The sequence below is a fragment of the Prosopis cineraria genome, unplaced genomic scaffold, assembly GCF_029017545.1.
Source record: "Prosopis cineraria cultivar Desert tree isolate PC_DT_omini unplaced genomic scaffold, ASM2901754v1 PC9, whole genome shotgun sequence".
Taxonomy (NCBI): domain Eukaryota; kingdom Viridiplantae; phylum Streptophyta; class Magnoliopsida; order Fabales; family Fabaceae; genus Prosopis; species Prosopis cineraria.
Window position 1 is genome coordinate 22,802,830 of NW_026555340.1, and position 144,179 is coordinate 22,947,008.

At 29.7% G+C, this 144,179-nt stretch overlaps 11 protein-coding genes, 1 non-coding gene and 1 pseudogene across 21 annotated transcripts in view; 6 read left to right on the forward strand and 7 right to left on the reverse strand.

Moving 5' to 3' along the window:
• Window positions 1-13,935: 13,935 nt before the first annotated feature.
• On the reverse strand, window positions 13,936-15,291 carry LOC129319683 (putative transcription factor bHLH086). The gene is given in 7 exon segments (XM_054964774.1): window positions 13,936-14,067; window positions 14,205-14,270; window positions 14,369-14,434; window positions 14,566-14,607; window positions 14,610-14,678; window positions 14,772-14,915; window positions 14,947-15,291. Coding segments are annotated over 7 exon segments (864 nt in total).
• Window positions 15,292-31,286: 15,995 nt separating this feature from the next.
• On the reverse strand, window positions 31,287-32,959 carry LOC129319508 (PLAT domain-containing protein 1-like). The gene is made up of 2 exons (XM_054964612.1): window positions 32,857-32,959; window positions 31,287-31,867 (listed from the first exon to the last, which is right to left on the reverse strand). The coding sequence occupies exons 1-2, from the start codon at window positions 32,929-32,931 to the stop codon at window positions 31,673-31,675; spliced, it is 270 nt and encodes an 89-aa protein (XP_054820587.1). The 5' UTR covers window positions 32,932-32,959; the 3' UTR covers window positions 31,287-31,672.
• A 14,826-nt stretch (window positions 32,960-47,785) lies between these two features.
• On the reverse strand, window positions 47,786-54,304 carry LOC129319684 (LEAF RUST 10 DISEASE-RESISTANCE LOCUS RECEPTOR-LIKE PROTEIN KINASE-like 2.3; annotated as a pseudogene).
• Window positions 54,305-56,542: 2,238 nt separating this feature from the next.
• LOC129321062 (probable LRR receptor-like serine/threonine-protein kinase At5g45780) lies at window positions 56,543-65,249 on the reverse strand. Its single transcript, XM_054966790.1, has 5 exons — window positions 64,376-65,249; window positions 62,352-62,384; window positions 60,037-60,060; window positions 59,571-59,600; window positions 56,543-58,035 (listed from the first exon to the last, which is right to left on the reverse strand). Exons 1-5 carry the CDS (start codon window positions 65,247-65,249, stop codon window positions 56,783-56,785), a joined length of 2,214 nt encoding a protein of 737 aa, XP_054822765.1. The 3' UTR covers window positions 56,543-56,782.
• Window positions 64,884-67,644, forward strand: LOC129321063 (rust resistance kinase Lr10-like). Of its 2 annotated transcripts, none has more exons than XM_054966793.1 (3): window positions 64,884-64,997; window positions 65,761-66,376; window positions 66,475-67,644. In XM_054966793.1, the coding sequence occupies exons 2-3, from the start codon at window positions 65,776-65,778 to the stop codon at window positions 67,533-67,535; spliced, it is 1,662 nt and encodes a 553-aa protein (XP_054822768.1). In that variant the 5' UTR covers window positions 64,884-64,997; window positions 65,761-65,775; the 3' UTR covers window positions 67,536-67,644. The 2 variants fall into 2 exon arrangements, with proteins under 2 accessions (XP_054822768.1, XP_054822766.1); XM_054966791.1 differs by lacking the exon at window positions 64,884-64,997 and adding an exon at window positions 65,147-65,284.
• Window positions 67,645-71,212: 3,568 nt separating this feature from the next.
• LOC129320604 (eukaryotic initiation factor 4A-15-like) lies at window positions 71,213-74,468 on the forward strand. Its single transcript, XM_054966132.1, has 5 exons — window positions 71,213-71,411; window positions 72,363-72,432; window positions 72,576-72,682; window positions 72,968-73,398; window positions 73,648-74,468. Exons 2-5 carry the CDS (start codon window positions 72,365-72,367, stop codon window positions 74,281-74,283), a joined length of 1,242 nt encoding a protein of 413 aa, XP_054822107.1. The 5' UTR covers window positions 71,213-71,411; window positions 72,363-72,364; the 3' UTR covers window positions 74,284-74,468.
• A 4,076-nt stretch (window positions 74,469-78,544) lies between these two features.
• LOC129320147 (diacylglycerol O-acyltransferase 1A-like) lies at window positions 78,545-86,574 on the forward strand. 9 transcript variants are annotated; one of them, XM_054965366.1, is made up of 17 exons: window positions 78,549-78,757; window positions 78,843-79,237; window positions 79,669-79,749; window positions 79,914-79,987; window positions 80,102-80,177; window positions 80,356-80,423; window positions 81,134-81,269; window positions 81,620-81,718; window positions 82,457-82,558; window positions 82,674-82,810; window positions 83,461-83,542; window positions 83,642-83,662; window positions 84,390-84,452; window positions 84,994-85,041; window positions 85,542-85,604; window positions 85,982-86,035; window positions 86,142-86,574. In XM_054965366.1, the coding sequence occupies exons 1-17, from the start codon at window positions 78,724-78,726 to the stop codon at window positions 86,244-86,246; spliced, it is 1,638 nt and encodes a 545-aa protein (XP_054821341.1). In that variant the 5' UTR covers window positions 78,549-78,723; the 3' UTR covers window positions 86,247-86,574. The 9 variants fall into 9 exon arrangements, with proteins under 9 accessions (XP_054821351.1, XP_054821345.1, XP_054821350.1 ...); XM_054965367.1 differs by having other exon boundaries at window positions 78,846-79,237; XM_054965373.1 differs by having other exon boundaries at window positions 78,549-78,721.
• Window positions 86,575-88,945: 2,371 nt separating this feature from the next.
• LOC129319861 (uncharacterized) lies at window positions 88,946-89,798 on the forward strand. The gene has a single exon (XM_054964950.1). It carries the CDS (start codon window positions 89,116-89,118, stop codon window positions 89,488-89,490), a length of 375 nt encoding a protein of 124 aa, XP_054820925.1. The 5' UTR covers window positions 88,946-89,115; the 3' UTR covers window positions 89,491-89,798.
• A 5,066-nt stretch (window positions 89,799-94,864) lies between these two features.
• LOC129321075 (uncharacterized) lies at window positions 94,865-95,837 on the reverse strand. Its single transcript, XM_054966802.1, has 3 exons — window positions 95,569-95,837; window positions 95,330-95,379; window positions 94,865-95,234 (listed from the first exon to the last, which is right to left on the reverse strand). Exons 1-3 carry the CDS (start codon window positions 95,678-95,680, stop codon window positions 95,019-95,021), a joined length of 378 nt encoding a protein of 125 aa, XP_054822777.1. The 5' UTR covers window positions 95,681-95,837; the 3' UTR covers window positions 94,865-95,018.
• Window positions 95,838-98,977: 3,140 nt separating this feature from the next.
• On the reverse strand, window positions 98,978-102,863 carry LOC129319385 (IQ domain-containing protein IQM1-like). The gene is made up of 9 exons (XM_054964437.1): window positions 102,481-102,863; window positions 101,671-102,188; window positions 101,468-101,582; window positions 101,121-101,186; window positions 100,886-100,974; window positions 100,693-100,780; window positions 100,277-100,507; window positions 100,057-100,158; window positions 98,978-99,784 (listed from the first exon to the last, which is right to left on the reverse strand). Exons 2-9 carry the CDS (start codon window positions 102,114-102,116, stop codon window positions 99,305-99,307), a joined length of 1,617 nt encoding a protein of 538 aa, XP_054820412.1. The 5' UTR covers window positions 102,117-102,188; window positions 102,481-102,863; the 3' UTR covers window positions 98,978-99,304.
• A 29,521-nt stretch (window positions 102,864-132,384) lies between these two features.
• Window positions 132,385-132,487, forward strand: LOC129321129 (U6 spliceosomal RNA). The gene has a single exon (XR_008595919.1). It is a non-coding gene; the product is annotated as a U6 spliceosomal RNA (small nuclear RNA).
• Window positions 132,488-133,796: 1,309 nt separating this feature from the next.
• LOC129319845 (BTB/POZ domain and ankyrin repeat-containing protein NPR1-like) lies at window positions 133,797-137,770 on the forward strand. Its single transcript, XM_054964924.1, is given in 5 exon segments — window positions 133,797-134,586; window positions 134,839-134,889; window positions 134,891-135,584; window positions 136,469-136,666; window positions 137,406-137,770. Coding segments are annotated over 5 exon segments (1,785 nt in total). The 5' UTR covers window positions 133,797-134,046; the 3' UTR covers window positions 137,708-137,770.
• A 4,399-nt stretch (window positions 137,771-142,169) lies between these two features.
• Window positions 142,170-144,179, reverse strand: part of LOC129320447 (heat shock factor protein HSF30-like) — a 2,554-nt gene continuing 544 nt past the window's right edge. The window contains exons 1-3 of the mRNA XM_054965907.1: window positions 144,075-144,179; window positions 142,776-143,617; window positions 142,170-142,529 (exon numbers count right to left, since the gene is read on the reverse strand). The exon at window positions 144,075-144,179 is cut by the window's right edge and continues 544 nt beyond it. Of these exons, the coding sequence (XP_054821882.1) occupies window positions 142,793-143,617; window positions 144,075-144,179 (930 nt within the window). The 3' untranslated portion in view covers window positions 142,170-142,529; window positions 142,776-142,792. The remainder of the gene's footprint in view (window positions 142,530-142,775; window positions 143,618-144,074) is intronic.

A 144,179-nucleotide genomic window follows, 5' to 3' on the forward strand; every position in this document is an offset into this window, starting at 1 on the left:
AATTATTTTTCTAACCTAAATTATTTTTGAAATTTCTGATTTTATTTAGGATATTTTGGTTTAGTAAATATTATTTAACTAGCATGTACTTCCTTCGACCCTTATTATAAAACACTTTCAAACGTTTTACACATCTTAAGAAAAGTTAGTTTTTTTCTTAATATCATAAAAAAGTAATAATAGACCCCATGGCACGAATGACATGACATTAATAACAATGAAGCTTCAGGATAGTAATTATGAGCATGGTAATATGAAAGGAACCCAACACTTTCAATTCAACGTGCCTAAAGACTCTTTACAACTAGAGCCGGTAATTCGAGCGTGTCGGGCTTATTCGGGTCGGGCTCAATTCGGGCCGGGCTAAAGCATCCTACCCCTTCTAAAAAGTCCATATAGTCAAGCCCGGTCCTAACACCTTCGGGCTTCGGGCTTATTTGGGCTAACTCGAATACCCAAAATTTTTATAAAAATATTTTTCTTTATTTTTAAAACTAATTTTAATTTTTAAATGATTCTATTAAGCGTAAATTATTATCTTAATTTTAAAAGAATAAAATAAAAAATAACTTATCAACTTTATATTTAAGTAGCTCTATTATTATTTTGTTGTATTATGTATAATTTATTCATGAATGTTTCCTTTACTTGTAAATTAATGTCTTAGTTGTTTAAATATTGCTCTTATCATAGTCATATATAAATATTTTATATATTTTAATTATATTATATTATTTTAATTATAATTAAGATGATCTTAATTCAATCACAGTTAGACTACTAACTTAAAATTATTATCCCGATTAGTTCAAAGTTTTTTATAACTTTTAGGTAAATTATACTTTTTATTTTTATGAATATAAAAAAAAATTGCCATCATTATATTATATAAAAAATTATTTAATTACGAGTAAAATATTATTTTTTTTTGAAATCGTTTTTCTTTAACTTTTTATATTGTTTAACTCTTGCATAAAAGGGATTTTTTTAACAAAATTTGAGTCTTAAAATATTAAAATCAATATTAAAATATATTTTAAATATTATTTTGAGATATTTTATTGATTAAAAATAATAAAAATATGAAATATAACTATTTTAATTTTTTTAAAAAAATAAATACATTAAAACACTTATATATATAGTATTTTGGTATAAAATGATATAAAACTTGAAAAATTAATTAATATTTATCATATTTTATATATTTTTTTAAAAAAGTTATTTTTTTATTCGGGTATTCGGGCCAAGCCTGAACCCGATCGAGCTTGGCCCAAATTTCCTCGGGCCTATTCGGGCGGCTTGAATAGGCCTGAATAATAAAAAATACTATTTTTTCGGGCTTAGCCCTAAATTTTTCAGGCCGGTTCAAGCTAGCCTGTCGGGCTCAGTCCTAATTACTGGCTCTATTTACAACATATTAGAGGTCCAATGGCAAGAGTCCAAACTAAAGCCATGAAGCAAGCCTTGTTTAGTCTTGTGCAATAAGTCTAAAAGTTTGGAGAGCATTAGGGCACTCCTCTCAAGTCTAAAGGAGAGCCTCTAGGTGTGTATAATGTGTCTAACATCCAAACCCACGAAGAGTTAAGCCGAAGAAGTGCATCTAGCCCAATGTAAGGAAAACTATAAGTGAAGCCTCTTGCAAGCAAGGAGGCATGAAACTCTAGTGAAGAAGTCAAAGGTAGAGTGATTTTGAATCATTTATGATCCCTTAATTGTCTCCTTACTTATTTCTCATTTTAGTGGTCATTTGACTTGACTCTCTTTCTTAAAGAACAACACTAGTCATAGTTTTCTATTTTGAGTCTAGTTAAAGATTAGGGTTAATTATATTATTTTTAAATTTTGTAATCCCATAAATTTTAAGATTACATCTCCTAAATTATGTGGCTGAATATTTATTTTATATTATTTTCTTTCTCCTTTTACTATTAGGAAATTAGGATTTTAATTTTAGAAAATAGTCTTTTCTATGAGCCTATATATATATATATTAGGCATGTTTCCTCTTGTAAACAGAAGAGAAGTTGAATGAAATTATTCATTTTAGAGTTTATAATTCTTGTGAGCCTTAATGCTTTGTGGTGGCATCTCGTGTGAGAAACAGATGTAATTAAGAGCGTGATCAACTCCTGTGGTGTTTTCGAAAGTTGAGGTTCCTAGAGGCAGGTGTTCTAGAGGATCTTATCATTGATCATTATCCTGTTATTTATATCATTTCTTTCTTTATTTTTGCCATAAATTTTATCCCTTTCTTTTTGTTCTTATGCTTTTATTGTGTTTTAGGGTTATATCCCAAAACTAGCATGATTCTGCTTCCGCGTCCCCTGTCACGTGAGTTGTACTTCCATTTTTACCGGTAGCTTTAAATAATAATACAACTATATTAAATACTTTCATGCTAATCAAGAAGGGATAAAATTTTAAAAAATGGTTTAATTATTTCAAAGTGTTATATATTTTGAATCAAAAATTACTGTTAGAATGTGTCTTATAAATAGAGGGAGTAATTATTGGATTGATGAAAATAAAATTTCAAAAATAGAAGACGTGTTATGTTATGTAACCAGGACCAAGTCGTGAGTACACCCCTTTGCTAGCAAGATATTAACATTCTGAAATCTGAACTGCACCAGGTTAAACCAGGACCGCTTGAACAGAATTGTGCATACGTGTTTCTTTCGGTTTTGTCATTCTAGTGCCGGCTGTCTCCAGCCTCTGAGAATTCCTTGGAGCAACATCAGTGATTTCATAATATATAGAACATATTAGCAGGAAGGCCTTCGTTGATCATTTTCCTGGACGTGAGCTCTTGCCTGAAGATCACTGCTCGCGGGCTTGAATTGATCGGAAAAAATTGCAAGGTTTTTGAAAGGCTTTATAGAAACATGGAAATATAGGGTGCTTGTGATAGCAAGACTTGACAAGGCGATGGAGCAATGGCGATTGCTGTCAATCTCAAACATCTTGAAATGGTCTATCATGTGGTCACCGTCGAAGGTTTTCGTCAAATACTTGATTGTTGTCCAAGTCTTGAATTTCTGGATCTGCGATATTGTAGCAATGCTCGACTTGTGGCTTTTCTTCTGGAGCAAAAGCATCCAAAACTCACCGTTCCGCGGGATGTTTTTTGATACTGTAATGGTGACACGTGGGTGGGCGACTTTGATATCATACATTGATATATAATGTTTGCAAATTAGTAATTCTATTGCAGGTAAGGAGGGCTATAAAAATGTAGTTCTGGTTATAATTTGTAAGTAGAAACTCATTGATATTAATCAGTTAGAGAAAACATTGTTCATATTTTGTTTTACGGAGAGCAGGCAGCTTTTCTAAGAAATATTATTTTATCTATTATTAATTATATTAGAAAACATTGGTAATAGTAAAGTAATTGTTTTAAAAAATATCTACTATTCTTGTTATATCAAACTCCTAATTAAATTTTTTGATACACGTTTGAAATATTATTTTACCTATTTATGTATTTAAATTTTTGAAAGAGATTACTAAAGTTTCATATGCTAGTGGACAATAATGTTTGGGCTTAGTCCCATTTTTTACCCCAAAAAAAAAATGCCAGTGGCTTCTAGGTGGGGTTTTTAAAATTGAATCAGTAATAAATGCCACAATAAATCAGCAATTATGGGGCCAAAAGAAGTACTCCCCCTATTTATATGTGCCACACAATTTATTAATATTTCTGATTCAATTTGTGGCTTAACATCACCCACAAGCTAAGTAAGCATATTTTGCGCATCTGTCAATTCTCACCACCCTTTCCTTAATATTCTTTTTTATGTTGTTTTCTTGGAATCGAAAATAAGATGGAATGCTCAACCTTTGGGAATAGTATAATATAGAACCCATTGGATTTAAACAATGTACTACGAGGATACTGACATGCACGAGGCTTATAACTCTCTCTGACTTTCTTTTGTGGGGTTACGTGATGCTTGACTTGGAAACTTCTTTAAGGAGATCAAGTTCCCAAATCTTAGTGTTCTTTTCGAGGATTTGCCGTCAATGGGAACAGGCGTTGTAGTGTAATATGATTCTTTCAGCGATGATGACGATGACTTTGGGGACGCATTATAACTAGATGGAATATTTTGGCTCTAAATATTAAAAAATGAAGCATATTTTTAATTTGGGGCCAGGCCAGAGTCCAGACAGATCCCTCACACATATCTTTCTCTGCCACCAACTGATTCCTGCATTTCCCTGCGTCTTGCTTTCTTTAATTTGGAGCTCCCTAGCTGATGCCACCACCTCGTACATTTTGGACTCATTTCCATCTGCACTATTTTTTTTTTATATGTACGTCATTTAGGATTAGAATTAAAGTATCCATTAATAAGTAATAACTATATACTCTCATTCTTAAATATAAGAGCTCAACCAAGAGTTTACTCTAATTCTAAATCTATTTTATTTCCAAAGTTTATAATTTTTTGGCTTTCCTCAATGAGGTACGTAGTTTCAATGCATAATATTAAATAACGTATTTTACAAAAACTAGCATACATTTTTGGATTATTAGACAATTTGGCCCTTAAACTATAGTTTGAAGAGCATCTAGGATCTTAAATTTTTTTTGTACAATATTTTTCTCAATTTTTAAAAATGATACAGTATAGTTTTTACTATTAAAAAAATAAATTTTGATAGTTAGTTAATTAAAAAATGACAAAAAAATAATAAAATTATAGAAAAAGATCAAAAAATTAAAAAAAGTATAAAAAAATATAAACAAGGGCACAAAAAATTATAAAAAAGGATCAATAAATTTTGACCAATAAATTTTATTTAAACTCTCTTTATTTAACGCCCAAAGACATATTAATTACCCACAGCCCCGTGCATCGCACGGGGGTAAAATCTAGTTTATTAATATTTCTGATTCAATTTGTGGCTTAACATCACCCACAAGCTAAGTAAGCATATTTTGCGCATCTGTCAATTCTCACCACCCTTTCCTTAATAGTCTTTTTTATGTTGTTTTCTTCGAATCGAAAATAAGATGGAATGCTCAACCTTTGGGAATAGTATAATATAGAACCCATTGGATTTAAACAATGTACTACGAGGATACTGACATGCACGAGGCTTATAACTCTCTGACTTTCTTTTGTGGGGTTACGTGATGCTTGACTTGGAAACTTCTTTAAGGAGATCAAGTTCCCAAATCTTACTGTTCTTTTCGAGGATTTGCCGTCAATGGCACCAGGCGTTGTAGTGTAATATGATTCTTTAAGCGATGATGACGATGACTTTGGGGACGCATTATAACTAGATGGAATATTTTGGCTCTAGGAATTTTTTGTTTCGATCCGGCTCAATGCAGATGACGATCATATATCCATATTGTTTGCAACTCCAATATGGTTCTTTTAGTTTTGTCATGATCTGAAAGTAGAATATCATATTAAGAGAACGCAATTGACAATTTATCTGCTTTTGCTTTACTTGCTGTCTAATTATTTTCCCCTTGTGATGTGTCTTTAATAAAAAAACTGATCAAAATTCGGATCCCGGTCTTGTAAAGTTGAAGATACGTGAAGCTGGTAAAGTTGAATAATGCAAAGCATTGATGCATTTTGTCGCATGTCAGATTCAAACCGCTCGGTTGATGGAGGAACTCCCTGCAACAAATAATCTTCCCGTAAACCATAGTATTTTGAGGAAGAAAGATAACGAATTTCTCAGGCTGGATCATTCCCGGGCCCTGCTTTAAAGAATAAAATACAATGGCCTTCCTTGAAGATCCTTCTATTTTCAAAGCCTATATTTTAGTTCATTTTTTAACACTATTAAAAATATTTTGTTAAATATCCTAAAATGTTATATCCTTTTTTTAAATAAAATTACTAATATACCCTCATAATCTAAACTCTTCTCTCTCCTCCTATTTTAAGATATATGAAATTTAAATTAATAAACATACATTATATTAAAATAAATAAAAAATTATGCTAATTAATTTACCCCTCACTACCTTAAATTTCTAATTGCTTTTAAACTTTATAATTTATTTAATTTTTATTTTATGTATATGTATTTGAAATATTATTTTTATCAACTTATATATTTAAAATTTTAAAAATTACTATATAAATAAGTTTATTTAAATGAATTTTAAACTTGTTTATCACATTGATAATTTTGTCTATATTTACTTTTATTTTTATCAACTTATATATTATAATTATGGTTTGGAAATTTAAATAACCCTTGAACAACATACTCATTTAGTCCTATTTATAAATCACTTCTACTGTGTTTCATCAGTATTAAAAAAAATTTTAAAACTTATTAACTCTGTCTTAAAATTTAATAAGTTCTCAATTTTGTTTCTATTAAATATACATACTTTAATAATATATTTTTCTTTCCAACATTCAATGAAGGATAAAACAGAAAATTTGTGATAAAAATTTAATAATGTGACTTATAAATAGGATTAAAAAATTTTTTCTATCTCTGCCCCATAAAGAGGATTAGAGGGAGTATCATTTAGCCCAAAGTATATCATTTAACAGCTAATTAACTGTGGAATAAATAGAAGGAATCTTTTAAAATAGAGGAGAGGTGAGTGTTATGTAAGTTTTGATTTTGAGATGTTTATAAGAATTTTAAAAATAAAAAAGAATACATACACACACATGTTTATAAAATTGAAACAAAATAGAGGGGAGGTTGGTGAATTTCACTCTAATTTTTAATTTAAAAAAAAAACTAGCTTGTGGAACATAGCATCAAACATCTTTGAATATCATTATAATCAATCAATCAAGGTGCATTATATGACGATATACATATTTCGAACGGTCGTATTTGGGCTAATAGAGGTGGTATCATGCAAAGTAAGAGTGTTCATGCTTCATAGTTTTAGTTTGACCTAATTTTGAAAAAAACCAAAACCATATATAGTATAGATGATAATGAGTAAGTAAATTGAAAATATAATTTGGTCTAAGGATATTGTAATATATTAGTGATAACAATAACATATTTGTATACAATAGACATACCGCATATGGATTATGCGTCTTGTGATGGGTACCGTGTTCTTCTAGGATGTGGCTTAACTGAGCCTTTTATTTTATTTTAAAATGATATTTATCATTCATCTAAAATAATTTTTAAGTATTTTTAAATATTATGTCTATTAATATAAAAATTATAAAAAAATTAATATTAAATTTGAACTAGCCAAGGCATATATAAATGGTTAATTTGTGAAATTTTAAATTTTTTAATATTAGATTGAATCATCCAAACTAAATTTGAACTTTCTAGTGTAAATTTGGATATTTGTACAATTCAAATTGATAATGAACAAAATTATTAAAATGTTTTATATTTTTTAAAAAAATATTTTAACAAATGTAAAATAAAAATAAAAAGTTTTATATTTAGATGATCTGATTTCATCAGAGATGATAATTAGTACCATGTTCCCTGATAAGTACAGAAGATAATTTAAATTTAATATTACTTTTTATAATTTTTATATTAATAAGTGCAATATTTAAAAATTAACTTCAATGAATCACAGAGACTATTTCAAGTTAAAATAAAAGGCTCAGATTGACTAATTGAGCCACACGTACAACGAGCACATGATGTTAAGGCTATAAAAAAATCCTCTAGTCTAGTTTGATTCGATCTAACTTAAGACAAACTCGATCCTATTCAGCACATGATGAAGAAGATTGAATTAGTGTAGAGAAAATCAAATAAGAAGACAAAGCATCAACTAAGAATGGAGGTGAATATATGCAAAAATAGAGACTAACGGTGACCTTAGAGAGAGAGAGACGATGATGATGATGAGAAGAAAGAATGGTCAAACATGTCCTTAGTCTTTAGAGTTTTGAGGCTGGGAGTGACTGTTGGAGTTGGTGTTGCCACAGCTCCTTGACAAAGAAGATGTCAATGATGTTGATCTGGGAGATGATGTTGGGGTCGTTGATGATGGTGTTTGCTGGGCTTGATAAATGGAGATAGTTTTTTAAAAGGAAATTAAAAAGAGTACTTTGTTATTTTCCTATTTTAATTACATATATTTATTAAAAATATATTAAGATTTCATCTTCATATCGAACATATTTTTAAAACTCAATTTCAATTTCTATTTCAATTTTAATTATAATTTCAATTATGTTAAAAATTCTTTTATTATATTAAACAAAGTTTAAGTAAATAATTTATAATTGAATTTAGGACTATTTGTAAATTTACAATTCGGACAACAAAAATAACCATTACCATAGAAAAAAGTGTCAACTTCCTTTTTGAAAAAAAAAGGGGGGCCACTCATTTTAGTACTTAAGGATTCAAAATGATTCAAGAGGCCTGCCTCTTACCTAAAGTTGATAATTTAGGCCAAGCTCAATGGGCCAACTCGAACCTGTCTAAAAAATTTAGACCTGAGCCTGAATAAAATAATAATTTTTTATTGTTCGGGCCTATTTCAATAGCCTGAATAGGCCCGAAAAAAATTTGGGCCAAGCCCGATAGGTATCAAGCTGTAAGTTTCTGCATCTCCTTTTCTTCCTATTTCTTTTATTTATCTTTATTCTCGGTATCAGACTTATTCACAGTGGTTATTTCTCCTCCTTTCGTTCTCAACTGGTTGTGAACTTCTGAAGCTTGAAATCTTCACTGTCTCAGCTCTCCTTTCAGGCATTGAGATCTTGCTCTTCCATTCTTCAATCTCGGCATCCAGTTTCTTCCACCTCCATCTCATTTTTTTGCCTGTAAGTTTCTGCATCTTCTTTTCTTTCTATTTCTTTTATTTATCTTCATTCTTGGTATCAGGCTTATTCACAGTGGCTATTTCTCCTCCTTTCATTCTCAACTGGTTGTGAACTTCTGAAGCTTGAAATCTTCACTATCTCGGCTCTCTATTCTGGCATTGAGGTCTTGCTCTTCCATTCTTCAATCTCGATATCCAGTTTCTTCCACCTCCATCTCATTTTTTTGCCTGTAAGTTTCTGCATCTCCTTCTCTTTCTCTTTCTTTTATTTATCTTCATTCTCGATATCAGGCTTGTTCACAGTGGTTATTTCTCCTCCTTTCATTCTCAACTGGTTGTGAACTTCTAAAGCTTGAAATCTTCACTGTTTCGGCTCTCTCTTCAGGCATTGAGGTCTTGCTCTTCCATTCTTCAATCTCGGTAACTAGTTTCTTCTACCGCCATTTCATTTTTTTTTGCCTGTAAGTTTTTGCATCTCCTGCATCTCCTTCTCTTCCTGGTTTCTTTTCTTTATCTTCATTCTCAGTATCAGGCTTGTTCACAGTGATTATTTCTCCTCCTTTCATTCTCAACTGGTTGTGAACTTCTGAAACTTGAAATCTTCACTGTCTTGGCTCTCTCTTCAGATGTTGAGGTCTTACTCTTCCATTATTCAATCTCGGCATCCAGTTTCTTCCACCTCCATCTCATTTTTTTGCCTGTAAGTTTCTACATCTCCTTCTCTTTTTCTTTCTTTTCTTTATCTCCATTCTCGGTATCAGGCTTATTCACAGTGGTTATTTCTCCTCCTTTCGTTCTCAACTGGTTGTGAACTTCTGAAGCTTGAAATCTTCACTGTCTCAGCTCTTTCTTCAGGCATTGAGGTCTTTCTCTTCCATTCTTCAATCTCGGCATCTAGTTTCTTCTACCGCCATCTCATTTTTTTGCTTGTAAGTTTCTGCATCTCCTTCTCTTTTTCTTTCTTTTTTTTATCTTCATTCTCGGTATCAGGCTTATTCACAGTGGTTATTTCTCCTCCTTTCGTTCTCAACTGGTTGTGAACTTTTGAAGCTTGAAATCTTCATTGTCTCGGCTCTTTCTTCAGGCATTGAGGTCTTGCTCTTCCATTCTTCAATCTCGGCATCTAGTTTCTTCTTCTACCGCCATCTCATTTTTTTGCTTGTAAGTGTTTGCATCTCCTTTTTTTCTCTTTCTTTTCTTTATCTTCATTCTCGACTTGTTCACAGTGATTATTTCTCCTCCTTTCATTTTCAACTGGTTGTGAAATTCTAAAGCTTTAAATCTTCACTATCTCAACTCTCTCTTCAAGCATTGAGGTCTTGCTCTTTCATTCTTCAATCTTGGCATCCAGTTTCTTCCGCCTTTATCTCTTTTTTTCGCTTGTAAGTTTTTGCATCTCCTTCTCTTTCTCTTTCTCTTTCTCTTTCTCTTTCTTTTCTTCATCTTCATTTTGTGTCAGCCTTGTTTTTGTTATTCCTCCTTCTTTCATCTCTTCACCTTCATTTTGGTTCCTGATTTTTTTTCTTCTCCAGAGTCTACCTCCTTTGTGGAACCCGTTTTTTTAGAGTTATACCTCTCAGCGGCCTTTGCATTTTTCAAAAAATTACCCCTGGATATGACAATGGAACAAGACTAGGAGATATGGCCGAGTTGCCCATATGCGTATAAAGCATACCTGTGGCAAATGCAAATGATAGGATGCAGCTTAGACTATTGTACAAATTTTAACAAAATTCGAAAACTACGATAATTTTATAAATCTGACTTGTGTTTTGTGGGAATTGGATTATTGCCATCTAGTTTTCCCACATTACAAAGATACCTTAAAAAGCGCCAGCGTGACTTGCTTTCCGTTGATTACCAAATTCTATGAGACCTTCTGAGGTAATGAGTTTAATGATTTTGACTTTATATATATATATATATATTCTGAGGTAATGAGTTTAATGATTTTGACTTTATTATATATATATATTTATTAATTTTTTTTATAATTTTTTTTTTAGTTTTAAATTAAGAAAGGGATATATGACCTTTATCATCGTCTACATTTAGTGGACGGGCATATATCTCCCAGAAACATCATAATTGTAGCGAGGGAAAACAATCAATTCAGGGTAAAGATCGCCAATTTCAGAAGGGCCAAAAGTTTTAATAGTCACCAGTTGATTTGTAAGTTTTTTTTTATTTCCTTTTTTTTGGTAGGAAAGAAGGGCTAAGCCTTGATTACATAAAAATTACACGAAGACAGGGGAATGGATTCCCAAGCCTCACTGTGCCTAAAATATGTTGAGTTGAGTTGAGTTGTAAATATGGACTAATTGTTCACCCCATATGCTTCTCCGAACGTTGTTTGCAGTCTATCACGGAATGTAAGCCATATTAAAATCCTCTCCAGTCCTCTCCATTTCCAAATTGCCTTGTAGACTGGGCTGTAGGATTGTGGGGGAACCTTTTCTAGCATGAAGTAGGCATTTTTAATGGAGAAAGATCCAATTATGTTACCCCTCCAGATCATAGCATCATGACGTGCAAAAGAAATAAGAGGCATAACAGAAATCAGCCTCGCAATAACTTATTAGACATGATTTGGCCTAGGTGGTTGGAGTCCTATGTTCCATACTGAGTGCAATCTACTCATCTGCATTGCATTTGGTCTAATATTGTTCAAGTATAGTCTACTAGTGTGCATTTGGATAGTATGCATCTTGGCGTTGGTGCATTTAGGTTGTGTGCATTTGGGCAACGTGTATTTGGATATTGTTTTTATTTTTATTTTGTTTTCTGTATATTTTGATTTTGACCTAGCTTGGTTTAGTTTTTGCTAAATCTAATGAGGCAATTGTTGATATAAGAAAGTACTCAACTCTAGTTAGCCAACTCTAGTCTAGCCAGTGAAAATGCATTATTCAGGATTTATTTCAATTTATATTATTTTTCATATTAATAATTTAATTTTTTTTAATTATTAATTTATTTAGAGTTGGACGATGTTGAGAAAAATTATTGGCCTACTCCTGAACAGTTGGCCTATGATCTCCAAATCGATCATGAAAGTTAAATTGATATACATAACTTTGGATGTATGATTGAACTATATTATGGTTACAATCATCCATTTGATTGTCCATTTGGTCATGATGATGAAAATTGTCGTCTTCTAAATGTCTTCCACCATCAACATGTCCAATATGCCGATGATGTGCTCAACGATTTGGTGAAGAGAATGACACATCAAGACCCTAACCATCGGTATGAAATTTGTTTTTATGAAATTTAATTTTTGAATTTATAGATTTATCTATTTATATATGAATTTTTATTAAATAAAAAATTATTTTTTTTAATTTGTAGGATATTAATAACGGAGGTAGTTGCCCATCCATTTTTTTTGGGATGCAATTAGAAAGCCAGACTTTTATTCACATGTAAGTGAATACTTACATGGAGGACGTTATCATGCAAATTGTCTTCTGGATTTGGAGACAAAGGCTGCATCAATTATTCGTGGGGCGTCATGGAAGCGCAAGGTGAACTTGATACATTCTGGGCTCATCTCACACGTTACGCTCAACCATAGAAATCAAGTGATCTGTTCTTTTAATTATACACGACTGAAAGATCTGATTAGACTAATTCGGAACGTGATAGCGCACCCATCCCAAGTGGGGTTTGCTTCGCCAGGTATGAATTATAAATAATATATGTTCGTATATATGGTATGTCTGCTTACATTTATTTTTTTTAAACTTTGTAGGGGCCAGAAAGTCTTACCACAATAGCTGATTTTATGGGCCGTGTGGAATACCAATTTCCTTGTCTTCTGATGCATGTGTATGTGGTGATGAAAACCCATTTTCTTACTGATGGAACCTTGCAATGTATTTTAATCCCCCCGGCACTTTTAGATGATGAATGTTTGTATATGATCCTCATATCTATCAAGTCATTCTATTGTAATTTTAATTTTGAAAATTGTTCTTGGAAGATATACATGGGACTTTGCTAGAGAACGGAAGCGAAACAAATCTTGGGTAGTGGCTCTAAGGAAGCTCTTACCCTCACTGCAAAAGAGAGCATGCAAGAATTTATCTTTGGATATATCAGTACTTTGAATGAGATAAGAGAAATTGTGATGCATGCATGATTAATCTTTCATACTTCCAACGCTTCTTCAAGAAAAAGCGAACCAAAATATGAACGAAATTTTGAGTGTGTTTTGGGGTCATGAAGTTAGTCTGTTTTGAAATCAAACTGTGTTAATTTGTTAACACGTATACTTATTTTCGTTTGTGATGTGTCGGAGTCAAAAGTCAAACCGTACTAATAATTAATTAATTGTTAATTGATAGTTGATCCCTGTAAAATTTTAACCAATAAAATATATTCTCTTCCATCTCGCTAGCTCTCCCTGAGTCTGACATGCATGAAAGCTCTTGGTCTCTGGCAATTAAAGTCAAGCTTAATTAATTACACATTAGAATCTCACACACACACACACACACCAGCTATATATGTTAGACACACTATTATAAGGAGTGGTTCTTTTTCACTATTAATTAACTTCAAACAAAATATAATCCTAACTACAGTTTTATTCGATCGTTTTCCTTTTCACGATAGTCCAGTAAAAACCCTTTGAACTTTTCACAAGGAATGACTTTTACATATATCAGTTTCTATTTAATAGACATGATAGTGCATATGTGCCATGGATATATATATATATATAACAGCTTGACACACCTTCACAGATGAAATTTCTTATTGACAGCTTGATACAAAAATGTAGCATTAATTTGTATCAGCATTTCATTATGATCAGTTTGATACTTATTTATATCAGAATAACCGTGCATGCAAGTGTGTGTGTAAGTTGTTAATCAGAGAGAGGAAAGACAAAGTAGATATGTATTGATACTTTGTGAACAATAAAACTGGGATATGTAAGTTGCAGACCCAGTACATGCACACTGCTAGGAAAATGCTTGAACTTCAATTTTTTCACTCTGCTTACAACTTAATATTTAGACAAGTTAAGTAATAATACAGTATTAGGAAAAGGCCGCTCATTCGGAATTCCTAAAATGCCCTGCAGAACGACCAACTTCTCTTGAGAAAGATTTTAATTTTCTGAGTCAGAATTGGATTAATTATTATGATCTTGATCAATTCTGATGCATTGAGGTTGAGTTTCTGTCTCTCTGGGGTAAAAGAATGGCATCAATGGCTTCTTTTACTTGAGAAATATCAGGTGCTTTTCCTCCTTGGACTGGCCAAAATTCATCGGTTGCCAGTTCCTGCTCCATCGGCAGAGAATTATCGGATCAATATCACTTGGAGATTTTGAATCTAACCAAAAATTAAATTATTTTCAAGAAAGTACTGCAAAATTGAGCAAAAGAAGATGAAAGAGAGATTAGTGTTTAACTCTCACCTTCACTTGCAGTTGAAGAAACTTCACATAACTAATGGCTTTCTCCAACATAGTCGCCAAATCAACCTGAAATATTGTTCATCGTTACTACAATCAATGCATCGTTCCCAGTAGTTCTGCAAAAAATATCTCAGCAGGATCCTTCTTCATAATTCAAAACCAACCTTGGAGCCATTACGAACTAGTTCTTGTAGCATCTTGAGTCTCTCGCTTATCCTCTCTCTTCTATTCTGCGAGACAAACATTCTACCTTCCATGAACGAAACATATCTTAACTTTGCTTAATCTGTAATCAACAAACCATGGTATGTAGGTACGTACAGATGAAACATAATTAATTTGGCTTAGAATAGAATCAAACCTCGGCTGCAATACTATGAGGATCCTTAGATGAGTTTGACTTTGTTGGTTTATTGGTTTATTTGCAGCATTACTAGCAGTGCATTGCTTCTTCGAGGCCTGCATGCTCTCTCCCTGCACAAACACAAAAAAGTTGATCTCAAAATTGATGATCCGTAATATACACAGAAATTTTTTGGTTTTTTTTTTTTTTTGGGAAGAAAATACCATTGAAAGGCGCTTATGGAAAGATGCTGCTTTTGCTCCCGAAGAATCCTGAAGGCTGTTATCAGAAGGAACATTTGGTTCAGAGTAGAGCCACCCATATGAACTCTCACCTTGCTGCTGCTTCTCTTTTGCACCATTGTTATTCTTTGCTATGGAGGCCTCCAGAGCCAATAACAGTTTGAATGCAATTAAAATCCTGAATCATTCTTTGGTCTGAAGTGGTGGCCCTGGGGCTACTAATCTGATTCCACTGGTGCAAACCATTATTATTCTCCCACACATAGTACTCTTTCTGCTGAAAGCTAAGCAAAGATTCACCACCATTCACGACAGTGTTATACCCACCATTATTGGCTTTGAAGTTGATCAGAGACAGTGCTTCCTCAGGATGATAGCTTATGGCCTTATAAACCAACACACTTCCAGTCCCACTCAGAGGAGGAGGAGGATGGGTTGTGGCAGAATCGTTGCTGAACCCATCTTCTTCCTCGAGCACAGATTTGTGGTACTCAAGAACCATTGTGAGGAACAGAATTCAAACCAGAAGCTTCAAGAGGGTTTGAATATGTATGCATGACAGAGAGCTGGTAAAGCAGGCTATATGTAGATGCTCAAGAGTTCAACTCAATGATATTTTTTTTTTTAATAAGGAAGATGAGAATGAGACAACTAAAAAAACTCAAGTGTATGGAAGAAATACAATAAAGAAATGGGAAGAAGAAATCAAAATCTAATAGTAAAATACTAGAGTGGGCCTTTAAGTTGCAGAATCATTAAATAATGGAGGTTGTTCTTGGGATTATGGAGGTTGTTCTTGGGATTGTTAGCCGGCAGGGAGTAGTGAAGAAGAAGCAGAAAAGAAGATCGATAAAGACAGCAAAAGGGTCGCCGTATCATTCGCAAAACCCATGTAGTGTCTCTTTTGATTCCCATTTGTGGTTCAAGTCTCACTTTTTGATTATGAAAACTTGTGTGGCTTCTTACTTGCTTCGTTTGGATTTCTAATACGAAGCACGTGGACTTGGACCTTAAATTTATTATCAAACGCTATACATTCTGTGCAGCTGTCTCTAGACTAGTTTTAATGATCAAGTTTACGTGACACTGATTGGCATGTATGGGTTTTGTATTGTTTTATTTGATTGCTGTCACGCTAAAACAAGAAATACAGGAATGAACGCATGAAATGATGAGATTAACGAGAAGCTATGTATTATTACCATCATGATTGCAATCTCAGTACAAGACGGTATCGCGTAATGCGTAACAGAAAGGGAAATCAGATTTGCAGAACAAATCTATCAGACAAGAGAGAGAATTCGCCAGAGGGGAAAAGTTTCCAATTATAATCAGCATGACCTCTCCCTACTTAGCTACTCACTATTAAACCTCACCATCCGGGGCCCTCAACTTCCAAGTTGGCCTCTTAATTCTCTTACTCTTCCTGAGCCCAACCTCTATTGGATGGTTCGTCTCTTTTGGACTGATATCACTTAAACCCTCCACTTGAGCCTTATCCACTGATGGATCCTTTGGGGCCATAACATTACCACCTCCCATGAAATTGACCTTGCCCATAAGGTCAAAGCTTGGATAGAGTCAAGCCAACTCATCAACGTATTCCTAGGATGCAGGGGTGACGTCATCCCAACGAATGAGAGCTTGGGCAAGTAGCTGATCACCCAAGGCTACCCAACGCACTGCTTCAACCTCCAAAGGCTGGATAATTGGACCTTTAGCAAGTGTAATGGGATCGTCGCTGCTGTGCCATCGCCATGACATTTTTTGAGGAGGGAAACATGAAAAATAGAGTGATTCCAAGCATTGGCAGGTAGGTCTAACTGATACGCAAATGAGCCAATCTTAGCTAGTATTTTGAAAGGACCAGAGTAACGCATAGCAAGCTTTTGAAAACGACGCAGCTGAACTGAATGTTGATGATACGACTATAACTTCACAAACACAAACCCACTTCGTATTGAACCTCACATCGTTTAGCATCAGCAAATCGCTTCATACGAGCTTGAGTGTGAGTTAAATGGTGCTTAAGATCCTATAAGATCGCATCACGTTCTATCATCAGTTGATGCAAGTCAGGTGAAGTGTCCTTTGTTAAAGAGTGGCGAAGCAGGGGTGGTGGTGGCCTACCATAAACAGCTTGAAAAGGGGTCATTTATATAGCAGAATGGTGGGAAGTGTTGTACCAGTACTTAGCCCATGCTAAATGATCAAGCCAACGACGTGGGCGGTCACTTACAAAGCACCAAAGATATATTTCAAGACTCTTATTATCATCGATATACAGCCATATATTAATAATATAATATCACAAATTAATAACATAAAAAATACATAATTATTTACCTTTAACGAATCAAACATACTCCGTAAAAAATTTTGAACTTTTAACTTATTACAGAGAATCAAATATTTAAACTAATAAAATAATAAATAATGAATTTGGAGTTTCGTTTACCCGCTGGCATGCTTCTCTCCATTAAGTACCATCAATATCTCTTGCCTCACATTTGTTTCTTACCATTGTGATTGTAGCTTGCTCACATTGCTCTGCTTTCTTCCACCTTCGAGTTGTTTCTGCCATCATGACTATAGCTCACATTTGTCTCTCTCATTCGCTTGATTTTTTACATTTTGAATCTCTTATGATATTTGCAAAATGTAGGGTGTTATAATTTTAAAAGGACAGTTTTATAAATTAAACTAAACACTAAAAAGGCTATTTTTAAAATTTAAGAAAGGAGAGGTTTTTTTTTTTGGTTCGATCTTATGATATGGGTTATATGCGCAAAAGCCTCAATCAATTAAAATTTTTGAAGAAAAAATCATTTTTAATTAGAAATTGAGTATTATTCTTATAATATTTTGAGGTTAATTACAATGATTTCATGACCGTGCGTGCATATTATTATAATTAAAAAAACTATTTTTTACGAAAAAAAACTACAGTTTATTACCAAGAGGAAAGTGATTTATCCTCTATTTTTCTATTTCTCAATTTCATTCTGATAACGTACCAACAATTAGCAGTTACAAAAGATGAGATGCACAGGAAAAACAAAACTAGAGCCAATTTGGATGAGAATGTAATTTGCGATGCATAAATCTAGAGCAGTTTAGTGATATTGCATGTTTATGTGATTTTCTTTTTTTGGCACTCAAATACTTAACGTAACACTCACTTGACACATATTATAATAGTCGCCTGACACAACATGACAAATGACAATCAGTAATTTTATACTATCAAGCCACAATACTCATAATTTTGGGTTAATGGGCAAATTTGCCTTGGAGCTTTTTCTCAAAGTGTGGTTGGTATTTTAGACTTTTTGTTGGAGCAATATTGCCCACAATATTTCAAAAACAGTTAAATTATTTTCATTGGCCAACAGACACCATGTAGCAAGATGAGTTTAACTCAAGGATGTGAACTGACAACAGCTAGGACGACGAGAAACATAGTTGGATGAAGCAGCTCGAGCATGGAGGGCTCTGTAACTGAAGTTAGAGACCAAGATATTGACACTCCTTGAGTTTGAGGTTGAAAAGAAATAGAAGGCACTAACATTGCAAGACTTGCCAGTGACGGTGTTGATGTAAGCAAATCTTAGGAGCATGAAGAAGACACCAAAGAGAAGCAACCACACAAAACATTTCATAGAGAAACTTACTCGCATGTGGAGGCTCCATGGCAATTAATAATGCAGTTTTCAAGGAAAAATCAATAAAATTAATGAGAGATAAAGGAAGGGAGGAACTGAAAAGAGGGAGCAAGGATGCAGAGTGCTTATTGAAAACAGAGCAGAGAGCGGTGTGTATACCGATGGAAGAGAGGGAAGCAAGAGCATGAAGGGCTCGTGAAGGATCAAACAAGTATTGGCTTAGCCAAGCTCGAAAGCACTACCTCCATCACCAACCTGGACGTCACCATTGTCAAGGCAACCAAGCACAACGAGACTCCCGTTGAACAAGAAGAGCATTAGAGAGATCCTGCCTATGAGCAAGAGATCTTCGCCAACTCGATGGAATTCTCGGAGTTCGTAAGGATGTATGCATTGTACTTAGACAAGAGGTTGGAGTATAAGATGTAGAATAAGAGAGGAAGGAGGAGCTCATTTGGGTATGAGGAAGAAGACAAGGATGTAAGGGACAACAAGGATAGATACATATTACTTTATATATATATATATATATATATAGAGAGAGAGAGAGAGAGAGAGACGGAGAGGAGAGGAGAGGATGGTGGAAGAAGGAGCCAAGAGAAGAGAGAGGATCAACCTCAGCTTGCCAAGTGGGTTGCTTTTGGTCAAAAGAAATTAATTTAATAGTCAACGTTGGTATAAGTTAATGTTGGGGTAAAATTACAATTTTTGAAAGATGAAGTGTAATATTGCTCTAACAAAAAGCTGAGGATATTGGATGCACCGAGAGAAAATGTTGAGACAAATTTGCCCTTAACTTTATAATATTTCTTGAAAAAGGTTTTAAGCTGATTGCATTATGGACAGTGAAAGAAGGGGAAAAAATTACATGGGAACAAATAAGGGCGTTGAACAGCTCAAAATTCAGCAGCAAAGGTCTGGAAACCTGAAGGTTAAAATTATACACATAACATCCATTGGGTTCCCTAATAAGTAATAACTTGTCCATTTCATTTTAACAGACTTCTAAAATGAGCCACTATCACACAAATTCCTTCATGGTTACAATGTTACTGCGCCTCTGCACAACTAGGCTGGCTGAAAGGAAATGGCAATGCAGCTGGAGGAGGGGCTTGGTCGAGAGGTTAAGCAGAACCTGGCAGCCTGAAATTTTCACAACAGAAAGACATGCAAATTAGTCATATGGCATGCTTCTACACCAATAAGTAACAATTACATAGCCACCTTAAAGTCTTGTTCCGACTCTTTCAAGTCTTGGCCCGTGGGTAGAATACATCTGAGGCCATGAAAGATATGGGTAGAAAAGTAAAGCATGTATTCTAAAAGCTCAATGGCTATTTTCTATACAAAAGATAACTTTGTCCCTTAATATTCATCAATGGCTATTTTCTGTACAAAAGATAAATTTGTCCCTTAATATTCATCAAAGCCTCCTTTTTTGTTCCCCACAAATTTCAGTCCATTCCTATTCTAAAAGAATGCTTTTTGTACCAAACATTCCCTTTCACTTAACCTTTGTCCTGTTATTCGTTAGACACTCCAAGCAAATAAGATAAATATATCTGCTGACAAAAACTGAAACACGTCATTAATGAATATTCCACCTCACATGACATGTGATGGAAGGCAGTCAGAGGCAAAAGGTCCTTTTAAACTGCTAGACCTCTAAAATGCCTTAGCTGAAAGACATAAAGAAAAGTGCATGCCCGAGTAAATCGAGGCGCTAAAATAAGAAAATATATGTTTTATCAAAAAGAATAGAAAAATGTAACCTGACATAATATCATTATTATATATATATAACCAAAATAAATCACTGCTGTACAGCTCCAGCTAATTTTGAAGTGCGTGCATCTTAAACCCTTCGTCCCGTCATACAGGGTTACTTTCTTCCCATTGCCCAAAAGAAAATAATAGAATCTGCAAAGAGGGGTTAAAAACCTGAAACAAGATACAAGAATTGGATTCTAGCCAAGTTTTGATCTTTCAACTGGGACAGTGGAAATGCGACAACTGGCAGCCAGAAGAACAAGAAAGACAGCTAAAACTCATTATTTCAAACTAATCAAAATCTATTCAGCAGCCATATTCTCTGCAAAACTCAAATACATTCTCTCCCTGAGATTGTTCTATCTTAGAACTCTTTCCCTTTCTCTAAATCATGACAGCCGTGTATCGGAGGCATTGCGAAATCAAAACACTTCAAAGAGAGCACGAGGAACTACTATTCAACCATATCATATTGAAGCAAAGAGGTCCTTGACTTAAAGACCCTGTACTTGACTTCAGTGAAAAAGAGAGAATACTTTTGGTCTAAAGATCATATGTGAAGTTGCCAACCTCAACACAACTAGTTTGGATCTTAGCATTCATAACAAATACAGATCAATCGAATACCGTATAAGGCAATAGTCCACTAAAGCTATTACTTCGTTGAAACATCAGTTGTGGCTAACAAAAGTCATCAATACCTCATGGAAATAGATCCTGAAAGTGTCAAATATTTGCTGTGTTTAAATCTAAATTGTTAGCAGGAACAATGGCTTTGTTCATGGATGCAGAATTTGCAACGCCTTCCTTGTGTTTGTTTCATCTCAGAACTTTTGTTTCTTTATTTTTTTTCTTTAACTTGTGTCTATTGCAACAGAGGCTTCAGCAATACCAAAACATATCAAAAGGAGAATGTCTTGTCAATTTTGATGCTACGTTTGGCAGGAAAGAAAAGTGGGAGGAAGAGAAATGTGAAGGGAGAACTACAATTTCCCTCTACTTGGCCAAGAAAAGAAAAATGGGAGAGGAAGACTTTGAGAGAAAAATAATATATGGAACCCACATATTTTTTCCTTTAACTTTTCTCTCTAAAAATAATAAGGTTATCACTGTCCATATGAAATTAATGACTTTTCCCTCCTCCTTGTTTTCTCTTGGCCAACCAAGTATAAGGGGAGAAAATTACATCCCTCCACTTTTCTCTTCTCTCCATTTTCTTCCCCCTCATTTTCTTTCCTCCCTCTTTTCTCTCATCAGCTAAGCACTAGGTAAGTGTTTTATAAAGAAACATAATCTTATATGTACTTCTCATGACTAATATGTTTTTGAGATTGATGGAAAATTACACAGCACTGTAGATTGACTTTTGCCACATGGAATCCCTGTGGGCAAGCTGTGAAGGAGAAGTAATTGGAGTTAGGCTTAAAAGTAAATGTTTCAGAAAAAATCATACTTCCAGCACAGAACCAGACCAAACAACTTTTGGAAACAGTGGGACAAGAAGGACTCTAAAAAGCCTCTTTTCTTGCCATTTTTTGTCCGCACAATAAGTTACGCCCTAACATCAAGAAGTGACAACAAGTTTATCTAAGAAAATATAAAAGCAAATGAGGAAAATGATAGCACAATATACTAAATAAAAGGTTTCAAAAGTTAAGGAACCTTACAGAGAATCCGGCTTGGACTTCTTATTAGCCCTTTTCTCATTCCTTTTGCGCTTCTTCAGACGAGAATTATCATCAATATGCTGTGGTGCACCCGCTTGTTGAGACAGATTTGAAAGTTTGGAGTCGTCAGGGCATTTTTCTTGTTTTGACATCTGGAATTCTTGCTGAGGTGAATGCCTTCTAGAAGAGGGCTCAGGATGCACAACCTCAATTTGTTTACTATTTTCATCATTATTAGCTGCCATAAGAGCCGCACTCACAGAAACATTTCGAAGTTAGAGAAACCCCATACTTGACTTAAAAGCTCCTTTAGTCTGTAAACATGAAACCTCTTTCTTAGTACAGTAAGCAATAGGGCATTGTTCCATGGTTGGCACCAGTCATTAAATTCATCCAGGGAAATAAGTACTTCTGGGTACAATAACTTCATTTGCTTTACCTCCTCTAATGGTTCAGGCATTGTCCATGACTTTTTCAGAAGGTCAGATGAGAGTTCATCTACTTACATCCCTGCATCATTATTTGCAACGCCATTAAACCCCAAAATTGAGTCATGGTATGAGACTGGTGGCTTCAAAGCTTCTTATTTTCCTTTTTCCAGCAAGCCTTGTCACTATTGCAGGACGTGTCTTGCATCTTATCTTCAGTAGTAGTTACGCTTGCCCCCTAATTTTCAGTCATAGACCAATCGATGACTTTGGGGGGGAGGCTTCCTCTTTCTTTGTCTTTTTCTTGCTTCCTAAACGGAGAATGTTCGAGGGTCTGTCCGGAGGTGTTTTCTGGTGGTTAGGATTATCCATGAGAAAGTTCTAGTGCGATCAGCCAACTACCAAGAGAGAGAAAAGTTACTTTCCACCAAAAGTTGGTTAAAGGCCTATTATTCCCGTTATTATTGAAATGAAGAGATACATGACAACCGCACTTTATTTTACATGACAAGATAGACTATACACGTAGGACCCAACAGCAACGTAACAAAGGCCAGATGGACTCCATATTCTAGCGGCTGGCTGCTTCATGAATTTAAATCCTTTGAAATTCAAATCTGTAAATTTTTGTAAAGTTTACTTCTTTTTTTTAAAAAGAAGATTTTATATTTTACAAAAAAATAAAATGAAAAAAATATTTTAAAAATTTAGAGAAATTTACGTATCTATGTACTTTAAAGGATTTAAATCTTTCCTACTTCATATTTTCATATTCAATCTCTAAGTTGCTACTCCCTATCCAATTCATGACTACTTCTTATATAAAAAAAAATTAGTAGAGATAAATTTTTATAAATTTACTATATAAATTTATATTCCTATAATGAGTTTATTTAAACTCATGAGGTTGGCAAACTTAATCAGTATCAATAGCTAATATTAATAATTACATATTGGTGTAAGATAATCTAGTATTTTCAATCATTATATTATTGATTCCTTGTCCAGTTGCAACGACTACTTATTCTTTTATACAGAGAAATTAAACATTCTTTTATATTGAAATGAAGAGATACATGACGCACGGAACATTATTATACAACACGATGGACGATAAACGTAGGACACAACAACAATGTAACAAAAGCCAGATCAACACGCATTGATAAAATTTTAGGAATTAAGCAAACATGCTGTCACACATCATCATCAAACTCTAGAATCCTGATCTGATGGCACTCAGGGTAGCTTGCTGTGGCACAAGTCGACGGTGGCAGACAGAGCATATGGCTTTTTATGTTTAGCTAGCCATCAGTCCACCAAAAAGTCTACGGTAGTAGATATGGTTGGGCCATCGATAGCAATTTTGACGTGATCCAAGTACCATGCTGAATTCTGTTCTGAGCCATCGGATGTGACAGTGATGAGGCAAGGGTGGAGGCCAACTTGCTCGCCTTTGAATAAGTCGAGGTTGCCCTTCTCAAAGTAGTCAGGACCAGGTTCCATGATGCCCCAATCTCTAAGACTCCGCTTGATAGCTTGAAATTATGGAAAAAGAAATGGAATTGAATATAGAATCTGTTAACATGTGTGTTTGGTATTCAATAATTATGATTCTTTGAAATCAGGATTTAATAAGAAAATTTGGTAGAATCCAATTCCATCATATGCACCATGGAATCCAATTTCATGGTTTCCTTTCTTCAATTTGCCCCTTCTCTCTCCTCCAATATAATTTTTTTTAATTTTAAAAAGGACACTTTAGTCTTTTCTTATTTTAAGTACTTATATTTTATTAAAATTATATCAGGATTCCATCATCATACCAAACACACTTTTAAATTCAATTCAATTTCAATTTCAATTTCAATTCTGATTTCGATTTCGATTTTGATTTTATTAAAAACTCTTCCATCATATCAAACGTGGTCTAAGGTTGTCTGGTTTAAAGTTAGTGACATTAACGTCCTTTACACAGAGGCTAATCTTGGATTCTGTTCCTGCCCGATCCTTATGTTCGATTTGAACACTTATAGCATACGTGCAGGTGCAGTTCTCCTACATGCATGCGTGCAGAATCAGATCATATCCATCTTGATCATATAAGTGGTTTTTTAGAAGTTTTATTTTATCTAAAATATAAAATATTAAATAGGACTTTTATATATATATATATATATATCATATTTTCAATTACACCCTTATTTTATTGAGTAATTAATGAAAATGTTTTAAATAAGTTAAATGTTATGTTTATAATATTCAAGAGGATGATTGAAAATATGTGAGAATTTTTAGAAAATTGAGATTTTAACCAATTTTTTTAAAAATTGTGAATTAGTTAATAATAATTCATATTGATGTCCAGAAGGCTTTACATATATACTCCCTCCTGTCCAAAATATAAATACTTTTTAACGATAATTTGCATAATACTAAAATCATTGTTCTTATGAATATATATATATATATTGTTTTCTTTTTTATCCTTATTTGTAATGTATGATGATTGATAAGTGAGAAGGCCATAATAAATTCACATGCACAAGAATGTATGTTAATAAATACAAAGGGTAAAATGAAAAAAAAATTACAAGCACTAAGCTATTTATATTTTAGAACAAAATTAGTTGAAAGAAAATGTTTATATTTTGGACTAGAGAGTGTAGATATATATATATATATATATACTTCTATGATCTTATTTATAAATCACTTTCAACATGTTATAAAATAAAAAATCTTAAAACTTATTAACTCTATTTAAAAAATTTAATAAATTATTAACTTTATCTTTATTAAATATACATATTTTTTGTCTCAAATATTTAATGGAGGGTACAAGAAAAAATTTGTGATAAAAATTTAATGATATTTCATATAAATAAGATAAAAAATATCCTCTCTATGCTCTATAAACATACCGGAGGATGGAATTAATAGATACAGAGACACAACCAAGTATGTAGAAGAAAGGATTACGTACAATGATGGGTCATGGGTGAAACTAATAAATAATATATGATGGATCAAGAGGTGGAAGGGAGTAACCTACAGAGGCAGCGATTGCGACGAGAGTGATGAGTGAGAGTAGAAAAAGAAGAGAAGACAATGCGACTTTGAGAGCCATTTTGCTTAGTTTGACGGTACGTACTGATGACACAGCCTATGTTCCCATAATGCCTTTTATACAGAGCTGAGTTTCACTCTTCTGTCATCATTTTATGGAGCATGTGGAAAGCGAGGGTTTATGTGCTTGTATGTTGTGTGCATATGTGAGAATGTGGTCCAATCTAAATAAACCCGAAAGCTCAAGTTATCAAGGTTGGCATCTTTTATAAAATTAATGAGTATCTATACATCATTGTTATTGACTTTTGGATAACAAAAGCTCCTAAAAAAAAGTTTATAGATATTTTTACATCTTATATTTATATCTTTTTTTAAGAATCAATGTTAATAACGGACATTATTTACATTTTAAAAAAATTAAATTAAAAATAAATAATTAAAGCAAATTCAATTGAAACAAATTACCAAGTACAGCCAGTTAAACTTGATTTTTCTCATTTACAAAATAAATTAAATTTATTTAAATTTATTATTATCATTTTATTATATATTTTTCTTAAATTATCATTCAAGAATTAAACAAAAAATAAAATTATAGATTAATTAAAATCTCTTATGACTCATAACCTAACAACTGTTTTTATGTTACCTACACCAAAAATAAGATATGAATAATCACCTAAGTTATGCCAAATTACTTTATATTGCTATATCAATCATTTAGAACAAGCAAAATTTCGGATAAATCATATGACTCAAAAATCATGCAATAAAATTACTTTAATAAACAATAGCAATTAAAATATAAAATTTAAATGTATAGAGAAAAGAAGAGCAAGTTAGAATAAATTAAAATCTTTCCACACTAATTACAACTTAGGGTTATAGTTTATGGTTGATCACACCAGAATAAATTAGTTCTCCATAGCTTTAAAATTCAAACAGCATCGGCCAAACATGAGGCTTGAGAGCATGAGAAGCCATCACTGGAAGTGAAGAAAAGAAAATGATGAAGAGTAAATCGCATTCGCCTCTGTTCTTTCTTTTTCAAATGTCACCGCGGCCACTCTGTTTCTATTCCTTTCCTTATTATTCCAAAATCTTTCAATTCAATTCAGAGTGATTTGTGGCGCTAATCGGGTGTTACTCATATGCTAAATAAACCTAATAATTTAACAAAAAGACAAAACTACACTTAACGACACTAATTGAAAACTACATTAAAAAAACCCAAAATGAACATAAATAAACTTTCTAAGATTTCATTCCTTAATTTGATCTTCAAGTGTCTCTACATTCCTCTATCTAAAATATTTTCCTAAAATACCCTTAAATAGAGAAAAAATTAATAAAGTTTTCTTATTCAGAGAACCTATTAAATAGGGGTGAAGTTGAAAAAGTGTATAACTTTAAAGACAGTTGATTAATTCACTGGTATTATAATTTGATTAAAATTCCTTACAATATAAAACAGGGGAGAGCTTACTTTGAAGTTTTTTCGAGACTTCTCTACTATTAATGTTTTTTTTTTTATCAAATGGCAATATTATCTTTTTACCTACAGCACAAGGAGCAGACTTCGTTAATAGATGAGATATCAAGGACAAAGGGCAGATATCTTCTAATTAAGTTGCCATATACACAAGAGCTGATGTTCTAATCCCCAATCACTTATTTAAGTGATAAAAATCTTTACTATTTATATTAACTTTAATTGATAATGACAATATTATCTTTATTACTTTCTTTATCTCAAATTATAAGACACTTTTAGACAAAATTTTACATACCAATAAACCTCATTAAATACACTTAATAACTTTATTTTTCCAAAATAAAAATATAAAATTTTAAAAATATCCATCATTTAATATATTAAAAAATGAATAAAAATTAATTATAAAAAGAGAAAGAATAATATTAAAATTAATGTATTTAATAAAATTTTAATTTATTCAAAATATCTTATATTTTAAGATGATTTTTTTAAAGTGTTATATAATTTAAAATGGATGAAGCATATAAAAGAGGTTAGAATATGTTTCATTTCTCTATCAACCTTTTTGGCTCAGTCGCTCGGATATCGCAAAACAAGAAGAACAGCAATGGAAGGAGATCCTCTCCTCATCTTTTCTCTCATTCTCTCTCCTCATCCCCATCTCTACCTTTGGTCAAAATATGGAGGGCTCAAATTTAATTATTTTATAAAACATTAATCATAATATTATATTAAAAATAAATAAACAATTTTAAATTGTTAAAATTTAATTTGCATAATTTATAAATGTAATAAAATAAATAAAAAGTTTAATAACAGTATACAACTGTAAAGTGGACAAGTTAAATTTTAACAATTTAAATTTATTTTTATTTTTGTAAAATAAATAAATTTGGACAATTCATTTTGTCGAGAAGAAAAGGAGAGAAAGAATTATGAGAGAATCTAGGTCCTTGCAACAATACATCTCCCCAGCATCAATTATTTTTTGGAGTAATTGAAATTGTTACTCCCTCTTTTTAAAAATATAACATATTTTTTATAAAATTAAATGTTAAAAATATAAGATATTTTTAATCTTTTAAAATGTAGTCATTATTTTTTTAAAAATATTTTTATTAATAATAATTTTATATTTCTTATACGATATTTAATAAAATAAATATAAAAAAATAGAAATAATTTAAAAGTACATAATAATTGTATAAAAAAGTAAAATTTAATTAAAATATTTTATATTTTTGAAGAGTGAGAATAGTTATTAATTGAAATTGGATTGTGGGTCCATTTAAATTTTAGTTGGGTATAATAGATTATAAAAATAATTAATTAAGTGGTAGATTTTAATCATAATTGATTATGTTATAAAGTAATGTGTTTGGATACTGTTTTTCTAAAATTAATTTTAACAGAATTAAAAATATTTGGATAATTTAATCAAAATTAATTTTAGTTATATAAATTACTAGATAATTTACTTCTTAAAGATCAAACATTAATTTTTTGAGGATACAAAATTTAAAGTTTATTAAAAAAAAAAGAAAGAAGAGAAGAGAGTTTAATTTATTTTTATTAAATTATGTGCTTATTTATAATTTTTTCGTGGGCTTTCTTTTATAACGTTCTCCAACGTTTTTTTGATAAATTTTTGACAAAAACTGATTCCATCATCTCCTGTAAAAACGCGCGTTATGTGTCAGAATTAATTTTTATCTTTTTTCAGCCGTTTGGATAATTTATTTTAAAAATCGATTTCAGGCAAAAAAATCGATTTTGAAACCTAACCAAACGGACACTGTGGTTGTCTATCAAAATCGCTACCGTGCTATTCACGGTTTTGCAGAATCATGATGACATGGGCATGGAAATCAGAACGTCACCTTACATGGTGGTGACGTGGTGATCCTTGTAGCAGTTTTTGAAGAACCGCCGGCAATGACGACTGAGAAAGCAACCGTAATTATGAGAGGTGACTTCGAAAAATGTGAACATTCCCTTGTGACTTGTGTACTCATCCATTCATGATGTTGATGCCTTGATGGCAAACAGAATAATTAATTTTTAAATAATAAATATTGCATTAATTTTTTTGTTATTTTAATTGTTTTGATGATTATGGGAGAAAGCTGCTCCACCCGAACCAGACAAAAGATCAATTTGGGCGACCTTTTTAAACGAGACTCACAAGTATAGGAATGGTCATTCTCCATCTTATATAGTTTCAGCAAATAATTGTAAGTATTGTAAATTAATTAATTCTATTTTATTTGTTTTATGTTTTTTTCATAATTTCATAATTTAATTAATTAATTTTAATTGGCAGGATAAAACATGCGAGAGCCTAGATGAGACAGGGATGAGCTCAGGCTAGCACCACGAGCACAAGGCGACATGTTGAGGCTGCAGGGACGGACAGAGGCTAACTTCGAAGGGAAGAACGAGCTGAGCACCAGACGGATCTCAGTTCCATGACACGACGACAAATGTTACGAGGCTGATGTGGGAAAAGCCAAGTGTGTGTTTGGATACGGTTTGTTGATCGATTTTTTAACCTAAAAAATCGATTCTCCACAAAATTATTTGAATACCCAATTGTTTAGTTAATTGATTTTTGGGCCAAACATTGATTTTTTTCAAAAGGAATCTGCACTTCAGTGGAGAAGCTTAAAAAATGAAAAAATTAATGTTTGGTATTTAAAAATTAATTTTTTTATTAAATTTATTTAAACTAAGATAGTATTGAGATATTTATTTATGTAAATTAAATTGTTAATATTAATATAATTTAAATTTTTATAATTAATCAAATATGTAATTTAAATAATATATTTTTCTTTTTAAATAAATTTAACAAATTTGATAAAATGAGATACAAATATATTAATGATTTAATTTCAACAAGCACTGTCCTTTGTAGTAATTTATATAGTTAAAATTAATTATGATTAAATTATCCAAACATCTTCAATTCTATTAAAATCAATTTTATAAAAACAGTATCCACATAGATTGCGTTATAACATAATCAATTATGATTAAAATTTATCACTTAATTAATTATTTTTATAATCTATTATATTCAATTGAAATTTAAACGGGCACTGAACCCAAGCCGGCTGATGTTAGATATCATGATACCATCGCTTCCCAGTATTCTACCCAGATATCAAAAATATCATTATTTGTTTCTTTCTCCTTTTTTGAACTCTGGTGCAAAATTTCAACCATTCATTACAGCACATAATACACAATGGTCCCTCCTTTATGAGTTGCCACACGTGCACCATAACAAATGTTGTGCACACCATGACATATGACATAAGCCCAATCTCCATTGATTTTTCTCCTTTTTTAGATCTAAGTAACCCAGCTTCGCTCCGAACTCATATCTAGAACTGTAATCATAATCAAATACATTTAGTAGACTTTTCTAGCCATACATCACATTAAGTTTTTAAGTTATCCATATTTAGCCTAATTAACTCAAGTTAAATTTTCAGGATGTTGCATTCAAGAACACAATTGGAAACATGTGAGAATTTTTAAAAATTAAGATTTTAACCAATTTTTTTAAAGAAACTTGAATTAGCTAGTTAATAATAATTTATATTGTGGCCTTGAGGGTTTATATATATATATATATATATATGTATGTATGTATGTATATAATCTCTCTGGTCCAAAATATAAGCATACTTTAATGATAACATGCATATATACTAACAAAATTCTTATCATCATAAAAATATATATTGTTTTTTTTTTTACTCTTAGTTCTAATTTATAATGTGTGAGAAGATAGCCATAGTAAATTTGCATATACAATAATCTAAGTTAATAAATATAAGAGATAAAATGAGGACAAATTACAAGTATTAAATTGCTTATATTTTAGAACAAGATTAGTTGTGAGAACATACTTATATTTTGGATTGAAGATTATATATATACCCCTTTATATGTTCCTATAATGCCTTTATATGGAGCAAAACTCATCATTTTATTGAGCACGTGGAAACGAAGGGTTTATGTATTCAGGCAATGATGAAGGCATATGTAATTGAGGGGGGACATATGCCCCCTCTCACTAGGAAAAAAAAGACTTATATGAGTGTGTGAGATTTTATATTTTATAATTTGCACCCTCTTCTTCTTATACTTTACTCTTCTTATTTTAATTTTTTGAACTTTTAGACTCATTTCAACCTTACTTTTTAATCTAAATTTAAAATTTAATTTTTTAACTCAAAGTTTAATAAATATCAATACATAATTTTTTTTATACTTAAATACTAATATTATTTATTAATCCAAAAGGAGTACATGGAGAAATTAAACACATGGTCAGTTAAGCGGACAAGTTGGCACCGTAAAGGCCCAATATTATTGAAATGAAGAGGTACACGACACATGGCACATTAATTATCACATAACATGATAGATGATAGTTGATACACATAAGACACAACAATGTAACAAAACCAGATGGACACACATTAATAAGATTTTGGGAATAATTAATAGCAAACACGCTGAAACATCATCAAGCTCAAGAATCCTGAGCTAATGGCATCTGAAGTAGCTTGCCGTGGCAATAGTCGACGGTGGCATACAAAGTATAAGGCTTTTCATCTTTAGCTACCCATCGGTTCACCAAGAAATCCACCGTAGTAGATATGGTTGGGCCAGTGACGGCAATTTTGACATAGTCCAAGTACCACCCTGGACTACCCCCAGAGCCGTTGGATGTGACGGTGATGTAGCAAGGGTGGAGGCAAACTTGCTAGCCTTTGAACAAGTCAAGGTGGCCCTGCTCAAAGTAGTCATGACCAGTTCCCATGATGCCCCAATCTTCGAGGTTGTTCAATTTAAAGTCAGTACCACGAACGTCCTTTACATAGAGGCTAATCTTGGAGTCTGTTCCTGCCTTTTTACGATCTCCTGTTTGAACGCTTATCACATATGTGCATTGAGGCCCCTGCATGCATGCAATTTTATTATATTCAAAATTAATCATACCATACTTTCTCTAGATTATAATATAAGTCATTTGTTTTAAAATTTTATTTTATCTAAAATATGTGGCATTATATTAGGTAGGTGTTACATTTTTTTTTCCAATTACAGTCTTACTTTATTAAGTAATTAATGAGAATGTTTTGAATAAGTCAAATGTCATATTCATTACACTCAAGGGCATAATTGAAAGAAATTTTTAGAAATTAAGATTTTAACCAACTATTTTTCTTAGAAATGTAAATTAGTTAACAATAACTTTATTGTAATTTAGAAGGTTTATATATATATATGTATATATATACACTCTCTCCGGTCCAAACTATAAACATATTTTAACAATAATGTGCATATAAACCAACAAAATTCTTATTCTCATAAAATTAAAATATATATTGTTAACCTTTTTTAGACTTAGTTCTAATTTATGATGAGTGAGAAGAAGGCCATAATAAATTTACAAGGGGTAAAAAAGAAAAAAATTGCAAGTGCTAAATTGCTTATATTTTATAACAAGATTAGTTGGAAAAAAATATTTATATTTTGGACCGGAGAGTATATATGTACAATTTTATGTTCCTACTTATAAATTATTTCTAACATATTTAACTAAAATCAAGAAAATCTTTAAATTCATAAAATCTATCCAAAAAGTTTAATAAATTCTTAACTTTATTTTTAAATATACACACGACTTCACTAACAGACTTTCTCGCTCCAACATTTAGTTGAGGAAAAAAGAAAAAAATCTGTGATGAAAGTTTGATGATATGTCTTATAAATAAGGTAAATAAATATCTCATATTTCTCTATCATATAAATAGAACCGAATGATAAAATAAATAGACACAAAACAACCAAGTACGTAGAAGAAAAGCTTACGGACGATGATGGGTAAAACTAATAAACAATATAATATAATGGATCAAGAGGTAGAAGAGAGCAACTCACAGATGCAGCGATTGCAACAAGACTGATGAGTGAGAGCAGAAAAAGAAGAGTAGAGATTGCAACTTTGAGAGCCATTTGTTTAGTTCGTGAAGGCAGGCACTGATGAAACAACCTGTGTACCTATAATGCCTTTATATAGAGCTGAGTTTCACTCTTCTTTCATCATTTTATTGAGCACGTGAAAACTGAGTGTTTACGGTTTGTCTGTTGTATCTGGGAAGAAGTTCAATCTACATCCCTCATTAGGGATAATGAAAAAGACAGCCCTTAAAAGTCTAAAATTTTATAGCACAATAAGGATAGTGAAATGAAATTAAATGCAAAACTAAAATTATTTCATTATCTTTAGTGGCTTAAACATGTTAATAAGCCACTTTCAAATTTTTCATATTAAAGTTTTTCATTTCTTTTACTAATTCGGTTAGCTTTCCTATAGGAATTGTTTGTGCACATAACTTTGTCACTTAATTTTATTCTTTGTGCTGTTATTATGGTAAAAATAATTACATATTTTTCATAGTATAGTTGTTCATTGTCTATACTAAAGTGGTAATTTTTGTTGGCTATTTATGCATATAGTTTCACTGATTTTATTTTTATTGCCATTATCATGATTAAAACAAGTTGTAAATTTCCTATACTATAGTTGTTCATTGTTTATACTTATAAAATGACATAAACATGAGGTTAATTTGACCAGAACCGTGTTAGATCTGAAAGAAACTGCATGTATCGTGGACAACTACATTAGCACCAAAATTATGGTTGATTTCTAAAGTACAAATACTATTTTTGGAACAGTTAATATAATGAATCTCATCGACATATTTCCGCATCGGTCAGTCATATTACCACCACAAACTCCATGGATGAGACTCTTCTGCATTATTTCAATCTAAAGAAAAGAAGTAAATACGAGAACATCTGAGGCAATGATCATTGAGATTAAAGTTTTGCGGTTAACTAAAGAAGTTTTTTTTTTATATATTTAAAAGAAGGTTAACTGTATCATTTTCCTCAATGTTTTAATTTTATTTCACTACCCTTGATCTGCAATAAATTTTCATACTTTAAGGGGGTCTCTTTTTCATTATGTTTAGACAAGGGGTTTAGACTGACATTTCCTTGTATGTATGTATATGTATATAGAATCAAAAATTCAAAAAAAAATGTTAATCCGCAAGTCGTTATGATTTTCCTTAATTTTAAATAAGTACTTGTAATTTATTTTGTTTTAATTAAATTTTTATAATTTGTCCATTATATATATATATTAATCTCTAAAAATTAAAATGATTAATGAATAGTTATTATTATTTTTTGAAAAACAGAAGTGGGCACCTTTTACTCTCTGTTTTCTAGAGAGGAAAGTGAGGAGGGAAGAAAAGTGGAAGGGAAAAGTGGAGAAAAAAATACTCCCTTTATTTAAAAATATAAAGTATTTTTAATTGAATCTCTCTTCCTCATAATAAGTAATTACCTACTTTCAAAACTAACTTTATCTTTTCATATTTATTTCTATTAAATACTCCATGATAAATATAAAGTCATTGTAAATAGGGGCACTTAAAAAAAAAGGTAATAATTACCTTTGAAAGATTAAAAATACCTTACATTTTTTAACATCCAACTCCTTAAAAAATTTCTTATAGCTTTTAACAAAAGGAGTAACATTTTCCTCTACTTGGCTTTGGAGAGAAAAATGGAAAGAAAATAACATGTGAAACCCACATATTTTACTTTCAATTTTTCTCTCTAAATATGTAGAGATTTTAAAGAGAAAATTTTATTTTTAAATTTACCACCAATTTTTTCATTGTTTCCTTCTGCTTCTCTCCATTTTTATCATGATATTTATAGTGTAGTTATGTTTTAATAATAAACTTTTATTAAACAAGAAGTATATTTAATTTTTAGATTAATTAGATAAATATTAATTTTAAATTTTTAGCTTAATTTCAGTTAAGTATCTTATATTTGGTTGTATTTTCAAATTTTAATATTATTATATATTTAATTATTTAATAAATAAAATTTTAAACTGGATAAAATAATTCAAAATTATATAGAAGACATGACCTAATCATTTAAAATTAATTTGATCCATTATATAATCATTTAATAAAATATAAAAAATTTTAATTTCATTTTAGAAAAATAACATTCAAGAATTTAATATTCATGCATCTAATTTAAAATTGAGAGAAAATTTTAAGAACTCAATTAAAATAAAATAAATTATAAGGATTTAGTTCAAAATTGAGAGAAACACAGACCCTGCAACTTACTCCCTTTGTTCCTATATATAAAAAATCTTTTAGAATTTTTTTTTGCCTCTAAATCTAAGATATTGTTATCATATTTTTTTAATGAATGGATCACGGTACCTTTATCAAATTGAAAAAAGAAAAAAATAAATACCCTTATTAATTTACTTTAAAAAAAGATTCATTTTTAATTTATAATAATTAAAGATAAAATTAAAATGTTGCTGTGTTTTTAATTAAATAATTAATTTTTATTAATTTATGTAATTTAATTAAAAATATCTTATATATAAAGATAAAGAAAGTATTATGGAGGGAGAGATACGGACAAGAGATATTCACGTGAAGGCAAATGAGTGGTAATGGCATGGCAAAGGTTGGATTGAGGGAGATACGTATAAGAGCTATTCACGTGATTGCAAACGAGTGGCGATGGTGTGGCAAAGCTTGGATTGAGAGAGATGAGGTTGAGATATTGAGACGAGTAACTTCTGTTTCAGATTGGGTTGAGGGAGAGGAGGAGGAGGAGGGAAAGAGTTTTGGTGCTAATCAGAGTTTCTGGACTGTTTAGATTTTTAATTTAGATGGTCCAAATTTTATACAATTTATTTTTTACTTTTATTTTATTTTTATTATAAAAAATTATAAAAATTTAATAAATTTATTTTATTATCAATTTAAAAAATACAAATTTAATCTGAATAGTTTAATTTAATATTAATTTTTTAAAATAAATTTATAAATTAACTATTCAAATGTACTCTAAATAGATTGAATTCAAAGTAAACCTGGTTAGTCAATTTATAATTTTTTTAAAAAATTAATATTAAATTAAAACATTCAAATTAAATTATATTATTCAGATTGATAATATAATATATTTATTAATTTTTTATATTTTAATAAATATATAATAAAATATAAAATAAAATGAATAAATTTAGACCGTCTAAATTAACAATCTGACTAGTTTAAATTATTCATCAGATAACTTGATGAGCAGCAAAACGAAACCCGAGGATGAGGACATCGGATAACTAATTTGGGCTGGGCTCACAATTGTTGATAGAAGTTGACCGGACGTAGGACCTGCAATTATTAATTTTTCCATTAAGATATAAAATACTAATTTTTGTCTTAAAAAATAATGACCACGATTTTATAAGTTTTATAATAAATGATGATTCCAAAATAATGAAAAAGATATTATTTTCTTTATTTATTAAGTTAATTGTTACGCTTTAACAAAACTATTATGAATTTTAAACGGATAATAATTTTCCAGTACAATTAAGTATGCTTTCTGTATCATTTTGTTTTGAATAATAGGTGGATGTGCATGCATGTGAACAAAAAAAAAATTAAAGAAAAAAAATCATGACATGTTTTCTTTTTATAGAATATTAATTCCATAACATCAAAATCCCTAATTAAGCTAATTAAACTCTTTGTCGGACAGTGTTGAGAAAGAACAGCTACAGGTTAAGACAAAAAAAGATCAAGGCATCAACAATGAAAAGAATTGCCTTTTTGGTTCAATTTCTTTAAGATTGAAACCATCATGAGGATCACATGCTATTTCCTTTTATATACTCCCTCTAAACTATAATATAAGATATCTTTTAAAAGCTTTATTTATTGTATAATTATTTTTTGATTATATTTTTACTTTATTTATTGCTCTTTTTTTAAAAATAATATATTTAAATTTTAATTATTATTATCAGGCTCTTATATAAAATACTTAATGAGAATAAAATTATAAAGATATAATTTTTTTAAAAAAGTTAATATTTTAAGCTTCATAGATTAATTACTAATGTGTTGAATTTAATTCGGAGAAAGTATTATCCATGCTGGCACAGTAATAGAAAGGGCACTGACTTCACTCACATCAATCATTTTATTGACCCCATCTAAATTATTGATGATTTGACCGTCTGAGGGAATCTTCCTTAGGAAAAAGAAAAGCTCATATTTAAAATAAAAAAAATCCCATCACTTTGTTTAAATTTTGGTACAAATCCTTGCTAGTTCACAATTTTTTAGAGAGGTATTGAGGTAGCATAAACAATGTCAGTAATGTTATTTTATCAATTAATATTATTAATTTTATATTTATATGTCAAATTAATGTTGATATAATATTTTTTTTAATAAGCAAAAATTAAAAGCTGACCTAGATTTTTTAAATGATCAGCAAAATCTATAAATTTCACGTAAGTTTTTTTTTTTAAATATAATTAAAATTTTCATGTTAGTATCAATTTAATATGTAAGCATAAAATTAACATTTTTAATTAACATGTTAGTATTATTAACATTGTTTGTGCCACATCAATGTCCTCATGTAAATGTAGAAATTAATGTTACAGACATATGAAAGTATAAGGACCTATAATATTAAAAATAAAGTGTGAAGACATATATCAAAAGAGATTTAAATTCAGTGACTGCATTTAGGATAGACATTGAGTGTTGTAATATCTGAACCATTAAAATTTAAATCAATCATTTAGATAACTCACTCATCATTAATCTCAAGTAAAGTGTATGAATTCAGAATTATTAATCTAAATTTTAACTGTTCAAATACTACATGTACTTAGTGCCATATCAAAATTCAAACAAAATATGAGGACCCAAAGTAATATGTTCTCTAAAATAAAAAGTAAAGCACTCTTCTTTTAATTTTGACGATTTTTTTTTTCTTTTGGGAATCTTAAACTATGTACTTTGGACTCAATATTTATTGAGCGATTATTTTTTTTTTCGGCTGGCAATATTTATTGAGTGATGGACTACCAAAAGGTCATGAATGAAAAATATTTAAAATTGGTCAAAAATTAAATAAATTTCTTACAACATTCATTAATTTTGATTTTGTACTAAAAGTATACAGTAGTACTGAATTGCCATTATTTTACTCTTGTGTCCGCAGAACGCAGAAGCTCCGGGCGGATCCCTGATTTTGATTAGCTTAATCAGGGATTTTGATGTTAACAGGAATAAATCACGACACGTGATTATTCTTTAGAAAACATTTATTCCATAACATTGTCTTATTATAAATATTATTAACATATTAAAATTTACTTATTTTAATTTGATTAGATACAAGTATATTAGGTATACAAAGATAAGTACCTTAGTCTTGCCCAAATAAGATAAAAGTTATGTACTTAACCTTATATACATAGGGTATTTATTTTTAATTAAATCAAGACATGTTGATCTTTCACAAATTATTTATTTTATAATAAATTTTTGTTATTAATAGTTTTAATACATTAAAATTTAATTATTTTGATTTAATTGAACAAAAGTATATTAAGTATGTAAGACTCAATATATAAGTTTTTCCCTAAAAAAATAATAGATTAAAATACATAAAACTCGCCTGAACTTTGAAACAGTTGCATATAACTCCCTTTACCTTTAAAAGTTTAAAATTAACCCCTATAACCTTTAATTTTATTTTTTAAAATTTTCTATTATTAATTATGTTATTTGTTCATGAGGGTTAAAATGTCATTTAACTAAAAAATATTATTAAAAAAATATTATATTATATAACTATTTATAATAAATTTTTTATATTTTGGATAGTTAAGGCATTGGTAACCAAAAAATATTATTATTACTGTATAAAATTTTAAATATTTATATTTATATCAGTTTTATCCATTTTTTTGTTAATTCTATTGTTTTAAAAGATAAATTTTTATTTATATTTTTTATGTTAGATTGATCTAATACACATGGCTAAAATATTTAAAATTTTAAATATTACCATATTAGATTAATTTATTTTTTAATATTAGAAAACTATGCACTATTGATAACAAAAAAAAAAGATAAAACTAACACAAAAGTAAAATATTTAAAATTTTATATGGTGATAATAACATTTGTTTTGGCTATTATCAATGTTCAACTTTCAAAAAATATAAGAAATCAATTAGCCATAGTTCTACAATATTATCTTTTTTAATAACATTTTTTTAGTTGAATAACATTTAACCTTCATGAAAAAATAATATAATTAATAATAGAAAGTTTTAAAAAATAAAATTAAAGGTTAGGGGGTTAGTTTTAAACTTTTAAAGGTTAAAAGTATTATATGCAACTGTCTCAAAATTTAAAAATTTTTTATATATTTTAACCAAAATAATATTGCCAGCCATGACGAATATGTCCTACTTGCCAACACGATAATGCTAAAATATATAAAATTGTCCATAAAATAATAACTCCTCACACATCACTACAAAATTCGCAACATTGTTTTGTGATTTTATAATTTGTTAAATATTGATAAATCTTGATTAATCCAAACAAGAGCAGGCTAAAAAATATTTGCATGTGCACTTGTGCAATGTTTGAGAGTACAAGTTGAACTTGAAAGCTATAATCAATAATAGAATGAAACTAGAGGAGTGGGAAGGAGTGGAAAAAAAAATACAACATTTCATTGTTTGAGAGTTCTATTGAAAAATAAATGATTTATTTAATCATTATTTAAGAATAATTATAAAATTAATAAATTTAAGTTATATATAATTATATTTTTCAGTTTTGGGGTGAAAAAAATGAAAGAGTGAGATGGAATAAGAATGATGAGAGTAATTTTGTAATAACATTAATCCTTTCATGCCATTCCATCTTCAACCCTCTAAATTGGGGGATAGAAAAAATGAGTTTAGAATGGTTAAGAATGACATGAAAAGTCACCCTTAGCAATTCCATTACCTTTAAAAAATTCTCACAAACAATGATATAATACTATTAGCCATCCCACTTCATTTCATTTCATTTCAAAAAAAACTCCCAAACACTGCCTAAAGCTATCAACATCTACATCTGAAAATGATCCTAATGATAGACCGCCACCAATGCCTAATGTGTGTGTATATAAATAATTGATATTGTTTAAAAAAAGAGGAAAAAGATTTAATTTATCCTTATCAAATACATTTTTTTAAAAAGCATGTTCTCTTCTTATATGCAGCTCCTGACTTTATGTACTCATAGAAAATTGTGAAATTTTAAAATTGAAAGAAATTAATGAATAGTATATGTTTTTATGCAAGGGGACTTGTAAAAATGATTATTAATTTTTTTTATAAAAGTAACTTACAGAGTTTATAAAGCTAGAGGAAGTACATATATATTTGAATAAACAGGAAAAATAAAATAGCCAGTCTGGTATTTTATTGGATGAATAAAACAGGAAAAATGATTTTAATTTTTTATAAACAGTAACTTATAGAGTATATAAAACTAGAGGAAGCATGTATTTGAATAAATAGGAAAAATAGAATAGCCAATAGGCCACCTAACGTACTCCGATCCCTCCATTTTTAAATATAGGAGAAATTATTACATGGTATTTTGTTTCTTTTATAAGAAAAATTACACATTTTAATAAATATTTATCATAATTTTTTTAAATTACCCCTCAAAATCATAGCTTTTATTCAAGAGACAGAGCACTAGTGCAAACTCACTTGATTAAGTACAACGGTATTTAAGTATAACTTTTTTATTTTCAAATCTAATTATTACAATTAACTAATTTTCTTAAACTGTATAAGTTAAATATTTTCTTTTATATTCAGAGAAAGAGGGTGTATGCAATGTTAATTAAGTGGTGGTTGCTACACAATATATGACTTAATTTGGTCAAGTTGGCTTAAGTGGTGTGAGCTATTGATGTTTATGAAAATGATCAGTTGCAAGTGATTGGCTTAAGTGGAGCTAGTTACTCCCTCTAGTCCAAAAAATAAACATCTTTTTCAATTAATATTGGTCCCAAAAAAAAAAAATTGAGTGAATGAACCACAGCAACGCTTTCTTTTCTCCTTCTGATTCGAAATAATCACATTTGCATTTTCGACTTTCATTATTCCATTACAACGATAACGAGTCCATAGGATCGAAAATATACTTAGCGATATAAAATCAGAAAGGGAGAAATGTTATTATTTTATGTGGTATTTTTAGTTAATTTAATTATTATTTCTTCAGCTTCTATTGTTCTTCATTTTCTTTGCATATCCTGCTCTTGTTTTCTCCTTCGCTGAGCATAAGCATGAAAATCATTGACCTTCCTCTTCCATTTGCTCTTGGGTTTCGGCTTGATTTTTTTTTTTTTTTGTATTTAATAACATCATTTTGGTTTTCCTCCTATTTTAGACCCGACCAGCTTTCCTTTAGCCACCCCTAGTTTTCCAGTTCTTGAATGGTTTTCAACTTAAAATCTAGTTCATACTAGTCCAATCCTGGCCAATCACTCAAACAGCTCAAAGTAAAAAACCTAGTTGTGCCTCCTATTGGTTGACGGCTGGACCAGTCTGGTTCGGCCTTGAAAACATTGTTTTTAAATTTCAACTAATTTATTAAAATAAAAGAACGACACTTATCTCATTAAATATATTTTAAAATCAAGTTTTTTCTCAACTTTACCTCGGTCATAAATAGAAAGAAATATATAGTATTGAGTCATGAAATTAAATTCACAATAAGAAAAAAATTGAAAAATGGTAATAAATAATTGTTAATATACCTTATATTAAGGATAAAAAAATTATTTTAGAAGATGCCATATAATAGAGAGGGAAGGAAGTATCTTTTAAACCTTAGAAATTGATTTAAGTTTTTTTTATAAACAAAAAATTACAAACAGATCCCATACAATATACTTATTTATAAAAAAGTCTCACAAAAATTTAAAAATCACAGGCAAATCTTTTGAGTTTTGAGACTTAAGTGTAATTTATAATTGGGATATAAAGATAATACTACCCCTATTAATTTGGCTTTTACTTACAATCACAAATTCACAATTTACAGGTCAAATTTTTTATTTAACATTTGATATAATATAGAGTCTTCATAGAATTAATTATGTTTTCTAAAGCTATAACTATATGGTGAATTATAAATTTTACATCTTAATTAGACCAATTATAATTTTAAGTGACATAATTAACTCTATAGATACTCTATATTGTATGAAGCATTAAACAAGAAATTTAACTTGTAAATTATGAAGTTGTAGTTGTAAATGAAAGCTAAATTGACAGAAGCAAAATATTGTCCTTGTACTTTAACTGCAAATTACACTTGATTGTAGTTTTTTAATTTTGTGATATTTATTTATAAATAAATCTATTATATAAGACTTCTTCATAATTTTCGCTTTTATAAAATAATTTAGCCCTAACCTAAACATTTATCGTAGAAAAAGGGACACACGCATGTACACATACATCCAAACCAATGTTAATCAAATTGAGCATTAAATTGATTGAGGCACTAATTTACAGTTCAAAGATCGAGGTTGGACCGTTTATAATTAAATTAATATTTTTAAAATATTAAATATTAAAAATTATAGGAAAAATGATAAACTAAAAAAATTAATTACTGATAAGTAATAATCCCAGTATCCCACCATATTTGCTTATAAAAAAAATTATGATATAAACTTTTAAATTCAATTTTTATATAATATATAATCTTTGGAACGGCATTTACAGCAGTAAAAGCTTTCCAAGTTTTGCATTTCCAATTTTTACTTGAAAATTTTTAATTGACTAACCGTAGCCACTAGAGTTTCTTCCTTTTAAAAGCAACAAATCGTGATACATATACGCTAATAGATATCTACAAAGAAAAGGGCACCAGACTCACGAATAGAGGAGAGTAAGAAATCAAGAAACTCCAGTAGCAGTCAAACCCAAAATCACGAGTAGCTGAGCACGAAGGGGCGTTTTTAGATTCACGAGCAGTCAAGAACGACCAGTCGGACTGTCGGATGACTGAGACTAACAGTGAGACCTGAGACAAGTGCAAGCTTGAGGAACAGAGGAGAGGAAGATCGAAGATGCTGCTGGGTTCTGCTTCTACCGTTCTGGTTCAGTGGTTATGCATTCTGCGCTTCTGCCTCAATGTGAGCTGTGAGCAAGGTGAGAGCTTTAGGTTTAGCCGTTTAGGAAATTAGGATCCGGTTGTGTGATCACGCATTCTTGTCTGACTTTGACAACAACAACCAAAAAACTAAAAAAAGGTGAACTGCTTGAACCGCCTGAACTAGCGGTTCTCCCGGTTTTGTCCGATTCACCTCCGGCTTAGGAGGTTTGAGGGCGGTTCCTGCTTTCCCCCAGTTTTGTATCATTTTTAATTTGGCTACCTGACCGGTTTTTGGTTGAACCGACCAATCCGGTTTAATTCTGATAACCATGATCCAAACATAATAACATGAGGGACATCTTTCAAATGAGAAAGATAAGGTTTTCAATAGGATAACGGGCATTTAACTAGAAATTTGTTTCTTAACTCAGTGGAGGGCATAGCTCCTATTCCTATAATCTCACAAAAAATATGGAATATATGGAGTAATTTATATTCTAACGTAATACAAATTTTATTAAAAAATACATCAATTATAAATTTTAAAGTATAATTCATTTTAAATTGGTAGACTGGCATTCTGGGCCCTAAGAAGGAACATATTTATAGATAAGACCCAAATGATTTTGACATGCCTTTAAAAGTCCATTATGTTCTCTGCTAAAATGACCCAATGACCCTTCTTCATGTTTTTTCCCCCCACTCCTTCCTCCTCTCTCTTATTTCTTTATCTTCCTCCGATGAGCTCTTCCTGCTCGGAGTTGGTTTTCTCCTTCACATTCACAGTATTCCAGACGCCACAAGCAGGTCCACGTGGCACATGGGAGATGTTACAGTCTTAGCAATCACGATCCCCAGCCTGAGTCTGTGAAGTATAAACCTTAAACCCAACTCTGCTAGGACGAATCAGAGTTGCGGGACGACGAGGCAAGCCAAACCCAGAAGTAGAACGCCCAGTTTCGATTTGGGTCTCCCTCAAGCTGAGAAGTGCCACAATGGATTTCAGTTTCTGCAAAGCTCAGATGCCGATGAAGGATAAGGAGGAGGAAGGTGGAGGGGAAAACAGAATTCTGGTGTAATATTCTTGCTGACTTTGGGAAGTGTAAAACGTCAAAAAAAAAAATTGGAGAATATAATCTTTCGTGTCCGTGGCCCTTAGATGTTGGTGAGAAGAAATCTTGGAATAATATAAACAATTTCCTAAAGAGTTGAACTTTGCATGTGAAAGTGATGAGATCTGAAAGAGAGGGAACGGACCAATTTCAGATTGATTTCTGCTGAAGCAGATCCTGTGAATGTAAAGGAGGAAATCAACTCCGGGTAAGAGGAGCCCATCGCGAGAGGAGGAGAAACAAAGAAGACAGAGGGAGGAGAGAGGCAATAGGGTCATTTTTCCTAGAAACATAGTTACGAAAAGAAATCTTTTCATCTTTTAACTAGAACTTAATTTTTAAATTTAACTTATTATAACTTAATTTTTATAATTTTAATTTAATTATAATTTAATTTTTTAATTTTGATTCTTACAATATAATTTTTATAGTTTTTAACTATTTAAATATTAATTTTTATATTTTAAAAAATAAAATTATAAATATTAAATTATTTTAAAATTTTAATCTTTATACATTTTATAAAGATTAAAAAATAATTTAAAATATTAGTACTAAATTTTAATATAATTTTAATTTTTACAATTTTATTTTTAAAAATGTAAAAAGTAATATTTTAATTGGTTAAAACTATATAAACTAAGTTGTAAAAATTAAAATTTATAACTTGAGTTACAATCACTGTTGTAAGAAACACTTTTAATAATAATTATTTTAAATCTTTTAAATCGATTATTAAGAAAAAGTAAAAGAAAGGGAGGTAAAAAGTTAAATTTCTACATCAGTTATTAAATTAATATAAAAAAAATTTTTCACATCCATTATTTATATAACCTATGTGAAAAATATTTAAAAAAATAAAAAAAATTAAACTTTTAACAATGATTATATGAAAAAACATTGTTAAAAGTTTAATTTTAAAAAAAAAATTATTTATTTTTCTATACATCCAAAACTTAAAACCTATAAATTACATAGATTATACAACAAGTAAAAACAACTATTTAGCAAAATCACAATGATTATACAACAAGTTATAATTACATTAAATATATATTTATAAAATGAACTAATATAATATTTTCTCCATGTAACTAATATGTTAATCCATACATACACACACTTGTTCAAAATACTAAAAACTATAAAAATATATAATTAATTCAAGACCAATAATAATGTTAGCTAAATCAATCCAATAATCTAAACACTCAAATATACAAATATTCAATTAAATTAACTATTATGAAGTATAAATTTAATAATTAAAATAAAGATTTAAAGGTACAAATTCATCTATTAAAATACCCAACTCTACAAATATTTAATTAAATCAACCAATCACAATACTAATAGGCAATAAAAATTAAGAAAAATAAATAAAAATAAAGACTTACAATAGAAGAAATAGCAAAATCTCTCTAATGGGAGAGGAAGATAAAAGATGAGCAAGACCCACACTCATAAATTAAAATAGCAAGGAGGAAACTATAAGTGGAAGACCCATGCATTGACAGCCACCAACGTACCACTTATGGCAACCCACACACCACCCACGACTGAGAGAATAGAAAAGGAATGGAAAAGTACTTCAAGGAAATATAAAGACGGGGGAAAATATTTACTCTTTAATTTTGTAAGAAATGGAAGAGAGAGAAAATATGCATACCCATGAAACCTAAACGGCGACAGTGATAGTGAAGGGCAGCAAGATAGCTACAGAACAGTGACCGACAGCACTTTAGATGGCAAAGGGAGGAGAAAGGTGGAAGCTTTGAGTGAAAAATTAAGAAGAAGAGACGAGAGAAGAGTTGCATCACAGATTTAAAAAAGCTGAGCAAAAATAAATCTAAATAGTTACGTCTGTGATTTTTCAAAAAAATCGACGTGGTATCTATATTCCACGTTGATTATTTTGAAACCAACGTAGAAAAAGATGCAAAAAATTGTTTTTTTTTTTATAAAAACAGTTTTTCACATCAGTTTTTTTTATAACCGACATGGAAAACATTTTTTATGTCGGTTTTTTAAAGAACTGATGTAACGGCCACTGCCTTTTTTTTTTTGCTTTAGCTTTTTGCAAAATTGAATTAAATTAGTGACATTAAAAAATAATTTTCTAGCAGTGAATTAAGTCAAAATTATAAGGATCAAATTGTAACGAGTTAAATTTTAAAAATTGAGTTTTAACTGAGTTAAAACTTTAAGGAGCAAATGATTAATTTTTCCTAATTACAAATAAGGTCCTTGAATCATATCACAATTATTTGGGTCTTACTTATACATATATTCTTTCTTGCAGCCTTAAATGCTATTCTCCCTTTTGAATTTTACAAAGAACAATGATGCAGAGTTAAGATCACGGTGGGCGAGTCTAACATTTTTGCTTGAAACGGGCCGTGTGGTTAGGCTGCACATATTACTGTTACCTTTCAGTTACCTAAATTAATAAAAGGTTAAATTGTAATTTTATTTTTAAACTATAAATCTAAAAGTATTTAAAATTTTAAACTTATTTTTTATGTAATGTTTCTTTTTAACATTTAAAATCAGCACAATGTCACTCCTACCATTAACTAATGTTATCTTTAATGGTTAGTTGATCAAAAAAATTTTAAAAAATAACTTAAATAATTAGAGAAAAATACCTCAAAATTACATCAATGAATCAAAAATTATAAATTTTTTATATGTTGCTTCTTTTTTTATTTTTTATAATTTTTTAATTAATTAATGGTCAAGATTAATTTTTTTAATTATATGAGTGACATTACACTGTTTTAAAATGTTAAATGAGAATATTGCATATACAAAATGAGTTTAGAACCTCAAATATTCTTTAACATATAGTTCACTCTTTAACCATTAATAAACATACCATTGAGTATTGAAGAATTATGTTTATAGATGAAAAGATCACATTACCCTTTTAGTAAAGTATAATTTTGAAGAAACTTTTTTTTTAAAATGAGATATTTATTAGAATATTTGTCCTCGATAAAACAATTTTTCAGGACAGAACGTCAACTTTTCAGGAAAATTTCATTGCAATATTTGAATATTTTTACCAAATATTAGAATAAGTTTGCAAATTAATTAAATTAAAATATTGCAACAAAATTTAGTTAAAATAATATTCAAAATTGCGGTTGAATCTGGCTCAAACCAATCATAACTAAAATAATATAATTTAATTAAAATATACAAATATATTCATATATAACCTTGAGAAGATTAGCATTTAAATTAAAAGAAAACATTATTTCATAAGTGCAACATTCATGTATAAACCATACATAATCCAATAGAATAAAGTTACTAAAGCACAAATCTGACCTATTTTTAACTTAAAATGATGTTATTTTAGAAGGAAAGGAAAAAAATTAACTCAATTAACCATCCAAATTTTTTTGACTGAATCGATAGGAAGATTGGTTTATCTAATCACTATTTTGATCAGCCAACCTAAACTAAGGTTTAATGTATTAAAAAAAATTCAGCTACACATAAAAACTTTTCATAAATTCATCAATGTGACAATGTACTTTTTTTTAGCAACATATGTCAATATAATTGATGTCTCCCAAAGTATTATTGCCCATTACTTGTACACTTACCTAGACTTTTATGAGACTATGTAGAGATAGTGGATGTAGTTTTGGTGAAGTTGGAACTATCATCCATTAAAACTCTCTCATTAGGATATGGAGAAGGTTTTGGAGGTATTTCAAGACTCTCATCATCACCTGTTTCTAACATTTCTATTACTTTGTTCATTGAAAGACGATCAGTGGGCTTCAATTGTATACACCAGAGTGCTATTATGAACATTTTCTTTGCCAAATTTTTCTCCTCTTCAGTCAAATCATCCATTTTTATATCTTTCTCTTCGTCAAATTGATCATAAATTCATAAGGGAAAATAAACTTGGCTTGAATTTTCTACATCTTGATTCAAATTTCTTCTTTAACTTGCCATTTCTATTAAAAGCATTCCAAAACTATAAAACATCAGCTTTATAAGACACTACTCCAATATTCTTGTAAAACAACTCAGGAGCCATGTACCTTATTGTTCCTCTTGTTGTAGTCAAGAAGAATGTTATGAGGCTTGATATCAAAATATAATATTTGTATGTCATATCCATGATGAAGGTAAGCAATGTCGTGAGCCACTCTTAGAGATATCTCATATATTCTTTGATGACTCAAGGAGATACTTTCTTGTTTAGAAAAAAATATATCTATCCAAAGAGCTATTGGACATGAATTCATAGACAAGAGCATGCTTCCTTCCTTCTATACGAAAACCAAAAAGATTTACCACATTGATATGATGTATCCTACCAATAGCTGCCACTTCGTTGATAAAATCTTGACCATTACCTTGGGATTCACCCAACATTTTTATAGCAACCGCGGGGCCGCTCCTTAACTTTTCTTTGTACACAGTGCCAAACCCTCCTTGACCCAACTTATTTTTAAAACCTTCTATCATTGTCTTCAAATCCTTGAAAGAGTACCTTATTGGAATGAGATTTTGAATTCGTATGAAATCTTTGATGTTTTCATACATCTATAAGTGTCTTCTGAGGAATGTATAAATCAACAATGTAGATAGGAATATGGTACCAAAAAAAATATCTGACTATGATGTATGGCAAAACACCGCTTCCAGTGATTATTCCTAATGTTATTGCAAAACTTGTTAGACTAAAATCATAGTCTTCATTGTGAGGATCTAAATCTACCCTCACAATTTTGGTTAGTCCTGAACATGCATAGTCATAGAATTAGTTTGTGTCTAGAATATGATTACTTGAATAAAACTAATACAAGAATAAATTTAAATCAATCTTAAGTATTTCTTTAAACTAATACATAATTATTAAATTATCACATCATAGATTGTGAAAAATAATAAAAAAATCTCTTAAACTTCAAATTGTAGTAATTGAACACTAAATACTACATCGAGGCAGGCAATTTGTCATAATTATAGAATAGTTTTGTGATGTTTTTTTGGGGCTGTAAATTCTTCCATATTATAAAGGGGCAGGCAAGTTTTGTGATGTTTTAGAGTTAACGTGCACTTGATCTGTCTACTTTTTTTTAATTAAAATCTTTATTATTTGTATAACATGCAAAGTTGCAAACAAATCCTTATGCTTTAAAACAAGTCCTTAACCTATAGGACGGTAATGTAATGTAAAAAATTGTATATTTCCTCCCTAAGTGCATTCGGTTACATTTTTAATTATGTCATGATTAGCTTGACATTGTAAAGCTAGATTATATCAAGTCAGGTAATCCTCTTTGCATTTAAAATTGGGATAAAGCAGAATGAGGGCAGAATGGGAATGCAAATTTTGTTTCGTAAACGAGGAAGCTTGGTTACACAAAGTTGGATTTGGAGTCAAAGAATAAGGGTGGCCTGTGTTTAAACCCATTTTTCAGAGTTCGGCTTGAAAAATAAAGAAATTTTAGTGTGCCAGGCTTCATTTTTTGTTTTACCTCTAAAAAATAAGATATTTTTTATTTTAAAATTAAATTTAGATTTTAAAATATATAATATAAATTATAATATTTTAAAATTAAAACAAGTAATATAAATTTAGATTTTAAAATATATCTTATATTTAAAAATCTAAATTTATATTACTTGTTTTAATTTTAAAATATTATAATTTATATTTTAAAAAATATATATAATATTATAATGTAAAAATTAAAAAAAAAACCATGGGCTCGGCCCTAAGCTCGATCAATAAGAGTCGGGTTTAAAGAAAAGAAAAATGACAATAAAATTTTTTTAAAATATATAAATGATTAGTTGGTCTCTTGAAATACCATCATTCTCCTGAAGTCTTTAGAAATTTTTTTATCATTAATAAATTTATATAAATGATTAATTTTTCTTTTTATATTTACAATAATGCAACAGCAAATAAAGAATTTAACATACGAAGTTATGATTTGTTATTTCATTATTGCGAATTTAAAAAAGAAAGTTATGAATTATTTATTTTCAACAGGGGCAATTTAATAATTTACATAACTTTATTAATGACAGAAAAGTTCTTAGGGACTTCATGAAAATTATGACATTTTGAAGGATTAAATTGTCATTTATATGTTTTAGAGGAATTTTATTGTCATTTTTTTTTAAAGAAATGACCAATTTTAAGGTAAATGGGCTTTGGTACCTGAATTAATATGGATTGGGCCTACCCATTTAAGACTCTAGTGGGGTGTAGTCTCACTATGAAAAGTGTAATATTTGTTTTTGCAAAATAGATAGTTTGTCGTATCAAAAAAAAAAAGGAATAGATAGTTTGTTTTTTTGGGTTAAAAAGAAATTTGAAAATTTTCAAAAAATTTCGAGTTAAACCATCCACAGTATTTGCCAAGTATTATTTTCTAAATAAAACCTTGCAAATTGTATTTTTCAAATGTTTTATGTTAGTTTTTGGCAAAAAAAAGGTTTCAAGGTAAACCTAGAATAAGGTTTCAAGGTCCCTCGAAATAAAAAAAAAAAAAGGCCTCGAATAGGGGCAACTAGTTATATCTTTAACATTTATTATTAGTGTATTTATTCAAAAAAATTATATAAAATTTCGGTTTATTGTTCAATATATTTCACTTCGATAAGTTAGTTTTTTTTTTTAAAAAAAAACATCTTGATATACTAGAAAGTTAAAGACAAGTATGGCGCACATAATAGGTTAAAAAACTAAAGTCTTTTATGTAAAAAAAATAAATTTAAATTGTTCAGAAAATAAATTAAAATTAAATATTAATCAAGACAATAAAATATTAAAATATAAGAAACGAGAACCATAAATTATATAGAACCTTACACTTTTCAATTCCGTGGAGATGATCTGTAAGAAAATTTTACAAAACTCAACAACGGAAGGGATATATTACAAAACGCCGATGCTTCAAAATTTTACAAAACTCAACAACGGAAGGGATATATTACAAAACGCCGATGCTTCCCAAGGCCAAAACAAAAACAAAAACAAAAAATGTAAAACAGCAATGAAAGATAAAATTCTATTCTTTCTGTTAAAAAATATGAAAGAAATTTAACTAAATCTTATTTTTCAATAAAATAATTAATTATTTTTAAATTAATACTATTTTTTATATTTATCCTTATTTAATAGAGAGTTTCACTTTAAAATAAAAATAAAATGAATAATTTTAAAAAATATATTAATTACACCTTAAAATATTTAATTCCTCAAAAAATATCTTACAATTTTTAATCAAAAGAGTACATTATTTTATTTTAAAATTTCCAAAAGTTTTCCTGATATTTTATAATAACATTTCACATAAAGACACCTATATTTGTCATTTAAAAAATCCAACATAATTACTCAAAAATCAATGGTTAATTTGTTTTTTATCCATTGAAAATGCCCCCAGATTATCTTAAATGGACTCTCTTTATATATGTTCAAAACTTACAAATTAGCTCCCTTAAGTTTTAAAAACAAGAACATAAATTTTAAAAATAGTCCAAAAAGTCAACATGTTAACCAAGGTATATATTAAAAACCAAATGGAATATTAAACTGATTAAATCACTAGTTCATGATCAAATGGTTGAACACTTGAACTGTTGTGTCAAACCAATTATAAGTAAATTAGTATTTTTTCTGTCAACTATATATTTAGTAACTATTTTAAATAAAGAGTAAAAATAACAACAAAAATATAAAAATGGTAAACGCAAGGAAAACTAAATTGCTTTAAGAAGTATAAAATATAATTTAATATAAAATGAAATAACTATGTCATTAAAAATATCCATAGTGTGCATCTTGTACTATAATTTATAATTTAGCGTGCATAAAATTAAATAGATTCATTACCTTCTGCCAATATGTGCAGCTTTGATAACCTATCTACAAGACACGGAAATGGAACATGACATCAGTTCAAAACTGGAGGATCAGATGCAGACATAACTATTAAATATGGGATTTTCGATACTAAAAATAAATAAATTAGTTTAGCAATTAATTACTCATTTTGGCCCCAAAAAAAACTGTTCTCCTGAAAGACATGTGCCATATCTAAGTGAAGCACTAAATAAATATGTTTTTCTCCAAAGTAATATTTAAATGGATAAAAGTATACATTTAATTCTTTAATTTTATACAATATTTCAGTATGGTCCTTTAATATTACAAATTATCTTTTTAATCCTCAAATTCTAAGACTATTATTAATAATTTTTTACCATATATTATTAGTCTCAAATGATATTTGTTTGGATAATGAAACTTTTAATGTTTATCAATTTAGTTCTTTATTTTCTTAAATTATTATGTGAATCTTTTAAGTTTTAAAATATAAATTGACTCTAAAATAATTTAATGTACACATACAGAGTATATTGATAACTAGACATGTATATATAGTTAAATAATAAAAAATTAACCATCAAATCAATTTAATTTTTGTCAATATAATCTCTTATATTATGTTTTATTCTGTTTTAAAGAAAATCAAATTTTTTTTTACCTAAATAACTACATTTCTTTTCAATAATTGATTTGGTTTTGTCAATATTATAATATTCATATAAGCAAAATTTAATAGTGTTGCTCCTTCTTCGATCAATAAGAACCAAATTGATATCTTGATAAATTTAAAAGACTGAATCAATAAAAATTATACTTGAAGGATTAAATTAATAAATAAAATAAACTTGAGAGATCAATAAAATTGCTTTATCCCTTCTTTTTTTAATCAATCACTATTATTTTAAAAAATTAAATTTAATATGTCAACATATAATAATATTTTGTCAATATTTAAAAGTTCAATATTAGAATCATTTATTACTAAAATTATAAAAAGAAAAATCACATTCACCGTTAGATGAAAAAAAAAAGGCAATGAGACCCAAAACAAAGCAAGGTTTAATGATGCACAAGACAAAATTTAGCGATTGGTTGTGCATGGTAAACTTTTTATCATTCTAAGCTTTTACTGTTATTTTTTCTTTTCTAGGAGCCGGATTCTCCTATTATAAAATTGACTACATGAACTTATAAAGATAGAGAATTAAAAAAATCTATAAAATCAAAGGGTTAAAAATAAAATAGATTTAAATGTAAAGCAGAAAAGGAAAGTGACTTACTGCAAATTGGACCTTCATGAGTGGTTTATTCCCATGGGACCGTGACAGGTAGAAGAGACCCAACATTGGAGACTCTGAGTTTCACGTTTCAAAGAGCAGAAACTGAAACTGGAATTCGGACAACTATGATCAAAACAAGCTCGTTTCCACCACAAAACCTCGAATCCTGAGGAAAGCACTTTGTGAATATCAGCGTAGGATTTGATTCCGCCAGGTACCTGTGAATGAAATGGTGGCCACCAATTTCACACTATACTGAGGTTTTAATTCCTTAACCAGTAAGTCTCCGGCCATGGCATACACTTGGCCTCTTCCTCCTCCTTTGGATTCCCAATTCACGCGTGGAGATGTATCCAGGTACGCTGTAACTTCCCTCGCTGGATGGCTGCAGTTCAGGTACACAACGTGCTTGAACGAAACTTCTAATCCTATTGGCTTCAGACTGGTGCGCGCTGTAGGGATTAGCACTGTCATAATCCATGTTCGAGAGGTAAGTGTTGGTGAAATTGGATTGGGATAAGTAATAGCGAGGGAGGGAAGAGCAATTTCCCGCCTGAATTCTAGGATCTACGAGTCGGATTGTGCAGTTGTTGTAGTTTATTGACATTACTCGGTATGTTCCTGAATATAACTGAACAAGTGTGACGCTGTTTCGCAGGACAGCTATTATTTGGGGTCGCCGCAGTTGGGTGGTTCATGTCTTAATCGAAATGGGTGTGAGATGTTTGTGATAATGCTGCATCGAGACAGAGCACAGATTTTGTTCTGCTCTTGAGAACTCGTAAACCCATGCTTTAGAAGCAGAGCGAACGACACCAAATACCAGCACTTCAATATTGTTCGCTTGCTAGGCTTTTGTGCTGATGGTTTTTAGCGTGCTCTTGTTTATGAGTTCTTTCCAAATGGTTCACTGCAAAAGTTCATTACTTCCCCTGACAACAGAGAAAATTCCCTTGGATGGCTAAAGTTGCAACAATTTGCCCTCAACATTGCCAGATGGATTGAATATCTTCACCAAGGTTGTGATTATCAAATTTTTCACTTTGACATCAATCCTCTTAATGTGTTATTAGATGACAGTTTCATTTCTAATATTTCTAATTTTAGTCTAGCCCAATTGTGTTCTAAAAATCAACGTACATTGTTGATGATAGCAGTAAGAGGAACTTTAAGTTACATTACATTCGAAGTTTTCTCCCGAAACTTTGAAAATGTGTCGTATAAATCAGATATTTATAGTTATGGAATGTTACTACTAAATATGGTTGGTGGAAGAAAAAATGTTGATATGAATAAAGAAACTTTTCAAGTTCTATACCCAGAATGAATCCATAATTTAATTAAAGGTCGAGACATAAATATGCACATAGATGATGCTCATGATATTAGAATTGCAAAAAAGCTATCAATTGTCGGGCTTTGGTGTATTCAGTGGCATGAAAACGGTGATACGAATGTTAGAAGGAGAAGCAGATAAATTAAAGGTCCCTCCTACTCCATTTGACTCCGCTACTTCAATAAATACAAATACTGTTGTTCCTGCAAGACACTTGGCTTTACAGTTAGAAGTGATTCATGAATTAGAATAACACATTGGCAGGCTGGTTTCCAAGCACACTTATATTGATGATATTGTGAGATTTGGATGTTGATTTTCATGTTTATTCTGTAAGACTGTGAATGTATCCTTTTATTGTCCGTTTACCAATTTAATTATGTTTTCTGTAGTAATATTTTACGTAATATGGTCAAATTACTGTAGTTGATATATAATAGAATCCAAAAGTCTTCGTTATAGCAAGATTTGTTTCCCTACATCTGAATGGCTTGAACTCTAGACATCATACCTTTATATGGCTCCTCTCATCCGCTCTTCCGGAACTTTCTTCAGGTGGTTTTGTTTATTTCAAAATTTTTAATATATATATATATATATGTATATATTGTGACATTCTTGCTGTCAAATAAAACAGGTTGTCTTTAAGTGACATTCTTTTAAGAAACATAAAGTTTAATATGTTTTATTGTACACAATTGTTTGAGTGTGCAGTCGCCTTTTTCTTTCCCTGAAAAATCTTTCTTCAAATGTGATATTTATTAACTTCAATGACTAAGCAATTACTAACTCAGAAAATAAAATAAAGTGTTCATTTCCTGAACACCCAGTGTATATTTGGTGCATATAATCTTTGGGATAAAAAAAATATTATAAGCATGATACTATTTATTAAATATTCATCTTGTCCTCTTTATAAGTCATTTTACCAACCTTATCAATATTAATACAAAAAATATAAGAAATAAAAGTGTATAAAATTTCAAATATGCCCTTATATAATAAATTTAAAAAGTGATATTATGTTATTTTTTCTCTTTCATGAAGGGTAATTTTAAAAATAATTTTTAAATATTACTTAAAAGCCACATCATGACTTATAAATGAGACTAAATACATTTTCTAACCTTATAAATGAGACTGGCAAAATGAATCATTGATGTGTATGTAGTAGAAACGAAATTAACATCAAGTGCTTGGTTGTAACAAAAATGAAATTTCGTGAACTAAAATTTACAATAGCACCCAAGTTCTTCCTTACAATATTAGAATCTTCTCCTCTCTAAATTAGATCTCTAGCAACCATGGGATCCAAGAAAACATTTTAGTTTGACTATCATTTCTTTTGTTTTTTTTCTTTAAAAAAGTATTTGCTGAGATTTCAATAATAATTTTCTAAATGTGTAAGTATAATTAGCTTCTGGACTATCCTTAAACAAAATCATCTCTAGAATCCAATGGATATAAACCAGAATTATTGTTGAGCGACTTCTTACCGGAGATAATGACGATGAGATGCTTCGGTCTTCGAGCTTATATATGCTCTGTTTATAACATATCTAACATAAAATTTATAGGATTTTAAATTATATATTAATAAGTTATAAAAGTATGACTCGTATCAAATACTTTACGCAAAGCACAAGCATCCCACAATCTAATTTTCTAAGAAGAACATTGCCCAAAAGCCATTTAAATAAAATGAAACAAATTAAGCTGATATTGTTTAATAACTATAATATAATACAGATATAACAAATATTGCATATTTTAATCTAGGAAGTATTGTGAAAAAGAAATCATTTTCGTATTGATACAGGCAGTGAATTACTCTTCCGAGGAGGTCAAGCCCACACCCCCCCCCCAAATTTTTGTGCTGTGTGATATAAGCATCAATCCTAGCTACATGTGTAATTAAGTTCAAAGAGATTGATAGTCATTGTATTTGACTATTTGTACATATCATTACATCACTAATAAAAGTATAAATAGGACATTAAATTATAAGAGCTAAACCCAAATCAGGACAATGATATATAACTGAGTTTTGTTATGAAATACAAATACAACTTAAAAAACTTACTAGCGTTGACCAGCTCCTCTCTCTCTATATATATAGCTGTAGATCAGTATTATTTCAAGTCATCATCACTTGCATCCTCACCTAGATTGCTACAAGAACATGTGGGGAATAAAGATGTTGTTTGTAGGTCAAAGTTGAGTCTGTCATCATCATCAGGATATATGGAAGGTTTTGGAGGCAATTCCAGACTTTCAACATCATCTGCTTGCAACATTTCTATTGCTTTGTTCATGGAAGGGCGATCAGAAGGATTAAGTTGTATGCACCAAAGCGCTACAATGAACATTTTCTTCACCAAAACCTTTTCCTCTTCTATCAAATCTTCCATGTCTATGTCTTTTTTTTCATCAAATTGGCCATAAATCCATAATGGAAAATATACCTGGCTTGAATGCTCTGCACATGGATTCAAGTTTCTTCTCCGGCTCGCCATTTCCATTAAAAGCATTCCAAAACTATAAACATCAGCTTTATAAGACACTTTCCCAATATTCTTATAGAACAACTCAGGAGCCATGTACCCTATTGTTCCTCTTGCTGCAGTCAAAGTGGCAATGCTATCATCAATAGAATATAACTTTGCTAGTCCAAAATCTGAAATTTTTGGGATCAAGTTGTCATCAAGAAGAATATTATGGGGCTTGATGTCAAAATGTAATATTTGCATGTCACAGCCATGATGAAGATAAGCGATCCCACGAGCCACTCCTAAGGATATCTCATATATTTTGTGATAACTTATGCATCCTTCTTTGAAAAAAATATGTTTATCCAAAGATCCATTCGGCATGAATTCATAAATAAGAGCACGCTTTGTTCCTTCCACGCAAAAACCAGCGAGACGTACCACATTGAAGTGATGTATCCTCCCAATGGTTGCAACTTCACTGATAAATTCTTGGTCAGTAGCTTTGGATTCACCCAACATTTTAATCGCAACTTCAAGTCCACTTCTTAACCTGCCTTTGTACACAATACCAAAGCCTCCTTCACCTATCTTAGTCTTGAAACCTTTTGTCATTGTCTTTAATTGCTTGTAGGAGTACCTTAATGGAATGAGGTTATAAAGTCTGATAAAAGCTTCAATGTTTTCATATGCTGATAAGTGTCTTCTTCTAAATGTGTAAATCGTCAACAGTAGAAGAAGTAATATGCCAACTATATATCTTAAAATTGTGTATGGCAAAATATATCTTCCTGTGATTTTTCCTAAGACAAATGCAAGGTGTATTGGACTGAATTTTGGACTATCGTCGTTATCATTGTAATAGTATTCAGCCAAATGGTGATCAATGTCTGCGTCTGCACAGGTCATAAAATTGTTTTGTCACAACAATATGGTTAACAAAATCAATGGGAAAAAAAAATCTTTTTCTCAAATATAGATCAATGTGCTCACACACGAAAAATAATTTATAAAAAATATATATTTTTATATGTTAAAATATATATTTAATTCTTTAACTTTATATAAATTTTTATTGTTATCCTTTAATTTTATAAAATGTCTTTTCAATCTTTTAATTTACCATTGTTAGTTCTATAAAAAAAAATTCATATATTGAACTTTTAAATATTGATAAAGTATTCTCAATTGTTAACATATTAAATTTAATTTTTTTAAAAATAACAATGATTGGCACAAAAAATAATTATATGAAAATAATGATGTTAGGATTAAATGAATGAAAAGATATTTTATAAAAATAAGAAATTAAATTAAAAATTTATATAAAGTTAGAGGATTAAAAGTATACTTTAGACTTATTTATAAGTTTATACATATAATAGAAATAATATAACTTTTAGTCCCTAATTAAAACTTTCTTTCAATTACTGATTTAGCTCTTGAATATTAACTCAATAAAACTTAGTACTTGTAATTTATTGAGCGAATGAATTACAGGAATTGATTAATACCAAGTTAAAAAATTGCAATGGCTAAATTATTCCAAGTCAATATATAAAGAATTAGTTATTTTAAATCAAAATTCAGGAACTACATCGATAATTAAGAAAAATTTAAAACAAAAGTTACATTTTCCGTAAATAATATAACTCATGTTATCACCGTGAATCACAGGACCAGCAATATAATTTCAACAAAACTTTTTCCTTAACAATAAGTATAGATGATTTAATTTTATAATTAAATATGACAATTTTGGGCTTCAACATATCTACATATAGCCTACAGATGAATTTTTGAAAACTTAATAGTATAACTATACGTAAACTTTTTTTATTATTTGATCAAATAACTATAAAAGTTAATAAGGATGGTTGTAATGCATTTATTTACATAATATAATGTCTGATGAAATGAAGAAAAAATATTAAGACATCATATTTGACTAAGGCTTGGCTATCATTTTTTTCTCCTCAATTTATTTACGTATATCAACTCATCAAATGACGTAATTCTTTCGGAGTAACTTTTAATTTGTGACATTTTTCCCAGAATCATTTTGGAACTCTTGAAAAACATTGACTTGAAGTGCAAAGCATAGTTCACTCAATGTTTTATATAAAGATGATTTTTCATAATGACATGTATAAAAACTTAAAAAGATAAATTCCGGCTAATTTTTTATTTATGATTATTACATTTATGCTTTTTTTGTTGACCAGGACTTCTAATAAATTAATAAATAAAAAATATTAATAATTAAACATGTAAAATATTAAAAATGAATATCATAATAAATATATTTATCTATATATACTCATAGAACTTATTTTAGAATTTATACTGTTTATACGTTATAATTAACATAATTAATTTTAAATACAACCCCGTTCTGTTTGATGTAGATTATAATAGTTCAGGAATTTACCCATATGAATATCCTCAGAAGATGGGAAACCTGCAGAGAAAATTCACGAATGTCAACTGTAGCATTATTATGAAAATCTTTACAAATGAGAACTATTTTTAAAATTTTGATTATTATAATCATTATTATCAAAAAATAAAATTTTGATTATTATTATTATTATTGTTGTTGTTGTTGTTCTTAGTTTCATTGGTTATCCTATTCAAACTGAAGTGATCTGTACAATAATCTTATACATTTCCACGCCCTTCTATATTATGATTAAAGCTCAATTTGAGATTAGGATGTAGATGTTTCATTCTAACAAAGCTAAAGATTTTTTTTAATCAATATCTATATGATTTCTTTGATATATACATTAAGCCAATTGAACATACCAAGTAAAATAAAAAGATGGCATAGATTTTTCACCCAAAAAAAAAAACAAAGATGACATATATTATATAATATGAGTTCGAGAGATTACCTGCAGTAATGCCAGCGAGATATGCTGCAAGGGAATTTTACAAAAGTCAAACATACGAATAAGATACATGGGAAAGCTTACAGCAGGCAGATTTGATATATAATTATGGTGAAATAATAAACAAATAAGGAATGACAAAAAATTTATCTCAAAATAGATAAATAATAATTAAATACCACAATATATGCTAATTATTGGGGAGAATTATATCCAATTCCTTCTCAAGAGAATTAATCACGAATAAGGATCAATGTGAAATAGATTGTTGTTAAAATATGAAATATGACTTGTTTTTTTTTCAAAAGAGATTTATTGTTGATCCTTATCCTTGATTAATTTCTTTAAAAAGGGATTGGCTGTAATTCTTCCTAATTATCATTTAGTCCTTAAGGACTTGTCTGAAATTTTTATTTTTAATGAAATGATATATTTTCTTTAGTGACTATTACCAAAAAAATGATTAAAACAGAATAGAAGTCATACTGCTCAGTTCCCTCATATCAATTATATAACTCTTACGACAAGATTTAGATAGTTTTATATATTTAATGTATTTATACTAATAACCAAATCAAAATAAGTAAATCTTAATGTATTAATAACATTTATCATAATATACTCCATTCAGACCAAAATATAATGTATTGGTAACTAATTCACAATTCTTGAAAACGTTAGTCGAGATCTTAATTTCTCAAAAAAATGTACATCTTTTTAATTTTTACCCTCATTAAATACCATACATAAGTGCTTTAATAATAATAGTTAAAATTCTTGTGCCTTATTTTTTTTTCAAAAAGAGTAATAAATGAAATAAGGCTATAGTTAAAAAAAATTATAAAACTTGCCCAATACCCTATATCTTGCACCAAGCAAGACTTCTAAAAGATGTCTATATTATAATATGAAGGGATTATATATATAAACGATCTATGTGTCTTAATTTAATTGAAAAACAAACACATTAAATGTATAAGTTTAATTATATATACTCTTTTTATTAAAAAATATAAAGTATTTTTAATCGAATCTCACTCTTAATTAAGTAGTTAACTATATTTAAAGTAACAATATTTGTTTATATTTACCCTTATTTAATAGGATGTTTCACTTAAAAATAAATATAAAATAATTCATTTATCAAGGATATTTTTTAAAAAAATTAATTATATCTTAAAATATTAAAATGTTTTACATTTTTAACAGAAAAAGTAAATTTTTTCCTAATCTGCAAACACTACATCATGCATCATGTTAACAGTTAGGGAGATTTTATGAGGATAACATAAAAATTACTCTCTCCTTTTAAAAATGGAAGGCATTTTTAACAGAATCTCACCCCAATATAAAATAATTCATTTATTAAGGATATTTAAAAAAAATTAATTATATCTTAAAATATTAAAATGTTTTACATTTTTAACAGAAAAAGTAAATTTTTTCCTAATCTGCAAACACTACATCATGCATCATGTTAACAGTTAGGGAGATTTTATGAGGATAACATAAAAATTACTCCCTCCTTTTAAAAATGAAAGGCATTTTTAACAGAATCTCACCCCAATATAAAATAATTCATTTATCAAGGATATTTTTTAAAAAAATTAATTATATCTTAAAATATTAAAATGTTTTACATTTTTAACAGAAAAAGTAAATTTTTTCCTAATCTGCAAACACTACATCATGCATCATGTTAACAGTTAGGGAGATTTTATGGGGATAACATAAGAATTACTCCTTCCATTTAAAAATATAAGGCATTTTTAACAGAATTTCACCCTTAATAAAGTAGTTACCTACTTTCAAACTAATCTTATATGTTCATATTTATCCTTATTAAATATCTTACAATAAATATAAAGTCACTATCAATAGGGGCACTTTTAAAAAAAAGACAATAATTACACCTCGAATGACTAAAAATACCCTACATTTTTTAGCATCTAACTTCTTAAAAAATGTCTTATATTTTTGAACGGGGGGAGTAGATGTGTAGATGAATTATATGAACAATAATATATCTAAATATTTTCTGGAAAAAATTATAGATTGATCTTAAATGGATAAAAAGCATTTTAACAAATTTTATGAATTAGCATGGATAATAGTTGAAAGTAGTTAAATATTTTTTGTTCTTAGAAGATAATAATTAACTTTATTGTAAATATTTTTAAGTGTCGTTAGCTTTGTCTTTTTTATATATTTTTTCCTCAAACATTTTGTTACTTTTAGGTATAAATTGTTAAGTTATTCCTCATGATCAAATTGGTGTTGATTTATTTGAGAATTAAAAATTGGATGAAAATTATTACCTTCTAAACCAAAGCTCAGCCGTGTTGCCTTTCCTACGCCATTCAACAATGAAACATAGAATCAACTCAAAAGCAAAAATTCTAGATATTAATAATATAGAGTATAAAACATTTAATTCCTTATACTAAATGTAAAATTGGCTTTGATTAAATTTGAGTTGAATTAGAACTAACAAATGATTAGCGACGCTCAAAAAAGCAGATCATGTATTGGACGAAAAGGAAATAGCAGATTATGAAACTCAACAGTTTTGGTTGGTTTAGTGTACTTAATAAGTAAAATATATCCAAAAAAATACTCTTCTTAATTCTATTTATAAATTACTTCCAATAAAGTTCATGAAAATAAAAAAATTTTAAATATTATTAATTTTATCTTAAAATTTAACAAGTTTACACATCTACTCTCTATTAAGAACAAAAAATAATTATTTTTAATAATTTTTTAAGTATTTAATAAGGATAAAATAGTAAAGATCGATTTAAAAAATAATGAATTACCTTATAAATAAAATTAAAATTAATTTTCTTTCTTTACACTATAAATAGGAACAAAGGAGTAGATAACTTGTATAGCCAAAAAATACTCCTTCCATATATATAATGTGTTTTTAACTGAATTCTGCATATCAATAAAAATTTATTATTTAGTTAAAATTACATTAAATTACAATAATTTTTAAAATTTGCCCCTAATAATATCAATTAATATAATGGTGATAGTGAGTAAAGCACATCATTAATATATCCTTATTTTTTCAAAATAAGAATAAAATTATTTAATTACTTAAAATATCATGACACTTCTTATATTTGGACTTTGGAGATAAAATAAACTTTTAAAAAACATTCTATATATAAGGATGAAGGGAGTATTACTTTTGAAGAAGGACTTGGTTTAGAGTACATAATAAATTAAGAGTCCAATTTTAGTGCTCATCACATGACAAGCAATAAGATTTTATTTTTATAATAAAAAATTATAAAATTTTAATAAATATATCTTATTATCAGTATGAATAATATAGATTTAATGCGAATAGTCTAATTTAATGTTATATTTTTTTATAATTTTTTATAAGTAAATTATCTAAATGTAGTTTGAATAGTTTGGATAAAAAATTTTTAATTTATGACTTTTTCTTAATTTTTTTTGAAGTACCAGTTTGAAGATTATTTTTATTTTTATTTTTTAATATTATATTTATTAAAATAAAAATTTTAAAATATATATTATTAAATTTAGATGATTTAGAATACATTTGGTCAATTTATAAAAGTTATAAAAAATTAATATTAAATTTAATTATCTAAATTAAATATGTATTATTTAAATTAATGATAAGATAAATTTATTAAAATTTTATATTTTTAAAATAAATATAAAATAAAAATATTAAAATAAAATAGTAAAATCTGGAATGTCCAGATGGTGCTCATTACACCCAAACCAAAGGCAATAAATTAAAGTTTCAGGCTGCAAACTAGGTGGAAATAGCTTTCAGGTTACTATGATTATAACTCGTTTGTAATTAACTCAATTTTAAAATTTTAATTAGTGCAACTCAACACCTATAATTTTATTTTAACTTGATTGAATTTGAAATAGACTTCTTATATTTTAATTCAACACAACTCAATTCCTATTTTTACACTTTAGAACATTAATCCCTAAACTTTAATGAGAACTTTAATTCTTATAATTTTATTGTAAAATATAGAAACTAATATTTTATATAGTTAAAATTATAAGCATTGAATTTTATCAAATCAAAATTTATGAATTAAGTTCAACTAAATCAAAATTATAAGATTGAATTGCGTTGGGTTAAAGTTGGAGGACTAACTAAATTTTAAATAAGTTAAAAATATGAGACTAAATGTTTTATTATTCCTAATTTTATTTCCCAAAACCAAACAGACACTTTTTTTTTTACCAATAATAAGACTTACCAATAATATTTCGCAAAACAGGTAATATATAATAATATATGGTATATGAAAAGGGCAATAATAAGACTTACCACAAAAGAGATCAAATCCAAAGACACGGTAGCAGGTGGCATCAACTCCATTAGTGCATATGACCTTTTGCCTGTAATCGTCGTACGCGCAAGGCTTGTGAGATGGACAGTCAAGATCAAAACAAGCTCGTGGCCACCATGAAATCTCAAAACCATACAAAAATGCTCTGTGAATTTCAGCGTACGATTGGTATTTCCCCTTGCGGAGTTCTGAGCTCCAATCTGAAGCAATGGTGGCCACTAATTTCACACAACACTCAGCATTCAACTCGTCAACCACCAAGTCATAATCAGCCACAGCATAAACATGGCCTCCTCCTCCCTCTTTGGATTCCCAATTCACGCACGGAGCCGTATCCACGTAGGCTGCATCGTCCCTCACCGGATCGCTACAGTTCAGGTAAATGACGTGATTGAATATAGGTTCGGAATCGATTGGCGACGGTCTTCTCAGTGTGCCGCCGTATGGATCTTTGTTATCATAAAGGGAGGGATCTACGTAGGTGTCGGTGAAATTAGATCGGGATAAGAAATAGCGAGGGAGGGAGGAGCAGTCATCCTCGCTAATGCCAGGATCTTTGAGTCGGATTGTGTAGTTGCTGTAGTTGATTCCCAGGACTTGGTATGTTCCATTGTACAATTGAAGCAGAGTGACATTGTTTTCACAGGTTAACTCGTAGCTCGGGTGGCCACAATAGGGTGGGTCATCGGGGAGACGAAATGGATATAAGATGTTTGTGATAATGCCGCAGTGAGATGGTGGACAGGCTTTGCTCTGATCCTTGGAACTCGTTGTTGGGTGCACTACTAGATACAGAGTTAAGAGCACTAAGCACCAGAACCTGATCATCAAGCCTGTCTTGCCTCTAACCATCCTTCAGAATCCCAATCAATGGCCTCTCATCTCAGGTCATTTGGATCCTATCTCTTTAAAAGTGTGTTGCACATGAAAAATAAATTATGAACTGCTTTTTAGCCCACTAAGCTTGACTAGACACGACAAAGTTGATTTTTTTTTTTTTAATATTTCCATTCACCGCTCTCGAAGACCTAGGAATACTTTAGCCCATAAGAAAATTTATATACTTTAGCCAATAACATCCCCTTAACCTAACCATTTCCCCTTTTTGAATATACAAAAGCCAGACCCCCCGCGTGATGATTTCTTTTTTCTGCCCAAAGCTGACCTGAAGCTGTTGTCCAGTTGCACTAATGATATTTTAAAGTTGCATCCCCATTACCACCTCTTTCTCTATTGGGATGCCGTGTAATTGACACTTGTATATAATATAGACAGGATTTGAGTCCCCCAGTTTCAGATTAAAAGAAAAGCTTTGATTACAATGTTTTGGCATCACAGATTTTTGTGGTTGGTGATAATGCAGGGATTGGTGCTGTTTATGAATCTGGGGAATGCTCAGAACCCGTGTGTCCTTGATGATGAAAATGTTCCCTTCCATCTCGTGCAGGCTAAGTTTAATAATAGCAATCCCTGTGCTTTTGATCCAAGTGAAGATTTGTGCATGGTTGAGTTCCCGACAGTACCGGCTCTTAAGGGTGCAAGACTCTCAGTCATATCAATAGACTATGAATCCCGCTTCTTAGAATTATGTCATGTTGAAGGTTGTCTTCCCGAACTCTTTCTACGACTTCACAATTCACCCATTTCCCCCTTCCAATTTGAATCTTCTTTCTCGGAATTATTCGAACCACCTTCCAATATTACTTTCTTCAATTGTTCTTCGATTGGGTCAACATACCTGAAAAACAAATCCCCATTTAAGCAAGATATGTTTAGTTGCCCGATTTATGTTGTTGACTCCGATGATAGTATCTTGAAGAATGATGTAACTTTCTGCAACAAGATGTTTCCGTTAGCTTCGCCAGTAATCGGATTGGATTTTCAGTTTAACAGAATTCGACTCAAATGGTCCCTACCAAAACGTGACGTTGAAAAGAACAAACCCAGCAAGATATCCAAATTTGTTTTACCAGCTTCAGGCAATTCACTCTGCTTCTCCCTTTCTCTTTTTCATTTGGTTTTGTGATGTTCCTTGGATTGAAATTGAATGTTCCGTTAATATGCTTGGTAACTACAGGTTCGATTGTGCTGTTGTTGTTGTGCATTGTGTTTTTTCTAATATATGGCTACTTCAAAACCAAAGGAGATGATCAAGCAAGGCTCGAAAAGTTTTTGAAGGATTACGAGGCCCTGAAGCCTACTAGATTTTCTTATGCTGATGTCAAAAGAATGACGAACCATTTCAAGGATATAATAGGCAAAGGAGCTCATGGATCAGTCTTCAAGGGTAAGCTATCCAATCAAATTATAGTAGCTGTAAAGGTACTCAATAACTCTGATGGCGATGGTGAAGACTTTATCAATGAAGTGGCGACTCTGGGTAAATTTCATCACATCAACGTTGTTCGTTTGTTGGGCATTTGTGCTGATGGGTTTCACCGTGCTCTTATTTATGACTTTTTTCCAAATGGTTCTCTCCAAAACTTCATATCTTCTCCCGACAACAAAGAAAAATTTCTTGGATGGTTGAAGTTGCAACAAATCGCTCTTGGTATAGCCAAAGGGATTGAATATCTCCACCATGACTGTGATTTTCGGATTCTTCATTTTGACATCAATCCTAATAATGTGTTATTAGACCATAATTTTGCTCCAAAAATTTCTGATTTTGGTCTAGCAAAATTGTGTTCTAAGAATCAAAGTATTGTATCAATAACAGCAGTAAAAGGAACTTTAGGATATATTGCACCTGAAGTTTTTTCTAAAAATTTTGGGAATGTGTCATATAAGTCAGATATTTACAGTTATGGAATGTTGTTGTTAGAAATGGTTGGAGGAAGGAAAATAACTGACACAAGTCAAGAAGCTTCCCAAATTTTATATCCAAAGTGGATCCATAATTTGATTGAAGGAGGAGATATAAATATTCACATTGAAGATGAAGATGACAACAAAATTGCAAAGAAACTAGCACTTGTGGGACTTTGGTGCATTCAGTGGCACCCGATTAGTCGTCCGTCGATGAAAACAGTTATACAAATGCTAGAAGGAGAAGGAAATGAATTGAAGGTGCCTCCGAATCAATTTGAATCCCTCAATTTTATTAACAAAAGTTCCATGTTCCAACATGATATTTGAATTTAGGGTTAGAAATTATTCATGAATTAGAATAAGAAGAATCCAATGCTCACCAGATATATGTAATTTTTACTTCTATGAGGAAATATTTTGTTAAGAGTTCATGATATGATATTGTGTTGTGTTGATTGCAAAAATGGACTTTGTTTATTATGCATGTGCCATTGAACTTCCTTTTTCATTTTAGCAATTCAATCTTTTACATTGTACTGTTATCTTTGTAGATTTGGGAGTACACGGTCCCGGGTTAAAAAGAAATTAGGAATGCTTAATGAATAAATTAAGTGAGAACTTGCCAATGAAGATCTGTTATAAGGATTGGACTCTTATTCTTAGTATAATTTAATTCAAAAGCTAGGATATGTTAGTAAGAAAAAACTATTTTCACAACCAACAAAGATTAGATTTAACAAAAAGGACTAATTTCTCACAACGTAATAAACTAATATTTAAATACTTGTTGAGAGAGGTGTTCGCATTTAGTATTCGATAATATTTTAAATAAAATTACTTTTAATAAGAGAATACTTGCCAGGAAAACAAAATAATTTTCACAAGATAATAGAAGTCTATAATTGAAACTTCTAAGTAAAAACACCCTCTCTACCAAATGAATTTTTGAAAAATTACTTAATTGAATAATAAAATAAAATAAATCATTTTTATATTAAAATTTTAGATTTAGAATTAATATATATCATGACATCCACTTTCTTTAGTAAAAATATAAACTTCAAGAATAAGAAGGTCTATCATAATTGACAGATAGTGTGAGTTTCTTAAACGTGTTTCAAACTGTAAAAGTCATAAAGTTGTCCTTAAAATAAGTGTAATGTTCTCACTTGCAATGTATTAGGTAAAAGAATGAACACCAAACTTCTTAGGCATTTTTTATTTTCTTTTTTATTATTATTAGAAAATTGATCCATGTTGTAAAAGTTGTACATTAGGGCACTACATTACCTTATTTTGTCTTTTTTTTTTAATCCATACATATATTGGTTTATTTTATTAAACCGCGCCCATATGCAACATTAACCGGACATTTGTAATTTTTTTATATGTAACAGGATCTTGGTTAGGTATACATCTGACTTTAACCCCTATAATGTGATTGATTTCATCACTTTTCCATGGGAAAGTTAATTTGTCAATCGTTATCATTTTCACCAAATTTTTGTGTACTTATGTTTACAACTAATCCACATGAGTTTATAATTCAAAATCATAATTTACAAATAAAATATCATTATTTACAATTGAACATACCTAAGTTGAGACATTATGGTGTATTCAGTTTTCACACTCATGACAAACTACAACTAGGTCCCAGGATACTTGAATGTATTTTGACAAATTTATAGAAGTGATTTGTAAATAAATATTTTATTTAGAACTTACATGTAATTATTCCAAAAATCTTATATTAAGGATGATGGAAAGGGCCTTATAATAACTAAATTAATTTATAAATAGAGGGTATATTGGTTGGTAAAATGTCTTAAAAATCAGATAATAATAAAAGTCTAACAGATACTGTATTGCAGAAATTTACATAATACAAAATATTTTTTATTACATAAAAGTATCATTTTATTAAAAACAATTTTGTTCAAGATATAGTTAAGCTAAATGAAAGTACATTTCATAGTAAAAATTTAAATATTAATTTATCATAATATTATGAGAAATTAATCCATTTTCTTAAACCCAGTCATGTCAATAATAAAAGAAAAAATAGCAATTAAGGACTATTAACCAAAATTTATATCAACTAAGGATCAATTATTGTTAAAATTAGAATAGATATTTGTTAAAAAATAAACTCAAATGGACTATTGTTAATTAATTTAGAATTAATTATTATTAAAACTTGAATAAATACTTGTTAATAAAAGACTAACCTAAATCAACAAGTATCCATTCAAGTTTTGATAATAATTAGTCGTTAACTGATATAAATTTTAATCAATGTCCCTTGGTTGCTATTTTTTCATAATAAAAAGTTGTTTTTAAAATAAGTGCAATGCATGATCACGTGTTACTAGTTCATCGTATGAACAACAAAATTCTTGGCTACATTCATTCCTGTTCATTGCTGGAAAGTGGATACATGTTATCAAAGGTCAAAAATAAAAATTGGAGCACTACTTTGCTTTCCTTTTTCTTGGAAAAAAAAAATCATATATAGGTTTAGCCTATTAGAGTTATCAATTGGTGCTCATATATATTATGCAACATTAGATTTTTTTTTAATATCTAAAAGTGGTAGTGGTTAGATATGTAATTAACTTTAACCTATTATTATTATTATTATTATTATATTGACTGTTTTCTTCTGATTTTTTTAATTAGCGCGTGCCATGCATAAAAGCTGCCTACCAAACTTTATTCTTAGAAAAATAATCCCATGTTGATTGCAATCTCAATTTTAAATTGATATTAATAATATATGTGTGCGCACGTGTGTATTAATAATATAATGAGATGAAGTGTATAATTGATATTATCTCACATGAAAGATGATTTTTCACGTCTATCGTCCTCACATTTCAATGAAAAATCGTGAGGAAATGTCAAAGAATTTAGAGAGAATCATATTTAAGGATCTTTTAAAAAAATTATTTATAGATAAGAATCAATACAAAATATATTATTATTAAAATAAAAATATAATTTTTTTTAGTGTAACTTGTTATTAGTTTTTATCTGTAAATAATGTTTTTGAAAGATCCTTGGATATGATTCCCCCAAATATTTTAACCCTTACAAGACAGATCTCATCTAACATTCTTTTTAACCTGAACTTCTCTCTCCTTATTAAAGTATTTAAGTTTCAATTTATCTTCACATTTGAGCTATTTTTACTAAATATTAGTATAAATGACACGATTTTCTCATGTAATAATTTCTCCACTCTCTTAGTATATGATAGACTACTAATAGATGGATGAAGGGTTAAAAAGCATATAGTGGACAACAAGTAATTTTTTTATTCAGGAAATAATTAATTTTTTATTCATAAAATACTTTTTGTTATTTTTATCATTCACATTTTAGTTTATTCTTGTCATATATTTTCTTTCATGTAGTTATTTGACTTGGTAACGTTGGACCCAATTAAGAGAAAGTCGTGGAAAGACATTTTCTACATTCACTCGCTCAAAGTCAAGATCTTATGTGTTTTTGGTGAATGAAAGTTTAGATGAATTGGATCTTGATAGCTTACTAAAATGAATGTGTGCATTCAGGCTTGTAATGCTTATATTTATGAATTATCTACCATTATGATCATCACATTGACAATGAGATTTTAACTCATAATCTTATAAATTATGAGTTAAATTCTTACTAACTGAATCTTGTTAGCGAGACTTTGTGTCTAAGTAATCATAGCCCTTTCTATTAGGATTAACCTTTGTTGGTTCATTATTTTTGGGTACAAAGGATGGGCTAAGCCCAGAAATATGGTGAAAGAAAGGTTGTTGGTTCTAGTTATATTGTTTGTTTGTACGGAGAGACATTATTTCTCTTATTGGGCCTAAGCCTATCAACCCACCATCAAAATCTCTCCTCCAAAAAACAAAAAAAAACCACAATGCGAAGAGGCAGGGCCATATTGGGAAATAGAAAACTAGCAGTACATTATGGGTACTTTGATAGAAGTTGGAACCCTGTCTTTTCCAGTTCCTATATACTCACTTTACCCGTTGGCCGCTCTTCTCTTTTTCTCGACTCCGCGGCGTAGATCCGAGGAGTTTGGGAAACCCTAAGCTGCTCTCCGAAACTATTCCAATCTTCGATCAATCACCTTTCTATTGCAGCGTTTTCGCCTTCCTTTTTCTTCGATCAACTTGCTACTTTCACTCTCAAAAGGTTGTTTTTTTTCCTCTTTTTTTTTCAACGATTTGATTTTTGTTAAATGATTTAGTTTGTTTGAATTATTTTGGAATTTTGTGCGTTCTCGATTGATATTTGGTCTATGCTTGATTCTGGTTATGCTGCTACTCTGATTGATATTTGGAATTTTTGTTATTTTGATTCATCTTTGGTATTTGAATGTTTGGTTTTTCCTTGGTTAGCTTTTTGTTTTATAAGTTGTGTGTGTTTCTGATAGTCATGTTTGTGATTTTGTTTTTATACGTATCCTGGGTTGAGATCTTGGGCAGATCAGGATTAGTGTGGATTTGTTTTCTTTTCCTTCATTAATGATATTTAAAGAGAAAAGCTTGGGAACTACCCATTTACTCAACCCCTTTTTCTGGCCTGATACTCAAGCCTTTTTTGAACTCTTTCCTTTCAAATTAGCTCATTTTGATGTTTGGCCTAAACGAAGTAAAGCAAATCTTCTATAAATTTTTAACAATTCATTCGACTTCATCCGCTTCCTGCTACATAGTTTAAGCAAATCCACATTTTTTTTAGTTAACCATACTGGTAACCGTTTCTGTATTTAGGTGGGAGATTACTTAAAACTGAAGTTATTTGGTAAGGAGCTCGACTGGTAGGCTGTGAAATATGTTGTGCGATTGACATCTCTCTTATATGAAAGTTCTACGCGTATTTTGCTACATCCCTTATTGTTTAATATTTACCTGTTAGAAGCCATGACCCATGATTCACTTTGGAATACTATTATGTTTATTATTTGGTAGTTATGTAAACTTTGTTGTCATGCAACGGTTCTTTTCATGATGATATGGATATTTTTTTTGTTACGTCAACTGTATTCCTCTATGTTGACGTTGTATTTTTATGCTAGCGCTAGGCCTACTCTTATTCACTGCTATTACTTATGTGGTATAAATAATTCTTTGCATCTTCCAGTCATGGCGGCAACAGCACCTGAGGGATCACAGTTTGATGCTCGTCAATATGATACCAAAATGAATGAATTGTAAGAACTATAATATTATTCCTTTAACAAGTTATAAGCATATTTAATCAGGATTTTGCTTATGATTTGTCTCCACATTAGGCAAATCATTGCAATTGAATGCTCATAATCTCTACTTGATATTGGTAGCTTTTTGATTTCAGACTTTCAGCTGATGGGCAGGATTTCTTTGCATCTTATGATGAGGTTTATGATAGTTTTGATGCTATGGGCTTGCAGGAGAATCTCCTGAGAGGCATTTATGCATACGGTAGATTATTACTAGTCCCTTTTGTTTCTGATTTTTATTGTTTATTTTTTTCCTTTTACTTAGTCCCAAGATTGATTTCATTGTTTCCTTTCAATTTTCCTGATCAGGTAGTTTGTAATTCTGAACTCCTTCTGCTTGTTTCTTTTCTGTGCTATTTAATTTTACTTCACCAATCAGACATGGTGTTTTTCTTCATTTTTCTCCATGTTCATGTGTCGCATTTTTCTATTTTCTTGCTTCATACTTGTTTATTCAAATTCTTATAATAATATGTTTATGCTGTAGGTTTTGAGAAGCCATCTGCCATTCAGCAAAGGGGAATTGTTCCCTTCTGTAAGGGACTTGATGTGATTCAACAAGCTCAATCTGGAACTGGAAAGACAGCAACTTTTTGCTCTGGAATTTTGCAGCAACTTGACTATGGCTTGATGGAATGCCAGGCTTTGGTCCTAGCGCCAACTCGAGAGCTTGCACAGCAAATTGAGAAGGTTATGCGAGCACTGGGAGATTATCTTGGTGTAAAGGTTCATGCATGTGTAGGAGGAACCAGTGTCCGCGAAGACCAACGCATTCTCTCTAGTGGTGTTCATGTTGTTGTCGGTACCCCTGGCCGCGTATTTGATATGCTGCGCAGGCAGTCACTTCGGCCAGATTGTATCAAGATGTTTGTATTGGATGAGGCTGATGAGATGCTCTCAAGAGGTTTCAAAGATCAGGTCCTTTTTTTACTTTTATTGTTGTTTTCATTTTTATATTATACTGTTGTATACTCGTGCATAAAATCCCACCTGGATTAAGTTGTGGCTGATAAATCAATTTTTTATGCTGTTTGTCAATTTTGAGTATGCAAATTATTTTGGGTCTAGAATTCTAGCACTTGGTTTTTCCCCCCTTTCCCTTTTCTTTGGGGAATGCATGCAAGCTTGTTTTGTTTATTAGTTAACGGTTGGTTTTGCTGTTATCAGATTTACGATATATTCCAGTTGCTGCCAAGTAAAATTCAAGTGGGAGTTTTCTCTGCCACAATGCCTCCAGAGGCCCTGGAGATCACAAGGAAATTTATGAACAAACCTGTTAGGATCCTTGTGAAGCGTGATGAGCTCACCTTGGAGGGTATAAAGCAGTTTTATGTCAATGTAGAAAGGGAGGAGTGGAAGCTGGACACACTGTGTGATCTTTATGAAACATTAGCGATCACTCAGAGTGTTATTTTTGTGAACACCCGAAGAAAGGTTGATTGGCTCACTGACAAGATGCGAAGCCGAGACCATACAGTATCAGCAACCCATGGAGATATGGACCAGAATACTAGAGACATCATCATGCGTGAATTCCGTTCTGGTTCTTCTCGTGTTCTGATCACAACAGATCTCTTGGCACGTGGTATTGATGTCCAGCAAGTGTCCCTAGTTATTAACTATGATCTCCCAACACAGCCGGAGAACTATCTCCATCGTATTGGTCGTAGTGGTAGGTTTGGAAGGAAAGGTGTTGCCATCAACTTCGTGACAAAGGATGATGAAAGAATGCTGTTCGACATCCAGAGGTTTTATAATGTGGTGATAGAGGAGCTGCCATCAAATGTTGCTGAACTCCTCTAATGAATTTTGGTCTTGCATTAGTATTAGAACATAGTTGGATTCTGTTTGGTAAGTGATGTAATATTTCTTTTTTGTTTTTTTTCCCTCCTTCCTGTTCAATTTCTACTTGCAAACCTTATTTAATGGTTCTGGTAATTTAATTTAAATTCAGTTGTCTGAATGTCCACGAGATAGTTCTTGCACTATGTGGCCGTTGTTACACATTTTTTGGCTGGCAATTTTCTCTCATAGGTTTTTATTTTTATTAAAGGTAACATGCGTTGAGGTTGTTTAATTTTTCTACTTATACCATCTCCCTCACTGAGTGTAGTGTGCATGCAATGTCTATGCTTTTGCTTCATAATATTTCAATCACCTGAAAGTTCTCATCAACGTCATGAGCTTGTTGGGAAAGCCAATTAGTAGAAGAGGCGACCTCCCTAAAATCATGATTTTTGATGGAGATGTCTTGCATCAGGTCATATTTCAGGAGGGAAGCCCTTAAATAATATCTTTTTGTTCAGACTATTTCTATTTACTTCGAACTTCCCCGGCAAATGTGGGACAGAAGCGGGTTCCATAACCTTCTGTAATGAAGTATGCATGGGAACTGTATAGTAACTTTCAGGATTTAAGCTTCTTGAGAGGTGGACTTTCTTGGATTTTGACCCTTGTGCATTTCTGCCCTTTTATTGGAGAAATTACAAAATGCTCTTCTCACCTTCTGCTTGAGAATGTTGATTTTTTTCTATTTATAAGGTTTATCATTTTTTTATATTTGTTTTTACTTTTTTGCTTTTGTTAAATGCTGAAAAAGTTATTAAAAACAATTCTTTATATTCTTATTAAAGGTAAATGTGAAATTTTGTTAAATTTTAAAATAAGAATTAAGTTTTTTTTAATAAAACATGTTAAAAAATAATTTATAATAGAATACAATTTATAAAGTGAGATTAGGCTTTTATTTGCTCTCATCCTTGCCTGGAGTGTGTTAGTGAATGACATAGCAAGCACCTAAAATGAACTAATAAGAAATGAAAATCTTATTTTTTTTTGTTTTAATATATTTTATTGAAATTAAAAAAATTAAAACTTATTAATTCCATTTAAAAATTTAATAAATTTTTAAACTTATTTTTATTAAATATATATATTTTAATAATATATTTTTTTTATAATAGTTAATGTAAGTTAAATGAAAAAATTACAATAAAAATTTAATGAAATAATTTTTAAATAGAATTAAAAAAAATCTCTTTGGAGAAGGCAATATTTTGAGTCATCTTATCCCTATATGAGATCTAGTGGGTCTATATTGATTATAGTTCAGCGATTGTTGCTCAAAAGAAGAAAAAAAAAGTAGGTTGAAATGTCTGTTCCTTTAGTACTTTTATATATAAAAGATCTTTTAAAATTTTTTTATTTTTAAATATAAAAAGTTGTTAGTATTTTTTTAATGAATAGAATTATAACTTTATTAAATTAAAAAGAGAAAAAAAAAATACTCTCATTAATTTATTTTAAAAAAATTTATTTTTTATTTATAATAATTAAATGTAAAATTAAAATATTATTATACTTTTAATTAAATAATTAATTTTTATTAATTTATATAATTTAATTAAAAATATTTATATATAAAAATGGAAGTAGTCCGCAGGCAAAGGAGAATAATGAAGGCTTTTTATTTATTAATTTAGGCAGTAATTTATCTAGAACCGTTAGATAGCTTTAACGGTGCAGATGGCATAGTGGACAGTAATGGGGGGAATCTACTTCTTCCTGGAATTTGGACCGAAACGACTGAATGACAATCAAAGACGTGTAAGGAAGGGCCAATATACTATAAACGACAATCCTAAATGTTGTCGTTGCCACCATAAATGGATAGTTAATCATAAATGCTGTCATTTTGCCCCCAGTAATGAGCAATAAAGGAGACAAACGGACCAAAATCTTGCTACATTACTGCCGTGTCAACTCATTTAATTCAAGCTGGCCAACAGCACAAGCATAGTTTAAAAAAAAAAATTAAAATAATAAAACTTTTAATTTTTTTTAAGTTTGTTTTAGTTTTTGATTTGGTATGTTAAATTTAATTTTTATTGATTTGATCTTTTACATTTTTTTAAATTATTACATTAGTTCTTATATCAGTTTAATTTTGATTAATATAGTCCATTATGTTACATTTTATTTTTGTTTGTTTTTAAAAATATAAGTTTTCTTTTTTTATTTAAATAATTGCATTTCTTTTCATTAATCTACAATGCTTCTATAAATATTTTATTATCCGTGTAGGTAAATTTTAATAGTGTTATTTTCTTTTTAAATAATAAATACCACATTAATAATTGAAGTAAATTTAAAGAACCACAACAATAAAAATTAAACTCAAGAATTAAATGAATAATTGAGACAAACTTGATGGATTAAGATGGACTAAGAATTTCATTATCTCAAAGTTAATGCTTTTGTGATCAATTATTGATTCACGTTTTATTGATATGACTGCAATCAAACCATGCTTACACTGCACTTTCTAATTAATAATTTATGAAACATCAAATTAGCTGGACATATTTTCAAATCATCCCTTGTCACTTCTAACCTTTCAGAAGAGAATTTTTTGACTCTTTTGCATAATTTCCAACATCAAAAGCATTAATAGGAGCATTTTATTCTATTTTTTTGTTCAAAAACTTGTTAAAAAAACATTTTTGCAACTTCTGATACTCGAGACAAAGCTATTATCACATTATTTTGATGCTACTTCATTTCTAAGCACACATTGAAACACATACATCTTTTTCCCTCAATTTCCAACTCTAGTCTTTTATTAATTTCCCAAATTGAAGGTCTTGAACAACAACAATAATATTTTGTGTCCTTATAATTTTATCATATCTTATGATTGGTTTTTATATATATTTTTTAATGTTTCAAGATTCTTTATTTTTTTTTTCATATGTAACGTTAGTTCCTTTACTTTTAAATATTCTTAAGGGAGCGATGATATAGTACTAACAATGTTAAATTACTTGAAGTGTACTTAACAATGATAAATCTTGTGCTAAATGTTAAAATAATGATAGATGTCGAAAAAAAAAAACAAGAAGAAAGGGCAAAGATTTACATGACTTAAGCATCATATGTGGAACTTTCAAGCTATTTAATTTGTTTAAAAAAATTGATGAAGGTATTTGACATGTAAGAGTAAAAAGTTTAGCCCATAATGACGAGAAATCACTTTTTAACATTGACAAATGCTATTACCAAAATCATCTTAATTAAAAAGCATCGTCAACTTATTTCAATTTAAACATTCAGCATCTTCATTAATACAGTTAGTTATATGTTAGATAATTTAACACAAATAGAGCCATATCATCGTCTCTTGGGAAAAATTTAAAAGCAGGGGGCTAACATAGCATACGAAAAAAAAAAACTTGAAGCAATGAAAAATATATATTGGAACAAATAATAAAATATGATAAAATTACATGTTGTGTCTTTCCTAATAGCTTTTTAGAGGTGCTCAATTATTTTTTTTTTCCATTTATTATTTTACTAATATATTTTACATCCAAAAAGTGGATAGTTTTCTCAAGATGATTTCTTGACTAAAGAAAAAAAAAAGATTGGAATCTTGACTATTCTAATGCTAATCCATATCCCATATCTTGGCACTTTACTTTATAGTTATCATCAATTATTAAGTACGCCGAACTTGATTTCTTGTAAATAGGGGTTAGATGGTTATAGTATATTTTAATTTTTTTAATTTTATATAAAGTTTTAATTTAATTTCTTAATTTATAAATTATATTTTTAATACCATAACTCTTACACTGTTAGTTTCAAATGATTATTTTTTATACCAATTATTTTTATTTTAAAAAAATTAAACTTAATAATGAAAATTTAAAAATGTTTTCTTAATAGTTAAAAATTTAATGTATTTTTTTTTGGTAATAAAAATAACAGCTTTAAAATTAAATGATTAAATATATACAAATATTGAAATTTTAACTATTTTAATACTAATCCATATTTCATATCCCATAAAAAGTTGACACCTTACTTTAGGTATCCTCATTTATTAAGCACAATGAACTTTGTTAGATATGACATTTTATTGATAATTCTGTCAAAAATTTGATGCAAAAACTTGATGTCCAGCATTGAAGCCACGCAAAAATGAAGCGCGCCTGTTTGGTTACAGTTATGACAGTAACGGTCACGGCGGGTCACGTGTCAACTGTCAACGAAACGGTGAAACTTATCCCACTCCTCCGAACAGAATCTAAAACTCGCAATTGTCAAAAGCCCGACCAGGCCATGCTCCTTCGCTCATGATTACAGGAACATCTACAGTCTCTCTTCTCAACTCTTTCTAACTTCCAAAGCCTTTCTTTATTCATCAAGATCGCGATTCGCAACCTAACCTTCTATATATGTATGTATATATATTCTTTCCCTCCCTCCATTTTCAGTTAATAATCACACTTGCTTTTTTTTGTTGGTTCTGTGATGATTATGTTAATGAGGAATTAATAAACAAATTCTGCGGTTGGTAGTAGTAATGGTCGTTTGCTCTTCGCCGATGGTGAAATCGGAAGTGCATGAGAGTGAGGACGCCTCTGGTGGGGCCAAGAACGATTGGGACACCCTCCGCCGTTCTATTTTGCGCCGGAGGCCATCTGTCGGAGGCTTGTTTGACTATTCGTCGCTACAACGAGACATTCCTGAGGAAGATATGGTTAGAGATTCCAGCTCGAAGGATTTCGTCGCCACCGCCGCCAAGAGCGTTGAGGAAGATAAGGATCGCGTGAAGGCGGACAACGCGGCTGTTAATGCGAATCGAGAAAAAGCGGTGGACATCTCTGCGCTGAAATTCCTTTACCGTCCATCGGTTCCAGTTCATAGGACAGTGAAGGAAAGTCCGCTTAGCTCCGATAAAATCTTCCATCAGGTTGTGGCAGTTAATTCTCGCGCTGTTTGTTAGTTTAGAACTAATGGTTCAGGTTTAGTTGGTGGTCAACGGTTTAGTTGAGAGCACTTTTGATTGGCTTTAATGTTCTTTGACAAAGGAATCGCTTTCTTCTTTTCACTCCATCGAACTGTTATTCAACATGCAGTATTGACGGCGTAATGACGGACAATGTTGAACAGTTTTAACGCATGAATAGATTGCCAAAACTAGCTCCTATGCTTAACTAAAGTGATTATGTGATTGCTTTTGCTCAGAAGTCGATAATCTGATCAGTTTTTACATCAAGAGGGAAAAACCATGTTTTACAACCTACTGAATGAACCTAGTGTCCTATGACTCATCATTTGGGCTGATCTTTCTTGTTATATTACCAAAAAATAAATTTTATATTGCTTAATCATCGATTGCAGAGTCATGCGGGCCTTTTGAATCTCTGTATAGTAGTGCTTGTTGCGGTGAACAGCAGACTTATAATTGAGAATTTAATGAAGGTTTGACTCTTTCATTTGTTCCCGATATTCATACTGATGTATAATTGTGCGTTCACCTACGGAGCTTTTCCTTCACAGTTCAATGCAGTTAATTTTTTTCCGTCTAATTTCGCCCTTCTTTTCTTTCTTTCTTTCTTTTCTTCTTTTCTTTTCTTTTTTTGCAGTATGGTTTGTTGATCAAGTATGGCTTTTGGTTTAGCTCAAAATCATTGAGAGATTGGCCGCTCTTCATGTGTTGGTAATGATTTTGATGAATTCACTAAAAAATAAATATGCATTGAATAAATTGCCAAGAATTACTTCTTCAAATATTGTTTGCCATTATGTAACTAAAGTTGTGCTTCCTCTACAGTCTTACACTTGCAATATTTCCAATTGCTTCGTATTTGGTGGAAATTCTTGCACAACGAAAGCAAATATCTGAACCAGTAAGTCTGTGGACAAGTTAGCTTATGTTATGTCACAAAGGAAAAAGATATTGTGAAACCAAATGAATTCCTTTTTTGTCATATAACTTATTGCTTTTTCTGGATATGGTTAGTTGTAGTGTCATTTTTTCAATCAAAACATCTCATCCTAACTTTACTACATACATTTTGGTTGCAGGCTATTATCTCATTTCATATATTCATTACAACTGCTGCAGTCTTGTATCCAGTCTTAGTAATCCTCAGGTCCATATCATTATTTCATTTGAAGTTCAAAATTGATTCTAGAGCTTGAATTTAAACTTGCTCTTCATTTTCTCAGTGGAAGTGAGCTAAGTTGGTAAATTTCCTCTAATTAGGAAACTTTGGTCAATGTGAGCATTTTGGATGGATTATTGTTGTAGCATATGATAAGGGATACAGTCCTCTGATGAATTAATGTTTGAAACACATAAGGACAAGCCAACCCAAAAAATTGAAAACAATTAAGTTGCTTCCTTATCCATATTGGTGATTTGGTATATACAAGCAGCCTTGCCAATTTTTTTTTTTTTTGGACCGACAGCATGACCTGTTGAAACAAAATATGAAATCGTATCATCTGCCAAATGAGTTCATTTAACAGCCATGTGACATTTACTGATCCTTAAAGTATCATCTGCCAAATGAGTTCATTTAACAGCCGTGTGACATTTACTGATCCTTAAATAACTATGAGAACATTCAATTCCTTGCTTGCATACTGAAAATGATTACCAAATTAGTGGCTTCATTTGTGCCTGTTTTGATTTGCTTTATCTGGGATATGGTGAAGACGTCCATGTGATGATAAAAAAATTGTATTGAATTTAATCAGCTACAAAATTAAAAAGAAAACAAAACCCTACTTGACTAAGATGCTTGACCATATCAGTCATGTGGTTGTAGTATAATGATTTGTTGTTTTTCCCTCGCAGGTGTGATTCAGCAATTTTATCAGCTGTCACATTGATGTTATTTGCTTGCAATGTGTGGTTAAAACTGGTATCCTATGCGCATACAAACAGTGATTTAAGAGCACTGAGCAGATCAATTGAAAAGGTAGCATCAAAGGTCTGTTTGTATGTTTCTAGATAACCATTACAGAACGTTGTTTTCTGTAAAATGAAAAATATTAAAATTAAGATGAAAACATGTTTATCACATCCCATCAGTTTTTGCTACTGTTTTCCCTCCTTTATATCCAGCATGATTAAACCGTACTTTAGATTCCTGCACTACTAAGATATAATCACATGTCACAACACAATATTTGCGATGCATTTATAAGAAACACAACCAGCTTGCTTTCTCCAATATTCCTTTGGTATTTCTGGGTGCCTACACATTAGAATAATCTCTTCTTTTTTGTGAGTGATGGATAACTGTATTTCCCCTTATCCAAAATGTTCCCTTTGCTATAGGGAGAGGAATCACCCAATAATTTGAAAATGGAGTATTCTTATACCGTAAGCTTCAAGAGCTTGGTTTACTTCATGGTTGCTCCTACATTGTGTTACCAGGTATTGGCATTTCTAAATGATCTATATATATATATATATATATTTGTATATGTATATGTGGCACAAAAATTTTGTCCATATTTTACATTTGACTTTGACTTCACTTGTGGATATTTGCTTCCATCGTTATCTCACAGAATGGATGGATGGCACTACCATGAAGATATTTTTACACCTATATCTTTGGCTTCAAATTTGCATAGGAAGTTCTGGCATCACTTTTTATGTACCACATCATTTGCACCACATATGTAGATAAGTGCATGCTGACTGTGATATTGCTATATCATCTTAGTAATTACTGTAATTTTATCACTTGCTTGTACCATGTACCTTAGGTAAAAATTTTCATGTGGATTAATTTGATCAGTTATCACTGACTACAGTTCCACAAAAGGGGCTCTGTCCCCACCCCCTCCCTCTCCCCTCACTAACATGTAAACCAATTTTACCATTTCTGATGCTTTTTGAAAATACTGAGCTTGTTTTTTGTTTTTTTTTTCTTTGTCCTTTGAAAAAATTCACAGGTTACACATACTTCAATTTGCTCTTGATACTTACTTTTCATTAATGAATTTTTGCTGTTGACTTCATTCTGCATTTATCTACACCCAATGCAACTGCACATAAATTTCATTTGTCAATTATTTTTGTTATGGGGGTAATCGTCCTGATGTTATTCTCACTCACACATACATTCTACTCTGTTATCTCCAATGCAATGGTTTGCTGTTATAGCCAAGCTATCCTCGCACACCTTCCATACGAAAGAGATGGGTGTTTCGCCAAGTTGTTAAACTGATAATATTCACCGGAGTCATGGGGTTTATAGTAGAACAAGTAAGCAGTAATTGTTCATAAGTTTGGCATACTATCACGCATCCTTTTTTTCTCTAGTTTCTTTTATGTAATTCTAAAAATATTCTGACATTGGTTTGGTGATATAATTCTGCAGTATATTAATCCAATTGTTCAGAATTCTCAACATCCTTTAAAGGGAAACCTTCTATATGCCATCGAGAGAGTTCTGAAGCTTTCTGTTCCAAATTTATATGTGTGGCTCTGCATGTTCTACTGCTTTTTTCACCTTTGGTATGTATTCCATTTTTGTTGTAGTCTAGATGTATGTTAGTACTACCTCATGCAATTTAACATGCTGTCTTCTTTCCCCCATATTTTGAAGGATTTTAGTTTATAGTAAAATGTTCAGATTTTGAAGAAGATGCACTAGAAATCATGGAACCTTCACTTCTTTGCTCTAGCAATTCTCACATGACTATTTTAAGTGTTTGCAACTTATTGATCCATTAAGCTTTCTCAGAAATTTTAAATGATACGCACCTTTCCGCTCAGCCATCCGAATAACCACTGCATTGATGGTAAAATCTAAGATTTTTTGCATGTTGATACTATGTTGTCTGAAGTACATGCTCCTTAACATGTGTCTTTGTGGAATCTATTTGCTGCACCACCCGTGTTTTCTTTAATTGGTTCTCGGAGGGATGGTAGAGGTTTATTGTGTCAATGAGTTTGTATGTTATTTCCATGTGAATATTTTATCCTCCTGCGACTTGTAAAACTTGTTTCTCCTCTTTTTCGTTTCTTATTTAATTACAAAGGTCTGTTTTTTTTTCTTTTTGTGCACACATGCACTTAAGTACTTGTCTTTTTTTTTTTTATGTCAATGTTATTAGCATTTATTTTGGAGACATTTTATGCTTGCAAGCAATGTTGCAATGCAGGTTAAATATTCTCGCAGAGCTTCTTCGATTTGGTGATCGTGAATTCTACAAAGATTGGTGGAATGCCCAAACTGTTGAAGAAGTAGGTTATTTGTCATAAAATATTGATGTTATGTTCATTCTAGAAAGGAAATGACATGTTTGTTTTTGTTGATTGAATTTGTGCTGCTGCTGTCATCAGTATTGGAGAATGTGGAATATGGTAGGTTTCTATGTCTGTAAATATTTGATAATTTTAAAGACTTAGATAGTGGCTATGTATTTTATGGTTGATTTGTTTCCTTATTTTCCTTGCATGTTGAGTCTAAATCCAGCTAATATGAGTTGAACTAGTCTACTTTGATCTTGAAAATTTTGTTTGTAAGTACTTTTATGTCATTTAAATTCTTGTAAATTTTGAGAAATTGAGTCTCGCATCTAGTCTCATAAAAATTTGTGAGTAAACGAAGATTTTGGTTTTAAACACAATCTCAATTGTAACCCTTAATTCCTTTTTGTTTATTAACATAAAAGAAAGATTATCTTGCATTAAAACTTGGGGTAAATATTGATCAGTTTTAATTTCCCACAAAAGGGACTAGGGTAAACGATATAAAAGAACAACTTAATTAATCCATTACTGTAAACAACACCTTATCCATCTATTTAACTTATATTTACATGCATGTTATTCAATGAGCAAATCATTCAACTCATACTTCCAGTTTTGGTTAAAGTGAGATTGCAAGCTGATTGCCATGCCAATAGGATCAACGGTTGGCTACTTTATTGAAGGCTCTGTAAACATAGAAATGAAGAGAAGTTACATCTTCGAACCTTCTACTGCTTAATGAGTGGTTCTAAAACCATGATAGTAGATATCAGCAGTTATTTTTTGGCACTGTTCTAATCCAGTACTATGTAACTGTGGGAATTCTTTCTGACCACAGCCTGTGCACACATGGATGGTCCGGCATCTATATTTTCCATGCTTAAGGCATGGCATACCCAAGGTGATCTGTTCTTTTTCAGCTTACAGTCTGAACTTATATTTCAAATATGTTTTCATTTGTCTGAAAAGCTTTTCATTTATAGTCACTCTATGTTCACCATCTCATTTTGCCTTGCCCTATTTATTTTGATTATTATCGAATTGAAATGGGGGTTGGTGTGTGGGTGTGTGTGTGTGAAGCATGATATGATATGTCTTTTGATGGACTGATTGTATTTGTGATATGTTTGAAGAATTAAAGTATGGATAACGTTCTCTAATCGTATTGAATAAGATAATGTTTACTGTTTAATCCAAACAGAAAAATATGCAGATTCGAATGTATTTTCTACATATTTCAACATGGGAGAGCAGCTGAATTAATTTGTTTTCTTCATGTTCTACAACCTTCTAGTTTTTCTTCCCGCTTTTTTTCCTAGCATATCCGTTATTAATGGAGTTGTTTCTCATTGGCTGATGTTTGGGTCTTGCATTGTTAATGGATGTGTTGCTTTTATGATTTCTAAGCATATAGTAATAGGCATGTAATCCATGTTGTTCAGGGTGTTGCTGTTCTGATTTCATTTTTTGTATCTGCTGTGTTCCATGAGGTATGCGACTCATCTTTCTCTTCCTCTTTTGACCTTATGTTCTAAAGGCTATTCTACTTGTCTGCATGATGCGTTGTTAAGAGTTGGGGAGAGTGCCAATGTCTTCAATTATCACATTATCCTACTTTCTAATTTCAATTTCTTTATTTTCTGCTGTATTTGGCTGGATAATTGGAGACGCTAAGTAGAGAAGGTATTTGGAGAGAGACGAAATCAAATTAAGAAAGAAAGAAAGGAGGGATGGTCATTTCATGTTGTGGGAGTGATAGGAAGGAAAACTCATTTTTTAATATGATGGTAACTAATAAATAGCCATTTGTTTGATATCACTGCAAACTTATTATGAAGTATAGTTCCCCTTGCTCCCAAATGAAGTATATACTTATTATGACGTATAGCTCCCCTTGCTCCCAAATGAAGTAAATATGCAGGTATTATTCCCTTGTTTATTTATAAAGACACCTGATCAATTCAGCTCATGACTTCTTCATCTGGTGCAGCTCTGCATTGCCGTTCCCTGCCACATATTCAAGTTGTGGGCTTTTATTGGAATCATGTTCCAGGTAAAGAGGCCTCTGCCCCCCCCCCTCCCACACCACACCCAAAGGAAAAAAATCTTTTCTTGAAAGAAAAGGATGAAGTCATTTTAATTTTTTTGTTCTTCCATGACCAAAAGAAAAGAAGGTTTGTTCTCTTTAGGGAGAATTATGTTTAGATTCTCCACGGCACAATTCAATAAAACAAGGTGACAACTATTTTGCTATGCTAACTTATCCATGGACTTTGTGATATTTAATTGTGTTGTGAGGGGCTTAGGTGTAATTCTCTCTCTTTTTTTGTGTTGAATCTTTGCTAGATTATTTGTTTTTACTGGTAATGGTGCCATCTTTATTTTAGTTTCGCTCGCTTGACACTAGTATTTGTATTTTTCGTTTTTTAGGTTCCTTTGGTCTTGATCACCAATTACCTGCAAAATAAGTTTACAAACTCTATGGTGCGTCTCTGACACCTATTTAATCATTCTGGTCCATCAATATTACAAGCACACATGTCCGTAACTCAACTTGATTCATTGCTATCGTTTTTTTTTTTTTTGGCAGGTTGGAAATATGGTTTTCTGGTTCATATTCAGTATTCTTGGTCAACCAATGTGTGTACTATTATACTACCATGACCTGATGAACAGGAATAAGGGAATTGACTAAGCTAGCATTCCATGCACGTGAATGATGAGCTTTTCACTTCCATAGAGTGAAATTGTAGACCTCTGGCCCTCCTTTTATCTTTTGGCAATATATTTACTCTGGGCTCCATGTAATTTGAAGCTTCTTTGCGGTAATCTCATCTTTTGATCTCCGCAGCGTTTCTTCTGAACTCAGCTTGATCTGCCAATTTTGCCTATAAATGCACTTAGGCAAATTTGAAGGTAATGGAAAGAACTAAAGTGGCTGTGCAAGTGGTATTCATTCACCACTAACGGTGAAGTTGTAAATTCCTTAACTTCAGTATCTTCGTTTTGTTATGATTGCCAAATTCTCCTGATAAATAATAAATAACGGCGACATGTTACAAGAAACATTGCCCAAAGACTAGATAATGAAAGATTTGCAATATCTTTTACTAATGAGAGTCTTGGGGTGGACCAGTCACCATTAAAAACAGCTTTAAAAGCCACCACCTCAGTCATTAACGATGAGATTGTCTTGTCAACGGTAGGTAGTTGAAACATTACCTTTCTCACTTGGAAAAGGTCTCTGAGTTAAGCCCATAGTTGATGCGTTTGTGTGCGTGGGTATGCGGGTGTCTTTCTTTCTTATTAAAAAGGGCTAGGTTAAGGGTAATGTCGAAGGACCATTAATGACGAGAAGGCAAAGTTTTGGGGAATGGGGGGATTGATTTGGAAAAAAAAAATAGAAAATGGACTTTCTATGTTCTAAAACCGAAGTCACTAACTTTTCCTACTCCTAGCGCCAGAAGGATAAGGATTACGGGTGCATGTTTAAATTCATTTTTATAAAGATTCAAATCTTAAAATATTATTTTTTTTTTTTTGAGAAATCAAGCTTTGAAATTGAACACTGATAAACTTTAAACTTTGAAATTACTTGTTTAAGGTGCCTTTTTAGACTTTTTTTGGCTTTATCCTTCAAAAATGAATATTTTTAATTTTTAAGTTGAATTTAAATTTTATAATATATATTTATACTTTGAAATTAGAATTATTATTATTTATTTTTAATTTTTAAATATTATAATTTATATTTAAAAATATGAAATATTATAATTAAAAGTTTTAATTTTTTTAAATGGAAAAAAGTAATAAATAATAAAAACTGACTTACGGATTTAACTCTAAACCTTTTAAATAAAAGTTGGGTTTTAAAAAATAATTAATTTTAAGGTAATTAAGTTTATGACTTGAACTTATAAGAGTTTAGCCTTGCCCCTCCTGTAGAGTTTCAACATGTTGAAAACCTTTATCAATGTTTTTTGTCCTTTCGTATTCTAATTTTAATTATTGTAAACCAACATCAAATGGAAAAAATCGTCTTTCATGGCCGATTGAATTTTGTTATTCTAATTCCGCGTTCTTGCTTACCATCTCGTGGAGCACACCTTACGAGGTGCTAATTGCAAAACCAGGCTGCTGTTGCGTTTTGCATTTATAGAGACTGGATTTGGTGACAACCTTCCTTGTTTGACAATGTGATTGAGGTTTTTTTAACTACTTTTTTATTTTAAAATGAATTTTTTAAAAAAATATAGTTATCCAATAATTTAATTCAGTTATATTTTTATTTAAAAATTATTAGTTTAAATACTTATTTTTGTATAAAAATTTAAATAGAAGATATTTTTGTTAGAGTTAAAGACTGTATTTATCTTTAAGTTACTTTTGAAGGAGTATTGAGTATTATATACTATAATATAATGTGGTGTAAAGTAATCCATTCATGAACTAAAAAATATATTCTTTTCGTTTAAAAATGTAAGATATTTTTTAAGAAGTTGAATATTTAAAAATGTAAAGTATTTTTAATCTTTTAAGGTGTAATCATTATCTTTTTTTAAAAGTACTCTCATTGTTGAATAAATTTTTATTTATTATAGGGTATTTAATGAGAATAAATATGAAAAGATAAGTTAGTTTAAAAATAAATAATTATTTTATTAAAAAGCAATGTTTTATTAAAAATATTTTATATTTTTTAATAAAAGAAGTAGCAATTATACCCTTCCGTTCATTTGCCTTGAGCATACGTCTACTCAAATATTTGAAATCCACGTTGATTTAGCAATCTCAATAATCTTAGCTGTCTTCGTTGCCCAATTTAATACTAGTAGGGAGGGATAACATTCAAAAAATTAACAACCATGTAATTATTTTATAATATGTAATATTAAAAAAATTATATACTTGACTTTATATATTTAAAGTACTTGTTTTTTATTAAATTAAAATAAATATATTTTTTATAAATTATTTATTGTAACATAAATCCTTATCATTAAAATTATCAATATATGAAAAATATATTTTTTATTTAATTATATAAAAAGATATTAAGTAAATAATGCTAATTACATCAGTCTTGTCACTTAAGATTAAATAAAATGTTAAAATTTGGTCCCAATAGTTAGCTTAGGAGAGCAGCAGTAAATAAGTGAATATGGGAGTAGATATGAAATTATAAACTAAATATGACTAGTTTATAATATGAGAGTAGATACTTTTAATATTATATTTTTTGATGAACTAATTATAAAAATTGTATAATTTTAAATATGATTAAATTTTAATTTTTTATACAGTTTTACTGTGACCTTATAATTTAAAAAAAAATTATAAACTAGACGACAAGACGAAATGCTATTCTCTATGTGAGGAACATGGACCGACGCAAAACCGAAAGAAAGCGCCCTTCTGAAAGTCAAAACTGAATAAATTTTTCTTCGCTGAAAATTAATTCATACCAAACAAAGCGAAGTAGAAGCTGCTTTCGCAGAACCCCATTCGGACAAAGTAGAATCTTGACCCTCTAGGCCGGAGGGTTTTGAATTCTGGGCGTCTCCATGGAAAATTTCAGATCCAAATCGTACGCTGATGGGAGGTATCAAATTGAGAGCTACACCGGCACCGGAACTGCTTCCACCGGCGGCTTCCATGGCATGCAAGATCTCCGTTGCTACAGTGCTTCATACTCATCCTCTGTTCCTCCTTCAACCACCCAAAACCAGATTGGGGTCAACGATGTGAAGTTCAAGAAGGGCAAGTCCACTAATAGTTCCTCTTCCAAAAACTGGAGCATCAGTGATCCAGAGTTGCAGAGGAAGAAGAGGGTTGCTAGTTACAAGGTTTATACTGTTGAAGGTAAACTTAAAGGGTCTTTCAGGAAGAGCTTCAAGTGGCTCAAGGACAGGTACACTAGAGTTGTGTATGGATGGTAGTGATTGCTAGTTCTGAGGATCTCAGGTTGGTGTTTTGATCTTTGAAAAGGACCATAATCCCTCAATTGGCTGTCTTATTATATATTTGTTTATCTGCTGATCACAGTTTATTTCCGAGTCTGCAAGTATAAATATTTAATGTAATGTGGTTGATAAATTGTCAAGTGTTCACCATGGATTCTATTAAGAGGGTAATCATCTTGTTTACTCCCGGAAGGATTGGCATGGCTGTCTGTGATGGTATTTTGTGAAGGCCAATTTCCTGTTACATTAACTTCTCAATTTCAATTTAATGCATTATCAATAAATCTGTCTATATATATATATAATAGATCTGTTCTGCATTATTCACAAGTCATAAACCGTGTATCTCATTCCTTAGACTTGATGTATTGCTTAGAGAAATGAGGTCTAATTGTTTTATTGAAACAATGCATTCATTGTTACCCATAGATGCCGATCATGTAACTAAACTGTAACCAATGTGACTCAAGATGAATGCATACCTTGGTACTTGTAATCCTCCTATTAAGGTCTTCTATGGCATTTTTACTTTTCTGCACAAAAATGTTGTGGCTGGAAAATAAAGATATTACCATTGTAGATGACATGTTTTCTGGAGGTTCAGGGGACTTTTGCTGGAAAAGAAGTCTCTACTGAAAAACAAAAGAGTAATTGGACTTACTATTGCATTTTTGGTTAGTGAATTTGAAAGTGGTTTAATATTGTGGAGGCTATCATTACAGTTTTCACAATTGCTATTTATCCTTAACAAATAGTTTCAGGTTTAGTATGTGCATCCCTTAAACTTGCCTGTTCTCAGTAACAAACTTGCCAGCAAAATTTTGGACTTTCGTATGTCAGCCATCTAGTGTTGACCAAGGCACAAGCTAACAGATAAATTTCACTGTCCATAGAACAATGATTGATCATAGGATAATTGCTCTTGGCTAAAGGATTTTGCAGTGGCAAGTGCTCATTTGTGCGTAATAGAATTATCTTGAGCTTGTTTCGATGCGTGTGTTTATGAGGTCAAGAAGATCTTCAATTTTTGTGATGGACACCTAAGGGGTTAGGAGCCCTTTTATTTTTGCATATTGCAACCATTATCCTAGGCCTTCCCAACCCGAGTCGAAAGGATTTAATGAGACCCAGACTAATCTTGACTGAATACTTGTGAGATCTTCATATAGCAAGCTCTCCTATATTTTAATATGGCTTCATTCTCAAAACTTGAACTTGAGACCTTTGGTTAAATTGATGTAACTCCTTTATCAATTGAACCAAGTGTGGAGTGGTGGGGTTAGGCTTTCCTCAAAAACCTTCGAAGCAGGAGAATCAATTCGCTTAAATATTTCATGAGGTAGCTCATATCACTAAATGTCAGTAGGACTAAGCATCCAACATAGCCTTAGTCTCCATCAGTTGGCCATCCTTAGAGTTTGGCAGCCCCACTATATGACACGTCTCTGCTTGCTCACATGCTGATCCAAGTCCTCCATTGATCTATTTAAACCCTCTACATGCAATCTTCTTCGAAAACAGTCAACCATCAACTCTGATACCAATTAACGCATCATGAAAAACTCTCCCTAGAAAGCTATATATTAAGTTGGAAAAACCAACCCACTCAAGTATAAACATAACGTAGCCATACTACTCAATGTGTCTCTGAAGATTTACCTTGGTTTCTATCAATTTGTCCCTGCAAAACAAGTGTAAATGTTATCAGCTGAATATTATTATCCAGACAATTTTCCAGATAACATTATCAGCTGCATTTCCTTCCATTATTTGTGCCTATTTTACATTTCTTCGATCTTTTCATTGGAAATATGCTTTATTTCTCTCGTGTTCACAATTGCAACATTTATAGATAACAATTCTGAAAGTAGTTTATAAACCTGTAGTAACTGATCACTTATTTAGGAAGAAACATGCATGTTGATGGAAATTTATACTAATACATCTCATATAGCACATTATCAAAGAATGACAACGTATCTACAAAGTCCTGTTTAATTCTTGTAACAAATCGAACTCATTGAGGTGACAACCCTTTTTCTAGGTTCTTTATAACTTTCATACTCTGTGAATGTACAAGTTTTAAATTCCTGTGCAGCTATCTGCGTTTCATTGATTTAGTTATGAGAAAAGTATTGCTTCATTTGTCACTGGAACAAGAGAGGAAGATTCATGAAGTGACAGTTTGGAAAGTATAGGTTCCTTTGTTATTCTTTGTGGTGCAATGAATTTTAGAAAAGCTGGTGAAGTTTTTTTTGTCCAAAAAACAAAAAAAGCTGGTGAAGTTTGAAACAATACCTTGACAGATGCCATTAGGAGGAAGAATGGAGAATCATTGTAATTTTTTTCCGGACATTTAATTTGCATCAAACATAGTCACATTCAAAACATGCGTATACTAGCTGATAACGTTGTACCTGAAAATTTGCACTTCTGATCTCACTCGACATTGCTTGGAAAGTTGGAATACCCAGAAATCTCAAATATGGAAGTCGTTATAAAAATTTGTAATTCCCGCAAGAAGTGGCCATAAATACCTGAGCTCTATAGCGAGCAAAATTATTCTTAATTTACCTCAAATTCTCTCAGCTTCTTGGCTTTATTTGTATGGGCAATATGAGTTTAGATTCAAATTTTTTCAGCACTCAGAAACACAAGCATGAAGCAACTATACTGGTAATGGCGTCTGACGAAGGACGGAGACTGTAACCAATGGATACTTAACTCAACTAGGAAGAGAGATATACCAATTTATTTAGAAGTTTTAAGTTTGATTTTTAGAAATGGCATCATCTATGGGGATTAACTAAATTGCAAGCAAATACTAATAAAATTGATCCAATTGATAAGAAATTGGTCTATAATTTGTAAGGTGGTGGATTCAAATCTTCTTGATGATATGAGAGTTTTGTTAGAAGTGGTTTGTAAATATTTCTTAAGTATTTTTTAAATTTGAAAACATGCATTGGTCTTAACAAGTCCTTGAAACTCAATTTATTTAAAGTTTTATGTCACCATAAAAATGTTACGAGTAAATATCTGAGATGAATTTATCCCATCACTAGTTTTTTTTTTTAATGAAAAAAAAATCAAGCAGTTAATTTAAAGAACATTTTATAATGGGAATCTTTAGACTATGAAAAGTTGCCTTCAAAGATGATCCTTTGCTACAGTTTGAAAAGTATAGTTTCCTTTGTTATTCTTTGTGGTGCAATGAATTTTAGAATAACCTAAAGCCGGTGAGGTTTGAAGAAATACCTTGACAGATGCTATCTGGAGGAAGAATGAAGAATCATTGTAATTTTTTCTGGACATTTAATTTGCATCAAGCATTGTCACATTCAAACCATGAGTACTCCAACTGATTATATTGTAGTTGAAAATTTGCACTTCGATCATGTTTATATAAAAGTAAGTAGATAAGCTAATCTACTTACCCACTAGACATCAAATAACTATATTGATATTAGGATTTTTAATTATCCGTCTCCAAATTATAGAAACTTTATGATTTTAGGCATGATTTAATTTTTGTTTATTTACATGGTTTTTCTGTGACCTTGGTTTTTTTTTTAAAAAAAAAAAAGTTGCACTTTAATCTCACATGACAATGCTTGGAATACCCAAAAATCTCAAATATGAAAATTGTTATAAAAATTAGTAATTCCAGTCAGAAGTGGCAGTGAAGACCTGAGTTTAGATTCAAATGAGCTGAATGAAGAAGTTAGAAATTCACCTCATTTTGTCAGCTTCTTAGCTTTATCATGTATGCCCAAACTGAGTTTAGACTCAAATTTCTTCAAAACTCAGAAAAACAACTATATAGCAATAGTGGCGCCTATCAAAGGATGGGGATTCTGACCACTAGATGCTTGGTGTATCTGTAAGAGATATATTGACTTAATTAGAAGTTTTAAATTTGAGTTCTAAAATATAACAACTGCAAGTAAATGGCTGAGATGAATTTCCCCCATCTCTTGCAAATTGTGGGCAAAACACAATTTTGGAAATATCAAGGAGATGAAAGTGATATCACAGAGCATTTTCTCATGTTTAATATATAAGGCATTTTATAGAATTCCAAAGGTAATAAGCGAAATTACGTTATGGAAGGAGCAAATGTATGTAATTTCTAATAATTTCAATAGCTAACTTTAAAGAACATTTTAGAATGGGCGAATCCGTAGATTATCAAAAGTTGCCTTCTGAGAACGTGCAATTTTTTTTAAGGAAAAATAATTGATAATTTCATATCTTTATTGCATGGGTCATTCCGATGGATAATAAATGTTTGGTGTTTAAGTATGTCGTGATAGAAAATAGTGTTATATAAGATAATATCATCTAATGCTTTTGTAATAAATATATTTTCCCTTGCATATGTGGTTTTTTCACTAATATTTAATATTTAATACGGGTGGCAATAAATTTGTAGCTTCATAGCATGTAAACTTCTATGTAAGTGAGTTGTAGATTTGATTCCGCTTATAATCTATATCATTATATATGTTCATTTAATTCAAAAAAAAACATTTAATATGGAGTAAAAGTAAAATTTTATAATAAAAATTTAATAATATGATTCATAAACTAGATTTAAAAATATAAAAAAAAACACTTTTGGGCAGACCCTGAGAGGCCGACTGTTCTACTTTCACCACTACATGCATAGGATCACATCAAATGAGTTTTTATTTTTTGTTTGGGCTAAAAGAATGGTTGTGCGGAAATTGGCCGCATGAAGTTGGGCTGAGTTGATTAATTTGGTTCAGCTTGATCCCACTCTACTAATTAAAAAAAAAAATTTAAGATTCATATAACAAAAATTTATTTGAGAGTAAATCATACTTTTTCTGTTAAAAAATATTTTTAACAAAATCACACCTCTAATAAATTAATTTACTGTCTTTAAATTTATATTATATTTTTATATTTATCTTTGCTTGATAGAACATCTCACTTATATATGACATATTTTCATATCAAGATTCAAGAGTATTTTTAAAAAAAATTATTAATTACAGATTAAAAAGACTATATATACCTCATATTTTCAAACATCTGACCTTAAAAAAAAGTCGTCATATTTTTTTTACTCGGAGGATCTTCTTGAAAAGAAATCTGGTCCTTATTTATTAGAACTCATACCGCAAAAACATTAGCAATTAAAAATTAATTTTATTTTAAAAATCGTTGATTGATTAAAAAGTCATATAATTTAATTTATTCTAAATTATATTTTGTCAAAGAAAAGAAAATCAATGACAAGACATTGTGAAAACAAAAGGGGCGAAAACAATTTGCTTGTTGATAGCAAACGAGTGGAAAACTACACGCCACTCATCTTTTCTTGTCTCTGCATGCCACGCCTTAAAGCCAAACAAGTACAGCATGAATTCCAAGCTAAACAGCATCAATGGCGATTCGGCAATATTTATATAGATCTATACACCACAATAACACATACATAACTAGAAGAAGTTCATCATCAACGTAACAACATTTCATGGATTATAATAAGAAGTTCCACACTTGCATCTCCACCCTTCTGGCTCATAATTTGCATACTGAACCCCAACCCGCCCTGCTGTTGTAGGGATTTGAATTGGATCACAAGGCACACAACCCCTACACTTGTGCTCACACCTTGGTGGAATTGACCCTAACCTGCTCAATCCTCCTCCTATTTCTGCAAACCCATTTGCCATTCCTTCATTTCCCTTCAATCCCATCTCGCAAAACAGAAATTTTATCCGTTAAACAATGTTCCCAGAGACAGAAAATCATAGTCTTACACAGAGGCATGGATTGGTACCAGTGTGGAGTCAGAACCTGGATCTGGGATGTATCTTGTTGTCTGATCATCTGTGGAAAATTGATATAATGTTTGAGAATATGATGATGTCGGTGATCAAAAAGAGACGGGAAAAAGGAGTCCGGGAAATTACTAATTAGAGTGAAGACACTGTGCAGGAGAAGTGTTTGTGAAAATGACCGATTCAGTGGTAACGTGTAATGAACTAATGAATATAGTTTGTCAAGTTGTGTACTGACCTTGTGAAGTGGCAGCGGCATAACGCGACAGAGGCTGCTTGTTCATTACAGAAACCAAAGTTGTGAGTAGAAGAGCAGCCATGAGATTTAAGGAGCACGTTGATCTCTTCATGGTGATTGGTGAGACCTTAAAATGATGTGGAAAATGATTGTCTAGTTGATGATACAAAAAGGTATGAGAGAAAAAAAGGAGACAAACTGAGTCGATCTGGTTCTCAGGCTCAGTGAATCTCACTTACTTGAATATACTAACCATCATCACTGTTCAATGAGATTGACCTAAGATGCCACAAGAGAACAAGCAACTAATGGAGAGATATATAAAGCAAAGACCAAAAGAGGTTGATCTCCTCTCTCTCTCTCTCTCTCTCTCTCTCTCTCACTCTCACTCTCACACTAACACACAAAATTGTTGCTCTTTATTGGGTGCTTACATAACAAGATGAAGATAATGATATGGATGTGAGTTTAAAGTGAGGAACTTACAAAATATAAATATTACTTTCATGCCTGGTCCCTGTGAAGCTGAGCTTCCTTTTATACTGTTTCAGAGTTTACAGCACTTCTTAACATCTCATTTCACATGTCAATTGTCTTGTCTTGCATTTGAGATTTTTTTTTTTTTTTGGGGTGGGGGTCACGACAAACTGTTAGGTTCCTAGTTTTTTTTCTTTTGTATCAGAAACTAAAACTCTTTTAGGCCAAGAAACTGAATCTTCTTTATTACTCTTTCAACTAACATTCTCTTTTTCCTTTCTCTGCTTAAAATTTATTATTAAGCAGTGCTCATTACAATGACTCCCACAAATATATTCGCACAAAATTCAATAGGATTATAATTATAAATATGATTATGATTATATAATGTGATAATACTATTGTTTGGTGAAAAAAATTATTTTAATTTATTGTAGTACCAGGCTGCCTCCTAGACTGCAGAGCTGTTCTTTCTTTCTTTCTTTTTAAAAATTCAAACAACTGTTAAGAATTGACTCTTCCAAGTGAGCCCAACAGAAGCTAAAAGAATTTTATATTGTTCATAATCAGAAAGATGAAAGCTGTCTGGGGCAATCTCACTGGGGGAAAGCCGCAAGAGACATAGAAATGGCTATAATTGAATGAGTCCCCAAACTGAGAAGTTAAAGAGTAAAGGCTCAACATTGCTTATTGCAGTACACAGTTTACATACTGAAAGGTCATTTTCTAGCAGGTTGGTGGGTGGGAAACAGGAAGATGCAGTCAAGTCTTCCTCAAGAACTTCGAATGGTCAACTGATGGTTTTGATTGGGTCATTTATTATGCTAATCACAGCTTAACTTTCTCAAAATGTAATTTAACTAATGTGGGAAACAACAAAAAAAGACTTATTTTTCATATCATGGATGTTTTATCTTCTTTTTCTTTCTTTCTCTCCAAAGATAATGTGTTAAAAAAGGTTACTTTTTATCTTTTTGATTAAATATATAATATCATGGATATGTTGAGGTTGTGAATGAACATAGGTACGTGGGACAGTATTTACTTGTGACTTATCCCAACCAGTAGGACTTTGCTCACTGACTCAGATCGATGTCCAGTCACCATTTTCAGCTCTATTCAGCAGTTAATGAGGGATTCAAATTCCAGAGGCTTCAACTGAAGAGTCCAGAGATGTTGACTACATCAAGAAGAAGAGGAAGACGAAAAAAGAAATGATCTTACTGTGATGGAACAATTCAGACTCTACACAGTATCTTTAACCATCTGTAAAGTTTTCTGCAAACTTGGACTTAACCTCACCAGTAAATTTGGTCAGTTAAATATGAATAGACTTTGAGTCTTGGTTTCCTGGTTTGAGAAGTTTTATGTGGCTCTGATATATATATATATATATACACACACCCTCACACACACACAGTTAGGGGCTCACTGAAATGGGGGGGTTGTTGTTCATTGATGAAAATTGGATCTGTCATCACTGCCAAGTGCCAACTGTTTTTTCATATCAAAAGATCAGTCATAAATTTGGGGAATCCAACCTCAGGGCAGATTAACCTTGCAATGCAAGTAGTCAAATACAGTATGACATGAACCGTGAGATGGTTTTTTAAACAAAATGTAAATGATATTTTTTAGGAATTTTATTTTCTTAGGTAATAACAGAATTTAATGGAGTAATCAAATGCAGCTTTAAAGAGATGAAGCTTTAGGAGTACTTAGCATGCAAACATTTTAAGGTGTGTTTTATTTATAAAATATTAGAATTTAGTGGTAAAAATCATTACAATTCAAACACAAAATTTATGTAGTTATCAGTTATCTAATCAAATAAGTTTTTGGGTAAAATAAAGCTCATGTAAGACAAAAAAAAATACGCTTGATTGATTTGATTGAACTCAATATTTTATCAGAATTTCCGTCTCTCCCATGATTTTAACCGCCAAAAAAAATGTTTTAATCAAAGTAGATGAAAATCGTTGGAAGAAGAACCTTAAGTGAGATGTGAGAATTCTTTAAAACAAAGTATCAACAAGTTCATTCATCCAAAAAAACAACGTATGAGACATTATTTTATGTAAAAAAATTGGTTAAAGTGATTATTATATAATGAGTTTTGAATTGTCGATTACGGAAGGTACAAAGATGGTGTCATCATTGATGAAAAAGCAGCAAAATGAGGAAGAAAGTAGGGATGTTATAGTATATAATAGCAAGTGGCACAGTGTACTAAGAAACAAAAGGACTAACACGACAACCAATGGCTCCAAACTCGGCAGCTTTTTTTTTAACCCTTAGCTTTTAACTAAAGCCAACAGAAGCCTTCATCTTCATCCTCACCACTGATGTCAATGACGTTTTGCAGTCTTCATATCTAATATTTATATTCTTGCTTTTTTAACATAATTATAAATTTAAATTTTACTAATTGAATAATCAACAGTGTAGATATATTTAGTTAAATAATCGTCAATGAAATTTTAGGATTTAGCCCTGCAGTGAATCTATGTATTGGTGCAGTTCAATACGGTCAGTGAAGTGCAGGAAGAAAGAAAGGGGAGGGAGAGAGGGGGGGAGAGAGAGAGAGAGAGCACCATATCTGCCTCTTCTCTGTGTCTGGGGATGAAAAAAGCTGCCTGAGGCATTTTTGGACCTTTGCAAAAATTAGGGTTTGTTGATGATCAGCAAAGATTGAATGTTCAACTGTTCATCCTACCCTTCTTGAACTCTTCGACATAACTTTTTCTTTCTTTTGCCTTTTTGTCTGCTATTATCAATCACTTTATATCATGCATATGATTGAGTGATTTGATATACACTCATTCTTTCTTGCTTGCTTCTCACATACACTAAGTATTCTAAAAGGTACTAAACTCAGCCATTTAATAATTCATGTAAATTTAAATAAAATTCTGTTATTGAGTGATATGAATTAAAAAAAAAAACTTAGACTGTTTCTCTGGTACTAAGTTTCATGTAATTTTTAACATACAATTGGTAATCCACCTCTCCAAAAGAGGAACAAAATTGGGTGAAGCTTGTCAATGAAGCAAAAATATCAAAATATTTCAAAGAATAAAGGAATAAATAAATTCATGAAAAAATATAAAACAAAATAAAACAGAGGGCATTTAAGGTTAAATACTCTGCCCCTTCACATGAACCCTCTTTCTTCTGACCCATCTTTGGTCATTTTTAGGGTTCAGAAGTCTTTATTTACTCTGAAGAAGGACCCTAATCCCTACAAGTCTATATAGCCTTAACTTGCTACAGCTATAGGGGTCCTAGGACTGGGCAGTCCCATGTAAGCAATGCTGGGAGACATCCTGACTTTTGGGCTGGGCCTTGGTGAAGGAATTGGGCCGTAGTTGTTCAGTCTTCCAGAATTGGGCCTAGGTGACAAATTCACTTGCTCCATTGCTCTTGATTGCAGATGCCCAGGATACTCACGCACACACCCAATCCTGGGCCCAGCCCCAGTTGACCACTTGCGAGACAACCTCTTGGACAGGTCAAAAGCTGGGGCCTCGACCTTCTTGTCACCATCTTCAATAGCAACAACTTTTGCCTCAACCTTCGTGTCGCCAATGTCTGTCTCCTTGCCATTATTGTCTTTGGCATCAATTGTAGTTGTAAGCTCTGGTTGTGAAGTGGGACCCTTATCTGCTTGTGGTTGTTTATTTGCAATGAGTGAAGTTGTTCCATAGAATGAAGTAGCATCATCATCAATTGCACATCTCTGTATTGACCAGTTAAATAAGAGATCCATTAGGTAATTTGAACAAGATTCAAACCATTTCATCATTGAAACTATAAAACATTCTCACATTGATTTAGCTTATAAAGGATTAGTATGTAAGTCAATTATGTAAGTCTAAAGTGGAAAAATGATTCACTTAAAGGAAATTTTTGTTCGATGATCTAAATTTCTTCTTCTGCTGGAGGCGTGTGTATTAACTGCACAGACAGAATTTGTTCAAAATGATGGTCAAAGAGCAAAATTTTAGTTACCTTAACAGTGGAGAGGTCTACATTGTGCTCCTCAAGAAAGCTAATGAATTCTTTGAAGTTCTCTTCTGTAGGGAGGTAGTGTCCACTATAGGGCCAAATAGCCTGAAATGTTTTAATACAATAACAACACTTATAAGTGAATCTACTTCAGGGAAATTACCAGAAAGTTAAAAGTGATAGAATGGAAGTGATTATGCTGTGTGCTATATTATGTTAGTACCTCAAGGACACCCTGATGAGCCACTAATCTTCCTGCTGCTGTGGTTACAGCTCCAGCCAGGAAGCTAGAATGCTGAAAAGAACCCTTCTTCTTTCGCCCCACATACAAAGACCTTGTGGGGCTCAGAACAAATATCCATTTGGACTTATCATCAGTATCCAGAAGCTTCCCATCCAGTCTGTACACCAGCTTGCCTCCTTCAACAATAACTTCGTATTCTTCCCTTTCTTTCTGCAATGGTACCACCAAAAATCAGTGATATGAGATACAGGCAACAGCAGATTTTAGATAGATTCAGGCTATACAAAGAAGTGAATCTTTATAGCTAATTAAGTTTGTTGAATACGAATCAGAATCTAATTCAAACTTATGGTTTATACATGTGAGTGCGTGCGTGCGTGTGTGTGAGAACTTACTGGTCCAAGATATTTAATGCATTGGCGTTGAAGAGTGGATCTTGGACACTTCTCAAGATTTACTTCTTTGCCTTCTCCGATATCCAACCTAAATGTAATAAAAGAAGTAAATTAGCCACCCAGATCCTTAGTTCCTATCTACCATGATCATGTAAGTACAGTGAAGAGATTAGATCTTAGAATGAGTGCCTACCAGTAGAAAAATGGTTGGGTGCTTTGGCTTTCAAACCATGTATCATAATAGAGGTGCAGATTATGGCCATATCGATGACGTGGGTCAATCTGCAACATTAACAAAAGAAAAGAAATATTTTCAATACTTCATAGATCATATTTGTTGATCAAAAGCTTCAAGGCCATCAGGACAATCTTCTTAGCTCAAATACTGGAATAATGGGGTAAGAACTGAGAAGGTTTCAGGGTCTTACAGCCTCAAGCCAATGTTGTAGGGCTAGTTTTTGTGCCTTCTCATCCTTGGACAAACCTTTTCCCACCTGTGTGAAAAATAAGTTAGAAGCTAGATCCCAAATAAAATATTAAAAAAAAAAACGTCAATAAAGATGTTATTAGTTAGGCTTCACAGTGAACAATCCAGATTCTCTCTGGTTAAAAAGTAATTGGTGTATTCAGAGAGTGGTAAAGAAGAAAACTATGCTTCATCCAGAGGAACGCTCTTGTATTATTCTTTTTCCAAATGAATGGTTTTGCAAAGAGTCACATATAAGCGTGATTAAAGTAACTTACAGAAAATTGAATTTATTAGAAGATTGAATACCTTAGCTACTCTTGTCCTTGCCCTTGCCCACCGTGATACAGCAGTTTCCTGTTTCTGGACATCAAAGAACGAAATAGAACTCCGTTTGAGGGCAGCAAAGTCCAGTGCCTTCCACCTAAACCCATAATTAATAACTAAAAAAAGGAATTTAAGCAAATAATACCAATAAATCAAATTTCACTGCTTATACTGAGACTACCAACCAGAGTTCCTCCACCACCACAGCACAGTCCGCAAGGTTTCTTCTAGTACGGTAACTCTTGTAGACTTTCTGAAGCTTAGTTGCAGCAGCATCAAGCTCACTGATGGGTCTGGGTGAAGAGAAAATTACTTCTTCAGGTAGAGATAGGATAGGCACAGTTTTGCTCGTTAGAGAATCAGAAATTATGTTCACTTCAGCATCTGAAGGATTCCCTTCAAGAATTATATTTTCTGGTCTGTGATCCTTCAACTTGGTTGAATTGCTGGTGTTGTCGGACCCATTTGACAGTATGGTAGTGCCTGATTCTCTTTTCTTTAAGCTGCTGCCTGATCTTAGAATCCTAGCCCCATCTTTGGAAGCAAAACCGAAGTTGAAAGACAAACCAAACAATGAATGGCGAACAATTTCTTCCCAGGCTGATAAGAGTAACGAAAGCGATAATCCCATAGAGCTGCAGATGTATGAACAAGCAGTTCAATTTGTTTGAACTTTGAAGAAAGCACCCACTTATTATGATTCCTGCCCAAATTTAAGATTTGTCAGACCAAGCAAAGTATGAGAATATATATTCAAAAAGGTCAAAGAATTGAATTATGGAATCTTTTTGCCAAATAAAGAAGTTCTTGTCATCCTTGGTTAAAAGAGGAGAATCGGTAGACGCCTTGAACTCTATAATATTCCTTTTTAAGCTTCAGATTAAAGAAATGAGATAAAAACACAATCAAGAACGAAGTACGTTTCTGACGCTTACTGTGGAAATATAACAAACAGCTTTAAGGCGAAAGCAAAAGATCTTCGATGAATAATTTACCTCCTTCTTCCTGGATGGCTCGTCAAGATATCAGTCTGGTATGCTAAAGAGAAATCAAGTCTAACTCCAAGAACAAACTCAAACACCCACGAATTAAATTGAAATGATGGGTCTGCCCAACTGGCTCCCTGCTTATATATACCTCTCGGAAAAAGAAAAACCTGCTCCAAAGGAGGGCCTTCAAATGCGTGTCAAAAACTGTAAAATGAAAAGGGGTAGTCGTTGAATTCCACAATGAACCTTCTGAGCTACCTTCGGGTTGGAAAATGATGGGCAGTGGTAATATTCAAAGTTTACTTTCTTCTTGTTTTCTTTATGTGTTCAAAAGCCACCAGTGGTAGTTTGATGCATTCAAAGCTGGACCTTTCGGGACTCTCACAGATTTTAGTGTTTCTTTTTTTTTTTTTTTTTTGTTTCTTCGGAGACCATATGTACACACATCAACAGCAACAGTACAGTGCGACTAAGAAGATGAACATTGAAGAGTAAAAAGAGGGAACAATAAAAAGCAAGCAGGTCAAAGAAGGTAAGCTTTGCGAGCTTCCTTGAAAATTCAGGACTTGGCTTTTGATCCTCAAGGGTTGGAATTTGGTGACCATCTTTACGGTCAAACGAACTTTGATAAGTCAAAGCCTGAGGTCACGCGCCGAGCCTCTCGGGCAATGCGGCTGCGCGTTGTTACTTTTACGGTGATCATTGGGACTTGGGAGTACGTACGTAATCTCCATATATAATTTTTTATTGGCATTGAATTTTATATTTTTTAGACATAATATATGGAGCAGGCTTTCTTCCATGCAAAGCACTGCAGATTAAATTGTTAAATTGAATTTGATAGTTTCAAAAATTATAAATTAATTTATATCATTAAAATTTGATCCACGGTTCAGATTTACAATAAAGCTATATTGGAAAGAAACTAACTCCATAGTACAAGCAGTGGACTCTTGCTTTTCTCATATCATTTGAAGCAAAGGAGCCAACTATAGATTGCTATGAACTTCCTCGTGTTAATCATATAATAGAGTTAATTAATTAATAACCATAAAATCGTGTTCTTTAAGAAAGCATTTCCAAGGGGTAAAGTTAAAAAATAAATATATTTAGGATTAAATACAATTTAAAATTTTGCCTTATAATTAGAACAGGAATAAATATACAAGAGTTATGATCTGAGATTTGTTTTAGAGTCCCTGCCACTTACGTTAACCTAAAATAATTTAAATTTGATATTTCACACAATGGATGTTAATTGTTTTTTAAAATTATAAGGCCACAATTAAAACCATGCAAATGAAAATGAAATTGCATAAATTTGAAAGAAGATAATTCCTGGATTCTAAAGGTGGAATGTGCATAATAGTGATTGTAAAATTGTCATGGAAGGTATGTTGAGCAAACCAATCGAAGGTATCAAATATTCTGCCAAGCAAAGTTTGAAACCATAGAAAATAACAAGAAGTTTCATGGTACTAGCAGCAGAAGGTTGATATCCCATATATCTCGAGAGAAGAAATTCTCAAGTAAATCAAGTGTATCACATTATTTATAGTCTATCCAATCAAAATATGATATTTAAATGATATTAAATATAAATTAATTTTGATATTAATAATGGTAAAGTTAGAAAAGACAGGAAATTAAATATAAATTATATTATAAGAATAAAATCAATTAAAATAATATTACATAAGATTTTATTTAGATAAATTGATACATTTTAATTGAATAGATCACAAATGACGTGGTGTGCTCAGTCTACATAAGAATTTCTCATATAAAGAGTCCTTTAATCAAATTTTCAATTTTCATTCATATCCCAAATGAGACTCCCATAAATTATGGGGCTGTTTGAAATTATTTTTATTTTATTGTTTTGAGAACTTTTGTTTTGTAAACATATTTTGAGAATAAAAAATAATAAAAATAGATATTTTTTTATTTTTTTTTTGTTCTCTAGAATAATAATCACAAAATACCTAAAAATTATTTTTATTTTTTATTCTCTCCAAAATAATATTTATTTTTTGTTCTCCAAAATATTTTTTAAAAACACATTATCAAATAAATTTTTTTTATTCTCTTAATTTTAAAGAAAAAAAACTGTTTCAAAATAAGTTTTTAAATAGGCCCTACAATACTATACCATAAATTGTTCAATTAATATCAAGTTTGAACCATCTAAGATTAGGAGAAGTTCAATTTGAGTGACGATCTCTATATATAGGGGTCAAGTTGTTCATTCTAGCTTCAAGCTTCTTATAGATGCTAATAAAGGCAATGTCTCCTTGCAAGGTGTTTGTCTTCTGAGCCAACATTTGACACTTGAATTTCCACATACTCCAACAAGTATTGAAAAGCATGTCCCCTATTAGATTTTTCAGCCAAACTTTTACCCCTCCTTAAAAAAATATAAAAAAAATTTTTATTGATATAAGGTATTCAAAAGATATAAGGTATTTTTAATTTTTTAATATATAATTAATGAGTTTTTTGCAAAAATATTCTTTATAAATAAATCAACCATTCACCTTTTGAGTGACACACAATCCTATTAAATAAAGATATATATAAGAAGATAGTATACATTTAAAGACCATTAACTATATTATCAGATGTAATTCAGTTAAGAACATTGGAGCTTTCACAAACATAACCTATATTATAAGACTTAACTAAGCAAGTAGCTCAACATTTATTATATTTTGCATTATGGCTTGTTTATTATGTCTGTAATGATATATCATTATATATCAATAATAAATATTTTCAAAAATTTTCAATGATAAATATCTCATGTATCAATGATAAATTCTTTATATATCAATAACAAACCTTTTATCCATTAATGTGAACCGATTATATTTTTAATTTTTTTAAAAAAACTTAGTTCATATTGAGCACAAGATTTTTCTTAGCTAATGAGATCATTTATCCTATATTTGTTTTTTTTTTTTAACAAAGAGAGTGTATTAGATTAAAGGAAGTAGTGATTGCATGTTACTGCCGTCATTTTTTCCCCCAACTTCCCCACATGCTAACGTCCCATTTGCCAAACTTTCGCTTTTATACGGTCTATTTTTAATAGATTTTTCTATAGTTGACTTAATTTGTTTTTAATTTTTTATTTCATTTGAAGCATCATTTTCACATTAAAATTTTATTTGATTCTAATTTCTTAAATTATATTGTATCTTTTGTTTTAATTTTACCCTTTAATTTTATTTGATTTTAATTTAATTCTTTAACTATCATGTTAGTGTACTCTAATTTAAATATTTACTACTAAAACACTATAAGAGAAATCAAATTAAAATTGATATCAACATAGATAATAAAATTTATGAAAAAGTGAGTATATTTTTAAATATAATGATAAAATAGTATACTTAGATCCCAGCATCATTAAACTAAGCTGCAACTTGGTGATACCAAGTAGCAACCTGACAGTCCCAAACAATTAAACACGGACTCTTTTAATGCTGTGACTGTGTCTACAAAGGTGGATACACATAGTGATTAAATTAATTTCAAATGTTCATCATAATTACAATGTATTTATATTTATTAGAAAAAAATAATCTATATTTTTTTAATTTTAAATTATGTCCTATAATTTATTTTTTTAATTAATTCCTTATAGTTTTATCCATCATATATGTTAATTCTTGAAAGTTAAAATTATTAATAAATGATTAACTTTTTCCAAAACAAAAATGTTGTTAGAGTTTATAAAAAAATTGGTTTAATAATTTTAGCCAGTTTATTTATTTAATACATTATTTAAATTTTTATTATTTTTTATGAACATTTTTACCTGTATAAACATTATTTAGAAGACAACATAATTATCAATATTTTAAGGCCTGAATTAACATGGATAATTGAAATGGTTGAATTGTCACATGAATACAAAAATGATTAGATTTGACTCGTTAACCCATTTTGAAGATTCACCTTTTTTTTAACCAAATGAATTTGATAGAGCCAAAATGAACTCGAAATCCGAAATAGTTATACCATTTTAAATCACTTTTACCCTTTTTTTACTCTTACTTTGAAAATAATTTTTTTATTCAATTTAAAAATATTATTGTCAACTGGCTTATTGTAGTAAAATTTGGATGCATGATTTATGCATTGACATTAATTATTTGGATTAGAGTGTAAAAAAAATTAAAAACTCGTATACTTTAAAAAGACAAATAAAGTAAATAAAAAATATGCATAAGGAAAAATAAGAAAATTTAAGCTTAATATGTCCAGGCTGAATAATTCTAAACCATGAATGATGTTGTCAATATGTTTAATGTTATATGTGTGTAACATATAAATATTATTTTTTATTAATTAATATGTTATCAATTTAACCACCGATTTAATTAATTAAATTGTGAAAACTGTGATCCATTAACCTTTCCAATTCATCATCCTATCCAATTTTTAAACCTTTTTTTATCAACCCATCCAATTTTTGACCTTTGATAATTATATAAATTTTGAGTTACAAAAATTATATAATTAATTATAAAGTTATACTCCCTCCAATCCAAACTAAAAGTAGTTTTTGGAAAAAATCACAAACAGATAAAGTTCTCATCTTCATAAAAATATATATTATTTTTTCTTTTTACTTCTAATTCTAATTACCAATGCATCCTATAATGAGTGAAAGATACATTCATACAAAAATCTAGCTTAATAAATATAAGCGGTAAAATGGAAAAAAATTTACATATATTAAATTGGTTATATTTTGAACTAAAATTGGTTGAGAAAAAATACTTATATTTTAAATTGAAACAAGTATAGTCTTTTAATAAAAGTATAAAAATTCTTAATTCCATTCTTATTAAGAAAAAATAAAAAAGATTAGCCTTCACTTCAATCATAAACAAACTTAATGGATGAAATTATAAGGACTTAATTAAACAAAATAAAGAAAAAGGACTTAATTTAAAATTGAAAAAATTTCTAAGGACCTGAAAATGTGTTATTTCTATTTATTATTTATTAATTTATCCTCTTTTGCCTTATTTATAAGTTACTTTCAGAATGTTTTGTCAAAATTAAAAAATATATATTTTATTAACTCCATCTTAAAATTTAATAAGCTTTTACTTCTACCATTAAAAGTAAAAAGAATTATATTATATTTTTATGGCATTTAATAAGAGTAAAAAAGTAAAGATGAACGATAAAAATAGAAAAGAACAAGACTTATGTACTTATCCTTATATATTTAATATACTTTAATCAATCAAATCAAAATATGTGAATTTTAATATGTCATAATATTAATAATAAGAATTTTTTATATAATAAACAATCTATAATAAATACACATATTTTGATTTAATTGAAAATAAGCATTTTGAATATATAAAATTAAGTATATAAATTTTTTGCTATAATAAAATATTCTATAAATAAAATTAAAATTAATCACCTTTCTCTCTGTCAATGAGTGTTAACATTGCATTAAACATATCTTTATGTGAAACCAAGGTTAGGTTTGACTGGATCATGGAAACCGAAGAGGGTGAGGGACTAATAATAGAAAATATGTATATCCTGTTCCCTTTTATTCATTTTATATTAAAAAAATATGGAATTCATGTCTTTTAATTTTTTTTTTTCCTTTTCTCAAAGATATTTTTGGCCGATTTTTTTCTTTCTCAAAGATGAAAGTCTTCCGTTCGCTTCCAAAGGCTCTTGTTATCTTTTCAGGTCAAAAAAGGCGTTCTTGTATATTTATTAAATCGTAAGAATTTCTCTCTATTATTTAATTATCCTGAACTTGACTAAGGACGGGAGAATTATAGTTAAATCTCAGAATCTTCAATTAATAACAATTAAATTTTTAATATTTTTTTTAAAAAATTAGTTATAAATATCAATTCAAACAGTTACAAATAAAAATTTATTTTACAATATAAAAATTAGACGTGATACTTGAATGATTATTTGTAGTTTGAACACATAAATTTTTAATTATTTTAAATTGATATTTTTAACTTGTTTGTTAAAAAATTTATTAAAAACTTAAGTGACATCAAACAATCCTGAATCATCTTTATCTTTACATCCTAATAGTAATTTTTGTTTGGAAACATCATGATAAATGCATGGTTTTGGAGTATCTTGTACCACGAATACATAAGGGTGATTTAATAGTAAACTATCAAAAAAAAATCCCTCGCATTACACAGGCATCCAAAAATTATAAATGACTAACTATGGAAATGGAGGATTCTTGAAAAGTACAAGTTTTTTTTTTTGAAAAAATAATAATAAAATCTCTTCAAATTATATAAATAATATTTGGTCCTTCAAAATGTCATAATACAAATGAAGTCTTTAAAAACTTTTTTATCATTAAAAAATTAATATAAATAATTAAATTATTCTTGGTTCAAATATCAATTGTCATTCACTAGTTTTGTTTCAAAATTTACAACTTTTCTTCTTAAAATTGAAAAAATTCAAAAGCAATTCACAAGTTTACATTTAAAATCTTGATATTCAAATATTGCAAATATCAATTGTCATTCATAAATTTTGTTCTAATATTTACAACTTTTTTTTTAAATCTTAAAAATTCAACAATAATTTACAAGTTCATATTTGAAATCTTAATATTCCTCAAGTATTGTAAATATCAATCATCATTAACTAGTTTTTGTTTTAAAATTCATAATTTTTCTTTTAAAATCGTAAGAATGTAATAGCAATTCACAAGTTTGCATTTGAATTCCTGAATCAAGAGTAATTTGGTTATTTGTATTAATTCCTTAATGACAAAAAAGTTTTTAAAAATTTTAAAAAATTATGCTATTTCAAAATATTAAAATATTATTTATATAATTTTAAAAAATTATTATCATTTTTTATTTCTTCTTTGGCAAGCTAGACATGAGAGAGTCTTAACTAATTCTTATAGATCTAGAAGAGGCCTCACTAATGATGCTACCTGTCCTTATGAATGTCACAAAAAACAGAGTATAATTCACCTTTTGTAACTTTTTTGTGCTTCAAGCCTTGGCTCGCCTTTTCCATGGAAAGAAAAATACATATAAATGACTTGCTTAAATATTATTTATTACAATGACATAAAAAATTGAAAGTTTATTTGACTTAATGCATTACACGGAGTATATTTTTACATTTTATAATAGTCAAGGTTAGAGAAATACATACGGATAATATTTTATTAAAATAATATAAATAATTTATTATGTTATATTTATATATTGATTTTTTGTCATGAAATATGTATTGAATTGTAAACATTCATGCTTGTAAATGTCGACTAAGTACAATATTTTTTTATAAATAAATAATTAATTACTTAATTACTGAATAGATATTATCAACTAATTAATTGATTGTATTAAAATACTATAAATTGAAATGTGAAACTCACTTATTTATGACTGTACACAATACTACATATAACTAAAATTATTTTAAAATAGATAGATTAAGTTGATGAGATTGCACATACTAAAAATTTTATTAAAATATATAACAAATATTATAAATTATTTTTAATTATATTTTATTTATTTTCATGTATGCATCTCTCAATTGGGAAAAATTACAAATGATAGGAGTCATATTACTCCATTTTCAAAAGTTAAAAGAAACATTATATTAAAAATAAGTTTAGAATATCAAATACTCTTAAATTTATAATTTAAGGGTCAATTTATTTTTCATCAAAAAGAAAAAGGAATTTGTATCCCCTCCATTTCATATTTTGCAGTCTCTCTTCTTAACATATTGAAAGTTAAACTCACCAGAATCTCACTCTTAACATGGATCGCAAATTTAATTCTAAATTGTTTAACTTATAGTCTAGTACTATAATTTGAATATGCAGGGATTAATTATATAATATTTCTTCCCATCCCTACAAATTTTGAAAGCTTTCTTTATTTTTGGGCACAAGGCGAAGGCAGAGCAATTATTTTTCTTTTCAACATTTACTTTTTGTTTATTTATTCTGATTTGAATTTTTTGGATAGCAACTTATTATAGTTTTTAATTTAAAAATGCAAAAATAAAATATGACATAATCCCTCTTGTCCTTATAAGTCACTTCTTGTTCTTATAAGTCATTTCTAACACATTTTATTAGAACTAAAAAAAATCTCAAAACTCATCAATTTCTCAATAATTTTTTTTACTTTATCCCTATTAAATATGCATAGTTTAAAAATAAAATATCTCAATATTTAATAAAAGCAATATTTTAATAAGGACAAAATCATAAGATAATACAAAATCTTAAATATATCTTATAAATATAATCAAACAATACTCTATATGTATTTATAACAAATACCATTGAAATATTTTTTAACACTTTTAAAACATAATTATAATTTTTTAATAAACAAAATTGATTAAATTTATTTTATATTAAATAGCAAAATGAGTGTACCAAGTACTTATAGTCCAAAACAGTCAGCCAATGGCGAGGAGGGGTCGATATATGAGGTATTGACTGAGCAAAAAAATGTATTACGTTTTGACGTGGAATAATTACGATGAACAAGAGAATGATACATGGACTAATTTTGTCAATGCTCCTATATTTTTCTCATCTCTCTGTCAATGTTTAATGGCCAAAAAAAGAATCAGCTGCCCTCCTCCAATAAATAGCATGGACAGTAATAACTTCAAGAGAAATATTTAAATAAAAATGCACCATATTATTTATAATATATTTAATTAAAATGTTCTGCGTAATATAAATAAAATTTTATATGATATTTTTTTAAAATTAATTATATTTAATATTATTTAAATATTATATTTTTATCAAACAATCACAAATAATATGATATACTTAATTTATGCATTTCTCTCATAATTTCAACCCCAAAAAATCTGGTAGCATTCTGACATGGCATAGCAGTAAACTTTCATGGATTCCATCCCACTTATAATATCATGCCCCTAGTACCTATTTTTCTAATTTAAAAAGTAATAACTTTTATCCTTAATATTCAATAGATAAAATTAAAAAAACGGTTAATCTACATACTTTCTCTATTTTTATTATAAGAGAAACTTTATATTATTTGTTATGAGCAAAAGTTTATAATTTAAGAATTATTATATTTTTTAAATTGACTCCTAATATATTGAATTAGAGAAAAAGTAAACATTAATTATAAAAATATTTTAGTCTAAATATTTTAATTTTAAAAATAATTATTAGAATTAACGATATATGAGAGAGTTAAATTTGATTATATTTAAAAGCTATTTCTTCCTGTCCTATTTGTAGGATAATTTTTAAGGTAAGTTTTATTTTAAAATATAGATACTTAGTAATAATTGAAATATTTTTTAATTTTTTTACTTTTTTTATTATCATAAAAATATTTAATGTGATTGTATCAATATTAAATATGGTTCACTGCTAAACTAGCCAAAAAAAAAAAATCGCTCGCATTCCACGGGCATCCCAAAATATAAATGACCTGCTTAAATATTAGTTATTACATTGACATTAAAAATTGAAAAGTTTACTTGACTTAATGTAAATGAATTTTAATTAAATAGTAATAAAATCCTAAATGTACTAGTATATTTTTATATTTTATAAAAGGCAAGGGTAGAAAAATACATATGGTAATCTTTTATTAAAATTAAAATATATAAAAAATTTGTTATGTTATATTTATATATTGATTTTTTTTGTCATAAAAATATGTATTGAATTGTAAACATCATACTTGGAGATAAAGACTAAGTACAAAACATTTTTATAATAAATAATGATTAAATTAATTACTGAATAGTTATTATTAACTAATAATTGATAATTGAGTGTATTAAAATGCTATATTGAAATGTGAGACTCATTTAAAACTGTATATAATTAAATACTACGAATAATTAAATATTTTAAAACAAATATTAAAGTGATGAAATTGCACGTACTAAAATTTTTATTAAAAATATAGAAAATATTATAAATTATTTTTTATTTATTTTTAATAAACATAACAGGTACTAGATTACAAAAAGTTTCCCAGTTTATAAAGGGCAAAAAGCTCTCCAACTAAATTGGCGGTGATACAAAGATCGAAAAAATTACAAATTATAGAAAAATACAATAGAAAGGTAGACTACAAGTGAGAGGCACTATGCACCTCACAATTGGGAACCGTCATGGATGATGGGTACGAGTAGGTAAAAGTGCAAGTTGAAGGTTAAAGAGCATTTAAAATTTGAATTTCATTTTTTAAATTTTTATTTATAATTTTTAAATTTTTATTATAATTTTTAAGATTTTTTTTCATTTTTTGATAACAATTAAAATTAATTTTAATTAATGATAAGAGTCATATTATACTATTTTTAAAATTAAAAGAATATAGAAGCAAAAAAATAAGTTTGAGATCCCAAACATTCTCAAACTCATAATTTAAGAGCCAATTTATTTTTTTATAAAAAAAAAGAAAATTATGCTCCCTCTATTTCATATTTTGCACTCTCTCTTTTTAATATATTAAAAATTAAACTTACTAAATCTTACTCTTAACATGGATCGCATATTTAATTTTAAATTGTTCAACTCAAAGTCGAGTAACATAATTTTGAATATGGAGGGAGTAATTATATAATACTTCTTCCCATCCTTACAAAATTTTTGAAAGCTTTCTTTTTTTTTTTTTTTTTGTGTGTGTAAGGCGAAGACAGAGTAATTAATTTTCTTTTCAAAATTTAATTTGTATTTATTTATTATAATTTAAATTTCTAGATAACAATTTATTATTATGTTTTTTATTCTAAAAAAAAGGAAAAATTAAAAAATTTCATAATCTCTCTTATCTTTATAAGTCACTTCTAATACGTTTCATCGAAATTAAGAAAAATTTAAAAACTCATTGATTTAACTATGTCTAAAAATTTAACAAGCTTTTTACTTATATTTATTAAATATACATAATTTAAAAATAAAAATATCACAATATTTAATAAGGACAAGAAAATAAAAATAAATACAAAAATCATAGATGTACTTTATAAATATAATCAAAATAAATACTCATATGTCTTTATAAAAAATACCATTGAAACATTTTTTTAACAAATTTTAAAATATAATTATAATTTTTTAATAAACGTCAAATTGATTAAATTTATTTTATATTAAATAGCAAAATGAGCATACACGTACTTATTATCCAAAACTGTCTGCCAATCGCAAGGCAGGCGGTCAATATAAGACGTATTGACTGAGCAAAAAAAATATATGACGTGTTCGCGTTGAATAATTATCATGAACGAGAGAAATAATACATAGGCTTGACCGAAAAAGCAAAAACATACATTGGCCAATTTGTCCTCTTAATTTTAGAACCCAACCCTTTTTTTATTTTTCCTTTTTTTTCGGCAACCAACCTAACCTTTTTAATTTTTTCCAAACCACGTGTTCTGTGATCAAATTGTTTTAGTTTTTGGTAAAGTTGAAGGGTCTACTTTTAATCCTTTCTCCGCACTTTCCAGGTCTCTTGCGTGAATCCATGAACGGATCTTATCCAAATTGGCTATAATTCCCTTGCAATCGACTTTGATTTGTCGTTCGAGGGCGCACGAGGGGGGAAAAATGGCAATATGAAAGAATGAAAGAAAGAAACATAAACTTTAATAGAGGGAGAATTATATCAAAATTTCACATAAAAAAATTAATTATTATAAAATTTATTAACTGTTGTCAAGAATCTTATAATAATTAATTTTTTCATATGAAACTGAAACTGAACGTAATTCTCTATTTAATATAAGCCAATATATTAGTATAATTTTATTCCATCAATACTTGTTTTTGAGCCAAGTTCTATATCAATACTTCCTTGTCCCATGTTGCAAGACAATTTTAACTACTTGACGGAATTAAAAAAGATTAGTTAAATCATTAACTTTGTATTAAAATAGAATAAACTTTTAATTTTACTCTTATTTAAATAAAAAAATTTAAAGTTGTACTACATTATTTCTCATAATTCATAAGTAATTTAATTATTTAAAAATATATAGTTTCTATTTATTATTTATTAATTATCCCATTTTGTCTTATTTATAATTCATTTTTATAATATTTTATCAAAATTAAAGAAAATGTTATATCCTGCTAACTTTATTTTAAAATCTAATAAGCTTTCAACTTTACCATTAAAGTAAAAAGAATTATTTTTATATTCTTATAACATTTAATAAGGATAAAAAAATAAAGATAAATGTAGAATGTAGGAAAGAACAAGACTTATATACTTATCCTTATATATTTAATATACTTTAATCAATCAAATTAAGATATGTAAATTTAATATGTTAATAATATTAATAACAAGAATTTTTGTAGGATAACCAATCTATAATAAATGCACATGTTTTGATTTAATTGAAAATAAATATTTTAAGTATATAAAATTAAGTATATGAGGTTTTTTTTTTAATAAGATACTCTATAAATAGAATTAAAATTAGTCTTCTTTGTTAGAGGAATATTAATATTGCAATAAACATATCTTATGTGAGACCAAGGTTACGTTTGACTGGGTATGGGAAACTGAAGAGGGTGAGGGATTAATAATAGAAAAATATGAATAGTCTGCTCCCTTTTATTCATTTTTATATTACAAAATATATGGAAGTCATGTCTTTTTAATTTTTTTCCTTCTTTCAAAGATATTTTTGGCCGACTTTTTTCTTTCTCAAAGATTCAAGTCTTCCGTTCGCTTCCAAAGACTCAATTGTTATCTTTTCAGATCAAACAAGGCGTTGTCTTGTATATTTATTAAATCGTAAGAATTTCTCTCTATTATTTAATTATCCTGAACTTGACTTCTTAATTGGAAGGAGGAAGGGAGAATATAGTTAAATTCCCAAAACCTTCAATTAATAACAATTTAATTTTTAATAATTTTTTTTAAAAAATGAGTTGTGAATATCAATTTAAACAGTCACAAATAAAAATTCATTTTACAATATGAAAATTAAATTTAATACTTAAATAATTATTTAAATTAAAACTCTTAAATTTATAATTATCTACATTGATTTTTTAATTTATTTTTTAAATTTTATTAAAAACTTAACTGGCATCAAAGGGATCCTAAATCATCTTTATCTTTACATCCCAACAATAATATTTGTTTGGAAACATCTTGATAAATGCATGGTTTGGACTGAATTTATTATACTCAATAATAAGGACTACCTCGTACCACGAATGCATAAATGCAAACTAATTACTAAACTAAAAAAAAAAAAATCCCTTGCATTACACAGGCATCAAAAAATTATAAATGAGTAACTGTGGAATGGAGGATTCTTGAAAAGCATAAGTTTTTTCTTGAAAAAATAAGAATAAAATTCTTTTGAATTATGTAAATAATAATTTGATCCTTCAAAATACCATAATACCAATCCAATCCCTATGAAATTTTCTATCATTAAAAACATTAATATAAATGATCAAATTGTTTGCAATTCAAATATCAATTGTCATTCATCGATTTTATTTTAAGATTTATAACTTTCTTCTTAAAATCATAAGAATTTAACAGCAATTTACAATTTCACATTTAAAATTTTGATATTCAAATGTTACAAATATCAATTATTGTTCACAAATTTTGTTCTAATAGTCACAATCTTTTTTCTTAAAATTGCAAGAATTTAATAGCAATTTACAAGTTTGCATTAAAAATCCTAATATTTTTTAAGTATTGTAAATATCAATTATTATTCACTAGTTTTGTTATAAGATTTACAACCTTTCTCCTTAAAATCACAAGAATGCAATAGCAATTAGCAAGTTCGCATTTAAATTCCTAAACTAAGAAAAATTTGATTATTTGTATTAATACTTTGATGACAAAAAAATCTCTAAAACTTTAAAAAAATTATTACATTTTGAAAGATTAAAATACTATTTATATAATTTAAAAATATTTTATTGTTATTTTTCCTTTTTCTTTAGCAAGCTGGTCAGGAGAGAATCTTAACTAATTCTTATAGAGCTAGAAGAGGCCGCACTACTGGTGCTACCTGTCCTTATGAAAGTCACAAAAAATTCACCTTTTGTATCCTTTTGGTAGGATTGCGTTTTATATGAAAAAAAAAATAATTGACTTGCTTAAATATTATTTTTTACAATGACATTAAAAATTGAAAATTTTATTTGACTTAATGCATTATACAGAATATATTTTTATACTTCTTTCGTCTCAAATTATAGGACACTTTAAAAAAAATTTCTATCCCAAAATACAAGACACTTTGTGTAGATTAAGGTTTCATTAAATGTGTTAATTTTAATATTACTCTTTCTCTCTTTGTAATTAATTTTCATTCCTTCTCTTTTCAATATATTAAATAATGAGTATTTTTAAAATTTATATTTTTGTTTTGAAAAGATATGGTTGTTAAGTATATTTAATAAGGTTTATTGGTATATGAAATTTTGCCTAAAAATATCTTATAATTTGAGAAGGAGGGAGTATTTTATAATAGCAAGGGTAGAGAAATACCAATGGGTAATGTTTTATTAAAATAATATAAATAATTTGTTACGTTATATTTATATATTGGTTTTTTTTGTCATGAAATATGTATTGAATTGTAAACATCCATACTTGTAAATGTCGACTAAGTACAACATTTTTTGTAAACAATAATTAATTACTTAATTACAGAACTGTTATTATTAACTAATTAATTGAGTGTATTAAAATACTATAAATTAATTTCTCAACAAGTTTTTTACTTTATCCCTATTAAATATATATATAGTTTAAAAATAAAATATCCCAGTATTTAATAACATTTTTAATATTTAATAAGGATAAAGATAAATACAAAAATCATAAATATAATCAAAATAAAAAAATGCTATTGAAATTTTTTTTAACAATTTTTAAAGTATAATTATAATTTTTTTTCTGAATAAATGATTAAATTTATTTTATATTAAATAGCAAAATGAATGTACAGGTACTTATAATCCAAAACAGTCAGCCAATGGCGAGGGAGGAGGTCAATATATGAGGTATTGACTGAGCAAATAACGTGTTGACGTGGAATAATTACGATGAACAAGAGAATGATACATGGACTAATTTGTCAAGCCCCTATATTTTTCTCATCTCTCTGTCAATCGTTTAATGGCCAGCAAGAGAATCAGCTGCCCTCCTCCCCAATAATAGCATGGATACAGCGGCTGAACCAGCCTTGACGTTGAGGGGCCAATTTTTGTTTGAAAAAAAAAAAAAAACTACTTCCACTAAAAAAATATAATAAATATTTAACTGAATCATATATTTAAAAAAAGTTAATTAATTATTTTTAAATTAATATCATCTTTTTATATTTATTCTTATATAATATGATGTCTCTCTTGAAAGTAAATGGTTAGGTGATTTATTTATTAAAGATATTTTAAAAAAATTATTAATTACAAATTAAAAATTAAGATGTCTCATATTTTTTAACATTTAATATAAAAAAATGTCTTATATTTTTAAATAAAAGGAGTATGTACATGTATAAATTGCTAATGAAGGATAAAAGAGAAAATTTATTATCAAAATTTTAATGACATAACTTAAAAATAGAATAAAAAATTATTCTCTCTCTATCTTATAAGTAAAATAAAAAAGAATATTACATGAGTATATGTATATATTGCATCTTATACTAGGTTTCTTTTATCATTTTTGAAATTTTTTTATGAGGCTAAATATTTGGAGAGCCATATAAATATATGGGAAGAGGTGGAGAGTTGAGAGGGGGGGCATGGCCCCCTCATCGCATAGGTAGTTCCGTCCCTGCATGGATAGTAATAATTTCAAGAAAAATATTTAGATAAATTGAATGTATTATGTTATTTATGATTTGTTTAATTAAATTATTTTAAGTAATTTAAATAAAATTTTATTTAATATTTTTTAAATTAATTTTATTTTTTATAATAGAATGCACATTTAATTTCTTATCTTTTTCTCTCTACTATTATTAATATCAAAATTAATTTATATTTAATATTATTTAAATATTATATTTTTATTGAACAAAATATAAATAACATGATACACTCAATCTACATATTTCTCATAATTTCAATCCCCAAATAATCTTGTAGCATTCTGACATAGCATAGCAGTAAACTTATATGGATTCCATCTGACTTATAATTTCATGCTCCTAGTACCTATTTTCTAATTTAAAAAAGGAATAACTTTTATCCTTAATATTCATAGATAAAATTAAAGAAAAACGGTTAATGTACATACTTTCTCTATTTTTATTATAAGAGAAACTTTATATTATTTTTATGAGCAAAAGTATATAATTTAAGAATTTATTATATTTTTTTAAATTGACTCCTAATATATTGAATTAGAGAAAAAGTAAACATTAACTGTAAAAATATTTTAGTCTAAATATTTTAATTTTAAAAATAATTATTAGAATTAATTATATATGAGAGGTTAAAATTTAATTATATTTAAAATCTATTTCTTTCAGTTCTATTTATAGGACGTTTTTTAAAAGTAATTTTTATTTTAAAATGTAGAATATTTTGTAATAATTAAAATATTTTTTTAATTTTATCTTTTCTTGATTATCATAAAAATATTTAATATAATTATATCAATATTAAACGTAATTCAATGCTAAACTAACAAAAAAAAATTCGCTCGCATTACACGGGCATCAAAAAATTATAAATGTCCTGCTCAAATATTATTTATTACAATGACATTAAAAATTGAAAACTTTATTTGACTTAATGTAAATGAATTTTAATTAAATAGTAACAAAATCTTAATATGTACTAGGATCTTTTTATATTTTATAATAGTCAAGGGTCTTTTATTAAAATAATATAAATAATTTGTTATGTTATATTTATATATTTATTTTTTTGTCATAAAATATGTATTCAATTGTAAACATCCATACTTGTAGATGTCGACTGAGTACAACAATTTTTTTATAAAAAATAATTACTTAATTACTGAATAGTTAGTATTAACTAATTAATTGATAATTGAGTGTATTAACATACTATAATTGAAATGTGAGACTCATTTATAACTGTATATAATACTGCAAATAATTAAAATTATTTTAAAATAAATAGATTAAATTGATGAAATTGCACGAACTGAAAATTTTATTAAAAATATAACAAATATCATAAATTACTTTTTATTTAATTTTTAATAAACATAAAAGGTAGATTACAAAAAATTATTTTTCCCAGTTTATAAAGGACAAAAAAGCTCTCCAACTAAATTGGTGGTGATACAAAGATCAAAAAAATTATAAATTACAGAAAAATACAATAGAAAGGCAGACTACAAGTGAGAGGTACTGTGCACCTCACAATTGGGAAAAAGATGGATGATGGATATGAGGTTTTTTTTTACAAATTGAAAGTTAAAGAACGTCTGAAATTTGAAACTCATTTTTTGAATTCTTATATATAAATTTTGAATCCTTTGTTATAGTTTTAAAGATTTGTTTGTCATTTTCTGATTAATTAATAATTAAAGTTAATTTTAATTAATAATAAGAGTCACATTACATCATTTTTAAAAGTTAAAAGGAATATAGCATCAAAAATAAGTTAGAGATTCCAAACATTCTTGAACTTATAATTTAAAAGTAAATTTATTCTTGTAAATAAAAAGAAAATTATGCCCCCTTTGTTTCATAATTTGCACTCTCTCTTTTTAATATATTAAAAATTAAACATATTAGAATCTCACTCTTAACATGGATCGAAAATTAAATTTTAAATTGTTTAACTCATAGTTCAGTAACATAATTTTGAATATGGAGGGGGTAATTATATAATGCTTCTTCCCATCCTTACAAATTTTGAAAGCTTTCTTTATTTTTGGTATAAGGCGAAGGTAGAGTAATTAGTTTTCTTTTCAAAATTGAATGTTTATTTATTTATTTGTTATGATTTAAATTTCTAGATAAAAATTTATTATTATTTTAATTCTAAAAAAGGCAAAATAAAAAAATTTCATAATCTTTCATCCTTATAAGTCACTTTTACCACGTTTTATCAAAATTAAGAAAAATTTCAAGCATCATTGACTTAATTATATCTAAAAATTTAATAAGTTTTTTACTTCATGTCTATTAAATATATATAATTTAAAAATAAAAATTTTGCAATATTTAATAAGGATAAAAAATAAAGGTAAATACAAAAATTATATGTGTACCGTATAAATTAATAAATATAATCAAAACGAATAATCTATATGTCTTTATAAAAAATACCGTTGAACTATTCTTTTAACAATTTTTAAAATATAATTATAATTTTTTAATAAACATCAAATTTATTAAATTTATTTTATATTAAATATCAAAATGAGTATACACGTGCTTATGTTATAAAAAAAAAAAGTATACACGTACTTATTATCCAAAACAGTCTGCCAATGGCAAGGCTGGCGGTCAATGTATGACGCATTGACTGATTAAAAAAATATATGACGTGTTGACGTTGGACAATTATCATGAACGAGAGAAATAATACAAAGCCTAATTTGTCCTCTTCATTTTGGAACTTTTTTCTTTTTCCCTTTTTTTGGGCAACCAACCTAACTTTTTTTTTTTTTCTCCAAACCACGTGTTCTGTGATCAAATTATTTTATTGTTTGGTAATGTCGAAGGGTCTGCTTTTAATCCTTTCTTCGTACTTTCTAGGTTTCTTGTATGAATCAGTGAATGGATCTTATCCAAATTGGCATGTAATTGCTTTGCAATCAAATTTGATTTGTTGTTCGAGGGGACAAGAGGGGGAAAAAATAGCAATGAAAGAAAAGAAAGAAAGAAAACATAAACTTCAATGTAAGAAAAATTATATCGAGGTTTCGTACAAATAAATTAATTATTATAATATTTATTAACAAAATTTAGTTATTAATAAATTTAGTAGTAATTAATTTTTTTATGTGAGATCTAAGTATAATTCTCCCTTTAATATAAGCCAATATATTGTTATGATTTTATTCCATCAATACTTATTCTTGAGCTAAGTTCTATATAAATACTTCATTGTGTCTATGTTACAAGACAATTTTAACTACTTTATCAGAATTAAAAAGGATTAGTTAAGTCATTAACTTTATATTAAAATAGAATGAACTTTTAATTTTGGTCCTATTTAAATAAAAAAATTAAAATTGTATTACACTATCTCTCATAATTAACAAATTTAAATAGAAACAATATTAGAAAAACCAAATTACTACTCCATCAAGTTCATTATATTAAGAACCAATTTTTTTTTAAATAGTGCTTTATAATAGGGACTAAAGGGAGTACTTTGTTATGATGTTCTTTTTCGGTTCACCTTTAGTATAAGCATATATTCATTTGTTAAATTCAAATTGCTATCCTGTCCTATTTATAATATAAAAAGGATTTTTTTTATCTTATTTATAAATCATGCTAATAAATTTTTATTACAAGTTTTTTTTATCCTCGTTAAATATTGGTGAAAGAAAGTATCCCCTCTATCACAATTTATAAAATATTTTTTAATAAAATTATACATATCAATAAAGTTAATTAAATATAGGTTACAATCTTTATTTTTTATAACCTCCAACAATACCCTCCATTAATAAAGGAGAGAGGAAATAAATTTATTTAAATAGTGAAATAATTAGGGATAATATTGATAAAATTATCATCAGTGAAATCTTATTTTTGTTAAAACCTCTTATATTTTGAGACTCTAATTTTTTTTTAAAATTGTCTTATAAATTAAGATAAAGCGAATATGTTATTAAAATTATGTATATTTAATACAAATAAAATTAGAAATTTATTACTTTTTTCAGATAGGATTAATGAATTTTAACATTTTTTTATTTCAGACTTCCGTTAAAACATATTAAAGTGATTTATAAATAAAGCTGTAAGAAGTATAGGGTAAAGTTTTTGAAGTCATATTTCCTCAATTTATGAAAATGATGTAGTAAGTAACTCTTTCTTTTGAATATGTCCCTCCCTTAACTGCATCAAGTTATTGTCAAATTTTTACTCATTTCATTAAAAAATTTAAAGCATTTTTTTTAGGTTGGATGTTAAAAATAAAAGATATTTTTTAGTTTTTTAATATATAATTAATGAGTTCTTTTTTTTTCAAAATACCCTAACAAATAAATTACTCAACTTTTCACTTCTAAGTGAAATACCCTATTAAATAAAAACAAATATAGAAATATGGTATTAATTTAAAGATAATTAATTAACTTATTAATAATGTAATTCAATTAAAAATATTTATATTTTTTAATAGAGGAAGTAATTCTTAGATGCAACTTATTGTAGTTATTTTCTTATTGCTTACAAATATTTTTTTTATTGGATGCAAGGTATTTGAGAAATAATTAGGCACTAAATATAAGCATTTTTTCAAACGCAAAATTGAAATGTCAAATACTTTTATAAATTTAAGAATATTAATAATCATTCTTTAAAAATTATAAAGTTAATTAACTTTGATTATACTTAAGACCAGGGAGAGAATTTAGAGGTTTTTTTTGCAAATATAGCTCATATTATATAATCAAACTAAGTGAACAGTCTAACATTTATTATATTTTATATTATAATCAGTTTATTATATTTATCAATGATATACCATTGTACATCAATGATAAGTACCTTATAAATTTTAAAATTTTTAATAATAAATTTTTTATATATCAATAATAAATTCTTTATATATCAATATGAACTGATCATACCTTCAAATTTTTTAAAATTTCATCATATGTTCTTGGCACAAGATTTTTTTTAACTAGTGAGCCAATTTATCCGAGAATTTATGACGTATGGACAACTGTTGGTGGGGAAAGGATTATGAACAACTAGTCAACTATTTTAAAGAACCAGTTGGCATAAATTAAAATTAAATGGATGTATTCTTAACGAAAAAATAAAGGTATATCCACTTGAAACCAAACGGTCAATGGTTGGCCGAAAAAAACGAAATAAATAAAGAAATCAATCCAACTGGCAATTATACTATAAAATGGACACCATATAATTATAATATATGAAGATAACGTATAGGCTATTATGCATTTATGATATTTAAGATATACTAGTTATGTAAAATTATAGAAATATCATTATCATGCATTTATTTCTTTAACTATTGCAGCTGGCAAAGGCAAGTGTAACAATCAATGTGTTTATATTTTTTTGGATGAATAATTAATATGAACGTTGTTTTTTTTTTGACCAGTTTTTAATATGCACGTTGTAAAGCCAATATAAAAACAAGTGAGACATGGATGTCGTAATTAGGATTCTAAAATATTTCAGAGGTAATCTAAGTCTTGGGATATTGCTACCATCTGGCGAAATTGTCTAGTTACAAGAAGATCTGTCACATGAAACATTTTAAAATCTGAAGATTCCTTATTATCATGGAAGTCAAAGAAATAAGATACAACTGCAAGATCATCAATAGAAGCGAAATACCAAGCCTTAAGAGCCATCGTTGTAGAAATAATATAGGAAATAAGTTCATCTAAAAGACTTGTTTATAGAAGATTTAGAGCATGTTGATATTTATTGCGAAAATTGTGCTGCAAGACAAATTGTGAATAATCTTGTATATTATGAAACAACCAAGCACATAGAAATGGTTTTTCACTTTGATCGGAAAAATCTACAAGAAGAATGATTACCTTGCATCTTGTGGACATATTAAGAGGGGGTATCGAGGCTCAAGCTAGTGTGTGTGTATTTTATCACCCACATGCATCTTTTTGTTAGATGTTATCTGTTCGAGATACTGATAGGTATTAAATGTTAATATCTCTCTCATTAAAAATTTCAATTTTGATTCATTATACTGTAAAGGACTAATCCATTTTATTGTACCCAATTCCATTGATTAATTTGCATAATGTAAGATATACTGAAAGGAAGTGTGGAGATTCAGGCTGATGCAATAGCCATTAGATTGTAATTATTATTAAAAAAATATAATTTTAAATCCTTGCATTTTGTTAGGATTTTGTTGTTGATTGTTGCAACTTTTTTGATATTTTATGTCTTTATATTTTTATTTTTTAATATTTTAAGTTTCTCTATAAATAAAGTGTAGTGGCCTAAAATATTAAAAAATAAAAGTGTATAAACTTAAAATATTAAAAAAAATATATAGACTAATAATAAAATATAAATAAAATGTAAATATTTAAAGTTATGTTTTTCATTATTGTTGTCGTCGTCGTCGTCGTTTTTGACATCTATTGGGCTGTAACTATTGATTGAGTAGTGGGATATGATGTTGTATGTGATTTTGTCTCAGTGGGCTTGTAAATAAGAGGCCCTATGTATAGAAAAGCCCTAAGAGACCCAATTATTTTGCCATGATGTTTCAGTTTTGTTCTTTGGGCTTTCCATTATTTTGCTAGTTAAGAAATAGGTGGTGTACTGGTGTGCGAAATGAATAAAGGGATAAGTTTAATTTTTATTAATTTAATTTTTATTTTTTTTGTAATCAATTTTTAAAAATTTTTAGTTATCAAGTTGGTATCTATTTTTTCTGAAGAGAAGATAAAGTAATTTGGTTAAAATCTACTTACATGAATACGTAATATTCAAAAGATAAAAGCATAAAATGCAACATAGTAAATTAGATTAATAAAATTAATCTAATTTAAGAGTCAACTTATTCTCATTTAGCCACATATGCATGCCAAATAATCAACATATTTTATGCATAAGACTAATTTGAGGGCAATTTATGTTTCAAAATTTAAAATACTAATATGATAACTTAAAATTTAAGAAAATTTAGAGGACTAAATTGATAAAAATTAAATTTGAGAGACTTAATTAATAATTGAAATAAATTTAAAAAAAACTAAAAGTTTTATTATCCTATTATAAAAACATATTGTTTAATTTGGCTGCTTTTTATATATTTAAAACCATACATTGATATATTAATATTTGGACTTTTACAAAGTAAAAAAATTGTTCTGATAAAAAATTGCAACAATTAGCAATAAAAATTTAAAAATAATTTTAAAAAAAATCAAATTATTAATTAATTCCTTAAACATAAAAAATTATAAAAAAATTGTAAATTTGAATTCCTACACTTTATCTAAATTTTGTTATAGGTCTTGCACTTTTTTCTTAATATTTTTTTTATATTTTATTTTAGTATTTTAAGTCTTTAAAGTAAAATGTAAAGACTTAAAATATTAAAAAAATATAAAAACTTAAAACAAAACTTAAAAAAAATGTAACAATTTTAAAGATTTAGAACATTAAAAAACAAATAAAACATGAAATAAACGTGCAAAAACTTGTACTAAAACTTAAATAAAATATATAAATTTAAAGTTATGTATTTTTAAAATTATAACATGCACATTCTTCTACATTACCCACCCTGTCAAGTGTCAACTGAGAAACATAAAGAACACGCACTGTATCGCTGTCTCAATCAGTGAACGTTGCGATCTTATTCTCTCGCCCGTTCATGACAACTCTCTCTGATCTGTCTCGAACCATTGCATGATTCCATCGCTGTATTTAAGTTGCGCAGGATTCAAAAGTCGCATATTCCTTCCCTTACTTTTCTCCTGAGCCAGCCATAAACTCTCCATGGCCGATTCTAAATCCAGTCCAACAAACTCTGCCTGGGGTACGATCATGGCGAATAGATTCTCAATTTACGATTGATTACGATTTGAAATAAAATGGGCATTAGTTTGGTGTGCGATTGCTTGTATTTCGTACATACCTGTTTATATTTCCGGAGTATTTAATCCTGAACGACTGTTTCTTGTGTTTTGCTCATCTAAAAAATGAAATGAAATTTGTCATGCAAATTTGAAGAGAGATTGGCACATAGAGAGGGAGGGGCTGCATTTTGAATTATGTTTCTCGTTTTGATTTTATTGCCGTGGCGGGTGGGCCCTGTCTGTTCAATCATGTAGGGAATAGGATATTGAAGGGTTAGGTTTTTACTCGTGCTGTAATAAATGGTCTGTCTCTGATTTGAAGAGACAATGAATCTGATTTTTAATTGGATTAAAATCTATAGCAACAATGCGACATGTTCATGTTTTCATTCAGGAACAAGAAAATTTGACTCCACATGAATACCTAATTACCTATCTGTTTGGATGTTTTTCTATCTGCTGACAGGTGAAAAGGGAGTAAAAGCACCCAATTTGCTTGAAAGAGCAAAGGAAGAATTCGAGGCAATCATGCATCACAAAAAATCAGACTCCCATCATGAAGAAACTCATGGACTGAAAACTAAAAACGACAAAGAGAACGCTTCAGTAGATGATGTTAGCCCTTCTGAGAGTGGTTCTTTGATGTTGAAACTTGAAAGGCAATGAGTTGGTGTTGTATTTATTTGGGAATTTTCTTCTGTGGAAGTTATGTATGATTATTATGATGTTAGTGTCCTGTTTGATTAACAAAATATACGTATAGTCATGGAAATACTGTACAGTATACACCTGCGGTTTCACTGTTTCTTTTCTTGTCCTTTTTTCCTTTGTTTCTTTTGTTTCCTTTCGGTTCCTTACACTTAAAAGGACAAGTACATGATCGAGAGTTACTTAATGAACTTAAAAGAACTTTCATCAAATTGATATAACATCTGTCATATTATATGATAGTGAATATTGTGCTTTAAAGGATAACAGGAACATTAAATTGGAGTAGCAAAAATAAAAACGTTAAAATGAATGTGTGAACATACACGAAAAGATAAAATATGAAATGAACATATACGAGAAAAGTGAAAAGCATTGGAATAGATAGCCTTGAGCACTATAAAGAAAGATAGAGAAAGATTAAAGTAAACACTTATGGAAGTTGTTGAATGAGACTTTTTGATTAATAATATTCTTAAAATTTTGATTGATGATAGAGTATAATGTCGTCATGCAATTCATGTAGTCAATCCCATCTCGTGAGATAAGGCTTACTATTTTTGGTAGTGATAAATGCCTTACACTCTTTATTTACCAAAAACCATGCAAGTTATTTCTTAATTTTCCTTCAGTTTTGTGTTAAATTGCTGTGGAAATGCTAATAAGTAGTTGGGCCCCACTTTCACTAAATAAGAAGGACATACTTCTACTTAGATTAGGTTATTCTTAAATTTTGTTTCCCTTCAAAAGAAAAAACTTGCGTTTGACTGTGAAAATCACTGTATCAGCTACTTTAATTGCTGAAGGCTTCTGCAAGTCTCTGAGTGGCCCAAAACTCTTTGGATTGCTTTGTTGTTGGCAGAAAAGAATGCAAAGAAAGCAAACATTTTTGTGAGAGCAAAGGAAGAAATCGATGCTATTTTCCACCATGACAAGTCACCTCACCATCATCACAAAGAAACTCATGGGTTGAGCGATCATATTGACGAGAATACCCCTAACAATGAAGTTAAAGCTCCCAATGTGTTTGAAAGAGTAAAAGAAGAAATTGAAGCCGTAGTCCAAGCTATCCATCCCAAGAAAGAAACATGACTGTGTTCTTATCTCTCTTCTGAAGGAAAGTATGAGCATTCAGTTTGACCGTTGGGATGAGACCTGTGTGAATAACGTGAGTAGTAAATACATGCGTATATTTTTTCAGTATGTATATCTTCCTTCCCAAACCCCACCTCTTTATTTTATTTTCATTTTTTATTTTTGAGAAAGATTAAATACACAGATGGCCAAGGGGGAAAAGTAGAGAATTGAGGGGTGGAGATATCAATTTGTATCGTTTGGAGGGGATTGTAATGTCTCTTTTCATAGCACAATTGCATAATTTCATCCTTCCTAATACATAAGAGGCATTTGGTTTGACTCATATTTTAATCTAGCATAATTTTGTTGGGAGATTGTGCACATGAAGAATCAGATATTGTGCTGATAAAAGCAAACAAAAATAAAAAAAAAAGATTCTGTGATTGTAAATATTGTTGACATGCCAATGCCATCCTTGGTTTCTCATGCATCCTTACAATTTATAAAGTGCATTTAATTTTTTTAACTATAATTACAAAATAATTCGTTTTATTTATTTTAAACATCAATATATATGATAAACTTTGAAATAAATTGTACTATTCAAAGTGACAAACATGACAACCCTCTACAATAGTTTCTCTTGTACAAAGGCTAAACTATTGAGGATGATCAACCTGATGTCTAATTTATGGCACTCCATTTTACTTTGAAGAAAGAGAAGCCTAAGCTGGCTCAATGTGGGGCTACTCCTGCAACCAATCAGTGGATCGAAATAACACTAACACCCCTAATTAACTCATTTTGATCAAGGCCATAATTTTCATTAATCTATTTTATATGTAGTAAAAATCGATTCAAATGGATTAAACTAAACCAAATCAACTAAAACTGATCCAGACAGAGGTAAATAAGTAAAAATTTATTTAATTTTTTTTTGTTCAATGAAATATTCTCTTTAGTTCCAATTAAGTCTTACAAGGGCCTCATAAAAATGGTCTTTCTTGAGAAGGCTTGCACATATTTCTCTATCAATTATGTACACGCGGGTTGGACAAGTGGTTAAAGCATCCATATGCTTGTATCAACCAAAAAAAAAAAAAAAGATTCACATATTCTCCCTGAATCTATTTATAAATTACATCCAACATATTTTATTAGAATAAAAAAAATTTAAATTTTATTAAATTTATCTTAAAATTTAATAAATTTTTACCTCTACCTTTAATAAGGATGAAAACTTATTTTTAATAATTTTTTCTAGCATTTAATAAAAATAAAAAGATAAAAGATGAATATAAAAAATAATAAATTGTAAATGGGATTAGAGGAGCATTCTTGAGCAAAAAAAATATCCATTTATACAGATAGAATCTCTTGTCTCACCTATGGATACAAGTTTGAATTCTCTCAAAACCATTCAAATTGCTAGTATAGTTAAGGACAATGGGAGATTAAAAAAAAAGTTAAATAAAGATTAAGATATGGACATCAAGGGTCTTTTAGTGAATTAGTTTATGAGTTTACTACCCTCATTTTATGATTTACAACTCTCAAAACAAAAATTTGCAAAAGAGACATTAGCTAATTTGAAAAGGAAAAATTTGTCAAATATAACATTATTTAGAAATCATTTTCCTTCCAAAGTTAATGATTATTGCTTATAATTTTTTGTTTTGAAAATTGCAAATAAGGATATGAGAGTATAGCAAATAATTGGAAATGGTAATATGTTTGATAAGTTTTTCTTTTACAAAACAGGGAATTATACATGTAAATGTTTATTTTGATAATTGCAAATTATAGAACAAGAATAGTAATTTTTTAGATCAATTTACTAAAGGATATTCAATTCTTATTTTAAATTTTCAAATCTTTTAATTCTTATTTAAATTTAATTTACTAATAAATGTTCGTATGATTGTTAATTGATTAAGATGTAGTTCTTAATTCACAAAATTATACTATCAAATCCTATTATCAATATAAGGACTTTATTAGTGAATTAATTATCTCAGAGTTTAAAAGTAGGACTTTATTAGTGAATTAATTATCTCAAAGTTTAAAAGTATGTCTTAATTTTAGTAAGTTTTTAAATTCAACTTACTTAATTTTTTTATTAAAAAATTTAATTTAATTTTTTAATCCTTTAATTGATTTCTTATAAAGTTAATTTCCACCGTGAGATATTGGCAATTGGACCTTTGCGTCGAAGGTTCAAATGAGAGTATGATCACGTCACATCACGTGAATAATGAAAGGTTATTTAAAGCGTCACTTGATGGGCATCTTTTCTCAAGAAAAATCTCTTTGATGCTTAAGGATTAATTAAGTAGCTGTGATGGAATCACTTTTCTATGCTCATGCAATACTTTTCTTGAGGAATCATTGATACATCATATAAGATTTGAAGTAGCTTCCATTCCTGTGGCATTTATGGAAGAACAAGGGGGAAAAAAACACTCTCATGCGAATGAATTGTGAGTTGAAATCCCACAACTTGGTGCCTGAAAATTAGCTTCCAAATTGCGATAACATGTCACAAAAATCCAAAATCTAACTTTTTGGGCTCCCTTTGTCTATTGTGTCGGACATGAATCTGGATTGGATTCATACTGCGGTCGACGGAATGATAAAATTTTATAAAAGAAAAAACAATTTTTTTTATAGTTTTACTTTTAAAAAATAATTTTTTCAATCCCAATAAATTGCAATTTTTTTTCTCAGTGAAACTGAATACTATTCTAAAGGGAGAAAAACAGGAACTACAAACAAACTATAAAAGAGTCAAAATCAATCATCATACACCCCTTATATCAGTCTAAGGTGGTGAATGATTAAAGATACAAAAACAACTCTCCTCGAAATGAGCTTTTCTAACAAGTTTGTGAGCAACACTAAGGATGTCTCTATAAACAAAGCTAACGGATACAAACTAATTTCTATTCAAAAGACTAACAATATAGGATAAAATGTCATGAAAAGGGTGGTTATTATTATGTCCTCTATTTATGAGGTTAGTGGCTTCCACACAATCAGAATAAAATTCTACTTCCTTGAAATCTTTCAACCAGCAAACTTCCCATACTGTTATGATTCCCATAATTTTCGCTAGCACTGATGGGAGTTGCCCAATTCTGCTACAAAATCTTGTAGCCCAGTAGCTATTTTTATCTGTCATCGTTCCTCCACAAGTGGCAAGCCTATTAGCATGAACTGAGCCGTTGACATGCAGAGTCTAACAAAACCTTTGGCTGGAGGATGCCATTTATCAACTGGCTTGCTAGTGAAGTTTTCTGTATTCATTCTATTCATCCAATTCAAATCAATTACAGCTTTCATGAGACATTTGTTTGTTTCAATTTGCACCTTCGGTTCTTCATCTCCAAATAAATTTGTGCATCTATTGGTCCATAGTTCCCAACAGATGTATGCAAATGTAGTGGTCCATGGTACTTTTTTTGTAGAAACCATGCCGGGATCATTTTTTGAGTTCCACCGAATCCAGTCAAGATAGTATTGCTGCATAAAATTGCTCCATTGATCTGGTTCGATAATCTTTCTCCATGCGTCTCTTGCAATTTTGCAGTCCCTGACAATGTGCATTGCTGTCTCTTCTTTGTTGCATCCGACTGAACATGCACTTGAGCTTGATAGGTCTCTTCTTTCTCTAAGCTTAGCCGAGTGCACTCGATTATTTCCTAAGAGCCAAATGAAATTTTTGTCCAAAGATAATCTTTGAACGAAAATCTGGAGATGGAGCATATCAGAAAAGATGAAAAAAAAAAAAATTGCAATTTGAGCATCTCACAGGAACGCTTGACTAGCTCCAACTTTCTTTTGTCTCAGCTGGATGCGTTGGGACTTGAACTGCCTTCTTAGTGAAGGCGCACCTAACCAAAGCTAAGTTGAATAATTGATTCCTAAAATATTAAATTCTCAGAATTAATAAATATATCAATTGTTTCATTATGAAGGTTTTTTTTTTTTGGGCCAAAAATTTTACGCTTGGCTTATATCTTCACCACGTAAGAAAGAGGACACACACGTGCAAGCTCATAAACATGTTAACGATAAATTCAAATGTTTCTTTTTAAACGAGGGAAATAGTATTGCCATTGACACAACTAACCGTTGACATTATAATAATTTAAAACTCATATTCTATAATTTTCAATGGAAAGAAATTAAACAAGCTCATGAATTGGGTAATTAATTTAGTATTTTTCTTAAAAATGCAATTAAAATAAAACAAATATGATTACTTTGTAATTAGTATTAGTAAACCATGTTAATCATCAAAGCTGGCACATTATAGTAAAATTTTGTCCCTTAAAGGACAACAGATAAAATTGGAACAACACAGAAAAAATTAACATGATTCCTATGTTAAGATGACATGTAAAAATTAAGAAATAAATGTCTTTTTAAATATGGTTGTGATTAAGTTATACTTGATATACTATATGTGAATTGTCATATATAATTATCTTAAATTTTTTGTTACAAACAAATTGAACACAGACATATTAATGATGACATTAATCTTTCGAGCATAAAAAGTAACGTTAGTATTAGAATAACTTGCCATCGACAATAATCATTTTAACTGATTTATATATGTTCACAAAAGATAGAATACATAGATCCAAAAAGTTGATAAAATTATGTTGACCATGTATCTAAATAAATAAATTAAAAAAATAAAGACGTCATTGTAAAATCAAAGCAAGGCTATATATATATATATATATATACATCGGAAAAAGTCAAATAATATTAAGAACACGAATGAACGTGTTTAATGGACATGGAGACGCGGGGAACAGCCGCAACCGTAATGAAGCATGACCACACGAACATTGTCATTAGTAATTAATTACGTTATCTCCCTTCTCAATGAACAATACAATGTGCCATGGCCCATTGAATTGTCTGTTGCCCCTGCCCCTATTATTGACTAGTGGAATGATCTATGAATATGATTTTTTATATATTTTATATTGAATAGTGGTATTTAAATGAGATATAATAAACATGATACAATCTAACTTTTCTATTTTTATTTTCCATTATTTAACTTTAGGAATTTTCTCCAACTATTAGAATGGTGCAGATTACAAAGATAAAAATCAATGGCAGTGTTAATAATAAAATTTAATAAGAATATAAGATATAATGAACTTATCCATCAATAAAATCTTTACATGAATAATGAAATATGAGTCCATAATTTTATAATTTGTAAGTTATGAATTAAATCTTTATCGATTGAATCAAGGGAATGATGTTTAAATTTCAAAACACCAATTTAATGACATTTACATTGTAATTTTTTAAAAATAAATTATAAATACAGATTCACACAATTATGAGTAAAAATTTAGATTATAAATTGACAATTATATCTAAAAATCATATATTTTATTTGTAATAAAATTTTTGAATAATTGTCTAAATTCATATTTTAAATTTATTTTTAAAAATGTTTTAGTACTAGAAACTTAATTTTCATTGGATTAATTTTTTATAATTTAACAGTGATTCCTTCTCAAAAGTGAAAACTAAGGGCTGCTTTGATCACCTTTTTTAAAAAATTTAAAATTCTGAACTTATCGGGAAAAAATTAAATTGTGAAAACTAGGGCCTAGAATGTAATTTTTCAAAATTGTCTGCCAATAAAAGAAACAGCAAATGGCGATTCGGTAGAATCTTTGTAGTGGTCAGAAGTACGGACAAATTTACAATTTAACACTTTGCTTTTAATGCCCTCGTCTTTAAGCTCCTTCAGCTCGACGTCACCCATGTTCATGCTTCTCCATCATGCAATCTCTATTCCGACCTTCTATTCTCTCTGTAATTCCATGGCATCCCTCAATTTCAGGCCTTTTGGATATGCATCATCATCATCATCACTATCACGGTATCACCATCACGCTCCTATTTAAACGACACGCATATGCTTGATTCTCAACTTTGATCTCTGATTATGGAGTTTAGAATCACGATTTCCGATTCCAACGAGATCAGCAATAATGGAAGCGGAGTTTGCTATTTAGCCAGCAGCTCCCAAACCCATTTCACCCCAGAAGCTTCACTTCCTCCAGACGTCGCAGCCCTGAAGCGGCTCTCCGACAACCTCGAGTCAATCTTCGAAGCCTCGGAATCCGACGACTTCTTTGCGGACGCCAGAATCGTTCTTGGCGACGGTCGGGAAGTTCCGGTTCACCGCTGCATTCTGGCCGCGAGGAGCCCTTTCTTCAAGAACGTGTTGTCGGGGAAGGAGCGGGATGGGGTGAAGTTGGAATTGAAGGAATTGGCTAAGGATTATGAGATTGGGTTCGACGTGATTGTGGTTGTTGTGAGTTATTTGTATAGTGGCAAAGTAAGGTCGTGGCCCAAAGGTATTTGTGTGTGTGTGGACGATGATTGCTCCCATCTTGGGTGTCGACCTGCTGTGGAATTCATGGCTAAATTGCTCTATGCTTCGTCTGCGTTTGAAATATCTGAGTTGGTTGATCTTTATCAGGTAAGAGCAATACAGTTTTCTGTAAGATTCCCAATTCTCATTGAAACTTATGGTGTCTAATATGTTTCCAGTGTTTGATAGCCGACATGGCATATTGGCATTGTATATTTCAGATAACAGTTTATTGTCGCTACCATGGTGAAATCTTGTGCAACTATCTTTCAAGGAAATATGCGCTTTATTTGCTATTCTGCAACTTTACTGTAAATTTATATCCTAAATACCTGACTGGTGGGATTGTTTGCTTTGTAGAGGCATCTGCTACAAATTCTTGACAAGATAGCAGCAGATGAAATTCTGTTGGGTTCTTTCTGTTGCAAATATATGCGGTAAATCCTGTGAGACACTATTAGGAAGGTGTACTGAGCTGATTGTTAAGTCTGATATTGATGTCATTACCCTTGAAAAAGCTCTGCCACAGCATATTGTGAAACAAATTATTGATAAACGTATAGAACTAGGCTCAGACAAGCCCAAGAACATCTGTTTGCCAGATAAATATGTGAAGAGAATACATAGGGCTCTTGATTCTGATGATGTTGAGTTAGTCAGGTTGCTCTTGAGAGAGGGACATACCAATCTAGATGATGCCTATGCCCTTCACTATGCTGTTGCATACTGTGATACCAAGATCACAACCGAGCTTCTTGATCTTGGACTTGCTGATGTTAATGGTAAAAATCCTAGGGGATGTAGTGTGCTTCATGTGGCTGCAATGAGGAAGGAGCCTAAGCTTATAGTGTCACTTTTGACAAAGGGAGCCCAGCCTTCTGATCTCACTTTGGATGGTAAGAAAGCCCTTCAAATTTCAAAGCGTCTCACTAAGGCCGTGGATTATTACAGTGCTGAGGAAGGAAAGGCATCTTCCAGGGACAGATTATGCATAGAGATATTAGAACAAGCTGAGAGAAGAGAGCCTTTACTTGGGGAGGCGTCTTTTTCACTTGCTATGGCAGGGGATGATTTGCGTATGAAACTGTTGTACCTTGAAAACAGAGGTATTTATTCACAAGTCCAAACTCTCTGCATTTTTCTTGCAAATGTCTCGTAATACTTTATGAGAAGTTTCATGTAGAATCAGAGTTGTAGGATCAAGTTTAGTTATATTTAATTTTAGTGCAGCTTCTGTCAACCAAATTACTCTGGAAGTGTTGGAAAAATAGTTTCCATTTAATAACATTAAACTGCTGCCAATTGCCATTAAGTGTAGTGAACTTCATTCTTTTGTTTTTCGTCTATGTATGAAGACAATTAGAAATATAGCAGAATTAGAAAGTGGTCTATCTCTTAGTCTGAGATGCAGAATTGTTTGCTTCTTATAGTAATAATAATGGTTAGACTTTTGAAGTGTCCTGGAAACTACTATTGTAAAATAATTCAATCAGTTGCAGTATCCAATTAATGCAGAGAGAATCTTAGTGTGATGCTAATGTCTCTCTAATAGGTTTTGCATTATAGCTTCATTAAGTAGGATATTTTTGTTTGGGAATTAGGTTTCAATCAGTGATTTGAATGAAGCCTTTTAAACTTTTCAAAGCATTTTGAGCCTAAGACTGTGTCTGTTTATGGCTGTTACCTTTTTTCTTATTGTTATCAATAAATCTGATAGTTTAGTTAGAGTATTACTGTGTGTGTTCTTTTCTTGGTTCTGCACCATAGTATGATTCACAATGAACACGCATGCATATTGTTCACTAAGTTTACAGTTGAAATCAATGCATTGTCTGTTTCTTTAGTAATAGAAGAAGGAAAGGAGTTCTCAACTGGAGTGGCATTCCATTTATTTGTTCACATGGCTTATAGGAAAGTGAAACTTCCAAGATATTTAAATTCAAATAGCCTCAAATTATTATGATTTGCTGATGATAAATTCTTTTTTCAGTCGGACTGGCGAAGCTATTGTTTCCCATGGAAGCCAAAGTTGTGTTGGACATCGTTCAAATTGATGGAACCTGTCCATTTTCAGATATATCTCAAAATGGAAGTACTAATACTCAGAGGAACGCTGTGGATTTGAACGAGGCACCTTTCAAAATAAAGGAGGAGCATCTGGCCAGGATGAGAGTACTCTCTAGATCTGGTAATTGATGATCCACATATATAATTTATTGCATTGATAAATTAGATATAAAGGTTTTGGTCCTTGAAGGCTTGAATGATAGTTTTACTTCAAATTATTAATAAAAAAAATTACTTTGACTGTTGAATGATTAAGTCATAAGTGGATGGAAATCGTTAGAGAACTGAATGTTCCTTCTTCATTGGGTCAAAATTCAAGGTCGATGTGATGAATTGAGATACATATTCTTTGGGGTACTAAACTGATGTAAATCATGGTTTTTAAGGACTGAAATTGTAGTTTACTTTTCATTTTGGTTGTCAACGCTGTTCTTGGAAGAGGCAAGCAAATCATGTCCACTAAATGATTTGTATCTTCAGGAAAGAAATGTGTTTTGATACAAAATTTCCTCTAAGAGAACTTTTTCACTTGAAAAATCTAAAAGGAAAAACCGATTTATGTCTTGGAAAGATGGTGTCAACATCAATTAGTTCAAATTCACCCTTTTAAGGCACTATAATGGTATCATTACCATCTTCCATGATAGTCAAAACCGATCTTTTTTAGTACTAAACTGATCTTGGAAGTATCTAATCTTTCAAGGACTAAATAGGGTTCTATGCGATATCTGAACTATGTCGATAGTGTTATTGACAGAGTTCAATTACATTATACAGTATATTCAGTCAATCTCTCTTAGTGGACAAGAATTATTGTTCTTGTAGTGTATCATAATCTTTGGTGCTTTTTGATTGCGCAGTTGAGTTAGGGAAGCGATTCTTTCCTCGGTGTTCGGAAGTTCTGAACAAGATCATGGATACTAATAACCTGTCACAGATTGCATACATGGGTAACGACACTCCAGAAGAAAGACAAGCCAAGAGAAGAAGATATATGCAGCTGCAAGAAGTTCTGAGTAAGGCTTTCAATGAGGACAAGCAAGAGTTTGATAAATCTGCAGTCTCATCATCATCTTCTTCAGCATCAATAGGAATGGTTGGGAGGAACCCCATGAATGAACTTGACTCAACATTAGATGTGTGTTTGAATCGAGAAAAATGAAACTTCAAAAGGGAAACGAATCAAAGAAGGTTTACATTTAGATTCAAATCAAGAGAAATTAAAGGTTCAATTTTTATTTTTTTTTTGTTTTAAATCAGTCTCCTTCTCCTTCTCCTTCATTCTTCTTGGTTCAACATAACCTTACGTGATGCTAGAATTCATCTTTTTGTTATATATAAAAAGAAAAAATTCGTCTTTTTGTTGTTGCATCATGCTAATAAATAATTGAGAGTTCAAATATTAACTATTATATATATAAAGAATAAAAAAACTTTTAATCCTTTAAGTTTATTTTAGTTATTAATTTGATATTTTGAGTTTAATTTATATTAATATAGTCTCTTAAATTTGTCTCAATTTGATTTTTATTGTTGAAAGAAAAGGTAGCATTGTTAAATCTACTAAAATAGATAATGAAATATTAATTGTAACTATGTAAATTACAAAAAAAATACTCCCTTCATTAAAAAATATAAGGTATTTTTAATTAAATTGCACTCCTCAATAATATAGTTTATTGCTTTCAAACTAACTCTATTTTTTTACATTTATTTTTATTAAATGCTCTACAATAAATATAAAGTCATTATCAATAGAAGTATTTTAAAAAAAAATTATTATACCTTGAAAGATTAAAAATGCCTTATATTTTTTAACATCTAACTCCTTAAAAATGTCATACATTTTTGAACGGAGGGAGCAATTATTTAGACAGAAAAATAAAATAATTTTTTAAAAAAGAATAAAATGTAATATAATGAATTATATTGATAAAAATTAAATTGATTTGAGGATTAATGTTCTTATTTAATTACATATACGTGTTAAGTTATTAATATACTTGACACATTAAATTAATTTAAAAATTAATTTGTGTTTTAAAACTTAAAAAATTAATATGATAATTTAACAAAATAAAAAAAAACTAAATCAATAAAAATTAAACTTAAGAGATCAATTTAATAATTATGATAAATTTAAAAAATTAAAAGTTTTACATATAACGACTTATTTATATAGGGTCAAACGTTTATCTCATTTTTTTTGGGAGAGATAATCCCTACTATCTATGAGATCTACTTCTTGTGCTAAAAAAATAATTTTAATTTGGACAATTAGATCATAAAAAAAAAAAGAAACTATATCAAATTCTCGATATGATATTTTTCATTAACAATTTTCAAATTTAAGATCTACTATGCTCAACTGACATGCGAATGACAATATACAAAAAACATACAGTGAATGAGAGAAGAGTGCTTGAAATTGAAAGGAACAAAGAGATAGAGAGCTTCCGGATGAAATGAATCTAATCTAATTTCCTAGTTACTTTTATGAGTTTATCTTTCTAATCTCTTTTGGAATAAAAGCATTATTCAATGCTCTATGCAGTGATAATGCTTTTATTTTTTTTTTTCCTTAATTTTTTTTTTTTTTAGTGTTTGACGGTGAAACCTTTTAAATATTGGGACATAATGTCATGATTAGACGTATAATTATGGAAAAGGACTGAAACGAATCAGACAAAACCCAAAATCAGGTGACTGTTACCATATCGGCTGAGTATGACTTTGGCTTCATCTCATCTCTAACTATTCTTTGTTAACATTTGGTAAACTTAATCTCGTCTCTTTAATTATTCTTTGTTAATCATAATACTTTTTTTTTTTATATATATATAAGGAAGATTTGATTTGAGTCTAAGCTTTTATATCTCTTGTGAATTGAGCTGACTGCAAGTTGTCAAATTACCCCCAACTTGTACTGCTTTTACTTTATTTCAGTGAATTCCTTCTGGCAAAAAAAAAAATTAGTATTATCTCATGATTATTTATTTATTTTTAAAATAAAAAACATGATAAAATACAGGGACGCATCCAGCATGGATGGGGCAATTGTCCTTACCAAAAAAAGCAAAAATTGCATTTGATTTTTAGTTAAGATTACACTTGCCTTCTCTAAAATTATAATTGCCCCCTTAAAAACTCAATTACCCCGTACTCTCATTAAAATTATCAAGTATACACACTTAAGTATTCTTTACTCTTATACTTATTATAAAAATAAGTTTACGATACAAATGAAGCTAATACTCCTTCTATTTTAAATTATAGGGCACTTTCAAAAAAGTTTCTATGTTTCAAAATATAATATACCTTAGATAAATTAACGTTTCATTAAATGAGTTAATTTTAATATTATTTTTTCTCTCTCTATAATTAATTTTTGTCCCTTCTCTTTTCAATATATTAAATAATAGGTATTTTTGAAAGTTTATATTTAAAAAAAAAATTGTTAAGTATATTTAATGATGTTTATTGATAAGTGAGATGTTACCTAAAATGTCTTATAATTTGAGATAGAGTATATATTTTTAAACTTTTCATATAATTTATTTATATATTTCTTTTATTAATATTTAAAATTATGTTTTCTTTAAAAATATTAAAATTTACATTTAGCTTAAATATTGCCTCTGCCAAAAATTTTCGGATCCGCCAGTGATAAAATATTTTTATTAATTAGGTAACCCATTCCTTCATGAATTCTGTTCATATTCAACATTTCTATGCATTACTCAAAACTTATGTGTTATTCAAAACTTATGTGTTATTTATGTGTTTGATCAATATGCAATAAAAAAAATATCTATAATAAATTTAAGAAGCGGTAGTTTTATTGTAATAATTAATAACTGCTTTAGGACAAAGTCTATAAGTCCAAATTCGTGTAAATGTCTCAAAAAAAAAGTTTAAAAAGTTAACTTGGTTCAATTAATCAAAAAAATTGAATCAACTTATCATAATATCTCAAGTTTGAATTTTAAAATATGTAATCAGATTAAAAAAAATATGTTTAAGACATTTTTAAGTTACTTGTGAAGCCATTGTTACTAACAATAACCTGACATGACGGGAATTCATGATAGTTTGGGCAAGTTGTAATAATTTCACTAAATTTTTCAGAATATCAACTAAAGAAGTTCTAAGTTTAAAATTTGGGAATGCAGCAATATTTCTAATAAAATTTTCAACTCCAAAAAAATTTAATTTAAATTAATTCAGATTAATTTAGATCTCATTAAAGTGCTCTGAACTTAAGCGCTGTCGCCAGTTCTAACCTGGGTGAATACCATGTGCTATTTTGGGGGGGGGGGGAAGCAAGTCAGGCGAATAAAAAAAGAGGAGAGAAAGGGCATAAAGATTTGGTGTCGAACACGTGGCAAGACAATAGACGCAAAATGAAGGAGAGGTTGTTGTGATGTTTGATGTATGGTGTCCTTATCAACATTTGGATTGCAATGAGGTGTTCGAAGCTGGGAAACAGATGAAGAGTACCACTTTAAGATAATGGTATTGGGGTCCCTTCATCCTCTTCCTTTCTCCAAGTGGCCTCATTTCTAATTGCTTTTAGGTCTCCTTAGTCCCCCTCTGGGACCCACTTTATGATAAGTGTCACTCTTCTTTCACATTTTCTTTTTCAAAATAATTGATCGACCCATTTTTCATTTATTTATTTACATGATCATAAGGTTAAACAAAATTCAAATATTATTAGATCGGGATAACTCTCAAAGCAGTGTTTTTTCGTATTCATACTCAAATCATGTCGCCAATATATTTTTTATTTCTTTCATTTCATACGATAGTGTATTTTCCAAACGGTTAACTTATATTTTGCATATATACTCCCTCCTATCCTATTTATAAAACACTTTTTTAAAAGTAATTTTCATCTAAAATATAACAATTAAATGACTTTTTTTAATTTACTGCTTCCTAATTAGCATGAAATATGTTTGTATTATTATTTAAAATTAAAAATAAAAATAAAATTACCTCTTATTTTTTTAATATAAAAAAATACTTTTTTAATATAGATGAAATGATTAAAAGTATGTTGTAATAAGAATCGAAGGGAGTATTTTTTAAATGCTGGCTGACATACTACAACTATCAATAAAATAAATAGTTTAAATAATTAACATAAATAAAAAAACAAGTAATTTAGAATAGTTTATATTTATTAAGTCTTATTATTTTATATGTCATTGATTTCTTATAAAAATTATTTAATGATTAACATATTAACAATTTGACATCTTCTGTTAAAATAAAATAAAAACTACAATAGGCTAAGTAATGTCACGTCTTTTACTAAATAATTTTGAAGTCAAGAATAGCAAATATATATATATATATATATATGAAGACTAAACTCAATTTGAAATGAATTATATTCGTGACTTTAAAATAATTTTTCCTTTCATGATTTTTATAGAGATTGACGAGAAATAAGTGGATAGAAATCTGTAGTATAAAGCTTAACTAAGAAATGTAACTTGATGAAATTTCTATGATGATGTGAAACACTTCAGAACAGAATTTAAACCAGAATCATACATTCATAATATTTAAAGAAGTGAATCAAAATAAACAAAGCAGGAGCAGCACACGAGCCATAAACCTAAGTGATAGTGATATCATATTACAATAAGTTGTGTCGTAACAAAAGGTTCAGTTTTGAGAACTGGCTGATACAGGACTTTGTACAAAAAAAGGAAAAACCAAAATTTACCATCACAGTAGGGAACTATGAAAATTAACATGTGAAAGATGTAAGAGGAACATAAGAAAATATTCACATTTGGATCCAGCCAAAAGAAGAAACACGCAGTTTCTTTCTATATCATGTACACTGGTGAGAACAACCTGGGTTCTCTGTTTTCAAGTTAGACCTGAAGAGCCTAAATACAATTTGTTCATCGTCATTGCTGTTGCAGCAGAAGCATCTATGTGAAGGGTGGACTCACTCTTGCAACCTGAAAATGCACGCAAGCAATGTCAACAATGAGAAAAAATTTTGTAATTATGAATCATTACTTGCTAGCTTAATCTTCTTGAGTTCACGTAGAGCCTTCTGTTCAAGTGGTAGATCAATTCATGTTTAAAATTATTTCAAAACAGTATATATCCATACTTTAAGCTCAAATAAAACACAAAATATTATGTATTAAAGATGGTATTAAAAGTATCCATAGGCTATCACTTAATGATTTACACTTTACCTTTTCATGGGAATCGATCACATACAACCAGTTTGCCCCACCAATCCACCTGCGGATCCAGCCCAATCAGCTGGTTTGCTGATCAAATCCACCAATTCAAGATAGATATTTGAATCATTCACATCAAGCCCTTCATCAACAACAAAGTTCTCTTCCATCAGTTTTTCGGACACCATACAGCAGGCTGCAGACGATGCTTGGGTAGCGCTTGCCCTTGAATTATCGGTACTTAATCCCTGTATAGAACTGCATAGTTCATCTTTCAGAGGAAAAGGGGCTGCAGGCTGCGTTCTGCTATTGTTTACTGTTTCAGACAAGAGTCCATTGAGCTCTGATTGCAATGAAGCCAAGTCCTTATAACCTTGTCTATAATCAACATCAGGAATGGTGTCCATGGTCTTAGGGAGGCCGACAGGGCAATGGGTTCCAAGCAATCTGGGTCTCTTACCGATCTCACCCCCACTGAGCTCTCTTTTACGCTTTACCTTCTCGATTAACTGCTGAACCAATGTTGGTCTTCTGGCCATTTTGGTCAGGAAATAAATCATCTGGCACTGCTTCAACTCAGCAGACCGAACTCGTTCTTGAACGTCCACAAGCTGAACCCGTGAAGTCTCTTGTTGCTGTCTCAGCTTCAGAATTTCAACTTTCAGTATGTTCTGATCCTTCCTCAGTCTCTCAACTTCAGCCTCCAGGCCAGGTTTCATGGAAGTCAATGCTCCTCCTTGCTGCAGTTTGTTATACTTGCTTCTTCTCCTGATGTTCTTTAGCAAATGCTTCTTTCCACCCTGAAATCCTTCGTTCGCAAACTCCCAACGATCTGAATCAATCTTCCGAAATCCCTGTACTCGCATGACAGTTTAATGACTAGACAGCACCAGGATTCATCAAGAAAAATGCCGTAAAGTTTAATTAGTAAAACAATATATAAAGTGACCATGTGTTATTGATGGTAAACTTTAAACCAAGACAGAAAAAAATATAGAAAATAAACATGAGCAGTAAATTTAACATCTGCAACAAAAAATTTAGCACACATAATTACTTTTTCTTCCCAAAAATTTATACGAAGTTCAAGGAGAACAAAATCTCGAGTTTTGTGGATCACGTAGTACAATAATCATCCATAGAAAAATACACGCATGAAACCCAAAGAATTTTTGTGTAGAAAGAACCTTCGCACAAAAGAGACATTACAGAAGTTACGACCATGGGCACAGAAAGTATTCTCCTAGCTTCAACTGGAGAGCAAGAAATATTTGAACTATTGAACAAGAGAAACTAGGTTGTATGACTCACGTATGTATTAAGCTGGCGAATAAAGCTCGAGAAATTGCTATGTTTGAAGTACTTAGGGAGAAGAATTTTGGAAAATTCGTGGGAATCCCAAACGATGAAGCTATC

Bases quoted from the DNA above. Each gene is read 5' to 3' on its own strand.
- LOC129319508 (XM_054964612.1), bottom strand. From the start codon at position 32,931: ATGGCTCTCAAAGTTGCAATCTCTACTCTTCTTTTTCTGCTCTCACTC. The intron at 31,868-32,856 runs GTGAGTTGCTCT...GCATGCATGCAG, and splicing joins TTGTTGCAATCGCTGCATCT to GGGCCTCAATGCACATATGT.
- LOC129321062 (XM_054966790.1), bottom strand. From the start codon at position 65,249: ATGGTTAGAGGCAAGACAGGCTTGATGATCAGGTTCTGGTGCTTAGTG. The intron at 62,385-64,375 runs GTAAGTCTTATT...TGAATGGCGTAG, and splicing joins TGGATTTGATCTCTTTTGTG to GAAAGGCAACACGGCTGAGC. The intron at 59,601-60,036 runs GTAATCTCTCGA...TTTTCTCTGCAG, and splicing joins TCTCGCTGGCATTACTGCAG to GTTTCCCATCTTCTGAGGAT.
- LOC129321063 (XM_054966793.1), top strand. From the start codon at position 65,776: ATGAATCTGGGGAATGCTCAGAACCCGTGTGTCCTTGATGATGAAAAT. The intron at 66,377-66,474 runs GCAATTCACTCT...TGGTAACTACAG, and splicing joins ATTTGTTTTACCAGCTTCAG to GTTCGATTGTGCTGTTGTTG.
- LOC129320604 (XM_054966132.1), top strand. From the start codon at position 72,365: ATGGCGGCAACAGCACCTGAGGGATCACAGTTTGATGCTCGTCAATAT. The intron at 72,433-72,575 runs GTAAGAACTATA...TTTTGATTTCAG, and splicing joins GATACCAAAATGAATGAATT to ACTTTCAGCTGATGGGCAGG. The intron at 73,399-73,647 runs GTCCTTTTTTTA...TGCTGTTATCAG, and splicing joins CAAGAGGTTTCAAAGATCAG to ATTTACGATATATTCCAGTT.
- LOC129320147 (XM_054965366.1), top strand. From the start codon at position 78,724: ATGTATATATATTCTTTCCCTCCCTCCATTTTCA. The intron at 80,178-80,355 runs GTAAGTCTGTGG...TTTTGGTTGCAG, and splicing joins GAAAGCAAATATCTGAACCA to GCTATTATCTCATTTCATAT. The intron at 83,543-83,641 runs GTAGGTTATTTG...TGCTGTCATCAG, and splicing joins ATGCCCAAACTGTTGAAGAA to TATTGGAGAATGTGGAATAT.
- LOC129319861 (XM_054964950.1), top strand. From the start codon at position 89,116: ATGGAAAATTTCAGATCCAAATCGTACGCTGATGGGAGGTATCAAATT.
- LOC129321075 (XM_054966802.1), bottom strand. From the start codon at position 95,680: ATGAAGAGATCAACGTGCTCCTTAAATCTCATGGCTGCTCTTCTACTC. The intron at 95,380-95,568 runs GTCAGTACACAA...AATTTTCCACAG, and splicing joins TGCCGCTGCCACTTCACAAG to ATGATCAGACAACAAGATAC. The intron at 95,235-95,329 runs GTACCAATCCAT...ATGGGATTGAAG, and splicing joins CAGGTTCTGACTCCACACTG to GGAAATGAAGGAATGGCAAA.
- LOC129319385 (XM_054964437.1), bottom strand. From the start codon at position 102,116: ATGGGATTATCGCTTTCGTTACTCTTATCAGCCTGGGAAGAAATTGTT. The intron at 101,187-101,467 runs GTATTCAATCTT...TTTTTCACACAG, and splicing joins CAAGGACAAGAGTAGCTAAG to GTGGGAAAAGGTTTGTCCAA. The intron at 100,508-100,692 runs GTAAGTTCTCAC...GTACCATTGCAG, and splicing joins GCATTAAATATCTTGGACCA to AAAGAAAGGGAAGAATACGA.